This window comes from Ammodytes marinus, assembly GCF_949987685.1.
Source record: "Ammodytes marinus genome assembly, chromosome: 22".
NCBI lineage: Eukaryota > Metazoa > Chordata > Actinopteri > Uranoscopiformes > Ammodytidae > Ammodytes > Ammodytes marinus.
In genome coordinates this window covers 22,221,859-22,343,754 of record NC_137226.1, presented here as the reverse complement: position 1 = coordinate 22,343,754, position 121,896 = coordinate 22,221,859, and the positions used below count along the sequence as shown (strand labels likewise).

The 121,896-nt window shown below is 42.3% G+C and overlaps 3 protein-coding genes and 1 long non-coding RNA gene across 9 annotated transcripts; all 4 read left to right on the top strand.

Annotated features, from left to right (window-relative positions):
- The first annotated feature begins 593 nt into the window (after positions 1-593).
- On the top strand, positions 594-12,066 carry strap (serine/threonine kinase receptor associated protein). Of its 2 annotated transcripts, none has more exons than XM_080050983.1 (9): positions 594-987; positions 1,424-1,559; positions 2,134-2,215; positions 2,651-2,723; positions 5,195-5,294; positions 5,422-5,559; positions 5,911-6,047; positions 9,413-9,548; positions 11,353-12,066. In XM_080050983.1, the coding sequence occupies exons 1-9, from the start codon at positions 876-878 to the stop codon at positions 11,375-11,377; spliced, it is 939 nt and encodes a 312-aa protein (XP_079907109.1). In that variant the 5' UTR covers positions 594-875; the 3' UTR covers positions 11,378-12,066. The 2 variants fall into 2 exon arrangements, with proteins under 2 accessions (XP_079907109.1, XP_079907108.1); XM_080050982.1 differs by having other exon boundaries at positions 9,413-9,562.
- Positions 12,067-12,531: 465 nt separating this feature from the next.
- Positions 12,532-91,013, top strand: tmpoa (thymopoietin a). Of its 4 annotated transcripts, none has more exons than XM_080051050.1 (7): positions 12,532-13,048; positions 51,636-51,753; positions 53,095-53,223; positions 53,740-53,855; positions 75,422-75,499; positions 88,763-88,860; positions 90,127-91,013. In XM_080051050.1, exons 1-7 carry the CDS (start codon positions 12,806-12,808, stop codon positions 90,464-90,466), a joined length of 1,122 nt encoding a protein of 373 aa, XP_079907176.1. In that variant the 5' UTR covers positions 12,532-12,805; the 3' UTR covers positions 90,467-91,013. The 4 variants fall into 4 exon arrangements, with proteins under 4 accessions (XP_079907176.1, XP_079907178.1, XP_079907175.1 ...); XM_080051049.1 differs by having other exon boundaries at positions 12,535-13,048; positions 53,737-53,855; XM_080051052.1 differs by lacking the exon at positions 75,422-75,499.
- On the top strand, positions 83,444-84,736 carry LOC307268424. The gene is made up of 3 exons (XR_013845457.1): positions 83,444-83,658; positions 84,512-84,588; positions 84,678-84,736. It is a non-coding gene; the product is annotated as an uncharacterized lncRNA (long non-coding RNA).
- Positions 91,014-93,457: 2,444 nt separating the features above from the next.
- On the top strand, positions 93,458-100,066 carry slc25a3a (solute carrier family 25 member 3a). Of its 2 annotated transcripts, none has more exons than XM_080051355.1 (8): positions 93,458-93,534; positions 93,974-94,137; positions 96,233-96,354; positions 97,158-97,337; positions 97,688-97,869; positions 98,386-98,558; positions 98,928-99,038; positions 99,605-100,066. In XM_080051355.1, the coding sequence occupies exons 2-8, from the start codon at positions 93,996-93,998 to the stop codon at positions 99,763-99,765; spliced, it is 1,071 nt and encodes a 356-aa protein (XP_079907481.1). In that variant the 5' UTR covers positions 93,458-93,534; positions 93,974-93,995; the 3' UTR covers positions 99,766-100,066. The 2 variants fall into 2 exon arrangements, with proteins under 2 accessions (XP_079907481.1, XP_079907480.1); XM_080051354.1 differs by lacking the exon at positions 96,233-96,354 and adding an exon at positions 95,106-95,230.
- Positions 100,067-121,896: the final 21,830 nt, after the last annotated feature.

The following is a 121,896-nucleotide window of genomic DNA, read 5'->3' as shown; positions in this document are numbered from 1 at the left end:
TTTATTACGTATTTTATTCCGTTTTTAGGAACACATGTTGTATGTTTATTGTCCGGGTTTGTTTTGCAATGTAGGCCTACTGTAGGCCTATATATTGAGCCACGTAATAAATAAAGTTTTTTCTGAATCTGAATCCCCCCAGCAAACCCTGGTAATGTCATAAATGCTGGAATTTAAAAATAAAAATAAAATGGCATTTCAGTGTTGATTAAATCATATTTCCCTGGTTGTAATATTAATTCAGAGCCTTATTTATCTTATAAGGTCTTATTAAATGACTGTAGGCTAATTGTAAAACGTTTCAGTCGGTCAGAATCAAAGACATTCTTTTTTAAGTGAGTTTGAACCATATACTGTACAAAATAAGGTTTCAACCAGGTTCCATAGTAGGCTATACAAAAGGTGGTTTCAACCATAGATAGTAGCCTATATAAAGGTTTCAACCATAGATAGTAATAGGTTTCAACCTTTCTTTATACGTCCATGGTTTCAACACGCTTTTAATGTGTAAAATATTACACCGGAAGTATTTAATTTTTTGTAGCTACGGAAGCCTGCATGGCTATATCATTTCAGCGCTAGCTTCGCCGAGTTGCACGCTGCTAGTTAGTTGCAATGTTGTAGCTATTAGCACGATAGCCATTCCTTCGCTGGGAGGGAGTTCCACCGTATAGTTTGACAAACCTTCTTAGTTAATTTTCACTCATTCCCAGACAGGCAAATGCTGGTTCACAGAACTAATTCAACAAAATACTTGCTAGCTTGTTGTGTTGTCTTTCCTTTTTACCGCTAGCATACCCAGCTAGCTAGTTAGCCGCTAGCGTTGTACCGTCTCCTCCGTCAGTGCGAACCGTCTCCTGTCCAGCTGAAGGACCATGGCGATGAGACAGACTCCGCTTACCTGCTCCGGTCACACCCGACCTGTGGTGGACCTAGCCTTCAGTGGAATCACTCCTTATGGTTACTTCCTCATCAGCGCCTGCAAGGGTGAGATTCGTGAGACCAATTGATAGTATCTAAGGCATTCGTGTTTTAATGAAAGACGAAGAAGGTCTTAACGTTTAATGTTAGATACTTGTTCAATACGTAAATCCAGACTGATATACCTTAACAACTTAACTCTGCATATTGTCTGCTTTATACAGTTAAAGCCTTTAGCAATGTATTTGTGTCGGCTGGCTTTATTGTTATATTCAGCACTTCGGGCCTCTTTTGATTTCTGTTATCAATTTAATTGTCTTCAAACCTTGAACACCATGACAATCTGTCTTCCTGGAAAGCTTCAGTTACAATACAAAATCAAATGTTATCAAAGTGAGGCAGTCTGTGAGACACCAGCTGATTTCAGTACCGACATGTGTTGTTGCTGTCATCTGCTGTTACAACATGTAAGCTTGTTTCCATCATGATTTTCTTTTGACAGATGGCAAGCCCATGATGCGCCAGGGAGACACAGGGGACTGGATAGGAACGTTTCTGGGTCACAAAGGTGCTGTCTGGGGAGCCACCCTGAACACAGACGCCACCAAGGCAGCCACTGCTGCAGCTGACTTCACAGCGTAAGTCTAGAGTCAGCTCTTGTATGGGACTACAGACTCCTGCCTACAGTAACTGCAGCCTTGAAAATAAGATAGATGCAAAGATAGAATGTTGTGATTTGACAGGTTAGAGTTGATTGATGCCCCTTTAACACATGAACTCTGAAAATATATATAGAGAATCTGATCTGGTTCGTTTGACCATCGTCTTTTTAACAATTTCTCCGCTGTTTTTGTGCGGCTGCTTCTAGCGTTTCAAGAAATCTTTCAACTTTACATAAAAAAAGGATGATGTCATCAACGAGCCAATCATAGTAGATCATCGGGACTCGTTGCCACTTTTTTTCTGCCCGAAAACAGCTCTGTGGACACAGGCCCGCAGGCTGCAACACCAATATCAAACATATTTTTTTAATCAAATGTTTATCTGAATGGCTTATGCATTATCAGAACTACCCCGTTCCTCACTAAGCAGCATTGTACTGTGGTTTCAGATCCCTGGACAAAGAAAACACATTGTATGAAAAGATAATGATCCGTTCACTGCAGTCACATAAAGTATTGTCTATTAAATGATGACCTGTTTCCTTTTCAGAAAGGTGTGGGATGCAGTGAGTGGAGACGAGGTCCTCACACTGGCACACAAACACATTGTCAAGACTGTTACTTTTACTCAGGTCAGTGCACTGTCAGCATTTTGAAGACGTGTTCAATCAGCTATAAAAAAAAAACCTATGGGTCTACTATTCTTATTTTCTTATTCGTTTTTTTCTTCTCTTTAACCAATACTTAAACTTAAATATCGAAAAATAATCCTGCATCACATCTTGTCCAATTTTAATAGATTTTGTCTGTTATTGTCTGTATTGTGTACCATGACACACATGTTTTGTTTCCCTTGTCGTTATTTAATGTTGTAGTTATTTGTGTGCACATACTTGTTCTGTCTTGTACATTATCACCATTTAAAAAAATAAAATAAAAAAAAAATATATATAAAAAATGAAACTTTAGAAAACCTATACATTTCCTGCATGTATTATGATGATGATGAATTGTAATGTTTCTAAAACTGCTATTATCTCTGACTATACGTCTATCTCTCCCCTCAGGACAGCACCTGTCTACTCACTGGAGGGAACGACAAGTTACTGCGCATATATGACCTCAGCAATCCTGAAGCCGGTAATTGAATGTGTCCGAAGCCTCATTCACACATGCATCCTTTCCCAGTAAACTTCTGGCATTTCCACGGCAATCGCTCATGTGTGAATTAAAGCCAGAATTGATTTTCCGGTATATCTGCCCCGGCATTTTCCTACCTCCAGATAGATAAGCCCTAGTAACATGAAAGGGAATATGGCCTGAAGGCTGTGGTGTGAATGGAAGCCTGATTATTAGCGGAGAGGCTGTTAGGTCCTCACGTCTGTCTGACATATTTAATCCGCCATTTGTTTAATACAGCAGCAGCGCTGGCGATCGTTTCAGGAATTATCCAGAACAATGAGACACTGCTCATGGACCTATCGCTCCTGATACTACCATACCAGATAGCCGATTCAATGACAACTGGCCCATACAATTTGGTTACGACGAGGCCCTAATAACCGGCAGGAATAGGCTACTGTACGGTCTGCAAAAAGTATCTCCAGCTGTACACAATGGGGGAATCGGCACTATCAATTCATGCAAAAGATAAATCAGTTGAGGCAAAGTTTTCATTAAAACTTGTCGGACAATGTCACTTTGGATGACTGTTCATTCATGTTCTCCTTTGTAAGTAACACCAAATGCCGAGTTTGTGTGTGTGTGTGTTAATTGACTTGTTGATACGAAGAAATAGCATGCTAAATTGATGCTCAACACTGTTAGCAATTAGCTGACCAGCTAGTTCTCAATAATTTATTGCTCCAAATTCATGTTGTTAGCCAGATAATGTTAGCACGGGGGTTACTTCATTGTAACGTGATGTCAAACTCAGCTGGGTTACTTCGATGCAGCTCCGATAACAAGTTTTATAAACCTAATCCATTAGGCACTTAGCTTTATTGGACCAGAGCCCACTTTAGTCCCTTTGACGTTCTGAAATCATGGACGTGTGAAAGGCTGAAGAGGAATCTGTCATAAATTGATGTGGCTACATGTAGAATTAGATTTATTTTGTGGGAATTAACACATTCCTTTCCCTCTGGGTTTTTTAATCTTTTCCTTCAAATTCTGCTGTGTTCAGTTTAACGCTTGTGACAAGTCTTATAGAAAAACCAGGGCCATGTTCAAGTCATTGAAGCTTATGCCTCGTTTCCACCGAGTAGAGCGGGTCGGGTCGGAGCGGCTCAGAGCGGGACAGCTCACTTTTAAGAATCTCGGTGGTGTTTCCACCGCCGACCCTACCCTTACTGGTAGGGCCGGGTTTAAGCTGGACTGTGATAGCTGCCGCCACAATGTGGGTCAAATTATCGGGCTATGGAACAACTGTGGTCAAGCCAGCGGTCTCTCGTTTTTGCTTGGTCAAACCAGCAGCTTCTTTATTTATTCCCCCCGTGTTGTTGTGAGCACAGAGACGGCTCGGTGCAACCGATAGAGACAGTGAGCGAACAGCGCTGGCTGCGGCAGCTACGTGACATCGTAGCAGTGGGAAACATTGTAGCCAACTGATAAATTTAATGACGAGGAAAAACACCACACAATGAACAGTGCTGCGCTCACATTTTTGCCAAAACACAAGACTCTCTTCACTCTAGCCGAATTGACCACACACGGCGGAAATGATTATTTCGACCAACTGTGGTCAAGCCAGAATCAGAATCAGAATCAGAAAGGAGTTTATTGCCAAGAAGGGTTTTACACCAACAAGGAATTTGTTTTGGTGAGTAAGGTGCAGACAATAAACAATAAACGAGCAGTAACTATCATAAATATATAACACAATATATAAACATATATAAACAAGCAGCAACATAAGTGATAAGTTAAAAATATTATAAAATAGAATAAAAAAGAATAAAAAACTAAGGTAAGGTACTTAAAAATTGTAAGAATTTACAAAAAAAAGCCAGTGGTCTCTCATTTTAGATTGGTCAAACCAGCCGCTGCTTTATTTATTCCCCCCGTGTTGTTGTGAGCGTGTATTTACTACTATCCATGGCGTAAACACACAGAGACGGCTCGGTGCAACTCATAGAGACAGTGAGCGAACAGTGCTGGCTGCGGCAGCTACGTGACTAGCAGGCGGACACAGTGTAACCAACTGATTAATTTATTGACGAGGAAAAACACCACACAATAAACAGTGTTGTGCTCACATTTTCGCCAAAACACAAGACTCTTCACTCTTGCCGAGATGACTACACATGGCGGAAATTATTCTTTCGACCAATCAAATGACGGCAGTGTGTAGCCCCGCCTTTTAGGCACCCTTTCAGGCGGCTAGTACCCCTACGGAGGAGTACTGAGATTAGGAGCGTCTCAGAGCGGTTAGGTGCGCTTAAACCGTACCCTACCCAACTTTTGGCAAATGAAAAGCCAAACTACCCGGACCGAACCGCTCCGACCCGCTCTACTCGGTGGAAACGAGGCATTAGTGATGTTTAGAAGACATTTGTGTTGTATGGATTTTGTGTGCTCACATAATCAGCGGTTGTGTCTGTCTCCTTAAGCACCTCAGGAGATTGCAGGTCACACCTCGGCCATAAAAAAGGCTTTGTGGTGTAACAATGATAAGCAGATCCTCTCTGCAGCGGACGACAAAACCATAAGGTCAGTCAAGGGCCTTCTCATGGCTCTTGTTTGTGTGTCAGTGTCTATTGAACAGTGTGTCAAACTTTACACAGCATGATGACTGTCACTTGTAACTGTGTGTGTCTGTGTGTGTGTGTGTTTTCAGGCTTTGGGACAGAAGCTCCATGGAGGAGGTGAAGACCCTGGCGTTCAACCAGGCTGTGAGCAGCATGGAGTATGTGCCTGATGGAGAGGTTCTTGTGATCACTTATGGAAAAAATATTGGTTTCTACAATGCTCTGAGGTACACTACATTCTTATTTTATACACACTTGAAACTAACATGTCCATACTGATTTAAAAAAAACAATTCTTTCCACACTATGTGATTTAGAATCATATCACAAAATATATATCTTATATTTAGCTTTTTTTGCTTGGCAAACAACATTATTGTGTATTTCAGCCTAGAATGAAGACACGTTAGACAGTGGCATCTTGATGATGCTTGATGATCACTGCTCCCCACTAGAATGTGTGGTGGTGTGATGTGGGTCGATGCGAGTGCACAGACGGAACATGTATGAACTTTAGTTTTTCTGCAGTAACACATACTAAGTATACTATCATTAAACTAATTTTGTTAACGTTCCAGCCTGGACTTGATCAAAACGGTGGAGGCCCCGGCTACTATCAACTCAGCCTCCCTCCACCCAGACAAGGACTTCTTTGTCGCTGGTGGAGAAGACTTCAAGCTCTACAAGTTTGACTACGGCACCAAAGAAGAACTGGGTGAGGAGCACAGAGAAGCCAACGGCCCTGGCAACCCAAATCCACTAGATCCTTGTAACTATGTTATTTGGGGGGTAATCAGTCGACTAACTGTCATGTCAGTTGGTCGACCACTTGAAAAAATCCTGATTCGAATGTTGCATGACAAGCCGTATTCACACGTATCTCCGTTCTAAAATACATTGGGAGGACCGTTAGAAAATTTCAAATTCGAATTTTGTCTTGGAGTTTTGTTTTCACACGTCACGCGATTCTAAAAGACTATAAAACAATTCTATACCATCTCTCTTGTGCCGCGCAAGAGATACAGACTGTCTCTTTGTGCCTGAGCCTACACTCTAAGCCCCGTCTGAGCGAAGCATTGCGTCTCCCGGTTAAAGTGTGACGGTAATGCTCACAGTGAGACCTCGCAAGCCGCCGTGCAGAAAAACTATGTGGTTTAAGACTACAGTGCGTTCCAAATTATTATGCAAATTATATTTATCAGATTTTCATAAATAGTCGATGCAAATGACAATGTCAGTATAATTTTCATTATGTATGATTCAAATTTTATTGAACAAACCTCCCAATAATAAAAGTATTTTTTCCAAAATAAAAAAACTCAAAATGCACCGTTCCAAATTATTATGCACAACAGTTTCAAATTTTTTTGTAGGTTGTAAACAACTAAAAATGGTCATTTGTTGAATTTGCAGCATTATGAGGTCATATTTAGTGAAATTAAAAGCTATTTCAATCAAAAACATCTTAACAGGCCAAGTTACATGTCAACATAGGACCCCCTCTTTGATATCACCTTCACAATTCTTGCATCCATTGAACTTGTGAGTTTTTGGAGAGTTTCTGCTTGAAAATCTTTGCAGGATGCCAGAATATATATATTACAGTATAGATATTCCCTTTAGATCTGGTTATTTTTCTTTATTTTTCTAATACAGGTATTATAATTATTGACACTAAATTATGAAGAAAAAAAAAGTGTGTGCAGGGCCAGTGAAAATATACAAGGGGCCAGTAAAACTCGGATCCACTGGCCCGGCGGGCCAGTAGGAAAAAAAAGTTATGTTGAACCCTGAGCCTGTCTGCTGCTTTGTTATGGCATTTTTTAGCAGCTGCTTTCCTAATCCAATGAATTTGACTGGCAGAAATCTTCCTCATTATGCCTTTATCTGCACAAACCCGTCTGTGCTCTGAATCAGCCACAAAACTCTTCACAGTACGATGATCACGCTTCAGTTTCTTTGAAATATCTATTGTTTTCATACCTTGTCCAAGGTATTGCACTATTTGACGCTTTTCGGCAGCAGAGAGATCCTTTTTCTTTCCCATATTGCTTGAAACGTGGCCTTCTTAATAATGTGTAACGTCCTTCTTAAGTAGTTTTTCCTTTGATAGGGCTCACATGGCAAACTAATTATCACAGGTGTATGAGATTAATTTCAATGATCCAAGGCGCCCTGAGACACAATATCATACATGAGTTTAATTGAAAAACAAAAAATGTAAAGTTTATGACACTTCAATCCAATTTGCATAATAATTTGGAACACGGTGTAAATGATCACCGGGGATTCCGATTGCATGTCCCGAGCCTGGATACACAGAGACATGTCTCCAATGTGACTGCGCGACTAACTGTAAAGTGAAACAACCGCCTCGCTCCGTTAGTTTCAGTCTACAGCCGACACAGTTAATATAACCACCACCTGTGCATTGACAACGTTTAAATAAAGCCTCTCATTCTTATTATCATAAGGGCTTTGATGCAAATGATTAAATCTGAACATTACGGAGGCAGTGGTGGTGGCACTGGTGCGTAAAAGGACAGCGCAGTTGGCAAGCTCTCCTCACTACACCTGCCACAGCAAAAAAGCAAAGTCGATCGCTATGCTGATTCGTGCCTCTGACACGTTGACTCACAAAATAATGAGTCGAGGCTTTGAATTCAGTGCGGGGATGTGGAGCTCTTTGGCCATTTCCCGTGCCTCTTTTTCCTGTCGTCGCATCGTTCTCTCTCCCAGCGCACACACACTTGTCCCGACCGCTTCCGAAAGCACAGCCAGCTTTTCACCCGAAAGTTGGACACAAGCCCTGAAGCTGAATGATCGCTCTGGTAATGGTCAGTCCATTACTGGACACCGGATATTAGACCCCGAATATAAAACGACCCGACTTTTTACGACCTATTACCAGGGACCCGTCTTATAATCGGACCAATACGGTTTGTGTCACGGCTGCATGTAACAATATTGCATTGGTGGTGCATTTTTTTTAATCAATGTAGCGAGTTACGAGTCAAGTGCAGGCTGAGCTTCTTTTTTTTGTCAGCACTCCATAGCCTATGTTTCCGCGGCTATGCCTGTAGCACACTTAAACAGCGGGTCTCCACACTGTTGATCCACCCAGACAACTTTAGCCTGCATGTTTAGGATCCAACTGGCCGGCTGGTTTGAACTCATTTGATTGTCTTTTTTATATTTTACGAGTTTACTCCTTGCCCTCTTAATTGCATTTCGCAACATCAGCTCACGTGATGAGCAACATTATCAGACTCTGTTCTCTCTCTCTCTCTCTCTCTCTCTCTCTCTCTCTCTCTCTCTCTCTCTCTCTCTCTCTCTCTCTCTCTCTCTCTCTCTCTCTCTCTCTCTCTCTCTCTCTCTCTCTCTCTCTCTCTCTCTCTCTCTCTCTCTCTCTCTCTCTCTCTCTCTCTCTCTCTCTCTCTCTCTCTCTCTCTCTCTCTCTCTCTCTCTCTCTCTCTCTCTCTCTCTCTCTCTCTCTCTCTCTCTCTCCCCTATCCTCAGAATAATCTGATTTTAAAAATGCATCTGCATAAAATAGATAGGAGATTTTTTGCAAGTTAAAGGGGAAATAAACTAATAAGAGATAACAATAAATATGAGAGGGATCTTTTTATTGTGACACCTGATTCAATTAAATAGGTTGCGGTTGTGGTGGGAAAAAATAGCCCACAACAAATTGCAAACCTATAAGCAGGATGCAAGTGATTCTGAGCTGCGGCTCTCAGCTGTGCCAAAGCATTCACCGTTGCTAGGGAAACCAGCTACCGTCGCAGCCCGGTGCAGCAGTGTGAACTGCCAGTCAGGCGTTGTGAGCATGTGCAGCATTTTCAAGTTTGTGTCTAGTTGTGTGGTGAATCTTTGGTCTGAACTGGGCTTAACCTGCTCAGCGCCATGACTGAGAGAACGTTCCCTTACAGAACGTTATTGGCCACGCCCACACCGAGAAACACAACATTAATGTCATATATTTATGTCTGTGGGTTGCCAGGGCCTTTAAGACTTTGAATCATTTTGGTCCTTAAAGCTTTTCCATCTAATGCTTTTGCTCTTCCTCCGGTTCAGAGTCCTACAAGGGACACTTTGGTCCAGTGCACTGTGTGCGCTTCAGCCCGGATGGAGAGCTGTATGCCAGCGGCTCTGAGGACGGCACGCTGAGACTGTGGCAGACAGCTGTGGGGAAAACCTACGGCCTGTGGAAGTGTGTCCTTCCTGGTAACACTCTATGGACACTTATCTATGTAGAACAACAACTAAAGGACAGGGAACAATAACCAAAATGTATCTTTTCAGCAAAACGTTACCAACAATACTAATTGCGGCAGCCAGTGTTTTAAGTGTTTATAAATGCAGTCTCTATATTGGATTCAAAAACATCTCCTGTATTTATGAAAGTCATTGGTAAAACATGTGATATCCTTTTCTCTGGGAATCCAGGGTTTTCCATAGGAAGTAAATCTCAATATCTGGTTGCACTTCCTCTGTCTTTCACGGTAGAAATATTTTCTTTTGGTTCATGTACAAACTGTTAGCTGGGAGACTTTCTAGGGACTTATTCTTAAATAACTTGGACGTGGAATGATTATTGCAAATATTGCCAGATGAAGATATTCAAAAACAATCGGATACAAATAAGCTCCAAAACCCAAACCTGAGCATATTAAGACGAGATAGCGTATTGTCAAATAGAGGAGGGAGGGTGGAATCACTCTAAAGCACGGCACGGATCAACTGGGACAAGTGAGGGTGCCATTAGACTCCACTGCACTTTCTGTTAAGTGTTCAGGCCCAAGCTGAGATAGCCCTGATGACATCACTATGACATCATTTTTTTTCAGACTTGACAAAGCTCTTTTGTTGCCACACAAGACATTATGGAATTGTAAAACTCCTGAAAATGAGTAATCTGATATATTCAATGAAGTGTCACTCTTAAAGTGCACCTATTATGCTTTTTCAATTATGATTTTCTATGTATGGTAATGCTGCAACGTGCTCAGGCATGCTCCTGCCATGCCCCCACCTGCCTGCTCAAATCTGCCCGCACGCTGCTGAAAGTCTTCCGGAAGGTAACCAATCACAAAGGAGTGGGGTTTGCAGGAGGGGGGCGGAGAAGGACGAAGCCGAGTGTTGACAGAGAATGCTGGAACCCAGATGAGGAAGCATTTCCCGAAAATCTACATAGTTTTTTGTGCTGTGATTCGTGTCAGGTTGCTCTATAGGAGTCATTTATGAGAAATTAAGACCAGAAAAGTAGTATAATTGGAAATCTTTAAAGGCCAGGACACACCGGCCCGATAATCGCCGTCGGAGAGTCTGGAGGGGGCGGGGACACAAATCTGTTTGGTGTGCGACGTTGGTTGTCGTAGATGTCGTCGGGCTTCTTTTGAGCCGATTGAACATGGTCAATCGGCGGCGGGCAGTCTTTCAGTCAGAGCAATTTGATTGGTGGAGGGCCAGCGAATCAGTGAAGTGAGACGGGTAGCACGAACGGCTAATAACAGTATCGCATCGCTAACCGTTGTTTTAATGTGTTTGTTTGTTTCGTTCAGTGAGTACTCACATGCATCAACCCTTGTTGACTGCTCGAAACAGCAGAATCCATTTTCGGGTAGTCGTACCGGTGTGTCCTGGCCTTAAGTCTTTGTTCAACATGTTAAGATGTTGTCAGCTGTGCAGGTTCTTGCACTGGTGCCTGTGTGGAAGAGTATGATTGTATGCACACGACTGCTTGCCCCATATGCACTGACTACACATGTGTGAAACGCATACATACTATACTGAATGAACATCTGTAGTAATGCATTTAACCTTTCCTGTCGATGGAGTTTCTTTTTTTCCCACTCTTGTAAACAGGGATGGAATTCTTTGATCACCAGCTATTTCAGGCTGCTTACCTTGTATCTTAAATCAGTAGTTTTGTGTGTCAGCCATATTGTGACATTCACAAGTGTCATTATGACTGTTGTAATAGTTGCTCTATTGTGTGTGGCTTTACTCTTCAGAGGACCTGGGGGCAGAGAACTGTGAGCAGCTGTACAGCGCACCCCCTGAGATCAAAGCCTGAGACGGAGCAGTGCTGTTTGGAAACAGAGTGAGGGAAGAAAAGAAGGGATGTTCCCCAGCAAGGAGCAGAGTCAAGAACATCTCCATCCATCAGCAATGATGTGGATATGATGACAGCCCGGGCTGTCATGTACCAACCAATCACACAGAGACACACACAAACGCACTGATTTTCTGCAGTCATATGCACAGTATGGGCTGGAGAGTAGAGCAGTAGAGCCGTGAGTGTCTGCTTATCGCTGCCTGCTTTCTCTCTCATCAGTCCACTTCTGTCTGTCTGTTTAAAGTTATTTAAAAGCCTTAAATCCCCCCTCCCCCCAGAATTGGTTTAGGTTTTAAAATGAAGGTATTTAATGAGCTGGACCCAGGATTTTGCTTTCAGTTCATGGAATACTAGAGGTTTTCGCACAGTTTGTGTTGAAGTTAAGGCGCTTTCAGTTCTTCAAAAACATTGCTAGAGTATTTGCTGCTGTTGTTCTAGTTGAGAATACAAAGTTAGGTGTCAAAATAAAAGAAAATATTGTTTTGTGACTGTGGAAAGGGAAGTTGTCACTGATTTTTTTTTCATTTATTTTTTTCATTTTGATTTTCTGTCTTCATGTTCCAGTGATAAAATAAACATGAGCATTACTGTTTTCTTTTAATGCACAAAGAGCAAACTGGTGTTTTATATCTTTTTATTTATTCTTTTTTTTACCAGTGTCAAATGGGGATGAATCATTTGGTTTATTTAAATTGCGAATTTGTTATTATCACTTTAATTTACACACCATATAAAACGGTGTATCCGCGCACACTAAACAAAAACTCAAAGTGATAACGCCATCATAAACATACTGTTACAAAATTCTCGCTATGAATTCTCTTGGTGTTTTATTCATTTTCCTCCTACATGAGAACTGTCCATGGACATATATAGGAACTGTCGGAACCAGAAACTAGTCCCGAGTGTAGTTCCTTACAGCAGTTGCGCGTTTGTTCAGCCAATGAGGACTTTCCTTCTAACTGCAACTGACCAATACGGGGCGACCTCTTCAGGCGGCCTCTTCCGGTCCGGCTCATCCCCACGTTGAGTGCATAAGTGACAGTAGGCTGCCTGGCACAGATTTCACCAAACGTTCATTTCATTTCTCCATTCTTCTGCGCGGAAGAGGAAACGAGAGCAACGGCAGAAAGTATTTATCTTGTATTCTTTTTTGCGGTTTTTCTTAGAAACAAACTATTTATTACCTGAGCTAGCATTTGTTTTGCTAATTAAATCCAGTAAGAGGCGCTGGTTAGCTGTTCCGCTCAGGCCAAACGGCCCCTCCTCTTATTCCATTTTCTCCTCAGTGTAAGCTAGCTAAACTTTCCCAGGCGGCGGTAACTCTGTGCCTGTATATCCCCGCCGACATGCCGGAGTACCTGGACGACCCATCTGTGCTCACCAAAGACAAGCTGAAAAGCGAACTAGTGGCCCACAACGTGGAGCTTCCTCTCGGGAACCCAACTAAAGACGTGTATGTGCATCTGTATCTGAAGAACCTGACCGCTCAGAACAACCGACACATGACGGCCACCACTCTGGACGCCTTCTCCAGCGACGAGGACCTGCCGCCGCCCGTGGTCTCCAGCAGAAGTCGCTCCTCCGGCAGAGTGAGTTTGTTTGCTTGTCTCCAAAATACCGTTAATTCATAGCCCCCGATTCATGAAGTTAACTTAATAGAAGCAACTTAGTTTTCTGTGCTGTAGCCTACCATAGTCTTATAATGTACCATGTTTAGGTACCCAAACCCTATAATTATAATTAGGCTACATTTATCAAACCATTGATTCAATTGTGATGTGATTAATTTGTGACTCCTCTCTGAAGTAGTGTATGACCACAATAACACATGCCCATCATGAGTCAGTAGATGCTTCATAGTAGCCTGCTTTCTTCATAGAAAACAGACTACGTCTGCACTGAGTGAGGAAAGAGAGTCATCCACATAACTTTTTGCCCAGGGTCTCCACCCAATATCTACATATTGCTTTCACATGTGAAAAGAAAGCTCCCAATTTACAATTGTCCTTTCTGTTGCTAGTAATAACAACACAATTACAGCAACCTTTATCAAAGACAAGACTATTCAAACCACAATGTTATCAGTTGTTGATATTCAACTAAAAACAGTGCTGGGTGGGTGGGGTTTCTCTCCCTCAACCTTCATTTGCCCTTTGACATGATAATTGTATCAGTTTGTTTTAGTAGAGGAAACCATGTAAGTGCTTTACCTGTTAGGCTACATGGAATGATATCACACCCAGCTAGAGAGAACCACATCACCACACACACACACTCCCACTTTAGCAAATTGAATATGCTGTTAGCACACTGTGTGATTGATGACCTACTGTTTAGTGCATAGAGGAACTCTGAGAGTCGTTTTGGATGTGAACAGGTGTGTGGCAGCAGCAGGATGAGTTAGGACTTGTGTGAGGGGCGGTCTGTACCTGCTGATTGAATGCAGCCTGACAGCAAGACAAAGGGGATATGTTAATGGATGGCATCACGCAAGCCACACCACTTTGAATCTGTGACAGACAATGTCAAGGTGTAAAAAGGGCTTTGGCTGGCTGGTTTTAAAAGATGAATTGAACCAGCATTACGTTAATGTTATTTTCAAGTCATAAACCATATAGTCATTGTTTCTTCACTGATGTTGCTCAGTGTATGTAATACATGTGTACGTCAGTGTCCTGTGGCTGTAAATCAAATGTGGTGATGATGGGTAGACACTCCATAAAGAAAATGAGCATATTGAGCTGGTCTTAATATTAAAAAAAAAACTCTTTAAAAAAAGTCAGCCGAATGTCTTGATATTGCTTGTTTGCTTTTCTAGTTAAAATAAGTTATACATAAGCCATATCATTAACTGCTTAAATTATTTTACAATACATTCAAGAATTTCTTTACTTTTAGACAGTTTTTCAAACCGTTATTTAAGAGAACTAATCTGCAGGTAACACAAGGTGGCCTCAGCCCCAAAATGAGTTGGACCTGAACAATCCGCGTATCTTCAGTTCAATCCATATCCGTTTTGAAATCAAAACACGAAAAATGACCTGTTTTTTTAAATAAACACCCTTTTCTCTTTTGTAAGTGTGTGTGTGTGTGTTAGTGTGTGTTATTCGAGGAAAGAAAAATTTGCGCTGTTAATAATGAAAATAAAGCACTAGCTGGTAGGACAGACAGTGAGCATAGTCAGTAGCGGGGACTCACTTACTATCGGGGTAAAGCTATCTTTTCAGCCAGAATATATTTCCCCTCTCTATAAACATTTGGTGATGTGGAGCTAGTGACCAACAGCGGGGAGGTTTCTGTCGCTGTTTAGATCATTCCTCGTTTCCTCTGAGCAGCACAGTTCAGTTTGGCATGGTTCGGCAGGGTTACCCTACTACAGGGGTATTCAACTAAAATTCAAATAGGTCCAGTTCGAAAAAATGTCCTCAAGCAAAGGTCCGGAACATCATAATGTCTAACTTGCGTTATGATTCAATGTGATATATAGTGAAGTAGCCAGTAGTTGTATCAACGTCTGCATGTAATCAACAACTGACTGTCAGATCAATATAGGAAGAACAATTCAAAAACATTTCAACAATATTTATTCTCACTTTTAAATAATTATAGATATATAATACTGAAGATATATGTATTATTTAAGTGACTCAACTGAAACTAATCTCTTCATAGAGAAGGGCTGCATTTAAAAATAAAATGGTGAAAATAAATATAATAATCTTAAAATAAAGATAAAATATATAATTCATTTTTGAAAAATTAAATAAAGTAGAGCAGCAACTTCAGTGTTGCAGAACATAATGACTCTGGGTGCATCTGAGATTAGAAGGGGTGCAAAAAAATGAATTATGCAATTTGAGAAATATTTCAATGTATCATTTCTAAACTTCACTATACCTACTATGTGTGTTTAACATAGTAATCTCCCACTTTGTCTAATACTGGATTTTTATTTTGCAATTTTGAAAAGCTCTGAAAAAGTGACATGTCAGAAACTAAACCCCTGTAGGGGGGTCTGGGGGTTTCCCCCCTAGTAGTTTTTTTTGTGTTTTTAGAATGTAATCGGAGCATTCTGGTGCATTCTGGGGAAAATAATAAAAGAAAAGGTCAACATTTAATATAGTTAAGATGAATAGAAAAATTAACAAAACAACATAACTTGCTAGCAGCCAGATGCTTAACAACTGGACTGAGGGACAGATGACCACTAGCTTTCGCTAATGTTAGTGTAGCTACTAGCCAAATATCTTGCTAAAAAATTAACCTGTATTTATAAATTCTGCCATTACTAAGAATATGTAAAACTTAAAATGTAGATAATTGAAACAACATACAAAAAAAATAAAAATAATAATGTTTTTCCTGTTGCTGTTGTGGGCAGTATATATGCAGTGCTGCTGGCGATTGGTGATTATGTCAATCTTATGTCTGTGTCATTCACACATAGGTCTACATCAGAGTAATAGAGAATCCACATGATTGCACCTTGACCGGTTTTCACCAGTCTTACAAAAGGGGAAAAAACCATAGATAGTAAATAATAGGAAAAAACTCAGCTGTTGATCGCTCGTTAACTCGCTCGCGACACACGGAGCCGGTGAGCGAGCGGGCGAGCGAGAGAGAAAGCTGTCTCTCACTCTCCTCCCGCTGTCTTTCTCACTCTAATATGACTTATTTCGCTGAAATTCTCGTAATTCTTGCACTTCTCTCTGTCATCTCTCGCATGATAGCTCACTGTCTCTTTGTCTGTGGGCCAGCCTGAGCCGGGAATGCACAGATTCGATTGGCTGCCTGAGTTCCTGATTCGCTAAACCAGTACCGTAAAGTCTAGAAAAGCTGCGCTGGTCAAAATAGAAGCGCCCTGTCAAAATTTTAAATACTTAAATAATTGATTGACTACAGGTCCGGGTCCGTATAGGACGGCGTCTGGGTCCGGACCCGGACCGCGGTCCGCCTGTTAGTGACCCCTGCCCTACTAGATCTGCCATGCGTTTCCACTGCCGACAGTAGGCTACCCTAATACAAATTTGGAGGAAAAGGGTAATCGAAGCAGTGTTTTTATCAGTGCTGGATTATGGAGATATAGTTTATAGACATGCCTCTGCTACTGCCCTAAAACCCCTTGACTCAGTGTACCTTTCAGCCCTTAGATTCATTACAGGTGATTCCTTTAAAACTCATCACTGCTCCCTGTATGAAAAAGTTGGCTGGCCATCCCTGTCATTGAGACGTGAGTTACATTGGTTTTTATTTATTTTTAAATCCTTAATTGGTAAACAGCCACCCTATTTATCAGCTATGCTCGACTGGAACTCTCAGTCTTATAGTACTCGATCCAGTGAGCTGCTGCTCTTAAAGGTTCCTAGAGCTCATTCTAAGCTGGGAACAACTGCCTTTAGCTATAGTGCCCCCACCTCTTGGAATGCCCTTCAGAGCAACTTCAAAATGACCATTCTCCCCACTTGTTGTTCTTTTAAATCTATGATTTCTAATTTTCACCATCACCACTGCATTTGTTTAAACTGAATTCATTTTTTAAGCTCTTTTATTGTAATTCTTTATTTCTTTTGATCTTTTTATCTTGCTAGGATTTTGTGTTTCTCTGTTTTAACTATGTCACTCTGTTGTTATTGTTGTTGTTGTTGTTGTGCGCTCGTCGGCGTTGTAAATGAGGGGAACCTCAATGCCTTTCGAGTTTGTATAAATAAAGGTTTTCATTCATTCATTCATTCAATAGGCAGCGATAGCTGCGGTCAGAATACAGTAGGGTCAGATTTAGTCACAGTGCATGCCTCACATAACTACTGTGTCATAGTAGCAGCGGGACACAGTGCAGCCCGCGGATTAATTCAATGGTTGGAACTTCACAAATGAAAATGCACATTTTTAACAATCTCTCATATTTCCCATTTTTTGTGTCAGGGGAGATATGGAAAAGAAATGTCAGTCAATTTATGTTTAACAGGCATATTTCGAATAAAACAGTCAGTTTTTTATGTTTTTTAAATGAAACAAATAATTAAAAAATTAAATCAAACATTTTTTTTTTTCGTTTTTTGTTTTGATTTCCAAACGGATATGGATTGAACGAAAGTTACACGGATCGTTTTCCTTCTTTTTTTTTTTTTTTTATAAAAAATAAATAAAATATGAAATCAAACTTTTTGTTTTTGTTTTTCATGTTATGATTTCAAAACAGATATGGATTGATGGGAGGATACAAATCCGTGTACCTTCAGTTCAATCCATATCCGTTTGGAAATCAAATTAATAAAAGTGACCTGTTTTTTCAATAATCATCCTCTCATCTACATTATATATTATACTAAAACACATTTTTATCCATTTTTAATCACAATTCATGACCAGGATATCAAAATGGTAAATGGACTTGACTTATATAGCGCTTTTCTAGCCGATTTTCTCAGCCCCAAAGCGCTTTACATATCTTACCACATTCACCCATTCATACACACACTCATACACCGATGGCAGTAGCTGCCATGCAAGGCGCTCTCTGAACCATCGGGAGCAATTTGGGGTTCAGTGTCTTGCCCAGGGACACTTCGACATGTGGCGGGTAGGCGGGGAATCGAACCTCCGACCCTGCACTCCAGAGGCAATCTTCCTACCCACTTCGCCAAATATGAGAATAATGGCCTAAATGTTGATTTTGAAAAATACATGTTTCAATTTAGTGAAAGAAGTGCACGTGTGCGCGCGCCCAGAGGCGAACATAACCATTGCGCAAAGGTAGGCAATTGCCTTGGGTCTCATAATCATCTAATAAATGTTTGTTTTACTCTTCATTCATTAATCACCGATTACGTGCGGACGTTAGCATCGCACTGGGAACTGAGGGACACATCCTACATTATTGATAATGTTATTGATACTTGTGATCAGCTGAGGCATGAGCCCCAGTGCAGACAGCTGCATATGAAAGCATTTTATTGGTTAGTTCCACGAGTGAAAATAGCGTCTGAGGCGATCGCCTTCTCTGTCTCTCTTTTTTCCCTGTCTTCACTTGCCGAGTCAAAGTGGGCAATCGCCCAGTTTAAGGGTTCAAGGTTCAAGGTTTTTATTAAATGTCCCACGAGGGCAAATTTGTGTACAGCAGGAGAAGTATAAAACACACAACAAATAAGACATCAGGACACAATAACACAACAATATATACACAAGTATACCAGTGTTAATTTTGGCAGTACATTCTGATTTAGTCTTAGTCTTTTGAATATCACACCATTTAGTCTTAGTCCTACTCTAGTCATCTGAAATCTTTTAGTCTTAGTCTAGTCTTAGTCCACTAAATATAAGCAGATTTTAGTTGACTAAATCTACAGCGGACTTCGTCGACTAAGTGTTTTTCTTCATTGAATGGTATTAAGTTTTGAATATGCAATACACACACAGATGTAATGGTTGTAATACAAAACATGTATTCTATTTCATTCGTAATAATCTCACATACAATCAGTGTACCTGACTGGATAGGGGGGAGGGGAGGCTTTAAGAGCCTGTGCCCAGGGGCCCATTATCTCATGATCCGTATATGAACCAACTGGATTTCAATCTTTTTTCTTTTTGCGGGGAGCATGCACAAGCATAATTTATAAAAAATAGAAAATAAAGAAAATAAAAAAAACTAGAACTGCAAGCAGTTATTAGGGGGCCAAGCCTTCCGGCGCGACTCGGGACCCAGGCGTCGCAGACCGCGCCGCTCACTTCACGGAATCCGGGGATGTAAAGTTTTTGAATGTGGGATGTTCGGTTTGGGAGTTATAGACCAAAAAGCAAAGAAATAGCATAGAAATAGGCTATAGTGGATGAGGAGATATATACTTCTTGTGTTTTTGGCGCCCCCTTATGGCGACATTTTCCAAATTTATGAACGCTAATAAGGATAGCACCAACGTACGTCTAAAATTTGTACCTGATATGATGTACAGTTTTGGATTTATGAATACTTACGTACAAGGAAGTAACAGTTAGCTAATTTTCAAATATTCAAAGTGCTCCCGTTTCATCATCGAAGGCCGTATCAAAATTCTTTCGAACAAGTTTTTTCCGTGTGGGTCGGAAGATGTTCTGTGCGAAGTTTGTCAATTGTGCAAAAATTGTGGGAGGAGTAGCGAAAAGTCAGTTTTTCAGTTTTTGCGAAAAATCTATATATACGCAAATGGGCGTGGCCTATGCCAGAAGATGCCACTGACTCCAGTGAATCTGTGGATATAAGTTTTAGACTGTGGGATGTTCGGTGTGGGAGTTATGAGCAAAAAGAGATCGTCAACCTCTCCACTGTAAGAAATTGGAGAAGCTGTCATTCTCTCCACTGTAAGAAGGGACAAAAAAAAAAAATCTAATTTTCTGAATAAGTCCCGCCCACATTAATATTTCTTGCCCATATTTTTTATATAGACTCGGGTATGCCCCTTGATGGTTTTCCTTGAGTTTTAAGAAAATTCCTTTGGCCAATTAGGAGATATAAAATTTCCTCGTTTATGGCGCCCCCTTATGGAGAAATTTTCCGAATTTTTTATTGAACGCAATTAAGGGTAGCACCAACATATGTTTAAAATTTTGACTTGATCCGACTTATACTTTTGGATTTATGAATATTTACGTACAAGGAAGTAACAGTTAGCTAATTTTCAAATATTCAAAGCGCTCCCGTTTCATCATCGAAGGTCGTATCAAAATTCTTTCCAACAAGTTTTTTCCGTGTGGGTCGGAAGATGTTCTGTGCGAAGTTTGGTGTCAATTGTGCAAAAATTGTAGGAGTAGCGAAAAATAAGTTTTTCAGTTTTTGCGATTTTGCGAAAAATCTACATATTCGCAAATGGGTGTGGCCTATGCCAAAAGATGCAGCTGACTCCAGTGGATCTGTGGATATAAAGTTTTTGACTGTGGGAGGTTCGGTGTGGGAGTTATGGCCCCAAACGCGTTTTCCTTGGTGTAGCGCCACCTAGTGGCCGGCATGTCTGAATTTTTTTGTCTGCGTAGTCCGGACAGACCTGGATCTAGTCATGCAATTGGCATGTCTGCACCCTTTACGGTTTGGGCTGTGGACACACTTTTAGGGAGGTACAAATAACTAGAACTGCAAGCAGTTATGACCGGGGGCCAAGCCTCTGACGCAACTCGTCGTCAACCGCTGCGCCGGCTTCTCACTTCACAGAATCTGTGGATGTAAAGTTATTGACTCTGGGATGTTCGGTTGGGGAGTAATGAGCAAAAAGTCCCGCCCACATTAATATTTCTTGGCCATATTTTTTATATAGACTCGAGTATGCCCCTTGATGGTTTCCCTTGAGTTTGAAGAAAATTCCTTTGGGAGTTGTATAGGTATTGCTGTTTACAAGCTGATATACATTTAGTGTGCTTTTGGCGCCCCCTTATGGATGAATTTTGCAAAAGTGCCACGGTAGAACGATGCAGCTCAATTTACAGAACAAGTGGATGTCAAGTTTTTTAATGTGCGATGTTTGGTTGGCGAGTTATGAGCAAAAGCAGATTGTCAGCCTTGACAAAATGGTGGCCGGAGCTAATTACACAATGTAATGTCAATTAGGGGTGTGCACGTGTACACGTGTACATGTGTAACCGTTTAGTAAATCATAACCGTTTAGGAAAAATCAATAAACGAAAACCGTTTTTTTTTTTTTTTTTTTTTTCTTCAAATTTCAAAGTTTTTAAATATGTTCTGGAGACACGCGTTTATTGATTTTACATCACTAATAAACTAAGGCGATAGGCCATATTAATCAGGAAATGAATGAAGCGCGATTATGACGGCGAACGTGTGTGTGTGTGTGTGTGTGTACCATGGACCTATTATAAGAGGTGTGTAAACGAGCGTAGTTCATGTCAATTGTGTGTTTACAGGCGAACAAACGCGTGTGTGTGTGTGTGTGTGTGTGTGTGTGTGCGCGCGCCTACAAGATGGCGGGGGCACGAGGACAATGACGTCACGGTTAACCGTGTACACGAAAAAAATTTTGTCGTGTACACGGTTAGGCATTTTTGTAAACGTTCACACCCCTAATGTCAATAGACATGCTAGCTGAGATTAGCAATTGCGCCTAAACTCTTTGATGGAAAGAAAAAAATCTAATTTTATTAAAAAGTCCCTTAAACATTACTATTTCTTGGCCATATTTTTTATATAGACTCGGGTATGCCCCTTGATGGTTTCCTGTGAGTTTTAAGAAAATTCCTTTGGTCAATTAGGAGATATAAAATGTCCTCGTTTATGGCGCCCCCTTATGGCGAAATGGGTAGCCCCAACATATGTCTAAAATTTGGACTTTATGCCAGTTATGATTTTGGATTTATGAATTTCTACGTAAAATGTAGCTAATCAACAAATATTTAAAGCGCTACCGTTTCGTCATCGAAGGTCGTATCAAAATTCTTTCGAACAAGTTTTTACCGTGTGGGTCGGTAGATGTTCTGCAAACTTTGGTGTCAATTGTCCAAAAATTGTGGGAGGAGTAGCGAAAAGTCAGTTTTGCAGTTTTCGTGATTTTGCAAAAAATCTATATCTACGCAAATGGGCGTGGCCTATCCCAAAAGATGCAGCTGACTCCAGTGAATCTGGATATAAAGTTTTAGACTGTGGGACGTTCGGTGTGGGAGTTATGACCCCAAACACGTTTTCCTCCGTTGTAGCGCCACCTAGTGGCCGGCATGTCTGAATTTTTTTTTGTATGCTGAGAATTCACGGACCTGGATCTAGTCATGCAATTGGCATGTCTGCACCCTTTACGGTTTGGGCTGTGGACACACTTTTAGGGGGCGAAGTATAATAAAAACTAGAAATCCCGCGGAGATTTTGAAAGTACGGGCCGCCCGTGTAAATCGGGGAAGAAAAAAAATCACGGCCGACCCCCGTGGTCCGAGAGACTTTACCGTAGAGCAACATGAGCTGTGCATGTCTGACAAATGATAAGTCAATCGGAGTCAGGGGGAAAGGGGCGTGGCCTGTCAAACATTGCATTGGCGAATTACGTTTTTCGCATTTGTGGCGCCCCCTATGGGTTAACCTCGACAAGCTTAGAGGGCCACGCTAGCACATGTCTTCTGCACGTATCCTGCAAGTTTCACGATGATAGGACCTATGGTCAACGAGTTATGGCCAACGTGTTATTAAGCCCCGCCCCTGCGTAAACGTTTTAGTCAATGGCGGCCATGTTTTCCAAGCTATCCTACTAATATTTTTCGGAGACGTGCGTCATAGTCCCCCGGGGCTTCGTGAGACATTTGGTGTTGATAGAATAAAACTTGACAAAGTTGTGGTTAAAACCCTGTTTTTCAGTTTATGCTAATTAGCCGAAAATATTTCCAGGCTGACTTTTATGGTCCCAGAGGCTTTTTTGTGGAGCACCCTAACATACACCTGTGTGAGAAATTTCAAGTCAATCGGACTTACGGTGTGCGGGGCGTGGCCTCTCAAACTTTCTTCAGTCGTTGCTTAATAACAGCGCCCCCTAGCGGAAATTCTGAAAACTGTCCGTGAGGCTATATTGTAGAGTACCATGAGCTGTACAAGTGTAATCAATTTCAAGTCAATCAGAGTCGGGTGACATTTGTGGCGCCCCCTATGGGTTAATCTCGATAAGTTTCGAGGGACATGCTACCACATGACTTCTGCACATACCCAGCAAGTTTCATGATGATAGGACCTATGGTTAAGGAGTTATGGCCAATTTGTTATTAAGCCCCGCCCCTGCGTAAACGTTTTGGTCAATGGCGGCGGGAAAAAAAATCATGGCTGACCCCTATTATCCGAGAGGCTATATTGTAGAGCACCATGAGCTGTACATGTGTAAGAAATTTCAAGTCAATCAGAGTCAGGGGGCATTTGTGGCGCCCCCTATGGGTTAATCTCGATAAGCTTCGAGGGACATGCTACCACATGACTTCTGCACATACCCAGCAAGTTTGATGATGATAGGACCTATGGTTAAGGACAGGGCTGTAAACTAGCGGTCGCCACTCGCCAAATGCGACCAAAATATTCCCCTGGCGACTTAATTTGGGAGGGATACATGCCACTGGGGCGGGTAAAAGTTTGTCCCGATGGTCGTGCTCTTGCGATAAATTATGCATGATAGAACAAAACATTGCAGTAGCTGTAAACTGATAAATTATGACGGTAGCAAACGTCAAGCTAAACTGGTGATTTGTTGTGTGTCACACTGAAGTAGCTCCCCCGACGTCACCGCTGTAGAAAATAAGTTCCCCCGAAGAAACGTAGCGTGCGCGTCACCGCCATAGAATGTGAAGAACGCCGCTCTTTAAAAGTTTTGGCGCAGCAAAAGCAGTTCGAGCGCAGCAATGGAGCTCTAAATAGATACTGGATCGGATTGGTCCCATTTTTAGTTCTGATGAGTAATAAGTAATGAGTGTAGGGCTGCAACAACGAATCAATAAAATCGATTAGTAAAAGCGTTGGCAACGAATTTGGTCATCGATTCGTTGAGTCGCGCGATTAACAAATCACTTGCAGGCGCGGCACTGTTTACATCCAGCCGCCGACAGGTTCATGCACACCCACAGCGAGCCTTCCGCACGTGAAGCGGTTGGTCATATCTAACACTGGACTGTAGGCCTATATAAAAGTGTTGTACCTTTGCTGTATTTGGGTTAAAAAAAACTCCTTCAACTCAGTATCCGTCTAGTCCAAAAAAACTCTGTCAGCTGCTGCTGCTGCAGACTGTGTGCAGACGGGCTCGGAGAGTCGGCATCGGCGCATCAACAGTCATTCAAAGCAGCGGCAGTAATCACACAACCGAACGGTGTAGAAAGTCCCGTCAGTTAAAAATAGTAATCCAGTTTTTAAATCCATGTTAAAATCGGAAGGATATAGCTAGTTAGCTTTAAAAAAGTAGCAAACATGTCAACTGTGATGTGTTCAGGCCGGCTCAGTAATATGATTGATGTGTTCAAATGCAACACAAAAAAAAAGAAATTTTAGATTTTGGCGATTTTCCCACCAATATAAAATAGATAGTAAAGATGGAATTATGACCTGTTTAATGTCCTATCTTGAGCTATGATCATATCAGCAATTAAAGCAATAATACAAGTTCTATTTCAACAAAATAATAGAAAAGTATCAATAGTGATATCAATAAAGACTTGAATCGTTAAGGAGTCTCAAATGGTATCACTATCCATAAAAATTAATGATCTCCTGTCATCTGAGAGAAATTAAGATGATTTAATTGTTTTAACCGTTAGTATTTACTGGTTAAAAATCTTATCGGTCGACTGGTTTACCATGGACATCCCTTATACTGTATAAATGTATATCATACATTGTATGTTTTTTTTGTGTTATCCCAGTTAGGTTTATTATTAATTTTTTATCATTTAATATTACTTTTAATTGTTCCGGGACATTGGAGCAATAACCTGGTGTTTTGACACTGCAGTCTGCACTGTTTTTTTTAATCCGATTCATCGATTAATCGAAAAAATAATCGACCGATTAATCGATTATTAAAATAATCGTTAGTTGCAGCCCTAAATGAGTGTTTCCTTTGTCACAGTTTTGCACTGTTAAAGTTTTAAATGTGCAATGTTTGAAATGAAATGAATGAAACTAAATTAATATAATATTAAAATGTATTTCTAAATATTACTTTGGCCTCTTTTCTAAGCATGTACTGCTATATAATACTGTTATCTCAATGAAAAGTACTGAAACAGATGTATATATGCAACAAAAAGAGGCAATTTATTATTTGGCCGGTAAAAAATGTACTTGGCCGGTAGATTCTTTCATCTACCGGTCCCCTTGGCAGGTGAGCCAAAAAGTTAGTTTACAGCCCTGGTTAAGGAGTTATGGCCAACGTGTTATTAAGCCCCGCCCCTGCGTAAACCTTTTGGTCAATGGCGGCCATGTTTTTCAAGTTGTCCTACTAATCTTTTACGGGTATGTTTAATGTAGTCCCCAGGGGCTTCACGAGGAATTTGGTGTTGATACAGTCAAATTTCAGAAAGTTGTGGATAACACGCTGTTTTTCAGTTTATGCTAATTAGCGGGAAATATTCCCTGAAGAATTTTTATGGTCCCAGAGGCTTTTTTGTAGAACACCCTAACATACACCTGTGTGAGAAATTTCAAGTCAATTGGAGTTACGGTGTGCGGGGCGTGGCCTCTCAAAGTTCTTTCAGTCGGGACTTCATAACAGCGCCCCCTAGCGGAAATTCAAAAAACTGTATAACAGCACACCCCGTGGGGTGGGGACCCACGTTGTGTGAAATTTTGGCATGTCTGCGTGTAACGGTGTGGGAGGAGAAGCAGCTAGAAATTTGAGGAAGAACTAGAAATCCCGCGGAGATTTGGAAAGTACGGGCCGCCCCCGCGCGAATCGGGGAAGGAAAAAAATCACGGCCGACCCCCGCGGTCCCAGAGGCTTTACCGTAGAGCGACGCGAGCCGCGCGCGTCCGACAAACGACGAGTCGATCGGAGTCGGGGGGAAAGGGGCGTGGCCTGGCAAACATTGCATCGTTGAATGACGGTTTTCGCATTTGCGGCGCCCCCTGTGGGTTAACCTCGACAAGCTTAGAGGGACACTTTGCCGCGTGTCTTCCGCACGTATACTGCGAGTTTCACGACGATAGGACCTACGGGCAACGAGTTATGGCCAATTTGTAATTAAGCCCCGCCCCTGCGTAAACGTTTTAGTCAATGGCGGCCATGTTTTCCAAGCTATCCTACCGATATTTTTCGGAGACGTGCGTCACAGTCCCCCGGGGCTTCGTTAGACATTTGGCGTTGATAGAGTAACACTTAAAAAAGTTGTGGATAAAACCCTGTTTTTCAGTTTATGCCAATTAGCCGAAAGTATTTCCAGGTTGACTGTTATGGTCCGAGAAGCTTTTTTGTAGAGCACCCTAAAATACACCAGTGTGAGAAATTTCAAGTCAATCGGACTTACGGTGTGCGGGGCGCGGCCTCTCAAACTTTCTTCAGTCGGGGATTAAGAACAGCGCCCCCTAGCGGAAATTTAAAAAAAAATCCTCGGAGCGAAATTGTAGAGCACCATGAGCTGTAAATGTGTAATCAATTTCAAGTCAATCGGAGTCGGGTGACTTTTGTGGCGCCCCCTATGGGTTAATCGCGATAAGCTTCGAGGGTCATGCTACCACATGACTTCTGCACATACCCAGTAAGTTTGATGATGATAGGACCTACGGTTAAGGAGTTATGGCCAATTTGTGGATAGGCCCCGCCCCTGTGGCGCCCCCTATGGGTAAATCGCGATAAGCTTTGAAGGACATGCTACCACATGACTTCTGCACATACCCAGCAAGTTTCATGATGATAGGACCTATGGTTAAGGAGTTATGGCCAACGTGTTATTAAGCCCCGCCCATTTGTGGCGCCCCCTATGGGTTGATCTCGATAAACTTCATTGGACATGCAACCACATGACTTCTGCACATACCCAGCAAGTTTGATGATGATAGGACCTACGGTTAAGGAGTTATGGCCAACGTGTTATTAAGCCCCGCCCATTTGTGGCGCCCCCTTTGGGTTAATCTCGATATGCTTTGATGGACATGCTACCACATGACGTCTGCACACACCCAGCAAGTTTCATGATGATAGGACCTACGGTTAAGGAGTTATGGCCAACGTGTTATTATGCCCCGCCCCTGCGTAAACGTTTTGGTCAATGGCGGCCATGTTTTTCAAGTTGTACTACTAATCTTTTACGGGTATGTTTATTGTAGTCGCCCGGGGCTTCACGAGAAATTTGGTGTTGATACAGTCAAATTGCAGACAGTTGTGGATAACACGCTGTTTTTCAGTTTATGCTAATTAGCGGGAAATATTCCCTGAAGACTTTTTATGGTCCCAGAGGCTTTTTTGTAGAGCACCCTAGCATACACCTGTGTGAGAAATTTCAAGTCAATCGGAGTTACGGCGTGCGGGGCGTGGCCTCTCAAAGTTCTTTCAGTCGGGACTTCATTACAGCGCCCCCTAGCGGAATTCGGAAAAACTGTATAATAGCACACCCCGGGGGGTTGGGGTGCACGTTGTGCGAAATTTTTGCATGTCTGCGTGTAACGGTGTGGGAGGAGAAGCAGCTAGAAAATGTGAGGCAGAATAAGAAGAAGTCAGAAGTCAGAAGTCAGAAGAAGTCAGAAGAATAAGTATGGTGGAGAGTAATAATTACGGGCTCCTAGTAAACTAGGAGCCCGTACTTAATAAGAAGTCAGGAGAAGTCAGAATAAGTATGGTGGAGAAGTCAGAATAAGTATGGTGGAGAGTAATAATTACGGGTCCTCTGTAGGACCCGTACTTAATAATCCTTACTAAAACAATAGGGTTCCCTGCCCAGCAGGGCTTGGGAGTCCCAGCTCCTGCTTGGGCTTGGCCCCCTAATAATCCTTACTAAAACAATAGGGTTCCCTGCCCCGCAGGGCTTGGGAACCGCGTTGCTCTGCAAAACGCGGTCCCAGCTCCTGCTCGGGCTTGGCCCCCTAATAAGTGGGGGGCCCCACACTAGGTCTTGAAACGGGCCCCGAGATCGTTAAGGCCGCCCCTGGGCAGCAGCAGCAGCACGCCGTTTACGTGCTGATAAAAGTGAGCAACAGCGCTTTCCTTTAAGCAACACTGCTGCCGCTGTGTGTGTGCCTTTTTGATAATAAAATTAGAGGTTTTAATTGAACGCTGTCCATGCGTCGGAGTTGATTGTAACTTACTCGGGTGAAAACAGAAACTAACGGAGGGAGGCGGCAGTTTCACAGTTCATTTCCTATATAGTTGCGCAGTCAGTTTGGGGACATGGCTCTGTATGTTCAAGCTCGAGACACAGCCTAACAGATCGCGGAACTTAGCCGTTCCCCTAGACCAGGGGTCGGCAACCCGTGGCTCATTCATCCTTCTGTTGTGGCTCCCTGTGACTTTGTTCATTTTAAAATATAATTCTGAATTTGAAGATTATGGTAAACTTGTAACATTTAAATAAAAAGTTTTTAATATTTTTATCGCGGCCCCGAGAGCAGTCGCTGGAGACAGGGGAACCACGGCGCACTCGGCCACGTCTGTGAGCGAACGCATCCACCCCGAGCGGGGGATTGTCCTTCGCGCTGAGAGAGAACCACAGCGCGCACTGTGTGTTCTCCCGTGTGTTCTCCCGTGTGGAGAATAGGTCGACTTCCGCCTTCCCAAACTCGCTCCATATCTGATTGATCAGATCGTGGTGCAGAGTCCAGTCTCCTGGCCCCCCACTCGACATTATGTCTGCCCCTCTGTTTAGGACACCGGGGATGTACACTGCTCTGATGGAGATTAAGTGTGTGTGCGTCCAGCATAACAGCCGTCTCGCTATGCTCAGCTGCTGCGCTGAGCGCACGCCCCCTTGGCGATTGATGTTTGCTGCTGTCGCCTTGTTGTCCGTGCGAATCATTACATGTTGATTTGTTAACATTGGGGCAAAGTGTTGGATTACTTTCCACACAGTGAGAAACTCCAATGCGTTTATATGCATGATCACGGGGGCAGGCCAAGCGCCGCCCACTACGTGTGACTCGCAGGTTCCTCCCCAGCCCGACAGAGATGCATCCGTGAACACTGAGATGTGTGACATTGCTCTGCCCAGCGGCACCCCTCTCGTGAGGGATAGGGGATCGCCCTATGGGGGAATGGACACTTTGCGCCACCGTTGGCGCACTGGGTCGATGCGCAGGCGAGAAAACCATAGGTTAAATGCAACATAGTATAGTTTTTTGTACATAGCATACAGGTTATATGAAGAAAATAAGTATTTGAACACCCTGCTATTTTGCAAGTTCTCCCACTTAGAAATCATGGAGGGGTCTGACATTTTCATGGTAGGTGCATGTCCACTGTGTGAGAGATAACCTAAAAAGAACAATCCAGAAATCACAATCTATGATTTTTTAACAATTTATTCGTGTGATACAGCTGAAAATAAGTATTTGAACACCAACGTTAATATTTGGTAGAGTAGCCTTTGTTTGCAATTACAGAGGTCAAACGTTTCCTGTAGTTCTTCACCAGGTTTGCACAGACTGCAGGAGGGATTTTGGCCCACTCCTCCACACAGATCTTCTCTAGATCAGTCAGGTTTCTGGGCTGTCGCTGAGTAACACGGACTTTCAGCTCCCTCCAAAGATTTTCAATTGGATTTAGGTCTGGAGACTGGCTAGGCCACTCCAGAACCTTGATATGCTTCTTACGAAGCCACTCCTTGGTTTTCCTGGCTGTGTGCTTTGGGTCATTGTCATGTTGGAAGATCCAGCCACGACTCATCTTCAATGATCTGACTGAGGGAAGGAGGTTTTTGGCCAAAATCTCACAATACATGGCTGCAGTCATCCTCTCCTTAATACAGTACAGTCGTCCTGTCCCATGAGCAGAAAAACACCCCCAAAGCATGATGCTATCACCCCCATGCTTCACAGTAGGGATGGTGTTCTTGGGATGGTACGCATCATTCTTCTTCCTCCAAACACGCATAGTGGAATTATGACCAAAAAGGTCAATTTTGGTCTCATCTGACCACAAAACTTTCTCCCATGACTCCTCTGGATCATCCAAATGGTCATTGGAAAACTTAAGACGGGCCTTAACATGTGCTGGTTTAAGCAGGGGAACCTTCCGTGCCATGCATGATTTCAAACCATGACGTCTTAGTGTATTGCCAACAGTGACCATGGAAACAGTGGTCCCAGCTCTTTTCAGGTCATTGACCAAGTCCTGCCGTGTAGTCCTGGGCTGATTCCTCATCTTTATTAGCATCATTGAGACCCCACGAGGTGATATCTTGCATGGGGCTCCACTCCGATTGAGATTGACCGTCATGTTTAGCTTCTTCCATTTTCTAATGATTGCTCCAACAGTGGACCTTTTTTCACCAAGCTGCTTGGCAATTTCTCCGTAGCCCTTTCCAGCCTTGTGGAGTTGTACAATTTTGTCTCTGGTGTCTTTGGACAGCTCTTTGCTCTTAGCCATGCTGAATGTTTGGGTCTTACTGATTGTATGGGGTGGACAGGTGTCTTTATGCAGCTAACGACCTCACACAGGTACATCTGATTCAGGATAATACAGTGGAGTGGAGGAGGACTTTTAAAGGCGGACTAACAGGTCTTTGAGGGTCAGAATTCTAGCTGATAGACAGGTGTTTAAATACTTATTTTTAGTTGTATCACACAAATAAATTATTAAAAAATCATAGATTGTGATTTCTGGATTTTTCTTTTTAGGTTATCTCTCACACAGTGGACATGCACCTACCATGGAAATTTCAGACCCCTCCATGATTTCTAAATGGGAGAACTTGCAAAATAGCAGGGTGTTCAAATACTTATTTTCTTCACTATATATATGATGTCAAAATGGATTGTGGCTCCGAGTGCTTTCTTTTTATTGGGAGGCGGTCCCAAATAGCTCTTTGAGTAGAAAAGGTTGCCGACCCCTGCCCTAGACAACGTTAACGGGCAGGATATCCCTGACTATCATTTTGTCCATCAAACCACAGAGTTTTTCTGCACAGCGGCTCACTCCACCCGCTCACACTGGCGCGTTCTCCCGTCAATTTTCACCGACACAGGGTTGCATTCGCTGCTTTGCACTGCTTCTTCCCAACTTCTCCCACAGTTCTGATTGGATCTGTTCTCCATTCGTCCCGCCCTAACAGTTTCGTCTCGTTCCTATTCGTAGACTATAGTGTCAGTTATATTCGTCTCAGTCTTCGTCATCATATCTGCCTTTTTATTTAGTTTTCGTGCGTGAAAAAGGTTTGTTGACGAATGTTTTTCGTCATAGTCTTAGTCTACGAAATTAACACTGGTATATACACAAGCCTGAGGAGACACAAAGTGCATTAAAATAAAGTGCCAGGAAAGAAAAATAAGTAAAAATAAAAGTCATCAACAACCCAAGATATAAAAAAAATTAAAAAAAGTCATCAGCGACACTAAAATCAGCATAAAATCAGCATCAGCAGCATTTACCTGCTGCAGGCCGCATTGATTGCCCGGATGGAAGATGGAATAAAAGAGAATTTGTATCTGTTATTGGTGATCTTGGGTACACAGACGAAGGCCAGATGGCAACGACATGAATTCTGAGTTGAGTGGATGGGTATTATCATGACTGATGTAAAAAGCTTTCCTGAGCAGCTGTCTATTGTAAAACGGATCAAGGCTCTCTAACTGGATACTGGTGATTTTAGAGGCAGTTTTAACTATTTTCCCAAGAGAATTTTTATCCTTGATAGTGAGATTACCGTACCAGCAGATGACAGAGAAGGAGATGACAGAATGTATGTATGCACAGTAAAACAATTTCAGCAGGCTTTTTGCAACATTGAATCTCGCCAATTTCCTAAGGCAGTAAAGGCGTTGCTGGCCCCTCTTGCACAGCATGTCCATGTTAGCATCAAATTTCAGCTTATTATCGATAATCGTGCCCAGATATTTGTAGCTGGGCATAAAAAGCAGATTGTAGATGTTTAAAAAGCAGATTAAGGAGAGTAGCAGTAGCGTCCTGGACGCCTCTTCCCTCCCTGTAGGCAAATTGAAAAGGGTCTAGAAGGCTCTTGGTTTTAGCTACGAGCTCAGATTTGACTAGCTTCTCAAACTGCTTCATGACCAGGGAAGTAAGGGCTATGGGTCTGAAATCATTGAGTGATTTTGGATTATTGCACTTGGCAACGGGTACTATAGTGGACTGTTTCCAGAGGGAGGGTACTATCTGCTGACAGAGAGATCTGTTAAAAATCAAATAAAAAATGGGACTCAATTGATCAGCGCAGGTGTTTAGTAAACGGCCGCCGATGTGATCGGGGCCTGGGCCTTTACGGGGGTTGCATTTTTTAAAACAATTTGTTACATCCTGTTCCTTAAAAAAAGGTTTAGAGGGGGGGGGGGGGGGGGGGGGGGGGCAGACAGAAGTCTGTTTTTGATCGCAGAGTGTTCCTCACTAAAATCAAGCTTTTCGAATCTGACATAAAAATTATTGAGGCTCTGAGCAAGGTGCAGGTCACGGGTATAGTTGGCTAAAGAAACCTTTTTTCTCTTATCTTTCAGCCCAGTGATGGTTTTCATGCCATCCCAGGCAGAGCCCAGATTGTTAGCTTTAAGTTGTTTCTCAATTTTTTCCTTGAAGGCCATTTTGCCAGCCCAAACCTCTCTTTTAATTGCTTTTTGCAGACGTCTCAGTTCGACTATATTACCCTCTTTAAAAGCTTTGTTTTTCAAGTGACGAAGAGGTCTAAGGGACTTAGATACCCACGGTTTAGAGTTAGGATACACTTTGACTGTTTTCTCAGGGATAATGATATTCTCACAGTACACAGACCAGCTAGTAACAACATCCATCAGTTCATTGATGTCAGCAGAGGACTCGGTGAACATGTCCCAGTCAGTGGCTTCAAAAAGGCCCCGGAGAGTCTCACATGCGTTATTATCGTTCCAGTTCTTAATGCGGATGCTCTGCACTTTGCCCCTTTTAAGTGCAGTGCGGTAAACAGGAAAAAGATGTACACAGTTATGGTCGGAGGACCCCAGGGGCGGGAGGGGTACAGATTTGTATGCGTCTTTGAAGGGTGTGTGTGTGTGTGTGTGTGTGTGTGTGTGTGTCGAGGAAAGAAGAAACTTGTCTAGGCTATATTTTGTCCACGTTTAGGCTATCTGAATTGAGCTTTTTGTAAAATAAGGCTCTTGATGGTAGCTTATGACAGACAATAGCAGCCTTTGGCAGCCAGCCAAAATATGTTTCCCCTGTCAATAAAGATTAAACATTTGGTGGTTTGTCCCGTTTTGATCTGGATCAACAGCTGTATGTCTGTCGCTGTTTAGATCATGCCTCGTTTCCTATGAGCAGCACAGTTCGGTTCGGCACGGTTCGGCACGGTTACCCTACTAGATCTGCCATGGGTTTCCACTACCGACGAGAGGCTTTAGCCTACTTAAAAGACGGAGATAGCCACGGTCAGAAAACAGTCTATGGGTCCGAGCCATCACGGCGCTGACCGCGCATAGCTCGTGGCTTTGTGGCAGCGGGACACAGTTTAACCCGCTGATTAATTATTATTTGGAACTTCAAAAACCTTTTTCCTCTGAAACTTAAATAATAAATGGATCATAATGTGTGTCTTAAAGAGGAAGCCTTGTGGTTGCTTGGCAGCTAGTTGGCTCTGGGCAGCTTGTTTGTGTCTGACGGACAGCATAGCGCGATGGACACGGTGTAAGGGTCGGATGTGGAGTGGCAGGTAGCCTATACGTCCATTGTACAGAGATGAGCGGACTTTAGAAAACCCCGACACCCCGTTTCAATGCGGACTGTTTGGGTAAAAGATGCCCATCCAGACATTTTAACTGCTGGGATTCAGTTGTCTACAGCAGTTACAATTTATATTTCAACAGTGACCCAGTTTTCTGACTATACAAAATATAAATCTTTTTCTCCCTTTCTTCTGTCAGCTCATTGTTAAGCGGGGCTGCTGGTAGACCAGATCCTGATGCATCTCCTCATGATCCATTTTAGTAGAACACTCATGGAGTATGTGGTGTGGGAAATAAAACATTCAAACCTTTCCCCAGATGAATGACTTATTTTCCTTACGAGTATAACAATTATACATGCTATTTTTTCCACATAAAAAGATTAAATACACACACAGTAACTTTGTACTTATGAACCCAAGGCCAGCGTGAACTCTGGTGAAAACTTTGTCAGTGAGTCTGTTAAAATGATGATTGTCTGAAGTAAAGGTATCATTTCTGCTGCTAGAGGAGAGACGAATGGTGGAGCAGGAAGGCTGTCTGGCTGGGTCTCTACATTGAGGAAATACTTCAGTCAGCAGGAGGAATGTGTTCTTAGACTGCCATCACCACGTGTGTGGACAACACAGCTTGTGTGTAAATAGTTTGTCCTTTTGTTTTCCAAGGTACTGCAGTATTGTACTGTTTATATTGTAAAAACTCTAAGACCGCACTATAGTAATTATAGGCTTCAGGTTAGAAGTGCAGGTTGGGGAATGGAGTTCAAAAATGAATTCCTAAGATGTTTGACTGAAGTCTGTGGGCCTTTTCTAAGTGAGTTCTGCAGGCTCACATTCTCTGTCTGTATCTAATGCTTGAAGTTGCTTCCCTCTTAATGCTGTTTAGGTGATATTGAGAACTGGCTGTAGACTATGAAGAACATTAAACAAGTAATGCAAGCATGTGTGGTTAATTTAAACAGAGTAAATAAAAGCTAAGTATCCACATATTACATTGTAAAGGATGGCTAAGACCCTGTTTCCACTAGGGGTGTGCACGTGTGCACAGATAGCATAATACATTATTGTGTTTGGTTATGATATTTATTCATTGAACTATAGAACTGCTCCACCTTCAGTTTCACTTTCCTTTTCATCTCCGTCTCAAACAGCTGGTCAGATCAGCTGGTCAACGGCCCGACAGCAGGAGTCAGTCTAATGACAGATTATCACTAGGCAGTTATGATCACTTCCAAGTCAAAAAGCAAAATTATGAAATAAAGGCCTCTCTGCCTCTGTCTATCTGTCTGCCTGACTTTCTCACTGCACACTGTCACTCCACCAGCATCGTCAAAAAAAAATGACGTCGACCCAAACATGTTAACATACAGGGCTGTACAGTGCCACAGTTTTAATCGCATTTGCTATTAAAATGTCGGCCTACGTGCGAAGATTACAGTTTTTCACAATTGCTTAAACACATTTCCTGATAGACTACCTCACTTTTTCAAAACCCTAAACACAAAACTCAAACACAAAATGCAAAATCCTTCACTTCTCTTGCAAAAGCACACTTTACCCTCAAAACAGTGTTAAGTCTTCACTAAATGGTATTTTCTTTTCAAATGACAAACGCATAAATCATATGACTAGACATTTCTAGCACTCATTGAACACTGGTGTGCAGAATGGAAAACACTGTAGTATAAATGCAAACCACTATATGAATGCTTTATCAGTAGAATTATGCCTTTGCATGTTCATACACTTTCACCTACAGTAACAACAAATACTTTACAGTTTTTGCCAAATGCTAACACACATGTTGCAGAATAGTTTATTTTGCCATTTCAAACAAACAACGAATAGGTAGGATCGCAGTTCAAGCAATTCAGCGTGTCAGTATAAACTAAGAAAAAATTACAGTAAAATTAGGGAACAATGGTAAAAAAAACTGCGTTATAAGGAATTGGGTGCTTGGATTATGAATCTTTTTATAGATACTGCCTCCTGTTTGCGTCTGGCCACATCGCCTCATCAACATCACACTCAATGTCATCTTTTGGTATGGTAAATGGACTTGTATAGCGCTATATCTCCGTTTATCACAGACTCAAAGTGCTTTACATTGTTTTTGTACACATTCACCCAGTCACACTCACATTCATACACCGATAGCAGCAGCTACCACGCAGGGTAGGCTTAGCACTAGGGTGCTAAGCTAACTATCGGGAGCAATTCGGGGTTCAGTGTCTTGCCCAGGGACACTTCGACATGTGGCGGGGAGACGGGGGATCGAACCTCCGACCCTGCACACCAGAGGCGAACTCCCTACCCACTTCGCCACTGCCGCCCCAAGATCTTTTGAGAAGCAACAGGGAAATGATCACCTGATATCCAGTCTAAATCTCCTAATTATGGAGCGACTCAGGTTGGGCTGCACTCTCTGTCCAGGCTCCCTCATTGATAGGCCATGATCTATAACATAGTCCACTATAGTGTCCCTGTTGTATGCGTCTCCGTCTTTTGCCTTCTTTTTCCTCGTCCTCCTTTAGCTCTCTCTCCTCCTCTCTCCCTGACTCTTACTGTCTCAGAAAGGAGCTGAGCTCACCTTGGGTCTATCTGTAGTGCTAAGGTTTAGACTGATTGGTATTCAATTAGTTTAATTTTTTTTCAAGAAGTGTGTTGGAGAATTTCAAACACAGTGCAAAGCAAATATCGTGTTTGTCGGGTTGGTGCTTTGGTTTAGGGCATGGTTACAAAAGTGAGAGGTTGTGATGCTGTGGTCATAGCAGTCACTTGTCAGTGTTGGGAAAGTTATTTTTCTACGTGAGCTAGTTCAAAGGTCAGTTCACACACTTTAAAATGAACTAGTTCAGTTCATAGTTCATAATTCAAAATTCTGAACTAAGTTCACAGTTCAAAAATGAACTAGTTCATAGTTCCTTTTTTTCAATATGTTGCTGCAGGCTGCTATTTTTCTAAATAATTGCCACATACCATATAGAACCACAGACAGAAATTATTTCAATAACATTCAGTCCACACTAGAAGCCAGCTGCAACTTTTACCCCTACAGTATATTCTCAAAAACATGAGGAAAAAGTTGCTGTTTGAATGGTCTTTTTAATGAAGAATTATTCAAACAAAAACGGTTAAGGTGCAAAAGTTTTTCCATTTTTATAATTTTCCAAACCTGGAAACAATTCACATGAAATTTCATTCAAAGAAAGCAATACTGAAAAATATACTAGGCAGGTTCTACTGTACAAACAAATTAGCCTACAACTTAAAATAGTAAAACCCTCAAGGAGACCATTCTAAACTGCAGTATAGGGCCTACTGTTAACAACAAAGTCCAGAAGATGTGTTGACATACTTATTAACACAAACACAATGGCCCTCATTTATCAATTTTGCGTGGAAACTGGTGCAGATTCTGGCGCAAATACCTCCCTACGCCAGGTGTCGCGTGGTATTTATCAAACAGTCGTATCTCGTCAATCTCAGCGTACGCCAGGCCATTATTGATAAATGCGGCGGCTGAAAACGATCGTACCACGCCCCTATATTTTCTCAGTTTAGAGGCCTCGCCCAGAGGTTTTACGACATGGAATTACGGCACAGAAGAGGAATTTATCTGAAGTAGAAATTGACAGAATAACAGCGAAAGTAGAAAAAAAAGAGTTTCATTTCGGAGCATTACAAGCGGCATCAAAGAACAACAGAAGGCAGCCGTTAGGAAGGAAATAACTGCTGCGGTCAACAGCGTTGGTGTTGACAAAACGATCTCCAGCTGAGGATTTTGCATTTTAGGTTTACATCAGTAGGCTACTATCGCTCAAATGCTATAAAACAGCATATACAATTATATGTCGCCATTTCTTTACATAGATGAAGAAAAAGTGGTCTGACTCAAACATAAAAAAAGCGTGTTGCTGTTCTGAAATGCAACCAACTGAGGGTGCGGGCATAATATAGCCTAAGTGGTATAGGAGAAACAGACGCACCAACTGTCCGGTAATGGTCCCCATGAAATAAATACAGGTCTGCAGAGATTTGAATGATTAGAATGTATTGGCCCTTTTAGATAGCACTACTCAAAAGGGTTGTAAAAACTAAAAATAACACATTTTGCGTTTTACTGTATGACAGCAGGAGTGGTCAGCCCGGCGGTCAGCTGCACAAGCCGACCCGGCAACGATCAGCTGTGAGAGCGCCCACAGTCCTGCTCCACCAGCAGGTCGGAAAAACGTGCCGGTTAACGGTGGAAATAAATCGCTCGCTTAAGCGATCAATAACACATTAAAAGAGGAACTAACATCTAAAAAGTGCGTCAAATAAATAAAATGTTAAGCTGAATGTTGTGCCGTGTATTTTTTATCATAAAGAGCAGTGTAGGCCTACTACATATTTAATACTGTGGCTAACATTTTGAATGAATGCAGCCCCCGTGCCTCAGTGTCCCCCCAGCAGCTCCAGACGGAGATAACTGCCCTTACGCAGTCCCATGCAGCGCTCCTAAGTGGCCGGTGTGTGCACTATTGAATCAGTGCTCCTACTCAGTTGCGCACCATAAGCTGCACAATTTTAAGTGATTAATATCTTTATTTCGGTCTGAGCAAACACTGCATTTGTATTATCTTCTTATAATTGTCCAACAAAGTCATCGGCTACCCGGCACAGCCTGCACTGCGAGTCCATGCTGTTTACAAAATTGCGTACACGAGCTGAGAGCTGGCGTGGGATTTGAGTGTATCCTACGCTCACGTCCATATTGATAAATGCCGAGATTTGCGTGGAAATGTACGTACACCCATTTTTCTGGTCTACGCAAGATTGATAAATGAGGGCCAATCTGAGGTAGGTAACAATCATACGAAGAAGAGGTAGAACCTGAGGCTAGGTCCATGGTCTGAGTCATGGGTCTGAGTAAGCGCTGCTGCATTCATTTGTTTTTGTTTTTTCCCCGCGGTGTTTTGCATTTTGATGACGCAGCGGCGGTGCGACGCTGTGGTGGCATGTGTTGCCAGATTGGGTGTTTTTCAGCTACATATTAAGGGCTGTTTACGATGTCTTATAGCGGGGGTTTTCTATGGAAATCTGGCACTCGATGAACGATTGAACGACTGTAAGAGCGCCGTTCACAAACGCCAGAATGAGCGCGTTCGCAAAAACTTTCATGAGGCAGAAATGCATACCTTCAGTTCACGTTCGCCCCCAATATGAACCAGTTCATGAACAAACGTTCATTGAACACGTTCAGGCACAACACTGCTTTTAGTGTTTACAGTATTCGGCAAAAACTGTATTTGTACCAAAATGTGCAGTCTACTGTAAATCACAGCAAACAGGAGCTCATCTCTGACCTACTTCTTTTGAGTTTAGAAATGTGATTGGCAGTGTGTTCTGTGTGAATACCAAGAGAGAGAATTCAGGAAGAGTGTGCAAGATATAGAAAATTGTGTGTAGTGTTGTGAAAAATGTGTGTTTTGGAATGAGAATATGAGTCTAAGGCAGGAAATGTGTTTGGAGTTCAGCAGAATTGGTTTAGCAGTTTGTAAATTAGTTTCAGATTGTGCACATTGTGTCTGATGTTCCAAAAAATTTGACACAATTGTGAAAAACTGTAATACAAGGCTACTCGCACTTGTGCGACAGGTTGACGAGATACTGTCTCATTTAGACACAGAGGAGCGATGCACAACACTGCTTAGAGCAGTGGTGTCAAACTTTTGACCCGCTCTAGCCCATTCCTGTGAGGAGTTATGCATTTTTAAAGAAATATACTGGTTCGAGATGACCCAAGATGGCAGCACGCCTGTACCTGTGTGACTGACTACCTGTGTAACCTGTGTGTGTTTAACTGTGTGAGTGGCTAGTGTCAGTGTTAAGGATTGTACTTTACCTGACGTTGAATGTGGTGTATGAGAATTGTGGTTGATTGTTCTTATTGTATCATGGTGCTGCCTTCTTGGCCAGGTCATTCTTGAAAAAGATATTTTAATCTCAATGAATTTTACCTGGTTAAATAAAGGATATTGATTGATTGAAATAACCAAAATGCTCACTCCAGCCACTAGGGGGCAGCCAAAATAAAAAAAAGCACATTTTAGGGGCCACTCACACTAGGGCCGCGGCCCCGTGCCAAAGCTCATTAGCATACTAAAGTCTAGAACGTTTGGCTAGTGTGACCACGCCATCCGTATTCCAGCACGGAACAGCCCCTTGGCCACGGCACACCTGGGAGAGGTGTGCCGTGGCCAAAGTACAGATGCTAATGAGATGACACGCGCACAAGAAACGCACAGGCGGCGTTCCTGACGTGAATTTATTAAGGATGCATTGTCCGTTAACGTCCGCTGCCTTACTAGTCGGCACCAGAATTGCCCACCACTTGGACTTGTAGCTATAATGTGTGAGAATTAACGTGTGTGTAAGCCTAGGTGTGGGCTAATAAAAGAGGGAGAGAGCTAATTAGGTCGGCTCAGAAAGCACAGCAAAAAGGTTTTCGTGTTTACTCACGTTCGTCAGATGATTTTTTTTCTTTTTCCTCCCGTCAGCTGTCATAACTGCATTTACGCATGGCGGTGGAGACGCACCCAAAACAACACACCGCGGCCCGGTGATAAGGAAACAGTAGCCTACACTAAGGTTTAACAAGAAACTTTATAAAGACACTTAAAAAAACGATCTCTGCCCATACAAAAAGTTCTGACTTGGATTTGATGGAGCGATCGATGTGTACAAAACCATCCGGATACATATGGTCTGATGACGGGCCGTTATATTAATAATAAACAGCGTGCTGCACAAATATGAGACTGTCCACTATTACGTCAAGGCTACATTTAAAAAAAAAACAATAGCTTAAGGATTCTCGTTGCTCTAATGTGGAAGTGGAATATTTGATGCAAATTTGGCCGGATGAAAATATTCACAAACAGTCATAGCCTACAAGTAGACAAAGCTCCAAATCCTAAACGCGCACGGTGACGTAGGCAAGGTGCAAGTGTGCCCAGGCCACGAGCAGTGTGAGCACGGGCCTGCGGGGGGGAGTAGGGAGGGGGGGAATCGTGCTGAATCGTGCTGAGCACGGAACAGGCAAACGGCACTAGTGTGAGTGCGCCCTTAGCAACGTGGGAAATGGTAAATGGCAATCTTGCTTCACCGCTATTAATGTTTCCTCCAGTGCTTTATGGCAAAGTAAAAACCAAAAAAAAAAAAAAGTGCTGAACAATTAATGTACTAGCAAGCGCGGTGTGTCTGAGGCTCTGCGCGCGAAACAAGCAGGAGCATGCTAGTGTAGGCCTACAAGATTTATTTCCTAATTTTCAATGCTGCTTTATTTTTATGTTTTAAATTGGGAAAAAAGTATTCCAAAACAACCATTAACCTCTGTATTTAAAAATAAATCAAAACAGTAGAAGTTGCACTTTTATTTGCGTGCCGCACCTCCTATTCCCGTGGCCAGCAGCAACCTTTACTAAGACATTTCCTGGGGGGTACAGATATCCCTTGTGATCCTTGATAATGTAGGTTACAAATGTAGAGTGATAAAGCATATTACTCAAAAACAAAGCTAAAGATTTGGAGTTAACATATGTATGTTATTTTGCCATTATTTTACTTGTCTGGCCCACTTGAGTTCAGAGAGGCTGTATGTGGCCCTCGAACCAAAATGAGTTTGACACCCCTGGCTTAGAGGGCTCTACATTAACACTCGCCAAATGCGGGTAAATAGTCTTGGGCGAGTAAGTTATTATGCCACTTTGGCTGGTGAAAGATGTGTGCTCGCCGGGCGGCTTTTCTAACGTCTGCCTCTGATAAACACTTGTCACCACCACCAGCAGGCGGCTTTTATAAATTAAACAGTTAAGTTACTGCTTTCACCAGCCAAAGTGGCGTAATAACTTACTTTCCCAAGACTATTTACCCGCATTTGGCGGATGTAGAGCCCTCTAAGCAGTGTTGTGCATCGCTCCTCTGTGTGTCTTGTGCGTCACACAAGTGTGAGTGGCCTTGTAATTATCTACGCACGTAATAGGCCTACATTTTAATGGCAAATGCGATTAAAAGTATGGCACTGTACAGCCCTGAATGTGTACTTGTTTGAACCCCACCGGTTAAAAACAGCAATGCAAACGGAAATGATGTACGTGTTGATTTAGATACAGAGCGGCTAAATGGAATCTGATCACAACTGGACACAGAAGTCACATGTGGACAGACAGGTGTGAACACACGGACTGAGAGCTGGCCACTTGTGATCAGATTACCAAAATCACATCATAATCCCAGGTGGAAACAGGGCCTAAAACCTTCGGTTGCAGCCGCCAGTGATGCATTTTTTGTGATCCAATCTCAATGCTTCTTCAATGCGTCCTGAGAGTGTTTCCAGAATCAGAATCTTAAGAAACTTAAGCGAGATGTTAGTGCCATGTGGAAACGGGGTCTAATGCCTCGTTTCTATTGAGCAGGTTTGGTCGGTTATTTTGGCTTTTCATTTGCCAAAAGTTGGGCAGGGTCCGCACATAAGCGCGCCTAACCGGTCTAATGCTGGGTTTACACTAGAGGACTTTTAAAAGACTTTGAAAAGACTGAAGACTGAAACCCTCTTACATCTAAAGACAATCGACTCACACCTGAAGACAACTAGTCATTAGTTTTCAGTCACAGAGTGAGATTTTGAAAAGACAGGGGGTCTCATATTGCAAGACTGGATTCCTTTTGAGATTAATATCATTTCCGCAAACGCGATTGTGATTATTTAATTAAAAACAAGTTAATTCAATATTCTGAGCGGGGGACTTCCTTTAGTTATTTGACCAGCTTTATTTGCTGATCTCATACCCCAATAACTTTAACTCCTAACCCTGTATTTGACGGTAGAGTGTTCAGGTTGCGCGGCTGTCAGCCTGGTTCTCCACCGAGGCTTCTATGAAAAAGTATCGGAAATAAGTGCCTCACCAGGCTGACACAGGTCGCGACTAATGCCGCTCCTCCTGTGTCGTGCTTGGTGCATGCGAGAGTGTGACAATGTTTACGTCAGGGGTGCCCACTGTTTTTCAGCTGGTGAGCTACTTTGAAAATGACCAAGTCAAAGTGAGCTACCACCTACTATTAGGGGTCAAAAGTCACGGTTCGGTACGTACCTCGGTTTTTAAGTCACGGTTCTGTTCTGTACGGTACGGTTCTCAGTTAAGAGGAAAAATGTGTGCAGAATTGCAGCCTAAAGGTATTTTCCAGTATAGAAAAGAAAAAACTGCTGCATACAACCAAAGTCTCCAATAAATAAAATACTTCTTAAATAAAAGTGAAAGTTCTGCACCGCAAACCAAACAAGCCTGTACATATTTATTTAAACATATTGAAAATGAATGTACAATATACACTCAACAAAAATATAAACGCAACACTTTTGTTTTTGCTCCCATTTTTCATGAGATGGACTTAAAGATCTAAAATTCATTCCAGATACACAATATTACCATTTCTCTCAAACATTGTTCACAAATCTGTCTAAATGTGTGATAGTGAGCACTTCTGCTTTGCTGAGATAATCCATCCCACCTCACAGGTGTGCCACAATAAAAGGCCACTCTGAAATGTGCATTTTTTTGCTTTATTGGGGGTCTGGGGACTCAGAACCAGTCAGTATCTGGTGTGACCACCATTTGCCTCATGCAGTGCAACACATCTTCTTCGCATAGAGTTTATCAGATTGTCAATTGTGGCCTGTGGAATGTTGGTCCACTCCTCTTCAATGGCTGTGCGAAGTTGCTGGATATTAGTGGGAAGTGGTGCACGCTGTCGTATACGCCGGTCAAGCACATCCCAAACATGCTCAATGGGTGACATGTCCGGTGAGTATGCTGGCCATGCAAGAACTGGGACATTTTCAGCTTCCAAGAATTGTGTACAGATCCTTGCAACATGGGGCCGTGCATTATCTTGCTGAAACGTGAGGTGATGTTCATGGTTGTATGGCACAACAATGGGCCTCAGGATCTCATCACGGTATCTCTGCATTCAAAATGCCATCAATAAAATGCACCTGTGTTCTTCGTCCATAACGGATGCCTGCCCATACCATAACCCCACCACCACCATGGTGTCACTCGATCCACAACATTGACATCAGCAAAGCGCTCACCCACACGACGCCACACACGCTGCCTGCCATCTGCCCTGAACAATGTAAACCGAGATTCATCCGTGAAGAGAACACCTCTCCAACGTGCCAGACGCCATCGAATGTGAGCATTTGCCCACTCAAGTCTGTTACGGCGACGAGCTGGAGTCGGGTCAAGACCCCGATGAGGACGACGAGCATGCAGTTGAGCTTCCCTGAGACGGTTTCTGACAGTTTGTGCAGAAATTGTTTGGTTATGCAAACCAATTGTTTCAGCAGCTGTCTCAGTGGCTGGTCTCAGACGATCTTGGAGGTGAACCTGCTGGATGTGGAGGTCCTGGGCTGGTGTGGTTACACGTGGTCTGCGGTTGTGAGGCCGGTTGGATGTACTGCCATATTCTCTGAAACGCCTTTGGAGATGGCTTATGGTGGAGAAATGAACATTCAATGCACGAGCAACAGATCTGGTTGACATTCCTGCTGTCAGCATGCCAATTGCACGCTCCGTCAATGCTTGTGGCATCTGTGGCATTTTGCTGTGAGACAAAACTGCACATTTCAGGGTGGCCTTTTATTGTGGACAGTCTAAGGCACACCTGTGCACTAATCATGATGTCAGATCAGCATCTTGATGTGGCACACCTATGAGGTGGGATGGATTATCTCAGCAAAGCAGAAGTGCTCACTATCACACATTTAGACAGATTTGTGAACAATGTTTGAGAGAAATGGTAATATTGTGTATCTGGAATGAATTTTAGATCTTTAAGTCCATCTCATGAAAAATGGGAGCAAAAACAAAAGTGTTGCGTTTATATTTTTGTTGAGTGTAAGTTGGTGTACCTTGCTTGCATAACTGCATGAACCTAGGGACGCACCGATCCACTATTTTTAGTTCCGATCCGATTCCGATATCTGGGTTTTGGATATCGGTCGATACCGATACTGTCCGATACAATATCATAATTGTTATACATTTTTTTGTTGGTGGTGATGTTATGTATTAGGCTAGGAAGGCTTAAGCAATTCTAATTTAAAAGAGCAAGAAATATACACAAATGCATATAGGTTTATCTTAAAGGCAGAATTATAGTCATACAAAAAAAATCCCTCTCAATGATCACTCCTGTCCCACTAGAATATGTGGTGGTCTGTTTGTCTGAACAGTCTTCCTCTCTCTGGCTGTATTTTACATAGTAGAATTTGTCACAGTGCAGAAGCCTCTCCACTTCCTTGACTTGGATTAGCTTTGGTTAGCTCACTGGCTAACAAACTGATATGTACTGTATGTCATAATAGAAAGTGGTGTCCTTTCTCCCTCCACCGAACGTCGGCGCATGCTCGCATGGCTCGTTCGCTCTTTCATTGCCTAGTAAAAAAAATAAAAAATGAAATAATTTTATTTTTTAATTTTTTTAAGAATGCCACGCGATCGACCCACACTACCCTCGACCATCGACCTAGTGGGCACCCCTGGTTTACGTCATTTCGCTTGAGCCAACCCCCTAAGACTAGCGATAATATCAAACCTGTTTGATAATGTCGGAACGTCAAGACGAGAAGAAGACTGGCTGAAATCGGGTCAAGGCTCATTTATGCTCTACGCTAGATACGCATACGGATACGGACGGAGCCTTCTGTCCGTACTCTGCGTACATTACGTGCGTATTTCTGCACGTATCCTGCAAGCTTGCGGATGCGTACCAAACGGACAGAACGGAGCATTACTACCGAATATCACGGGGGGCGCACATAGATAGTATATAGGTTAATATAAGGGGCGCACAGCCAACAGTTCACTTTCACTTACTGTACATTTGTTTACAAACACAAACGAAAGACATAGGGGGCGGGACCTGATAAGCCTTTGGCTTCTTCCGTCTCCCTTCGGACAACACAAAGTATGATGTATGAATATTTGCAAGAGAAAATTGTGTATTGTGTGGAATTGTCCGAAAGAATAATAAATAAATAAATAAATAATACTTTAGAAAAGGTCTTAACTTTTGAGGAGAGGTTTGTGTGAGTTGGTACGAAATTACATACACATTTATACATCTATGAAGTTACACGGCCGGGGCACAGGGACAGACAACTACAACAGAGCAGCATGAGCGGGGATCGCACGGGGAAGAATGTCAGCTAGACGGCAGGCTGTCAGCTAGACGGCAGGCTGACGGCAGCAATAGAGAAGTACCGGAGGTCCGTGCGAGACTAGTTTGTTTGACATGTCGTGATTGATGTCCTCAGACCTCCGCTGTCTATATTACAGCCTCCAGTTTAGCCTCTTCCATCGCTACGGTAGTATATCGCTAAAGTTGTTTCTTCCATGGACCCATTATAAAATATGTATTCCAGTCAATTCACTGTTTGACTCTTCTTCTTCCTATTTGAGTAACTTTTTACTCTGAGCGGCGATGCTGCCCACTAATGGTTGATTTGCTTAATGTCCATTCCAACATAAAGGACGCATGGAAGTATGAGGGCAGTGACGGATATAACGTTGTAAACGTACGTCTCTATTTACGCACGGAATTGGAGCATAGAGTAGCCTTCAGAAGACACCAAACGACTGAGATTACGTGCGCGCGCCACAACTCCAGCACGACTCCCGTGATTTCAGTCCGACGTTGGAAGATTGTCTGCGACTGTCAAATCGCGTGAAAAGTTGTGTAATGTAAACCCAGCATAAACCGCTCCTAATTTCGGTAGCTGTCCCACTCTGAGCCGCTCCGACCTGACCCGCTCTGCTCGGTGGAAACGAGGCATAAGTAACCACATATTGTAATGGAGCCAAGCAGCGAGTTACATCATGCAGCCACAGGTCTTGGCATGCCGCGCCCCCAAACTACTCCATCCAGACTTTAGTGAGGAGTTGTAAAGGATGACAGACTTTACGCCACTGAGGTGTGTGTGTGTGTGTGTGAGCCCTGCTGAGGCCCTCTCTGTCTCTCCCATTTCTTCCACACAGTCAATAGTGGCAGCACCTCACTGCTAAAGCTCACACTATAATCTTTGCATTCCTCACATTTTTCTGTTGCAGTGACTGACTTAAAACCAGATGTTCCTTTATACAGGGTTCAACCTGTATGCACTGTATTCTTTCACTGGCCCTGCAGCCATAGATATTAACTTTTATTCCATAATTTTGTCCATTTGATATGTTCAAGATGGAAGTTGCCATAAGATTTTTTTTTTTTACGTTAATGATATGAAATGTTGATATATTATACATAATATTAAAGTAGGAAAACACATATTGGATTTGAAGTCTGCAGCTGAAAGTATTTGGAAGGAGAAGATATTTAAAGTGGAGTAGTTAGAAGGACTTTTTTTTTTTTTTTTTTTTTTTCAAAAGTAGCTCAAACTGCAACATATATTGTCAGCAATTAATATTTAGATACACAAGTTATAGAACAATTGTAAGATACAAATTAGACGTTCATTTAAAATATATTATCGTTTTTTTTTTTACTTTGACCATGTTGGCCGCTGACCTTTCAAAAGGCAACCGGTGATATCAGCTGTAGGCTACGTGATGTTACCAGAGCGAGGCAAACTAAAACCGGCACCAAGCGCATTAGGGAGAGAGAGATGGAGAAAGAATAGATTATGTGTTCCTCTTAACTCTATACCACAACATTAGTGCGATTTTGGAAGGAAAAGTAGGCTAATGCTTGGCGTAATGCTAACGTTAGCTTAGCTGTTTGTGTAGGCTATGTTCGCTATGCAGCGCTGCTATTGCCCATCATCAACAGTGACTTGCTTGCATCATGGGAATACGCGGTCAATAATGGATATAATATGGACACAAAAGACTATCGATATTGGATCTTTGTATGGATTTATAAATCCCCGAAAAGATGCATGTGACGGGATGAATTGAAAAGCTCATGTAAGCGTTACGATGGCACAGAGGACAGCTGATTGAACAGGTGTTGCACCGAAAGTTGTGACCTGCCAGAATGTGTGACCCTAGAGGGCGCTGTTCTTTTTTCCTAACTGATTTCAATAGACTGTAGGCATGTAAAAACCCAGTCTCACAGTGAAATGTTTTTATAATTATATCCGCAGCTCAAAACATAGTAGTTTTACAAAAACAGCCCTGCAATTGAGAGATTTTAAAGTTGTTTGCTTCCAATTTAAATGATTGAACAGTGGGAAAAGTATAGCATACACATTTCACTGTGATGGGTAACTGGGTTGGTTATTCACCTTTTAAAATAAAATCTGACCATTTCAGTGTAAATTGAGAAACCTCTACAATTTGCGCAATGGACCAACGTTTTTACATCGCCTATACTTCACTATGAGACTGAGTTAATCAATAAGAACAGTGTCCTCTAGGGGTCACACATTCTGGTGGGTCACAGCTTTAGGCGTAACAACAGGGTTTTTCCTGACTCAGAATGGGCCTTTGGGGGGTCAGTACGCGACCGACTTTTTTTTGGAGTCGCGACTGTGCACCAGTAAAGGAAAACGGTTTATGTATTTTAAGAGGGTGTGGGCTTAAGGAGAGGGCAGTTTCTGTCCTGCTCAAGAGCATTTCAGTCAGCCTGTCAATCACTACGTAACCATGGAGCTCACTGACTCTTATGAAATCATAATAAACAACCTGTAGATATGAAGTCAAAATACTAATAATGACTAGGCTTACCTATTTAATACTTTAATTGTTTCTAATTGATCTAAACCATGGCAATTGCAAGAAGAAAGAAACGATCATAATCATGTTTATTTTGAGTAATCACATTGTGTTATCACGATTATTAAAGACAGTTAATCATTATGCATTTATTTGACTTTTAACAAGGTTTTTTCTAATAACACCATGACTTTGGACTTTAAACAAATGCTGTTCCTAATTGAACTGAAAACAGGTAGAATAGAAATAGGCTAAATAAGTGAAACATATTTTTAATAATTGAATAAAATAAATATGTCAAAATAAAAATAACCCGTTGTAAATGGTGTTGATAGGGCACGTCTTTTGATAGCATTACGGTAAATGTATGATTTATTTATGTCAAGGAGCAGGGTGGATAGGCAGTTGCATTGTAGTGTTGACAGTTGTGGTGGCAGGAGTCAAGGAGCTTTAAACTTCCTGTGTTTTTTATTCAGTGATTGCTTGGTCATAGACCACTATGATTCGACTTAAAATGAATAAACAAATTGGTCGGGATGTTTAAAGGTGCAGATCAGGTCGTATAACTTTTTTTCTCTCTCTCTCTATCTCTCGCGGTCGCGTATGTCACGTTACTCGCGTGTCCGCGCGTGACAAATCTTGCACATTATTTTAGTTTGTTGTGAGTCTGAAGTGTTTTCAGACTACACAATTAGTTTTACCTTTTATTTTCGTCATCTAGAAGTTTGTCAAAACACCCGGCAAAGCGCAACATTTCCCTCCTACTCTCTGGACCAGCCGATAGCTAAACTATCAGGTGAGGGAGGGGCCGAGCGAACGCACCGCATTTAACAGCCTGCATGCGGAACAATGATAGTTTAATAACGATTATTTTGTTTTCATGATTGAGGGAAGCCGTAATAGTAATCGAAAATGAAATTCAAATTATTGTCCAACCCCTCTAGAAGGATGACTTAAATTGGGCTGAATTTGGAGAGATTTTAAATAGCTATATTTATTCTCAATCTTTATCATTTTGGCGCTCCTGATTTTCCTTTGGCGCTGGGTAAATCCGCTTTGGCGGGCGCCAACATTTTCTCTATGCAGGAAAAACCCTGAACAACGTGACAACAGCTGTTCGCTTCCACGGGGAAAAAGTAAGGAACTCCGCCTTTATTACCGTTCGAAAGTTATTAAAGCATCAACAAACTACGCAGCTTGCTGTCTCGGCTCACACACTCGGTTTCAGTGAGTACATTGGGATTTTCAATGTTGGTTTTGATGATGTTTTTTTTAGAACGAGTATTTGAATACTCGCTCGGAAAATCCAACGAGTGTTCGAAGCCTGTAAAATGGTATTCGGGCCAGCCCTAGAAGCGTTGACCTGCAGAAGTGGTGGCCAAAAGAGAGATAGTAAGAGGTGAAGGGCTACTCAGTCTTTGTGATGTGGTAAGGCCTTTTCAGATGGAGGCGACATTCTGCCAGCGTACTACTATGGACCAGTGGCATCTCATTGCATTCCTCTATGGAAGGCCAAACAATTCAATAGCCTGTCAAAGATAGAAGCCCCCTAGCCAACAGAACAAATGTGTGTCAAGCACTTTAAGAAATGAGACAATAATAGCATTATAAATCCCCTACCATATCTAGGTTCATATCACAATACTGTAATCAATCTATACATCATATGCCCAAACATATAGATATATAGGCAGATAGCTAAATGGGGTTATAAGGTTTTGAGGAGGGGGGTGAATGGCTTATACGTGCAGTGTTTCTCTTTCTGGTCAAATCATTAGTGAAGTTGTCTCTTTGTCTAATGCCATTCAAATTGATATTCCCTAAAAATAATTTACTATTTTTTGCTGGCTGTTGTAGAAACACAGATGCAATAAGTGAGGGTGAGCAGCATCAGCATGGGTTTGGAGGTATAGGGCCGGTTTCACAGACATGGATTAAGCCTAGTTCCGGACTAAATTGTACTTTCAATGGACAATCTCCATTCAAAATTCCATTTAGTCCAGGACTAGGCTTAATCCATGTCTGTGAAACCGGCCCATAGTTTCCAAAAGCTGGCATGTGTCAGTTCATCTCCGGTAAGGCAATGTTAAATTATTTTAAAACCTTTTCTGAACCAGAACTATTCTGTGTTCAAAACAATGCAGTGAGTAACTGGTATGTTGGCATAATTTTTGTGCAAAAAGCCAGCGTACCCTTTCCCCCCAGAGAAAAGTCTGGTTGTGCTGTGTTGGGAGCAGACACACAGGGCTTCATTTAACAGACAGCTGGCTTCATTTCCTGTTGCCCAGCACGTTCCCAAAGCCCTGCAGCAACTGCCTCCAAAGTGCCTCATTCTTCCCTCTTTGTTTTTGGCTTCACTTCATCTTAGGGGATGTAAGGAAGCTCCTTAAAGGTGGTGTAATGTACTGGAGAATGTTTGTTGACAAATCACTTTTCTTTGAGGAGATATTCACTGATTTTGACATCATAAAACATTCTTGAGAATCGCTAACACCACCTTTTAATGATTTAAGTTAAAGCTTCTCTCTCCAATCCTGTTTTAAGTGCATGAATACACATGTCGTGTTACTGTTTGCAGATAATGCATGGGATGAAGCAGTTGTTGATAAAAGAAAGAGATGAATCCACTCACACACTTTTGTTACATTTCTTAAACCAGGCAGCTTGTGTTTATGTAGCAACCTGATAAACAGGTTCCATTCCGTGTCTTAAAGCTCACAAACCCAGCTTTCCTTTGAGAGAGAAAGGACTTAGTAAGGCCAGGTGTTCACAGGAGGTTGCCTAGAGGTGAACTTGTGGGCAGGGTGGGATTGTGTCTGTTTAGTTTGACCGGAGAAGCCGTTCATTCCTTCTCTCCATCAATGCTTGACACTACAATGATTCCATCATCCCATGAAAGACCAAATGCCATTAAACACACAGGGATGTTCAATCAGACTTAATAAAAAGAGAAAGGGTTCTTGAGTATGAGCGTTTCACCAAGACTGTGTCACGTGAACAATCTTGGCAGGAAGTCCACAAATAACCTACAGCTAGAAAGCAAACTATCCTCTGACCCTCCTTACCTCCTTACATTTGGTTGTACAGTCCCGTTGCCATTGCATTACTAAGCACCTCCTCTGTCCTCCTTGTCCCACAGAAAGCCACCAGGAAGACAGACAAGGTCCGGCCTGACGAGCTGGATGTGACTGTGCTGAGCGACCAGGGCCTCAAGGCTGAGCTGCTCAAGCATGGAGTGGAGGCTGGGCCCATAGTGGGTCAGTCATTCAATCAGCCAACTATATATGCACGCACACACGCACACACACACACACACACACACACACACACACACACACACTCCATCATAAGTTTCACTTTCCTTTTCATCTCCGTCTCAGTCTCAAACAGCTGGTCTAATCAGCTGGTCGGCTCGTGAGCCCAACGGCCCCGACAGCAGGAGTCAGTCGAAAAACAGATGATCACTAGGCTAGTTATGATCACTTTTAAATCAAAAAGCAAAATTATGAAATAAAGGCATCTCTGCCTCTCTCTGTCTATCTGTCTGCCGGTCTTTCTCACTGCACACTGTCACTCTCCAACAGCAGTCCGGCCACTGAAGTCGTCGGGGCCATTTCTTCTCATCATTTATCCACTCAACTGTCCGCAACGCGTATGGGTCATTAAGACGTTTCCCGTTCAATAGTGTTAATGTTTACGCATAATCAATGTTATCACTCGCTGATAAAGTGTTTTAGTAAGCTGACAACATCGCTATTTAGCACCATGGACCTATAAAGAAACACCGCAACTGCAATATAACCAAATGGGTAACCATGGCATATGTTTTAGTTGGTTATAATTTATTTGCAGTATTTACACCATCATTTGGATTTTCAATTAATAAAAAAACTTATTTAAATTTAAATGTATATATTCACCTTCTGTCCTTTATCTTTCCATTCATACAACAATATACAGAGAAAATGGTCATTTTTCAGGCCTATTTCGAATGGTAGAATTAATCGTGATTAATCCGCAGAATCCTGTGATTAGTCTGATTAAAATGTTATTCGTTTGACAGCCCTAGTTCCAATACTTTTGCTCACCTAAAAATGTGGTGTTCTTTTACAAATAATGCTATCTTCTCAGTTGTGTATCAGATCCAGATGCAAATACCTGAAAATGAAACCTGAAATGTTGATCTATTGTCTCATATTCATATTTTGGTGTCAAACCCAAATGTTTCCAGTCTACAGCAAAAATAAAGGAATTGGTCTCACTGTTCCAATACTTTTGGAAGGGACTGTATATTCCAATCACAATCAAACTCCTTTATAGGAACTGGCATATTTGCACTCACATATGTGAGTATTGGCAATAGATGTCAGTAAGTTTATTAATAAGCTGGTTCTCTATCCGGTGAAGCTGGGCTCACTTTCATGACATCTTTTGGCTTATCGCTGCTCTTCATACTTATGAATCATCACCTCAGGCAGGTTAACACAATAGACCCATGTACAATTGACCAATATCATGTCATGTTCCCTGTTAGTCTAGCCCCTCACAAACTGCCCTGTCCGGGTTTCTACAATGTTCTCCTGTTCTCCTCCTTCCAGCCACCACCCGTTCACTGTATGAGAAGAAGCTGCAGAAGCTGCTAGATGAGGGGCCGGCTCAGACGCAGCTGCTCGTCCCAGAGATACAAATCAACCACAATGGAAACCACTACAGTGACCAGGAGGATGGTATGAACACACAGACACAGTGCATTCATACAGGTGCATCTCATATCACTTTCAGACTAAGGACCACTTAACCAAGAAAAAGAAAAATCACAGACCACCTAATCTCCCAAAATATCCCCAAACAGTAATCCTTCTTCATAAGTAGCATTTTTTGCATTTTTTTTTAATTTAACATCTTTCAGCTGGGTGTAGGTTAGACAGCAAACCACTCTCCTGGTACATAACATAGCCTCACTTGGTGTGGCTGCTAGGCCTACTGGTTTAAGCTTAAGAATCATGTAGCTTGCCTGTTCTGTACAAAGTTACATTTGATTTCTGTGCGTTCAGGGCAATCATTTTTGACATAAAAGGGGATTTTCTGCTTTAAAAGAATTGCAGTGACAAGGCAATGTTTTAGTCCCTGCCTGCATTAAAGCCAGAAAATGAATCTTTGATAAGAAATGTGTTTATCTGCGGTACTGTAAAGATATGAAGGTAAAGTAATGGTGGACATATTTTTGTGTGATCTGTTAGAAGTGCCAGCAGCCCCAGAACCAGAGGCTGTGTCCGAACCTGAAGCAGTCCCAATAGTAGAGAGACCGCTGAGGAGCCGGGGGAAGACGCCTGTCCCCCCCCACACCCCCAACCACACGGTAACAAACTGCTTTACTCATTATAAGTGTTAGTCCTCACCAGGTTAATGCCATCACCATAGGACAGGTTTGTTTTCCCTCTTGTGATAGTGATCATTAGCTGGGAAAAAGATGGCTGTGGATACGTTTTTTATTTTTTTTAAATTAAAGGTTCAGTAAGCGGAATGGTCAGTTTAGCTAACTTCCTGTCAGTGACTGCAGTTAGCAGTCCCCTCCCTCGTCCCTACGTCACCACATTAATGCACTGCGGTCTTCAAGCAGCGAGTTATCTAGCATCATCTAAGATCCATAAATGTGATAAAACATGATTAAAAACCATCAAAACAGACATTGGGAAGGATTTCTACCTGCTCCGCCATTGTAGGCGCATACACATTCACCCATCTGTCGCTCTGCACATGCAAAGGCAGTGAGACGGGTGCTGGTTTGTAGTGTTCTCTCTTCTGATTGGTTATTAGTAGTGGGATCCCTGAAAAGTTTATTTGCCTATTACATGCAGAGCGAGTGACTGAGAGATCGGCTTAATGAAACGCGCACACTATATAAGTGATCACTGTATGAATAAAGAGCGATTTAACACTTAGATTAACATAAATAAATCGCTTATGTAATGGGAATTATTGCATATAGTCTATCTCCTATTAGATGGGGGAGAAAAAAAAGAATAAATAATATAAAATATTTAAAAATAATGTGCTAAACGAGGTTATAATCCTGCTTCCTTTTAGCATGGATAGTAGTGACTGAGTGTGCAGTGGAGGGATAAAGATAGACAGATATAGGAAGGAGACGATAGCTTTATTTTATTATTTAGTTCAGTTATCACTGGCACCATAAATCCGACTTCCCAGTACAACTGGAACGCAGACTGACTCCTGCTGTCGGGAGCCGATCAGCTGGTCCAAACGCCTGTATACCACGGAGATGAAAACGAAGCTGAAACTTAACTATCGCCTGGCTGGTCTGAATTTGAGTTGGAGCAGCAAAATATAGCCTAAATTCATAAATATTGTTAATAAATAGATGCAATGTGTTGTGTGATTTTCGTCAGTAGTCTATAGTAGACCTAGATTCTGCGCTCCGAACGCCACTAACTGTTCTGTAATACATTATCGCCGACACAGCTGGCGTATTTTTTTTATTATTATTTATTTATTAATTTTTTGATTGCCATAATTTTCAGCAAACCACACATTTTTTGGGTGTACACTAGGGGTGGGAAAAAAAATCGATTTTCCGATTAATATCGATTCTCTCTCGGACGATTCTGAATCGATTCAGAAAAGTTAATAATCGATTTTTTTTTTTTTTTTTTTTTAATAATTTTTTATTTTATTTTTTGTAAATACTAATACTTCCTGCGCCATTGCGCATGCACACCACACATGTGCGAGTTGTTTCCAAAGTGGCTTCAAAAGGGCTGAGAGCAGCAAACCCATGACCTGCACCGGCTTTATCTCTGTTTACGTTTTTGTATGAGAGCTGAATTCCAAGCGATCCATTCCAGAGATTAGAAATAAAATAAAACTGAATCGGTTTAGTTTTTACATACTTCCATATTGTGTTGAAATGCAAGCTGCATTGATTATTGATTATTCATAGAAAGTCATATTTGTGACAAGAAAAGCTTTTTCTCTAATACAATATTAGAGAAGGCAATTCATCTGTTGATTGTCTTTAATGATCATCACAAAAGTAGGAAGTGATTAGCAAACTCTGAGTAGCAAACTCAGATGTGCATATAAATATATTTTTGAAATTCACACATGGGTATGTACATAAAAAATGTTTTGCATTGAGATGCATTGAAAATCGATTTTGAATCGAATCGTTGACCTCTGAATCGGAATCAAATCGTGAGGTGCCAAGAGATTCCCACCCCTAGTGTACACGTGGTCTTAAAAAATCAACAAAACCCACCTCATGTGTATTTGAACCAATGACGGTGCATTCTATGTTGCGCACGCCATGAAAATTAGAAAAAGTAACAATGCTGCGCTACGCAGCATCAGGCAGGAGAGACAATGTGGCATCGCGCAGCAGTCTAAGCTATTTTTGAGATGTTTTGGTTCGCCTGGATTTATTCTCTTATTAAAGGGACTCACACCCATGCTGCAATTGATAATTACAGCACTATCATACCATCCCGCCTCCCTCCAATGCCCCCACACCCTCGTTCCATGCTTGTATCACTGGTTTCACTTCAGAGGTGTCGGCCAGAATACCACTTATGGCCAAAGGCGTCAGACTATAAGCATGAGACTAGGAGAGGAGGAGTAGGGTTCTATTTCGTTCCTACTGACCGCCAGAGGCGGTGCTTACAGCACTGGATGTTCCATCGCGCGCATGCGCAGGTCGAGATCTTTATACCAACAAAGTCACCTGTGACACCTGGGTGACTCCGGGAATGTCTATATATTCCGGAAGTCACCAGAGGTTCTGTTCCTTCTATCTTCTCGCGGACTAGCAGGTCGCACACATAGTTGTGCGATAATATACCATTAGCTTGTCGCAAGTAGCTCGTACCTAAGGGTTGGTGCTTCGATTTGACTTCGACCACCAAGGGCTGCGACTTGCAATTCGTTCGACTTCGGCCGGTAAGGGGTGAGTAAAGTGTGAAGGCTACGCGTAGCCCGGCTACCGCGGAAGCTAATATCACCTTTCCACCTTGCTTTGATTAGATCAGGCGGCGGCTGGGTTCACAGTCGCCGTGTTATTCTTTCATTCGCACCGTTGCTTGTTTTTCGCTAAGCCCGGTTGCTAATTGTATGCTCGAATGTATTGTCTTTCTTGCATTGTTGCACTGTTGATCGGGTGCTAAGTTCGCCTAGACCGGTTGCTTACTTTGATTTAATCTACAGCAAGTTGCTTGGGGTCCAAGCCGCCGCCACAGTATTCTGTAGCATTGTCGCACTGTGGCTCGGGTGCTGAGTTCGCCTAGAGCGGTTGCATAGGCTACTAATTAATTTGCTCGTCAAGTGGGCGGCTTCGGGGTCAGAAGTCGCTTTCACTGTTGTATTGAGCTGTGTCCCACCAGTCGTGGGCTCTCACCTAAGCATTGCTTGCCAGTGGATGAGCCGTGCCACACACTATGTGTATAGCCTACACTGTATGCTGCGCCGGTGGGCGAATTAGTTTCCTAAATCGCCTTCACCGTGTTATTTTAGCCGTGTCACACTGTTGCGCGTGTGTAGGCTGCTGTAGTGTGTCGCCAGTTGGCAGCTTAGTTCACACCGCTGTATTTTTATAACCGTGTCGCACCGTTGCACGGTAGCTCATGCCTTAGCCTGACTGCATAGGCTACTTAATTTGCTCGCCAGTGAACGTCGTTGCCGTCACTGTGTTATTAAGGCGCATTATTGCTTGGGTGTGCTCTCGCCTAAGGCTCAATTGCCTATAGCCTTCGTTGATTTGCTCTCCAGTGGGCGGCTGGGGTTACCAAGAGCCGCTGACACTGCCAGGGGACTACAGATAGAGAATAGCATTTTGGCTAATTCTAGCATTTTTTAACCCATGTATGATCATGTGGTTTATTGATTTGCACTTTCCCCTTCTTAAGTAAACTGAATTCAATTGAACTGTGTCATTTAGGGGGTCGTGGGTGCGCTCTCGTAAAGCTCGATTGCCTAGCCTACTGTAACTTGCTCGCCAGTGGGCGGCATAGTTTTACACCGCCACTGTATTATTCTAGCGGTGTCGCACCGTGGTTCGGTTGCTCTCGCTTGAAGCCCGGTTGCATACCTTATTCGGATTACATATTTTAATTGGCTCGACAGGTCGCGTTGTTGCTTGGGTGTGCTCTCGCCTAGAGCTCGATTGCCTAGCCTACTGTAACTTGCTCGCCAGTGGGCGGCATGGTTACACTGCCAATGTACTATTCTAGCGGTGTCGCACCGTGGCTCGGTTGCTCTCGCCTGAGGCCCGGTTGCATGCCTTAGTCGGATGCATATTTTAGCTGGCTCGACTTTTGGCTAAATTCTAGCATGTTTTACTGTAACTTGCTCACCAGTGGGCGTAGTTTTACGCCGCCACTGTATTATTCTAGCGGTGTCGCCCTTCTTATATGTCCATGGGTGTCGCACCGAGGCTCGGTTGCTCTCGCCTAAAGCCCGGTTGCATACATTGGTTGCTCGCCAGGGAGCGTCTTGGGTTTCCAAGAGTCGCCTTCACTGTGTTATTTTAGCTGTCACACGGTTATCTTGTCTGTGCAGGCTACTGTAATTTGCTCGCCAGTGGGCGCTATAGTTTTGCACTGCCGCTGTATTATTCTGGCGGTGTCGCGCCGTGGCTCGGTTGCTCTCGCCTGAAGCCCGGTTGCATACCTTAGTCAGATGCATATTTAGTTGGCTCGACAGTGGGCAGCTTACGCCTTCCTGACCTCCATACAGTGGGGAATGGCCATGACAAGTGCCATGCAGGTCTCAGGGTTGAGCACCTGAGGGAAGTGCTGTCAGATAACCCATGCATGAACTGTAGTTTCATGTCTCAGGCACTTAGGTTGCTAGGTAGAGGCTCTTCTACTAGCCTCCAACCAGCTCATGGTACCAGTGGCAGTGAGTAACCTTGCGGCTGGGCATCCTTCCTACTACAGGGGATGACATGCTGTCCACAGCTGCATCCTGTAACCTCTTAGAGGTGGGCAGCTCGGCTAGAGGGTCAGTGTCCGTCCATGACTCGCCAAGTATGGGGTTAGATGAAGCTCTGGTTTCATCTGCACCCACAAATGCCTTCTTTTCGGCAGGCCCTCAATCCTCCGTTTCTGTGTGCCTCCCTCTGAGCCTTATTCCGCAGAGCTCCGTAGATGCTGGCCAGATTTAAGGGCTCTCTCCCATCACACTAGTGACAGCAGAGCTCTGGCAGCCATGCACAATGCTGATAGTTAGGGCTTGGAGTGGTTAGCTCCGATTGAGCCTGCTATAGCATCCCTGGTTGTCTCCCCAGACGAGGCTCTGAGAGCCAATGTGCGCTGCCCTCGGCCCCAGTGCCGGATTTCAGGCGACCTCCTTACTAGGAGTTACGACATTGCTGCCGGTGTGGGCCATCTGGGAATTTGCTTTCTCACACAGTCCTGGCTCGGTCGCAAACCATACAGGGGTCAGGTGCTGGTCACTCAGCATGGACCCTCAGTGATGCTTCACTGCAGACTTTGCATTATGACTTAGGGAGCAAGGCAGGTTGATGTCAACTGTGACGTGGCGCGCCGCCAGGGTTGGCTGGCGCAGTCGTCCCAGTCGGAGGTGTGTCGACAGACCCTCCGTTCTCTTCCAGTGATCCCAGGCCAGACGTTCGGCCAGCTGCTCTTCAGGCCCGGTGCGAAGTGTTCAGGTTGACCAGGCTAGACAGTAGTTGCACGCTGCGACGTGCACCTCTGTGGTACCCCGTGCCAATAGCTTCAACCACGTTCAGGTGGACGATCAAGGGGCCAGTGCTTCTCAGCACATTCTGTATAGCGCCGTAACACTGCGCTACAGCTGCATTTCAGGCGCCAGGAGGTCGGCGTCCAGCCTCCGCCCTCCCCCAGAGTCCTTGGGGGTGCTACTCGATGCTCGGTAGGTTCTACTCAACCGAAGTTCAGGTACCAGGAGGTGGGGCGGGGTCGCCCCGTTCTGGACTAAGACGGCGGAATCAGTGCCTCACAATTCTTCCTTTCCCCATGCTGTGTGTTGCAGGGGTCCTCCAGTCTATCGCTCAGGCGGACTGGGTTGTGTCATAGCCCTGAAAGATGCTACTTTCAAGTCCCTACTGCCCAATGTCACAGGTGGTCCTCCCCTTTGCATTTCTGGGCAAGGTGTACCAGTTCAGGGTTCTTCCGTTTGGGCCGTCCCTGGCTCTGCGTATATTAAACAGTGTGTGGCAGCATTTCTGCCACCATTACAGCTCAGCTGGTGCTCGACTCGGCGGCCATGCGAGCCTGCCTTTCTCCGTAGCGCGTAGCTACCGTTCAGCAGCTACTACAGCACTTCATGCAATGGAGGCTGCTGGAGTACAGCCTCTTCCTTCGACTGATAAGTATGCTGACCTCAGCATTATCTAATTATCATTATCTAAGCTGTCCAAGTTCCAGGTGTCCGGAACACAGCGATAGAAAAGGGCCACCCCCGGGGAGTGGAGACTCCATCCGGAGGTGGTGGGCATGATTGGGACAAGTATGGCAGGGCAGTGGCATATCTCTTTGCTTCCGAAGAGATGACCCACTGTCCCCCTGGGTTCTCCTAGATGGAGAGGACCAGTCCCCTAAGGCAGGATGCTCTGGCTAATGCTTGGCCAGTCAGCCTGCTTTATGCATTTCCTACAATTCTTTTTTTACTGACAACACTGGATGGGGTCCAGCATTGCAGTTACAGCCTACGTTTGGTGGCTCCACATTGGCCAGGAAGGCCATGGATCCCAGCGTTACTAAACTCCTCAAGGAGAGCCTTGGTGCCTTCCAGGGAGACAGGACCTTCTGTCTCAGGTAGGCGGACACATGTGGCACCCGAACTCGGGGCGCCTGCAGCTGTGCGTGGGGCTCCTGGTAGCCAGGACCCACTGTTGACGTATTGCGACCAGTCAAAGGTCCATACCTTTTTAACTTCAGGGGCACTCTCCACTACATAGCGCTATGCAAACAGGTGGAAGTTGTTTTCACAGTGGTGCATGGCACATGGCGAAGTCCCATGGACTTGCTCAGTGATAGTGATACTACACTTTCTGCAGTCTGTGTTGGGCAGCAGGAGAGCTGCTTCCACCCTGTGCGTCTATGTGGCTGCGATATCGGCCGCACATGCAGGGGTGGATAACCAGACGGTAGGGTCCCACTACCTAGTCAGGCAGTTTCTGAAGGGAGGCCAGAGGCTTCATTCAGCCACCATGACCCCTGAGGGCGCCATCATGGGACTTGCAAGTAGTCCTGAGGGCCTTAGGTCTACCCCCATTTGGGCCGCTGAGTCAGGCAGACCTGACGCGGCTGTCTATGAAGACGGCATTCCTCCTTGCCATTGCTACTGCAATCGGTCGGTGAACTCCATGCCTCGTCAGTGAGCCAGGCGTGCTTGCTCTGGCATGCAGAAGGGTCAGGAGTGGTGCTCTCGCCAAATCCATCCTTCCTATCCAAACGATTGTCTCCCCACCATGTAAACCAATCGATCGAGTTGGCTGCTTTCAATCCCCTGGGCTCACCAGGGGGTGCAGAAAGAATGTCAGACCCACTGTGCCCGGTGCGGGCGCTTAGGGCATAGGTTGTGGCAACAACCAGCTTGCGTAAGACAAATACCTCTTTGTCTGCTATGGGAGCTGCAGGAAGGGGGCTGCCCTGTCCAAACAGAGACACTCCCACTGACTTGTGGATGTGGTCTTGAATGCATATAGAGCACAGGGGCTCCCCATGCCTTGGCCGTTGAGTGCCACTCTACCAGGAGTATGGCTACATCATGGGCTGCCTTGAAGCGGATTTCACGGCAGGACATTTGCGCCACGGCTACATGGTCTTCATCATGTACGTTGCGCGGCTCTACAGAGTAAATGTTGCTGCACCTCATCCGGTGGGATGACAGCTGTCTTGTTGATGGCTGCAAGCCCTTAATTGATGAGTACTCTTCGTGACCTTTTTGGTATAAGTCATCCAGTGCTGTAAGCACCGCCTATTCCGGAATATATAGACATTCCCGGAGTCACCCAGGTGTCACAGGTGACTTTGTTGGTATAAAGATCTCGACCTGCGCATGCGCGCGATGGAACATCCAGTGCTGTAAGCACCGCCTCTGGCGGTCATCCGGAACTCATAGAACCATAGTTACATACGTTATCCGCTCTTTATTTTCCTTCTTTCACAGGCACAGTCGCATATAGATCGCGGGAAAAGAACAAAGGTTTAAACTCCGCTCGTGAGGAGACGTTACAACAGCTGTTGCGACCCGCGATAACATGCAAACTATATTATAACAGCGATCGGGACTGCATGTACATACTCACACACGGGTGATTCACATTTAAACTCAGATAAACACGTTTCCATGTGGAATGATCGCTTACTGCGGCAACGCTCACACATCTGACCGAGGGAAAAGAGAACGGAAACTAAACAGGCTCTCTGTCCGACTGACGTCACGGCCCTAACTGACTGCTATCCACACTGAACAAAACACATTTTAACACACTGTAAGAACTAACAACACTGTATCTTATGAACGTTGGGGCCTTTCTACAATGGTCGCTACTCGCTACTGTCTGCCGTGGAATCAAAACAAACCCTCTAGTTGAGAATGCGCAATACAGAAGCAGACCGCAAACAGACAGGTCTGTCGGCCAATCAAATCGTTCGGTCCGAACGATTTGATTGGTTGAATTTGATATATATTTTTCATAATATTATGAGATTGAAATCATTGTTTGTTTTTACTCCTGGTGGGTCTGTCTTATATTTTAGAGTGTAATTACCTTATTAATACCATTTTAACCTAATCCAAAAAAAGTGTAAAAATGCACCAAAGGTAAGATTGCATTCATCACCCCTTTAACGCAGAGCAGTCAAGCTATGAACATCATTTATTTGTGCCACAACCTGGACTTTAAGAATATGTGTGCTGCAGTGATGTCGTTTGAATGTAGGAAATATCAATTAGACCAAGGGTGTCAAACTCATTTTCACAAAGAGCCACTCTACGATATGATATGATCACAATAAGGGCCAGACATGTAGTTTACCGACATGCCAATCATGTTCAATCGGCGGCCGACTGTCTTTCATTTGGAGCAATTTGATTGGTGGAGGGCTAGCGAATCAGTGAAGCCCGGATGTGAGGCGGGTAGCACAAACAGCTAACAACAGCTAGCCATCGTTTTAATGTGTTTGTTCGTTTCGTTTTGAGAGTACTCACATGCATCAACCCTTGTTGACTGCTCGACACCATGCTCGACACTCTCTGCTAAAAATTGTGCTCTTATGGTCCATAAATATAAATACGTATTTCTATCTATGTTTATGCTCTAGAGAGCTGTCCCATCATTTCCGGCTTTCGTATTTTTTCGGGCCACAATACAGATTAGCGCCGCCTGCTGTTGTGGAGACATTACGTCCCGCGCAAGCGCAGAGCGTACGGAAAATAAGCAGTCGTCTCGGTGTGTTTTTTGGCCGCGACGGGAAGACTGGAGCTTCCTGAAACGGCGACTCCATTTTTGGGTAGTCGGAACGAGTCGGACTGGTGTGTCCTGCCCTTTAATCCAAAAAGTAAAAACAATGTAGCGGGTACAGGTGGTTCAGATTAATTCAGCTATTGGAAATTAATCTGATGATTAATAATACTTTAATAGTTTATTAAAGTTCAAAAGGGGCACCACCATTCATTTAAGAATGGAAAAGTAATAGCAAATTGTCTCGTTTAATCAATGATTTATTCTCAAATGTTGATTAGTTTAATGTTCAGTTAAATGAATCAATATTAATAAATCCTAGTCTCAATGATCATTTCCATAAAATAATGTAATCAAGTAATTACTATTATAAATTTGGTAATATGATCTTAACACTGAAGGCTACAGAATCTTTCACTTGTTGATTGTTGACACTCCAATAATATCCACACAAATAAATCACAAACACTTCTGGTTACAATATAAGAACATTTATTCTAACCACAATGAAACTTAAGGTAACATCCGTTTTATATACGCATAAAGCAAATACACTTAGCAAACTTAATCAAAGAAAACGTCTAGAACATTGTACAGCCATGTACCAGTATGTATGTGTTTGAGTGAGTGAGTGAGTGAGTGTGTGTGTGTGTGTGTATATGTGTGGGTGAAGCGAAGTAGGAAAAGGGACGGGGGAGTTAGGGAGCCGGTCAGTGAGACACGGGGGCGTGTAGACTAACCCTTACCAAAGGTACAGTGAGGGGCGAAAGACCCAAAATGGCGGTTGGCCAGGCTAGCCTAAGGAGGCCCTAAAATGGCGGCGGTGTGACTATTCTACCTCCACCCGGTGGGGGAAGTAGCTACCACGGGTACTCAAAAGGGCGTCTACTTCAGAACAAAGGACATGAAGAAGGGGTTTGCGAATTTCGAAAAGCCACTAGCTCTTTAAAAGGGATTCTACCGCCGATCTGAACACCAATATCACTATCTGATCAAGACCACAATTAGGGTTATCTAACATGTGTAGGCGTGCAGGAGAGGAAGAGGAGGAAAGACCACGCTTGAGCGCGGGGAGGGGGGGGAAAAGAAAAGTAAAGTGTGAGGTTTTTAAAACATACAGCAGAATTAAAACCACACTGCAGCGTTGAATGAAATGATCAAACTTTCCCCGTTCTGGAGGACAAACGGAGATAAATCACACAGCTTGTTCAAAGTAGCAAACACAAATTCGAAAATAAACAGTATTGTTCAACACTTTAAAAAGTAATAATAACTTAACATCTGCCCAGGTAATTATAAAGCCAAAATCTCACTTGGGGGAAACTAGTTTCCACTGCTTCGTCGTCGTTGAGGCGGGTAGGCCAATCCTTTCCAGGACTGGCGAAAGGGGCCCGCGAAACAGCGATCCAAAATCCAGGCTCCGAGCCTTTGGCGGTCGGGGAGCTGGTGAGGTGATCTCTGCGGTCGTCAGATCGCAGGAAAGAGGCAAAGGGCGCAGCTGATTCTGTGCGGAGGATGGCGATCGGGGACAACTTGATCGGCTTACGGTCCGCTGTCCAAAAGGCTAGGTTTCTAGGTAAACCGCCTGTTTCCTAGTTCTTCTGGTCGTTCCAACGAAACAGTTCCAACTCACTTTGTCGTTCTGGAGATCGCCGTGGCCGCAGGCGATAGCTTTAGTAAAACACGTGGTGGTTGGTTCAGGGATCGAAGGAGGCCCTGTAGATCTGTACAGACTTGTTGTTTCTATATGTGGGTCAGCTAACAGCCGAGCACGAGAAAGAAAGAACTGCGCAGCGCTCGTCCTTTTAAAGGTCCCGGTTTTCACCCGGGGTGGAGTTTCAGGCTAGCGTTTGGATACGCCCACCTGAAGAGGTAAAGGTGTACTGCAGTGTTTTGGCCGCATGGTGGCGGCACAGAGCTGTCCATAGGTTTGACCCCCTACAACAACATATATGAATATATTGTAAATAGGGCTGTCAAATTAACGCGTTAATTTCGATTAATTAATCACAGAAAAATTAACGCGACTAAAAAAATGAACGCAGATTAATCGCACTTCTATAATGCCCTTTGACCCAGTGCAAAAGTGGTGCGTAGCTGCACCGAGCTGCACCTGAAGCAGACACAGCCCGCGCGGGTGAAAGGGAGAAAAGTAAAGAGAGAAGCAGGGGGCCGAGGGCTCTATAGACGGTTTAATAAGCATGAAGGTAGGAAGACATCTTACTTTATTCTCCACAGCCAGTGTCTGTGCATTATTGATTTAGTGGGTGCAACAATGTAGGCTAGGTTCAAAACAGTATCTCTCAATCTTTCTCCCCGTGTCTCAATTTTGTTTGCTAGCTGTCTCGTGTTAGGGATGGGCATTTTAAGAAATTTCATTGATCGATCATCGGGAAAATTAACGATCAATTATCGAGCAATCGTTATCTTTTTACATATTAAAAAATGCCAACAGAACATCCAAAATACAGCGTTTTTACCATAGACTGTATACAAGAGGTTTTTACTCAATTACATCTTTATTCCAAGATCTTCTAGGCAAACAACAGTCTATTAAGGCAAGGCAACTTTTAAAAATAAAATAATAATAAAATGCGGCGCTGGTTAAAGCCCGGGCCAACAAGGAGCCAATGCTACGATACCTTTTAAAGTTTAAACACATATGCGCCTCCTAAGATGCTGCCAAAGACTGCATAAGGGCACGGCACGTTTCTCTGAGTGGTAAAGGACCTAACGTTACTTCATCTAATAAACAAAATGTGCAAATTAGTTCCCTGATGAAGGCGAAGTAGGAAAGCATAGACGCTAAAGTTAGCCGCTAATGCTAACGGCGCTAACGTAACACGTTAAACAGGGTCGGATGTAGGCTTCAATGTACAAGTGGTACATAATTCAGTTTGTTTAAGTGTTGTACTTATAAAAGGTTTCACAATGAACTTAGTTATTTTCGGTTCTAAAGCTGTCCCATGGACCTGTCCGATGCCAAACTTCGCTTCTTCCTGTTTACGTTTTGGCAGCTCGCAGGCCATAGACATTTATAATGTCTATGTCGCAGGCTGCTGCCTGAGCCTGTTCTGTTGTCTCCTACTACTAGTTAAGTATCTCCCCCTGCTGGTAGGATGTTTAATTGCTGCCCATACAGTCTTTGGTGCTGCCACAGTGAAATTCATTGCTGTGCTGCCGGACTCACACTGCGCAACACAACGGCTATATGATCGATAACAATTTCACGTGATCGAAAATATTCTTAACGAGCAATGATCGATTAATTATGCCCATCCCTAGTGTGTGCGTGTGTGTGTCTCTCAATATTTTTGCCTATGAGTACGACAATGGTGAATGAATCGGCATAAGCATCTGTGGCAGTGCAGCGCTGTCTGTTGTGGAGACAGAAGTTACGAGAGACGGAGAGAGAGAGAGAGCGAGAGAGAGAGAGAGAGAGAAACAAACTGTAGTAGGCTATACAGCTGTTTATAAACAGGTATAAAATCGTCATAAAAGTATGCGATTAATTTAGATTAATTAATCACAGAGCCTGTAATTAATTAGATTAATTTTTTGAATCGCTTGACAGCCCTAATTGTAAACCAACCTGCGCACAGGGCATATAGGCTAGGTTTTGTTTCAACATTTGGGGGTAAAAATTATAGGTGGGGGGTATGGGGGCACCCCCCAGAAAATGTTGAATTTAACACTTAATTTCCTGCATTCTGGTGGATAAAAATCAACCAATCTGTGCCTTTTCTAGAATCAATTTAGTGGAAATGTATTTTTTTTCTGTGAAGGAGAAGACAACATTCAGGTTCATTGAGATAGAGCTATTATGGAATATCATTTTTTTTAGGAATCATGACCCAGCACTGGTGTAAACTATTTATGACAGTTTACATTGGTAATGAAATGCAAAGCCACTACTGGAAACAAAAGGGATGGGCTATCAGCAGCTAGCTAACGTTAGCTACATAACACATAACCAGATAATGTTTGCATTCATCCTTTGACACTTGACACAATCAAACATCAATATTATCATGCTAAAATTTAGCCACATAGATTGGCCTATTTAAAGCCCTTCAGAAAACTGACATCTTTTTCATTGATGCAAGTTCATCAATGAACTTGCATCAATGAAAATCCTTAAAATCCTGAGCTGTAGAACTTTCAGCAGACATTCCTAGCGGTAAGCTGCGCGAGTGTACATCCGTTGGGAACGTGGGCGACGTGCGGATATGAGACGGCAAAAAAGAAATGTTTTTAATTTTTTTAACCTAAATTGATATGCAAATGATTTTTATAGCAGCGGCGGGAAAAATATAGCAGCGGTGGCGCGCCGCTGCTGTGTGAACCTGGGGGAAACACTGTAGGGGAGAACGGGGTAATTTGTCACACGGGTTGGTTGTCACAATCGTTATATCTCGGAACCAGAAGAAGCTGTCTATGAAATTTTGGTATGTAAATATCCAGAATTTGGATCAGGGGTCACCTACATAGTCTTCCTTGGAGTTAGACTGCTGAATTTGAGGTGAGACGACTGTTTGTGTTTTTCATGTCAAATTGAAAATATTTAGATCCTCAGTATTTTTCTTCTAGGCTTTTACACAATGGGTTTATAACAAAACACTTGTTACCCATACAAAGTGTGACGGGTAAACTATATTTTAGATTGTGGTTAGCAAGCTAATTAGTTGTCAGATGGTTGTTGGCCTTGATGCTAGCAAGAAATTCAAGTTGGGGTTGGTTGTCACATGTTATCTCAAGGCTGCAGCCAGAAAAGGAACCCAATAACGAAAGAAATTGTCAAGCTGTATCCTCACTGACACCCCAGAGAAGGAAAGAATAGAGCAGGAAAAGGCAGCTAGCATGCAAAAGAAAAAAGGGCAACAAAATCAAAACAACCCAGTGCATCCCAAACTAGACCAGCTGCCAAGGCTACAGTAAGTTATGTAGGCCTATTTGTCAACTTGACAATGCAATTAAACTTTCAAATTTAGTTCTACTTTCTTGACTTATTTTTAAGATTATTCCCATTAAGATAACATTGTGACAAACAACCCCATAGTGTATGACAACCGACCCCTTGATGGGGTTGGTTGTCACAATGTGTAAGGGTGTCTTTGATGATTCATTTCTTCTTTATTACAATAAGATAGAAAAAGTGAGGGGTACATATTTCTTTTTTTTTTTTTTTTTACTTTTTATTTAAAGCGGCAACGAGTAACATTTAAATATCTTTTAAACAGCCTCATGTTTCCTCTCATAATCATAAATTACCTTTAACAGCAAACGAGACCATCAGTGCAAAGAAAGACGTTTTTATATAGTTTTTATTACTGCATTTGATCTGGTCGTACACCCAGTCCGATTTTCGGTTCACGCGTGCATGCTCTATGGTCACATATCCGCATTGGTCGCAGATTTCAGTGAGGCGCAGCAGCGCGATGTGAGAAGCCTATCCCTCCAGGTGAGGGAAGGGGAGCGGGAGCCGTTTGAGACAGTTGTTTGTCGTCATAATGACTGATAACGGGGCTGAACCATCAAAGAAAAAAAATAAAATGCAATGAAGAAAAGCTAAAATGGAGAGTGATAGGCGGACGGGAGGGCGTTGCCAAGCAACGTATACACAATTTCACGGAGCGAAACTAGACTGCAGTGTTTACTCCTAAATTAATGAGCGGTAGCCTACTAAAACAAAGTTTACTTTGCCTCACCAGCATCATCAGATGACCATTATTCATCTGAAATAGTCATTATTTACATCATAAACACATTACCTCATCGTGAATCGTGATCCATACCATTACTAACTAACTGCCATCTCTCGTTCATTCGCTTTGTGTGAGGACACGGGGACTCGTTCAGCTCCGTGAGAGGTGACAATGCATCAACTCATTGCAATCAGGTGTGTTTAGCACTTACTGGCATTAGTTGATGCACTCCACTCTCTCACGGAGCCGAAAAGAGTCCGGTGCCCTCACACTTTCAACACACGGACACGCACCACGCACCATATTGCTTCCTGATTAATTGAATCTTTCACTCCCTGCACGAGCTAGGAAACAGCTTCACGACAGCTGGCGTCGTAAAAATACTACCGCTTTTGTTCAAAGGTGTCGCCAACGTGCCGACTTACTCGTTGTAACTTTAAGTCTTTTCACATTTTTAAAGGACATACACACAATACAAGTACAATAACATAAACAATAGCGAGGGGGCGCACCAGTATAACTGTTTTATACACATTTTCTTTGATTGTCCAAAGCTTATCCTGATAATGAAGCGTCATCTTATTCTTCAATAAATGTAGTCCATTTCTTCCATTTACTTGGGAAAATCGCTCCTCTGGATCTTAAACAGAAAGTCATTTTTTCCATCGCCTTAATCTGTTTTACTATGTCCATCCATTGTTTGAGGTTTGTGGTGTCCGCTTGATACCAGTTCTTAGTGATTGTTTTCTTACAGGCCATGAGCAATATTTTACACAGATACAAATCTTTTCCTAAGATGACATCCTTTAAAATACAGAAGTAAAGCACCTTTACATTGTTTGTGACTTCATATCCCAGAATCTTACTTAAAGACAGACATATTTTCCCCCAAAATATCTGAATTTTTGGGCATAGCCAAAAAATATGAGAGTGATGGGCGTTCGTGTTTCCGCACAGCCTCCAGCACTGCTCCTTTAACTGAATTTGCTTACTTTTAATATGTGGTGTTATAAAATAACGAATTAAGTTCCTCCAACCAAATTCTCTCCACTTCTTTGAGCTTGTGGATGAATGCTGTGCTTTCCACATAGAACACCAATCCTCCTGTGATATTTCTATGTTTAATTCCTTCTCCCATTTTGCTTTAACATATCCTGTGTTTTCTCCATTTTGTTTCTGTAGGCCCTGATATATTTTGGAAATAGTTTTATTACTCTTTTTTTTATAGGCTTCAACTAGGATTTCAACCACTGCATTACCCTCTACAGATAGTTCTGGTTTAATTTTTTTATCAAAGTAATCCCTAATTTGCAAATATCTGAAAAAATCTTTATTATCTAGATCAAATTCCTTTTGAAATTGTTCAAAACTCTTGAAGTGCCCACCCTGTGTGAGTGTACATATAGCCGTTATACCCTTGTCCCACCACTGTCTGAAAACAATATCATTTGTTCCTGGTTTAAATTTGTGGTCCAGGGCAGGCCAAGTCAAAATCTTTGCGTCTCCCTCCATTTTGTAGTCTTTTACCATCTTGTTCCAAATACCCAGGGTCTGTTTGATAATATCATTGTTGCTTTCTTGGCGCATTTTATTCGCTGTGTCCCCTAACACTGCTTGGATTGGAGAGGTGTCTATGTTGACTTCTATGTCCTTCCATCTGGCTTCATATTGCGGGCAGCTTCCGCATACTACAAATCTAATTTGGGCTGCATAGAAATATTGCCTCAAGTTAGGCAGTGACACACCACCCTCCTCTTTATTTATTTGAAGTGTTTTATACCTGACCCTTGGTCTCTTGCCAGCCCAGATGAACCTAGAAATCAATTTGTCCCACAGCCTGAATTGTGCTTCTGGGATCATCTGTGGAATAGATTGAAACAGATATAGTAGTCTTGGTAGTATGTTCATTTTCACTATATCTATACGTGTCCCCATATCTAGGTTAAAGGCTGACCACCTCCTGACATCTGTTTCAATATTTTCGTTGACCTGTTTATAGTTGATTTCAGACGTGTTGCCAAGAGTTTTTGTTAATGTCACTCCAAGATATTTTAATACTTTAGCCTTCCATTTAATTTTGTATTTTTCTCTGGTTTCTTTATTAGGAGTGTAATTGAAAGTGAGGATTTGTGTTTTTGCCATGTTTAATTTATAGCCAGAGTATTTACCAAAGTCATCTAATATTGCCATCAGGTTAGGAAAGGTTTTATCTGGGTGCAGCAGGGTCACAATAACATCATCGGCGAAAAGTCCTATGATGTGTTCCTGTTTTCCTATTTGGATTCCCTTCAGACTGCTATCCTGTCTGATCAGCTGTGCTAAAGGTTCTATAAATATGGCAAATAGAGTGGGGCTAAGGCAGCATCCCTGGCGAGTGCCTCTTTGTAGATTGAAACTATTGGTTAAGTGGCCGTTGATTTTTATCCTTGCTGTGGGTTCTTTGTAAAGGCTTTGAATACATTGTATTGACTGTTTCTGAAAACCTAATTTCTCCAGTACCTGATATAAAAATTCCCAATTGACACAATCGAAGGCCTTCTCGGCATCAAGGCTCACTAATACTGCTTCCAGTCCCTGTTTCTGGATGTGATCTATGATATGTAGAGTACGTCTAATATTGTCCTGAGTCTGTCGCCCCTTAATAAATCCTGATTGATCCTCATCGATCAAATCAGACATAACATTTTCAAACCTTTTAGAGATGATTGACGTGAAAATCTTATAATCTACATTTAAAATCGAGATAGGTCTATAAGATTCACATAATTCCTTTTCTTTACCTCCCTTTAGTATCACTGAGATCACCGCCTCTTTCCAAGAGGGGGGCACTTTACCCTCTGTCAGAGTTACATTAAAAGAGTTCAAAAGAAGTGGTGACAATTCCTCTTTAAATGTTTTATACCACTCGCCCGGATAGCCATCACTGCCTGGTGATTTGTTCAATTTTAATCTGCTAATAGCACTGTCTAATTCCTTTTTAGTAATTGCAGAATTTAATTTTCTATTTTGATCTTCTCCAATAGCCGGTAAATCCAATGAATTGAGAAGTTCTTTCATCTCGTGTTTTCCTTCTGCTGGGGGCTGAGAGTACAGGTTTTCATAGTATTCTTTGAAGACCTTTTCTATTTCCTCTGGTTTAAATAACATTTCTTTTGTTAAGGGGTCTCTGATCGTGTGTATCGTATTAGCAGCTTGCTGCACCTTAAGGCGTCTAGCTAAGTATTTAGCCGCTTTGGGGCCCGATTCGTAATATGTTTGTTGAGTAAATCTCAGTTTTTTCTCAATCTCATTATTTAAATTGTCGTCTATCTGTCGTCTTATAATGTTTATTTGATGTAGAAGGGCTCCATCCTCATGGTTTTTTGTTTCTGTTCCAGTATTCTTAATTGATTAATCAAATTTTTATATTCTTCCTCTCATTTTCTTTTGGTATGCTGCCCTTGATATCAATCTCCCTCTCATAACCGCTTTAACCGTATCCCAAAGAATGGTATCATCAACAGGGCTGTCTATATTTTCTTCTATGCAACTTTTAATTTCTTTTTTAATTTCCTCTTTTGTGTCCCGATTATTTAACATACCTGCATTTAATTTCCAGAGTGAATTTTTCTTCCTTGCCTCCAATTTAATGTTAAGATAGACTATACTATGGTCAGACAGATCAGCTATCCCAATACTACAATCTTGTATTCTATGTCTGTCTGCTGTATTCATAAAAAAGTAATCTATTCGAGAGTAAACAGAATGAGGAGCAGAATAATGCGTGTAGTCCTTCTCTAAAGGATGGAGTTCCCTCCACACATCAAACATCCCCAGTTCAATTAGTGAGATATTGACAAGTTTTGATAATTGGGTCTTATTTCTTTTAGCATTGGTTGTATCAAGTTTAGGATTCAAGATCATATTAAAATCCCCTGCACAAATCAGGGTCCCTTCATTTTCCAAGACTATAATTTCAAACACTGATTTCAGAAAAGTTTTATCACTACCGGGTGGCACATAGACATTAACCAGAGTAACTATATTATTGTCAATTTTTCCCTTTACGATGACATATCTCCCCTCTTTGTCCCTTATTTCTTTGATGAATTCAAAGTTCACATAATTAGAGATTAATATGGCAACTCCTCTTTTGGGGCCATTCTTAAACATACTATAAAAGGCATTTTTATATCCAAAAGACCCAAGCTTAGAATGCTCCTGCTGAGAGAGGTGAGTCTCTTGTAAATATATCACGTGGATGTTTTCCCTCTTCATTTTGGTTATTACTTTTTTTCTTTTAATTGGATTATTTAAACCATTCACATTTAAGGACGCTATCCTCACATCACTAACATGCATCACTTAAGGACAAATAAGAACATCAGTGGCCCCACTAACCGTGCCTGAACAGTGGCACAATACGAACTAAACAAATAAAACACTTGAGCTTCCAAAAGAAGGAGGGTCTTCTCATCCTCCAGAATTCCGGTCCCGTTGGGGGGCCGAAGGGAAAGCCTCTCATTCGGAGAGGGCCCTAACTTAGTAATGACATAATGGCCAAAGGTACAGGTTTTCGTCATTCTAAATGAGTCCAACGGATAAAAAACTATGAGAGAAAAAGAATAAAAAATAGGGTAACACTCAGGTCCCGATAGTCTTTTATACTTACATAGGGTAAACGTGCTGATCAATATTCAGCTTTTTGTAGACGTAGTTTAAAACGGAACATTCCTACCGGACAGGTTATCATGTGTGTTGTCTTTATCCTACTTTAATCTCCAGATCTTCTGAATTCTTGTAGCTTTTCCTTTGCGCGTGACGTTGCCATGGTCGTTGCTGAAGCGGTGCTCCTCCGAGGTCCCTCTCTGCGCTGCCACTCCATCGCCGTGGAAAGCCGTGTCTCCAACCCGGTCTCCTCCGTGTCGCGAGCCGGTGTCGGTTCAATGAGTCCGCGTTTCACCAATTCCTCCTTCACTTCCCTCGCGTCGTTGTAGGTTCGGGCTCCCGTGCTCCAGTGGACTCTCATCCTGGTGAATGGTGTCTGAAACCGGATGCCTTTTTCCTTCAGGACTCTTTTAGAAGCATTGTATTCTTTTCTCTTTTGAACAACCTCTGTTGCGTAATCGTGATCGAATGACAGCAGTTTGTTTCTCAGCTGTATTTTGGTTTTCCACGCGTCCCGTAAGACTCTCTCTTTGGTGGTGAATTCCAGGAAATTAACGATGATGGGTCTCGGCTGAGCGCCGGCTGCTGGCTTGGGTGCCAGCGATCGGTGCGCTCTTTGTATTTGGAGATTTATGTCATCCGGCAGTTGAAGTTCACGCCTGAGCATGTCTTGCAAAAACTTAGCTGTCGATTCGCCCTCTTCTCCCTCAGGGACCCCATAGATGCGGAGATTATTTCTCCTCGACCTCGACTCCAAATCAGTTAACTTATCTTGCAGGGTTTTCTGTTCTTTCAAAGAGGTAATGAGAGCGTTGTTTGCCTCCAGTGCCCAAGATTCTAGCTTCTCCAGCCGCGTCTCTGTCTCGTTTAGCCTTCCGCTCTGCAGCTGCTGTTCAGTGCCAAGTTTAGTGAACTCTTGGTTAATTCCTTTTTTGAAATCATCCAAGTCTCGTTTCACGTCCCTCCTCAAATCTTCACCAAATGCGCGGAATGAGGCTTTCATTTCTGTTTTTAAGTCCTTTATGTCCTTGCTAATGTTAGCCAGACCCGAGCGCATTCCAGCCTCGCTGTCGGCTGGTTCAAAGCAGGTAGTTTCATGGCCGCCATCTTCTTCCATCTCGAGGTCAGCTAGCGCGTTTTCAGCTTCGTCTTGCGCCGTATTTTTAGGCTGATTAACCACAGTTTTCCTACCCTTCGAACCTCTCCCCTTTGTCATTACAGCAGAGATGATTTCTAGCTCTGAATATTCAAGTTTTCAGGGATATTAGCACCTGGCTATCGGGAGCTCTGATACCGTGCGACCTATCCCTCCATGACGTAACCGGAAGTCCCCCGAGGGGTACATATTTCAAGCCAACACCTTAAGCTTCAATTTAATGTAGGAATGACTATTGAAAGATGTTTAGGTGATAAGCAATTCTCACTAGAGTAAAAAGTGTGCCTACTTACCCCGTTCTCCCCTACTGTATATATTTTTTTATATATTTAAAAAAAAATCGCATTATTTTAAATTGGTCATGGGTCCGGACCCGAGTGACGGTCCATTTGGAGATGCCGGATGTCTTTGAATGACCTCCAATAAAGCACTATATAAATTCTATCAATTACTGTTAACAGTCAAGAGATTATCAATGACTCTGCTATTGGTGTCAGGGGGAACTGTTGCCTGCTGCTGCTGTTAATAGGCTATAACTTTAATGCTGTGCATGTAGGCTACCCCCGGGGCAGCAATGCATCTCACTCAACATGATTGCTTGAATTAAATAAATAAAAAAATCGGCCGATTGCAGAGTTTTGGGAGATGTGCTATAATCGGCCGATTAAATCGGCCGGCTGATACTGTATATCGGTCGGGCCCTAGCTGGGACCGGTCCAGTTCTTGCTCTTGGTGATTGCATGGTTTACAGCGGGACTCTTGTCTTTTATGTGACTTTGCTGTTAAAAAAGAAAATATGTAATGTAGGTATGGTTCCTCAGCAGCTTTGCCTTGTGTGTACAAACAAACAAGCAGTTACCTATGTGGTTAGAGTCAGAGATCCAGACAGTTTGAGTCTCCAAAAAGGAATTGTCTGCTAACTCACTTGCCTTCTGTTTTGAAACCTGTAGCTCACAGAGGGAGAACTGGAGCTCAGTAAGGACTCATCTCACAAGCCAGTGGCTCCACTCAACCCTGCTCTGCTAGAGGTTAGCCTATTGTCTGTTGCCTACATATATTTGACACTTAATCACACTCCACATGTCCACAATGATTGAATTGTTTTCAGGTTATGCTGAACATGGTCTGTGTTTTGACTTATCATCTCTGTCTCACATGCTGCTGAATGGGTAAATGGTGTATTTAAGGACACTGTATAATGTACAGCAACACACACAACACACATTCAAGTACATTGTCTGCTTTGCTTTTTAATCAGGGTCAGTTTGGCCTTCCTTAACCCACTTTAGATTGAGTCACTCACAGGTGTCTGTGTGATGTGTAAACCGGGCTCACACCCATGCAAAGGACGATTACCGCCACAAGGTTTCAATACCGCCATTATCTGTCATAGCGTTCTAAGAACACACAGTATGTTAATGTGCAAGTGTATTAATGTTCAGAATATTCTATATGTTTAAAAAATAAAAAGGTTATGTTCAGGCAGGCAAACATTTCAAAATAACACATTTGAGAGCTGTAAACTGGTGCTGTCGCAGTGCAGTTAAACACGTTATTAACGGCTAACGCAAACCCATTTTAACGGCGTACATTTCTTTTAGCGCAAGATTAACGTCTACATTGTGGGCTATTTGCACTGAATTGGAAATTATGATATTTTAGAAAAAATACACCGAATTACAAGGGTGTAGAGAATGTTTGTGATAAGAGCATTAAAATGTGAAAAAATAATGGGACAAAAAGAAATCGAGGGACAATTAGAATAGATAAAAATGTGCGATTAATCGCGATTTAATATTTTAATCGTTTGACAGCACTACTGTATACGCATAACCGTGAAACCTTGTTTTTTTTTTGCTTAAGGTTATCATACCGTCAGAATATCATACCGGCCCATGCCTTCTCACACCCTCAAGTGGGCTCTGGAGACATGCTCACCACCAAGAACATTTTGAATTTTAAAATGAAATTCATCTATTTAGTACACTTTGAAGCAAAATGAAGGATGACAAGCAGTTTGGTAAAAAAACAATAGTGTGCTTTAGTAGGCCCACTTGAATCAGCAGTTGAACAGCACACTGTTATTAAGCAAGTATACGATTACCAGACACTATCGGATAATAAACGTCTAAATTGAAGGTAGATTAACGTTAATGATCAAATATAACCTTTCCATTGACGTTTTTGTTTGCGTTCTCACATTGATAACAATTAGCAATTAGCAAATTAACAATTGGTTAGCCTACTAAATGTTATTGATTTAGAACTTGATTTTATTCCAATACATTTGAAAATGTTAAGCTTGACGTATTTCGTTGTCCCACCTCTAATGTGGGGAATGACAGAAAAGGTTTGAGAACAACTGCTTTAGCATGATACTGCTGGAGGAGCTTTGTAGTGTTAGATTTAGCTGTGCCCTCAGAACATTGTCTTTGCAGATATTGTAAGTAGCTGTCTGACTTGTTGGCTTATCAAGCTTGAAGTCCCTCCAAACAGCTACCCTTTGGCTGGCTCCATGCCTCACCTTGATTTGGGGCAAAATCTATGGCACATTGTGTGTGCTGATCTAGCTTGGTGAAATAATAAGCGGTGGTGTCAAACGCATTGAATTTAATTAAATTGAAAGGACAAATTTTCAGCGATACTTGATCTATCTATTAAGTCAATACCGATACCTGATATCAATATCAGATCCAGGCATACCTGATATCAATATCAGATCCAGGCATACCTGATATCAATATCAGATCCAGGCATTCCTATCAACAATGTAGTAAACTGTCACCTCTGTCAATGTCATTCTTCATGTGTTCAGCTTTGTCAGAGCATACACCTTGTTAAGAATAAAAAAAAAGTTGAATTATGTTATTGTTGTAATATTAGAACCAGTAGTTTTCCTACAGTTTGTAGGTCAGAGGTAGCCTGGAAAACCAGACCCATATCTAGAACGATAGAGGGTCTGGCCACAATCAATAGGCCTTTCCAACTGCACCTACGCATGCATTTAAAATGCCACTGCACGCAATTGGATAGCACTACAACCAATCAGAGCAATGAACAAGGTGACATATTAAGCCCTGTTTGTTTAGCGAACATCGGGGGCCTATTGCATAAAAGTGGAATTAAGATATCCAGGATGATTGATAAAGCCAGCCTTGACAAAGTCTAGCCTGGGCACTTTGGATTAGTCAGTTGCATAAACGCCAATCCAGGAGGAAAAGGAGCCGCTTTGTCAAGCCAGGTGTAAGTAATTCTGTTAAGTGCCAGCCCACAGCTTTCAGAAGTAGACCCAGAGATCGAACACAGATTTACTGATGTAAAAATGGAAAAGACGGCCCATTTTCCCACAATGCCTTGCTAGTTTAAACCTGAAGTCAGGGGGCAGTTCATTTCATACAGCAGATGTATTCTCTGCCAACTGATCTTGATGTCCCTGCATTGTTCCATGATAGAATAGTTGACAGTCTGAAGGTGCATCTAAAAAATAGAATATCATGGAAAGTCCATTCAAAAAGTGAAACTTTCATAGATTCATTACACAAAGTGAAATATGTCAGGCCTTTTCTTTGGATGATTGATTGATCATCTAGATTAATTTCACTTCATGTGTAATGAATCTAGGATATATTTAAGTTTCACTTTTTGAATTAAATTACAGAAAAAAGGAAATTTTCATTGATATTTGAATTTTGTTTTAGATGCACCTCGATATAGTGATAAGTACAAAGTGAATGTATTTGACCCACATTTGCAACGTCATCTGCCATCAATAATCAATTGTATAAATATAGCCTGCAATATGAATAGACTATCACATAAATTATTATAATTTATATAATTTCATTTTAATCTAATTATAATTAAGTAATTAAGTAATAAATATATTACGTAATAATAAGTAATAATTTAGCCTGGTCCCGACCAGGCTAAACGTAAAAGATAAATCTCCATGGTAACTTACAGTCATATGAAAAAGTTTGGGAACCCCTCTCAGCCGGCAACATTGCACTGATTTGTTGAACCATGTACAGATACACAATCTGCAGCCAGATGTTCTTGCAGGTCTTTGGAGGTGATCTTTGGGTTGTGTGCAACCATTCTCACAATCCGCCGCATATGCCGCTCTTGTACTTTTCTTGGTCTGCTAGACCTGGGTTTAACTGCAACTGTGCCTGTGTCCTTCCATTCCCTGACAACGTTCCTTACAGTAGAAATTGACAATTGAAACCTTTGGGAAAGCTTCTTGTAGCCTTCCCCTAAACCATGATAATGAATAATCTTTGTTTTTAAGATCTTTTGGGAGCAGTTTTGATGGTCCCATTCTGTCTCACTTCAGCAGAGAGTCAAAGAGAAGTGCAACTTGCATTTAGGCACCTAAAATACATTTTCTCATGATTAAACAGACATTTCTATGAGGTTCAAGGCTTAACAACATAATCCAACCAACTTTGTGTTTAAATTCATCAGTTTTACATGCTGTTACAGGCATTAAAATCAACAAAACCACAAGGGTACCCATATTTTTGCACAGCCAGTTTTTCACATTTTATTTTATTTCACACAACCAAATACTGCTTTTCAAAAAATCTTTGTTTGGAAAACATCCCAGTAGTTAGCTGTTCCTGGTAAATTAAAGACATACCACTTTTATCTTTTTTGTGTGAAAGCAGAGTCAATTATAATGCCGGCTGAGAGGGGTTCCCAAACTTTTTCATATGACTGTATGTCCCTCCGCTTTTATGCAACCGGATCATGGCTAATGCAAGTCAGGATAACCGAAATATCCTAGGTTAATCCCTTATCTTAGTTTTATGCAACAGGTCGGGTTAACTGTTAAATTAAACTTTTGGCGTGGGCAAAACAGAACATTCTTCTTACTTGCTAATGAAAGGTTTGAGTGCCGTCTTCCAAATCACTAAGTGTCGAGGCGAAAGCCGCCTCAAACTCAAACAACATATCCACAGCCATCTCTGTTGTTTACTATCACGGCTTCGGTGGCTCATGATGCACCACCGTCATCCGGTTACGTCCGCCCCAAAGCACCATACATAGGGCTCTGGCCCGCCCATATCAGAAAGAACCATTTTATTGGTAGCTCAGGATTTCTTGACATATTTAATGAGCTTCAATGGAGAGTGTCCAGACCAACAGGCGCAGCAAATTTAATTTGCCAGCGCCTAGCGGCAGGTCTGGATTTCCAGGCAAGGTCAAAGGCTGACCTTATAGCAAATTGGGCAATGGCCCGACATGGCAAATAGCCTACACATACAGGTCCTTCTCATATAATTAGCATATTGTGATAAAGTTGATTATTTTCCATAATGTAATGATAATAATTGAACTTTCATATACTTTAGATTCAATGCACACCAACTGAAATATTTCAGGTCTTTTGTTGTTTTAATACTGATGATTTTGGCATACAGCTCATGAAAACCCCAAATTCCTATCTCAAAAAATTAGCATATTTCATCCGACCAATAAAAGAAAAGTGTTTTTAATACAAAAAAGTCAACCTTCAAATAATTATGTTCAGTTATGCACTCAATACTTGGTCGGGAATCCTTTCGCAGAAATGACTGCTTCAATGTGGCGTGGCATGGAGGCAATCAGCCTGTGGCACTGCTGAGGTGTTATGGAGGCCCAGGATGCTTCGATAGCGGCCTTAAGCTCATCCACAGTGTTGGGTCTGGTGTCTCTCAACTTCCTCTTCACAATATCCCACAGATTCTCTATGGGGTTCAGGTCAGGAGAGTTGTCAGGCCAATTGAGCACAGTAATACCATGGTCAGTAAACCATTTACCAGTGGTTTTGGCACTGTGAGCAGGTGCCAGGTCTTGTTGAAAAATTAAATCTTCATCTCCATAAAGCTTTTCAGCAGATGGAAGCATGAAGTGCTCCAAAATCTCCTGATAGCTAGCTGCATTGACCCTGCCTTTGATAAAACACAGTGGACCAACACCAGCAGCTGACATGGCACCCCAGACCATCACTGACTGTGGGTACTTGACACTGGACTTCAGGCATTTTGGCATTTCCTTCTCCCCAGTCTTCCTCCAGACTCCGAATGACATGCAAAATTTGCTTTCATCCGAAAAAAGTACTTTGGACCACTGAGCAACAGTCCAGTGCTGCTTCTCTGTAGCCCAGGTCAGGCGCTTCTGCCGCTGTTTCTGGTTCAAAAGTGGCTTGACCTGGGGAATGCGGCACCTGTAGCCCATTTCCTGCACACGCCTGTGCACAGTGGCTCTGGATGTTTCTACTCCAGACTCAGTCCACTGCTTCCGCAGGTCCCCCAAGGTCTGGAATCGGCCCTTCTCCACAATCCTCCTCAGGGTCCGGTCACCTCTTCTGGTTGTGCAGCGTTTTCTGCCACACTTTTTCCTTCCCACAGACTTCCCACTGAGGTGCCTTGATACAGCACTCTGGGAACAGCCTATTCGCTCAGAAATTTCTTTCTGTGTCTTACCCTCTTGCTTGAGGGTGTCAATGATGGCCTTTTGGACAGCAGTCAGGTCGGCAGTCTTACACATGATTGCGGTTTTGAGTAATGAACCAGGCTGGGAGTTTTTAAAAGCCTCAGGAATCTTTTGCAGGTGTTTAGAGTTAATTAGTTGATTCAGATGATTAGGTTAAGAGCTCATTTAGAGTACCTTTTCATGATATGCTAATTTTTTGAGATAGGAATTTGGGGTTTTCATGAGCTGTATGCCAAAATCATCAGTATTAAAACAACAAAAGACCTGAAATATTTCAGTTGGTGTGCAATGAATCTAAAATATATGAAAGTTCAATTATTATCATTACATTATGGAAAATAATCAACTTTATCACAATATGCTAATTATATGAGAAGGACCTGTATAGGCTACGCAAATCTTCAGGCTTTCTATAGGCCTATTTCTTTTATTTCCTATAGCCTAGACTTCCTCCTCTCCTATCTGTGAGTCTGCCTTCTGCTGCTAGACAGAGAGAGGGATTCGTAGCAAACTGAGCTAAACAGTTAGACAACATACAGACGGCTGGTTTAACAGGTGTAGCTGTTGATAAAGTGTTGGCTTTTAATTAGTGAAGGTATTATTGCACTCACGGTAACAATGAGCACAGTTTGTGTCAACTGGTAATGTTAACGCGAGTAAGCGCATATACAGGGCCTCAGCAGTGCTTTTTTTTAATTGATCTAGAGATCTTTCTTCTAAAATAAAACAGACTTGATTGAAACAGTAAAACACAACGCAGCTCTCACCTTGTGGTAATATACTGTTCACTTTGAAATAGGTAGTCTGTCATGAATATAGCTAGATGGAAGAGAAGGATGGGAAATGCCCTTCATTTTGTCTGCAATAATTAATGTTGCCTGCAGTGTGCAATCACCAATAATGTTATTCATAATTGTTTCTATATCTTCATAATTATAGTTATCGCAAATTTCATTGAAATATCATATAATTTTGAGGCCATATCGTCCAGCCCTAGTGGCAGTAGTGTTCCTCTCCAGGGGCCTGATTTATAAACGTGGCGTACGCCCAGAAGAGGGCGTACGCCACTTTCTACGCAAACTTTGGGATATATAAAAACCAAACTTGACGGGAAGATGTGCGGTCCTCCACGCAAGCTCTGACCCATGCGTACGCACAGAAAGTGGAGAAAGGAGAAACGGCGACTCCGTCGGCACATGTATGAAGTGCAAGAACGAATGTGTTTGTGTAAAATGAATCCAGATAGACTTATTATAAGCCATGTAGGTCTATCATATAGGGAGTTCCTTTGCAAAACGGATGAAGCCATTCTTACAAATAATAACAAAATGCTTCCACGGAAACAAATTATGATCTTAAATAGCCTACAAACAGAGATATATGAGTGCAAATAAAAACAAAATAGCAACGTTCAAATAAGCTCTGCAGTTATTAAAGAATAACCTATCTGCATGTTATTGAATTAATTCTGATAATATTGAGGTGGAATACTATGAAGGTATTATTGTAGCATAAGTCTTTAGCACGTGTAACTGCAGATTTTGAATGCGTAAACTGAAGTCACAAATGTGTAACAGTAGATTTGAAGTCGTAAATATTTGTTTTGCATGTGTACTCCAAAGTCACAAATGTGTAACAGTAAATTTGAAGTTGTAAATATTTTTCTACCATTGTGGACACAAAATAGGGGCTACGAGTTCACAAATCGTTGTTACGGGTGCACAAATCCTATCCTGTGCATCGCAACTTCAAAGAGTCATGCGCTTGACACTTTTGCTACAAACATTGCAGCACAGTTGGTGCAAAACACATTTGCACACCCGTGTTTCATAATGTGAGAACATGCCCCCAATTTGTGCATTCGTAAACCCAAATGTGAACTAACGCATCAGAAGTTGCACATCTGTGAAAAATGTCCTCTCAAATAAAATGATATCGGGCACAGCATTTTAATGAGCGAGCACAAATCGATGATACAACTGCTCAAATCTGTTCCTACAAGTCTCAGCTGAGGGTTTTCTCTGCTCGAATCTGCTCCTGCAAGTCTCGGCTGTGGGTTTTTTTGCAGGTAGATTTGCACCACGCCCAGGTGGTAAATGTGGTGCAAAAGTGTTTCGTATGCGTAGAACAGATTTGTATCCGTAGAAGGTGGGCGGGACAACATTGTCGCATCATCCAATGAAAGCGCCGGTTGGGACACGTGACGTCAGCATGTGAACAAACGGAGGAAAAGCCTTTTTCCTTCGTCCCTTTTCACCAGAAATTGTAGGAAATGACTAAATGAGCAACAACAACTATCAAACTAATGCGAAGTAGTAGGTAGTAGTGAATTGAACTCTTTTTCTGTAGTTTTACATAGCATTTTTTAAGTAATGGAGAATTATTTTATATGTACTCCAGCCTTTGAGGAAAAGTAGTCCAAGGTGCCTGTAACAGTAAATAAGCCGCGTTAGCTAGCTTTGAGGTGGTTTCCCGATCATTTTAGACAGGACAGGAGGCTTATTATGTGACACGGTGAAGTTGAGGAGGGGATACCCATTAAACACCAGGACCTGCGGTGGTTTAATAAACAGTTGAGCTGCTTCACAATCTCTGTCCGGAGCCACAGCAGTGTCTGGACTGACGGTCACGAACACAGACCTAGGGTTTAGCTAGAGCCTACAGGACACGGAGCCATCAGAGATTCATACCACGGAAACTATGAACTGTAAGTCTGGTTTTCTTATGTTTTTAAACTTCAAAGTTGGTCGGTATAATACGTTCAATGATGAGAAGCAACGTGTGGTTATAATGTATTGCAGGCAGCATAGCTAACCACTAGCTAACAAGTCATAATGGGTATAACAGCTAATGTTCGTTAGCATATTCTTTTAAAGGATGTACCGTTTTTTAAGGCATTTGGTCACTTCTAAGGATGTTAATAATTAACTGTTAACGTAAAATAAGAAGGCTGACCAATGAATCCTTCCGTTAATCAATTAAAATAATCCCGGCGCTAGCCAGGGAAATATGAGTCAGCTGAATACTGGAGTCTCGTTGCTATAATAATAATCAGCGTGTCTGCTTTTCTGGGACATCGGCACCTTCATACATAGCCTACTAGTTTTACATCAGGATGTAATGTTAGCATGTGTCGACCTCATATAGAGCGTTTTCTGTCTTAATAGTGGCTATGAAGATCCAAATAAACACATGTGAGCAGTATACTATTCTGCTCAGCCCGTCTCAACATCATGTTGCTGTTTCTGAATAAAAACAGGTAGACAAGCGTCCCATTATGCAAAGGATTTTTTTTTTAAGTGTGCAGCTCCATCGTGTTTAAATCATATCTTATATCTGTTTTTCCAGCCTGAAAAAAAACATTTACAACTAATTTTAAAAGTCACTAATGACAAGATACCCCCCACGAAGAGAATGAATTGCAGGGCTGTTATAATAAACTATATTGATTAGTTTTTAGCTTTGTGTTCTTCATCAACTCGAACCTACATGTATTTTATTTATTTTATAAATCTTAACATTATCTTAACATCTGAATGGCACAATCTGCTTTTCCACAGACTCATCTTGGCTGTCCTGCACAAGGCCTGCACAAGTGTCTGGGATTTCCACCCTGTCAGGGAGAAGCCATTGTACAGTGAGCAGCTACAGTCAGTCCTAACTATTATCCGTCATGTGTTTACTATAACATCACTAATGGGATCTAACAATTGTTTCCGTCCCCAGTGTATGCATTGCTGAGGGAAGGACACTCCAGATAACTGAAGACTTCACTGCTCCTGCTGCCTTGAGAAGATCTCCGAAGATGGAGCAGCGTGGAACTCACCTGGCAGTCACAGCACATCAGTCTGACTCTACACTCTACACACAATTTGTTTTCAATTTTTAGATTGTGATTATAATAAATCTAGACAAAGTCAGATCATACTCAATTCATAATCATATTGATTGCAGTAAATGAGGTGACATACTCAGTCATGTTTATTTGTTTGACATATTAAAAAGGTAGGGGAGATTTTGATTAAATATGGTAAACAGTTGGGCTACAGACCAAGGACTAAGTTACTAGTTTTATGTTTTGTTTTATAAAGTCTTGTTCCGGCACATGCCAGAGCATTTTGGGTATTTTGTTCATTTTCTCTTAATAAAATAACGCCATACAAAACTTTACTTGGAGTTATGCAATTGTGAGTGCATTATAGTTTTAAACTGGTTGATTTGTATTTTTCATTTTGACCGTATGTATATGTTTAGTAAATCCACAAATATTTTAAAAAGTCCAAATCTTGTGATTTGTTTGTGGGGTAAGCTTTTACTATACATTTGTACTGATTGTGATTTGATGTGATAACTGCAAATCATAAATATAATTGATATAGGGCATTTATTAGTCTTGCTTTAGCAGCATGCAGACCTACTTATTAATGCAGCACGTGATCTGAATTAACATGTTCTAAACTGCATAAAATGTTATGGTGTGACACTTTGTGATTGTGATTAATTAAAGTAATCACTGAAATGAGGTTATATGAAGCTTTGTACCCTGTTCTTCTGGACACGTCACATGAGGTAAGGTGTATAGCAGAACTGTCTGGGGATAAGCACACAGTTAAACCTGATCATCTAATTATCAGTTTGTGATACAAGTAGTGATAATTTCACATGGAAAATGTGAGATAGAGGAACAATTATTCCAATTCAGTTTTAATGTGTCCTCTATACTTTTCTATTGCCTTGTAGAGTAGGTTACTTATTCACTTCACTATTCACAAGTTTAAATTAATTAAGCTTACTACATTTAGAAGACTAAGTGTATGATTTATAAGCATATTTCTGGATTTAGATACTGAATACTCTGCAGCAAGATATGTAGGCCTACTTTATTTACTTAGGTCCTCAATGCCTGCAACGTCCTCCTCACCCCCTGCGTGTGGTGTGTTTTAACCATAGATAGTTTTAACAGCCAGGAGCCTTGACAGCGGCTGCGGGACAATAAACTATTGTCGATAGTTAGCCTGCTATCGGTGTATGAATGTGTGTGAATGGTAACGTGTAAATGGTAACAGGTCTCCCTTGCAAAAGAGTCTTCGGACTCAATGGGATATACCTGTATAAATAAAGGTTAAAAAATATATATATGGAAATTCATTCTCTATTTAATAAGACTACTTTTATTAAAATGTAAAGGTTTTAAAGAGAAAAACAGCAGGTTTAAACAGTTACACCAGTGCCAATCACACAGCAGACGTTAACTGACGTCGACGCTGGCCCTTATATCTGCTAAAGTAAACTTGTTTATGACTTTCACTACTGGCATAAGGCTCCGCTGTAGTTCCCTCTTATTCAATTCCCTTATTATTACATTTCCTACATTTTCTGGTGAAAAGAGACGACCATGGACCAGCCATGGACATATGAGGGAGACGACGGAAACAGGCTTTACCTCAGTCTGTTCACATGCTGACGTCACGTGTCCCAACCGGCGCTTTCATTGGATGATACGACAATGTTGTCCCGCCCACCTTCTACGGATACAAATCTGTTCTACGCATACGAAACACTTTTGCACCACATTTACCACCTGGGCGTGGTGCAAATCTACCTGCAAAAAAACCCACAGCCGAGACTTGCAGGAGCAGATTCGAGCAGAGAAAACCCTCAGCTGAGACTTGTAGGAACAGATTTGAGCAGTTGTATCATCGATTTGTGCTCGCTCATTAAAATGCTGTGCTCGATATCATTTTATTTGAGAGGACATTTTTCACAGATGTGCAACTTCTGATGCGTTAGTTCACATTTGGGTTTACGAATGCACAAATTGGGGGCATGTTCTCACATTATGAAACACGGGTGTGCAAATGTGTTTTGCACCAACTGTGCTGCAATGTTTGTAGCAAAAGTGTCAAGCGCATGACTCTTTGAAGTTGCGATGCACAGGATAGGATTTGTGCACCCGTAACAACGATTTGTGAACTCGTAGCCCCTATTTTGTGTCCACAATGGTAGAAAAAATATTTACGACTTCAAATTTACTGTTACACATTTGTGACTTTGGAGTACACATGCAAAACAAATATTTACGACTTCAAATCTACTGTTACACATTTGTGACTTCAGTTTACGCATTCAAAATCTGCAGTTACACGTGCTAAAGACTTATGCTACAATAATACCTTCATAGAATACAGCCTATTACTTTTACACTGACGCTGTTCTCGATGCCTCAGTCAGGCAGACAGGAGTGCACAGTTTCATACATTAATCATAAGCCTACTGTACATCACATACTGTGATAATTTTTCACGGCTTTTAGTCCGTATTATCTATGTGTTTTGAAAGGGACTGTGAAGTTTATTATTAACCCTCCGCCGCCCACCACTGCCCCGGGAGGAATTCTTCGAATCAGTTTCTCATTGGGGGTCTCAATGTCCCCCGCTCGTGGCACACACACTGCTGTGTGAGGATATGCACTTTTTTGCGTCCACTTTTATGTCGGATCGCTTCTTTTTATTCGCCTACAGCGGTCACAGAGATCGCCACACGCTGACACTCTGACGCCTTTACGCTCACACTGTGCCACCAAACTATATTTTCCCTGGTCGCCACTTCTCCAACGGGTACTTCGGCGTGACCGCAGTGATCCACACCGTGTGGAGTCTATTTTTCCATTTCCCTCTCAGTCGGCGATTGCCACTACCGCCTTCATGCACTCAGTAAATGATATTAATTTGGGCGTGTCAATGACTATGTATGGGTAAATATGGGCGTTACGTGAAGCCCGCAAAGGCTATGCCACATTTAGAGTTGATTGTGATTTATAAAGGGAAACAGGCATAGGACGTTAATGCGCACTGTTTTATAAATCCGAATATTTTTGTTCGCACGTACATCCTGAGTTTCTTCCGTACGCCAGCTTCCACGTGAATCCCACGCAAAGCTTTATGAATGAGGCCCCTGATGTCCCACTACATACAATGAGCAGCTTACTATGCAGCACACTGGAGACACTCGGCTGGAAAGGCACACTGTCCAAAGATGTGTTGGTGAGAGGTAATGCTCACACTCACAAGGTGCTGCACTAGTTAACATGGTAAGAGGCCCAGGCCCTCTGCTGCTCTAAACAGGCACCAACATGGGTTGGTGTGAAATAAGTATCTATTGAAGATCTCCTATTATACTACTTTTCTGGTCTTAATTTCTCATTAATGACTCCTAAAGAGCAACCTGACACGAATCACAGCACAAAAAACTATATAGATTTTCGGGAAACTCTTCCTCTCATCTGGGTGCATTCAGCATTCTCTGTAAACACTCGGCTTCGCCCTTCTCCGCCCCCTCGCCCCCCTCCTGCCAACCCCACTCCGTTGTGATTGGTTACCTTCCGGAAGACTTTCAGCGGCGTGCGGGCAGATTTGAGCAGGCAGGTGGGGGCATGGCAGGAGCGTGCCTGAGCACGTTGCAGCATTACCATACATACAAAAATCCGGATTGATCTACGTAGATAAATCCCGGAAATTTGAACAAGTGAATCGCGACTGGCATTCCTAGTGTTTTGCGCTCTGCACAGCCCCCCCAGACGGTCAGCAGGGAATACGTCTAAATGCATGTAAGTCATTATTTGACACTGGAGTATCGTTAAACATGACTATAAATCATTATAACAACATCTATAGGTCATAAAAGTTGAAAAAGCATAATAGGTGCTCTTTAAAAATCATGCGGGGAAAAACACAGGCTAAAGTGCAAGTGAGATGTATTCATGAATGATTTGATGTGCTCTTTAAATGACCTTTGTGTGGTTTTGTCTTTAGGTGGAGAAGATTGCAGCCAGCGACCAAACGCCAAAAGTAAAGAATGATGTATTGAAAGAGATATTCACCAAGGAAATGAACAGTCCAACAGGAATCAGGTCAGTAACCCATGTTTACTTTTGTAATCCGTTAAAATGTTCCAAAATAAATATTAAATCAAATTAAAATCCAGAACCAGTAATCACAACCAAATGTGAAGCTTTTCACCAGCATTGTAATAGTATGCAGACATCCACACCACGTCGTAGTCAAAGCTTTGTTTTGTTAAGATGGTTAAAGCATGTTAGTGAAGTTCATTGAATTTGTTTCAATACAAACCTTTATCACAAAATATGTGGCCAAGCCAGGCATAGTTTTACAGCCTTCACACACATCCTGCGTCGCCGTCCGTTACTGCTGCCTCTCTCCCGCTTTTTTCGGACACATGGAACGTCTCAACTGCTGCTGTTGCTGCAGCGCTGCTCCTAAAAGCCTTGTCTTTCTACATATAGTTTTCATAGATAATTCCCATATTAAGTTGTTTCATGTCATTTTATGATGCATATGATTAATATTGAGTTTCAACAGTAATCCTAGTGCCTGGTTGCCATTTTTTTTTTTTTTTTTTTTATTTTTTTTTACATTGTGGGATTTTTTTTATTTATTTTTTTAAGGGACACACCGGGCAACCGTAAAACTACAGTGAATGCTGCTGGTATGACAGTCAACAGAGTATTTCTCTCAGTTAAATCAGAGAGACGCGTGTCTCCCCGAAAAAAAGTAAAGTGAAGCGTCGCTGCAGAAGCACCTCCGCCGGCCATCGGCAGCGTGTCCGAGGTTGGGTGTGTGGCCGCTGCAGTGTGTTTACACGGTTGGTGAACAAAAGTCAGGCAGTAGAGGTAGGATGTGTGTTTCAGGGGTAACCCTCCCCCCAGAGGTAGGATAACCCTGATGACACCTTTGTCCTCTGTGTTATGTCTACCTCTACTCATCCCCAGACAGCTGCAGAGATTCAAATTACAGCGTTTCTGTGATGTGGCACCACCTTAAATTCACCAGAAGTAGGCTACATGTAATCTTTTCGCTTCAATGTTAACAAGCTTTGGTTATCGGTCAGAAAACAACAAATTCTAAGTGGATATTCCTAAAACATGGATACAGTAGATGGATAGATGTGTGTGTGTGTGTGTGTGTGTGTGTGTGTGTGTGTGTGTGTGTGTGTGTGTGTGTGTGTGTGTGTGTGTGTGTGTGTGTGTGTGTGTGTGTGTGTGTGTGTGTGTGTGTGTGTGTGTGTGTGTGTGTGTGTGTGTGTGTGTGTGTGTGTGTGTGTGTGTGTGTGTGTGTGTGTGTGTGTGTGTGCAACTAAAACCCTTTGTCTCTTTTAGTGCCACCTGTAGACGACCCATCAGAGGTGCAGCCGGTCGCCCGCTGAAGGCCAGTGATCTGTGGAAAGATGAAAAGTTCCTGTTCTCTCCCAGAAGCAGCATCAACAGCAGCAGCTCCTCTGTGTACACAGAGAGCCACAGAGTGTCCAGCCTGCCCCCTGTGAGCCCCCGCCCCAGCCTGCCCCCTGTGGCCCCCCACCGCAGCATGCCTCTGTGGGTCAAGCTGCTCCTGCTGCTTGTCCTAGCTGCTTTCCTCTTCCTGGTGTACCAAGCCATGGAGACCAACAGTATCAGCCCCTTTGTAGAGCAGGGCTCAGCAGTGGCTAGTAGCACGGCATAGACACAACACAAGTGTAGCCACGTTCTCACATTACCTCTCAAATCTCTGCCCTTTTCTTCCTCTATTTTTTTATCTTTTTTTTTAATTAGTTTTCAGTGAGTCCATAAGAGAAATGCGGTAGCCATTTCAGTGAGCCCTGGATCTCCATGCCATGCTGTGAAAGCACAGTCCCCCCTCTGCTGTTTTGTTATGTGAGTTTACAACAAAACAAGCCACTTATCAGCTCTCACAAACGAACTCTAGCTTTTATAGAGATATATGGATTTGCTTTTTATTGCCATGTTATTTTTTTTGTCCTGTGCGTTTGCTTGCGTGCAAGATTTGTTTACACACTTTGCCTTAGTGTCTGTGTGAACCAGTATTATGTTTTTACTTTACTTGATCATCTTTGATAATGACAAAGGGATGCTTGTTTTTATAATTCAAATGCATCTAAATCTTCATGAACCAATATTTTCTTAATGTTCTCTTCTAATAAATGTGGATGTCTCTGTGTATTCTAATTATGTATTCACTGAATATCTAGTCAATAAACTATTATGTTATTACTCTGCCTAAAGCATTTGATTCCTTTCAAGTTTGGTGAGGTTTTCTTTCATTTGTGGGTTTATGAATTACCATAACAATTACTTTGTCTTTGTTTTATTATATTATTTTGACTCAGACTAAATTGAACCTTTCTATGGAAAACCTAGGCTCAGGGGCGTAGCACCAAATTCTGGGCCCCTATACAAAAAGTCCTGATGGGCCCCCTGAAAGGCGGTCTTACAATACACATGGCTCTCTGAGCCAGATAACACCACAATGTTTCATTTGATGAATGACCAAATTGTTACTTGTACATAAACACAACCCCTGGTCTAATGACGTTTAATAACCATACACACATACAGTGTTTGGCAGAGGAATTTGGGAGACTGTGTTGGGGACCCTGGACCTCCTAGGGGGGGGGGGGGGGGGGTAATGCTCCCCCTTTGAAAGTAAAATTCATCAATCTGGTGTACTTTTAGAAGAAAACTAAGGCTAAATCAACCGTGTCCTATGTGAACTATTTAGTACTATTTTATGGAATAATTTGGAGACAGAATTACCAAAAAGCAGAAAGAAAAAATTTACAGGTTTAAAAAATCCAGTCCTCTTTGTGATTTTTTTTAATAATCCCAAAGCTCCTTCCCTCTTGGAAGTATTTTTTTTCTTTTTTCTTAGTGGCTCAATATAGGCCCATGGTCTTCGTGGCACTGAATAATGTTATTTAAAAAATAACCAAAAAATGTACTGGCTCATGATAGGCCCTGAATGTCCTTTATGATGGCGGTGGCTCTGCGAGTGCAGCGTTGCTGGTAGGCCACCATCAGCAGAGGGAGAGGGACACCAATGATCCTGCTGGCCGTCTTCACTATCCTGTTGAGCTGTAGCTGTTCATAGGCCTTGCTGCTCCCGAACCAGGAAGTGAAGCTGTAGGTGAGGATGCTCTCTATGGTGCCCCTGTAGAAGGTGGTGAGATGAGGAGGGGGGAGACCAGCTTTCCTGAGTCTCCGGAGAGAGTGGAGCCGCTGCTGGGCTTTTTTGATGACTGCTGTGGTGTTGGTGTTGGAAGTCAGGTCGTCGGCCAGGTGGACTCCAAGAAACTTGACGCTGCTGACCCTCTCCACAGCTGCCCCAGCCACGCTCAGCGGTGTGTGGTGTTGTTTGCCAGCCCTCCTGAAGTCGATCACCATCTCCTTTGTTTTCTCCACGTTGAGAACGAGGTTGTGGGACCTGCACCACGTTGTGAGCTGCTCCACCTCCATCCGGTATGCAGACTCGTCGTTTTCACTGACGAGACCTACCACTGTTGTGTCGTCTGCGAACTTGATGACGTGGTTGGTGCTGTATCTGGCAGTGCAGTCATGGGTGAGCAGGCTGAATAGCAGGGGGCTTAAAACACAGCCTTGGGGTGAGCCTGTGCTTACTGCTATTTTCCGTGATGTTTTGCTGCCCACCCTGACAGTCTTCTGCCGCCGCGTCAGGAAGTCCAGGACCCAGTTGCAGGTGCCAATATCCACCTCCAGCAGTCTCAGCTTTTCCACCAGCTGTTGTGGAATGATGGTGTTAAACGCTGAGCTGAAATCGATGAAGAGGATTCTGACGTAGGTGTTTTTCTTTTCTAGGTGTGACAACGTGAGGTGGAGTGGTGGAGATAGCATCCTCTGTGGAGCGGTTGGTTCTGTAAGCAAACTGTAAGGGATCCAGGAGTTGTATCCTTCTACGGATACAACTCTGTTCTACGGGTACAAAATACTTTTGCACCAAATATACCACCTGGGCGTGGTGCAAATCTACCTGCAAAAAACCCACTGCTGAGACTTGCAGGAGCAGATTCAAGCAGAGAAAACCCTCAGTTTAGACTTGTAGGAACAGATTCGAGCAGTTGTATCGATGGATTTGTGCTCGCTCATTAAAATGCTGTGCTCGATATAATTTTATTTGTGAGGACATTTTTCACAGATGTGCAACTTCTGATGCGTTAGTTCACATTTGGGTTTACGAATGCACACATTTTGGGCATGTTCTCACATTATGAATCACGGGTGTGCAAATGTGTTTTGCACCAACTGTGCTGCACTGGATTGTAGCAAAAGTGTCAAGCGCATGACTCTTTGAAGTTGTGATGCACAGGATAGGATTTGTGCACCCGTAACAACGATTTGTGAACTCGTAGCCCCTATTTTGTGTCCACAATGGTAGAAAAAATATTTACGACTTCAAATTTACTGTTACACATTTGTGACTTTAGAGTACGCATTCTAAATCTGCAGTTACATGTGCTAAAGACTTATGCACCATATATAACTTCATAACTTCGGACCTACAGCGCCGCCTCGTCTCACAGACCAATGTTATGATAGGACCACAGGTGTTGATTGGCAGTTCCGCGGGTTTGCTCTTATTGGAGAGAGAAGGGTAGATCCGCCCAGGTTTCATGATGACGTCATGATAGGACAATATCTATTTACAGCGAGGTCATTCGGCCTCTCTGAGCAGCCGGGTACAGCAAAGTGGAGGCGCCATCTTAGAACACTGAAAGAGTGAGTGCAACTATTAATTTAAAATATTACATATGCATTGTCTCATATGCACTGCTTTCTGAAAGATGCATTCTTGAATAACTGTATCTGTTATGTTCTGCGACTTCTGCCTCTTCTGTCAAGATGAGACCTTCCACCTTGCAGCGGTCAAGTTAGCTTAGCATAGCATTTTAGCATCGGCTAAAAAAATGAAAAGCGAAATGCCACTTGACTGTAGACAGGCAGCTTTTGGTTTTTAAATTGTCGTTCAAAATTGCCCTTGTATGGAAGCTAGGTCATGTATGTAGCATAACATTAGCTAACAGGTATTCAGTAAGCTAAGTATTGATTGTTCACGGTCATTCGGTCGTCAGACGAGGCTAACCAGCACGTGAGAATCAGTTCAGTGTGAGCAGTCACCGCTGCCAGTTAGCTCAAGCTATCTTGTTGATCATTGCAGCTCCACCAGAAGGCAGGACACCATGTATCCCAGCACTCTGACTCAGCTGGCCCGGGCCAACCCGTTCAGCGCTCCGCTCTTCTCCTTCCAGAAGGTGGAAGAACTCCAACAGACCCCTAATGGACAGCGGACCCGCACACTGGCAGCAGCCGCCGCCACCGAAGGTAACCCCGGTGCAGGCTAATGTTAGCTGCATTAGCTAAGCCTACCAGATAAACCCGACTGAGGCTAACGTACCTGCGTAATGCCATATAGCTACAGATATTATTCAATGCAACCGCCCGACATTGAGTTGTATGTTAACGTTAAACGCGTTTTGATATCGTTCTGAATCTGAAGGATATGCTTGTTCGGGCTACTGACAGCTAGGCCTGTACTGCATACAGGCTACCTGTGGAGGACAAGGAAGGACAAAGCTATGTCTTGCCTTTGCTCTACAGCAAACTGCCTTTGGTGTGTCGCACTTTGTCTGAAATAGTGACTTTATGCTCTACCGAACTGTATAGAATCCGCTTGAAATGTCTTTTTTGTCACTGACTATCTACTGATAAACGGTTATCAAAAATATAGTGTCCTCGCCTTTTCTTTTGGAAGGTTTCTGTTAAGAGGTATTCAGGGCCCATCAGGTTTCAGCTGAAGGCTTTAACTTCTTGTTAAAAAGTATTTGGCTTGATGTTGGTATATCTGAGTTCTTCAATATGCTCTTAAAGTTAAAAAAAAAAAAAGATTAAGCCTTAAGTGCATTGTTTGAAAACACCGCTTGTTGAATAAAGACCAAGAACCCATTTAATAATGCTCTTCGGCTATTTAGTATTTGTCAACAGTAGACAAGCATTTACATTTAAATGTGGTAAATTTTGATTAGACAATGGATATTATCTGGCTTCCATGGCTTTGTGTTCAGACAGTTGCTGGGAGGCAGGATAAACCACCATCTGTTGCATTAAAGCATGGCTGGTTAAAGGAGTGGTCTCCTTGTAGCAAAGTGTTTAGCCTTTCAGTATTGAAGATACACACGTTTCTTTAACCGCTTGTTTTCTTCAGACTCTTGAAACAGGGCGGTTGAACCCATGTTTCCTCCTTTTGTGAGCCAGCGCTGCCTGTTGTTAAAGTCTAACCTGTGTTTCTTCAGAGGGAGACAGTTGTGAATTCGGCTCTCGGCGGTATTTGGTCCTATGTGGCCTTGGTGGGATTCTGAGCTGTGGCACCACACACACTGCTGTGGTTCCCCTCGATCTGGTCAAATGCAGAATGCAGGTCTGTGGCTCGGTGCCTTGTTTCTACAACCTAACGCCTCACCCGCCTGTTTTGTCGTTTTTTTTTAAATGCACCAATTTGCATGGTTGAAAAACTATCAGCCCAGTTGTGGTTAAGTTGCTTTTGTCAATATCCATGATTGTAACGTGTTGGTGTGATCATACCATGGCTGCATGATTCTGCAACACAAGTGCTCCTATTTTTATTTTTTATGTTTTTCTGCCCGCTGCCCCCTAGTCCACAGTAGAGGACTGATCTAGGTGAAGGTCAGAGGAGACATTCTTTAGGACAATATGTCCTGAATGTCAAATTGTCAGGACTGTCTGAATGTATTAATGACCTATTTGATCAACCTTGTCCTGCCAGTGCCCGGTAAGAATGTCTTGCATAAAGTTTGTTTGACGAGATGGTGGTGATAAAGAAAATTAATCAAGTTTGTTTATTGCTGTTTCAATCTTAAGGTTATTACTGTATAAATTATGTTAAGCAATTTTGTTGGAACCAAGTGTTATTTATTTTTAGTTTATCACCTAACCTAAAATGTCATCAGGTTGGCTATTAAATAGTTTCTACCTTTTGGCAGCCATTGGTGTCCATTATAAACCATGGAATCAAAATCTGTAGTAGCAATTATCACATCTAGAAGTCAACTTTTGCTGAGATTAATTAAATCATAAAAGGTTGAGCATTCCATATCTGAAAAGCCTAACTAGTGGAACACCTTTGTGGTCCTTGAAGTTGATACTAAAATCACATGTACAATGATTTGATCAGCCTGTTGGTGTGTTTTCCTAATAAATGGGGGCATGTTAATGACAAAGCCATCTAATGGAAGAGCTGTCACTGATTTCAAACTGTCAATGGATGGGGAACTCCTCAGTAAAGGTTTGTCAGTTACCTTTAGCAGTGCTAGCTCTTCCATTATGTGTCTTGGTTTGGTGTTGATTTGTGTGTTGCATGTGACCCTGCATGTTGCATGTATGTTGTCCCCTTCTACCACAGAGATCAGCTGTGATTTTGGTTCCTCAAAGTACTATGCCCTGTGTGGCTTTGGGGGTATCCTGAGCTGCGGCCTCACACACACAGCAGTGGTGCCCCTAGACCTTGTCAAGTGCCGTCTGCAGGTTTGTATGGAAGCTGTCAGCCCCACGGCCTCATGTATGATCTTCACTATTGGAGCAGTGTCACAATCCAAATGACTCATAAACAAGAGAAATCCCATTCACTATTTTAATGTTACTACTTTTACAAAACCTGGCCTTTTGAACTTCTTCTTGGTGTCTAAATTGTACAATTCAAGTCACTTCAGTATTTTAGTAAATATACATGCATGCCCCAATTCAGTGTTTTAAATTAAGATAAACACCACAATCACGTACAAATGGTATTTCAAATGACTTGCAGCTTATTCACACAGGATAGGTAGCATTGATACATGACAACACGCTCCTTAGATCCACCTCTGGAGGGCGCTGTGCTCTCAGCAGCTTTGTGGCTGTACAGTTGGAGGTGCTTGAGTCATTGGCGTGTGAGAACAGTCTACCTGTCCCCCAGCCCACTGCAACACTGGCTACCCTGTCCTCTACAGACAGGGGGCTCCCACTGCTGCTAGCCTGGGGGACGGACAACATTCACTTACTGCACTTTATTTAACTTCTTCATGGTGTCTATATTGTACAATTCAAGTCACTAAGTACTCTTGTAATTATAAATTCATGCCCCAATTCAGTTTTTTAAATTGGAAAGGTTTTGTTAATGGCAAAATATCATAACATATTAAACGGCCAAAGTGAACCATATACCACTCTTTGTAGGCAATTTTAGTTATGGAACTCCCACCCTGAGCCTCTAAATATGAGCTGCAGACCCCAGAGCTGCCGATGATGTGCTCCCATGCTTCCTCACACTGTTCCTCTCACGTCTTCAGGTCAGCCCAGAGAAATACCAGAGTATCGGCAAAGGTTTCGCAGTGACACTGAAGGAAGATGGAGTCAGAGGTCTGGCTAGGGGCTGGGCTCCCACCTTCATCGGATACTCCATGCAGGGACTGTGCAAGTTTGGCTTCTACGAAGTGTTCAAGATCTTCTACAGTGACCTAATAGGAGAGGTGAGCTCTTCTCCTACTAGATTTAGTCTCTCCATCAGCCTGGAACATTTGTATTGTTCCGGTGGGCGCCAGTCTGGTCATATACACAAGCTGATTGGTCGCAGAGAGCAGCAGTCATGAGGATTTACTCACTTAGCTGAATGGGGATTATGACATTTGGACCAAATCAAACAACGAGATTGTTTCCCAACTGCAGCTTTTATTAATACAACTTAAAGTCATCTCATCACATAATCTGGAGTGGTGTGACTTTACGGTTATTGACTGTTTTGTGCAGAACCTTATTATACCAAAAGAAGTCTTTCTTACTTGGGACATGTGAGCATTGCTGATGTGTTTTGGGCCAACAGGAGAACACCTACCTGTGGAGGACTTCCTTGTACCTGGCTGCCTCAGCCAGTGCAGAGTTCTTTGCTGATATCGCCCTGGCTCCCATGGAGGCTGTGAAGGTTCGTATCCAGACCAAGCCGGGCTACGCCCGCACCCTGCGGGAGTGTGTCCCCAAGATGTATGCAGAGGAGGGGGTCTGGGCGTAAGTTGTTCAGCGTTCAATCTGCTTAACACTCACTGTCACCAAGGTATTTCAAATGACTTCCAACTTATTTACACACAGGATATGTAGCATTAGTAATTGATACATGACAACACGCTCCTTAGATCCACCTCTGGAGGGCGCTGTGCTCTCAGCAGCTTTGTGGCTGTACAGTTGGAGGTGCTTGAGTCATTGGCGTGTGAGAACAGTCTACCTGTCCCCCAGCCCACTGCAACACTGGCTACCCTGTCCTCTACAGACAGGGGGCTCCCACTGCTGCTAGCCTGGGGGACGGACAACATTCACTTACTGCACTATCAAAGAATAAATGGCTAAATTAATCTGTATGCTACTAACATCTTGAATTGCATGTTATTTAGTGACAAAAAAATAGAAAACTTTAATAGAAAGTAGGGATCATTTATCTGTATAATTTGTAAATGATGGTGTTGAGGTGAAGTGTAGATATGCTGAAGCCTTTCTTTGTGTGACCATCTCTCCATGTTTGCCTGGCAGCTTCTATAAGGGTGTGGTGCCACTGTGGATGAGGCAGATCCCCTACACCATGATGAAGTTCTCCTGCTTTGAGCGCACAGTGGAGCTGCTCTACAAGAATGTTGTTCCTAAGCCCCGTGCAGAGTGCAGCAAGTCTGAGCAGCTGGTGGTCACCTTTGTGGCCGGTTACATCGGTGAGTAACGACATTCAAACAACCAGTTTGGAGCTCATTACTGGATCTAGTGTCCATTAGTGGGAGCAGGGGTTTCCACTCTACAAAGTGGAAATGGTTTTCTTTGGTTGTTAGCCATGTTTGTGGTGTTCCATAAAGAACAGATCACTACAAATACTGATGCTTATAGAGCTAGAAAAAATCAATAAGCCATTATTAAGTATTAACAATTAGTGATTTGAAATTGACTGTTAATAAAATGTCCAGCAATATTGGTAATAATGTAGCTACATATTTGATGACATTTCTACTGAAGATTACTTTGAACTAATATGTGTTAGTGGACACTATTGGTAGTTCTGTTGTCTGATGTGTGTGTTTTGTTTGCAGCTGGTGTGTTCTGTGCCATCGTGTCCCACCCTGCTGACTCTGTGGTGTCTGTGCTGAACAAGGAGTCAGGCAGCACTGCTACCCAGGTGCTCAAGAAGCTGGGTCCTAAAGGTCTGTACACACACACACACACACACACACACACACACACACACAGAACACGCTCCTTAGATCCACCTCTGGAGGGCGCTGTGCTCTCAGCAGCTTTGTGGCTGTACAGTTGGAGGTGCTTGAGTCATTGGCGTGTGAGAACAGTCTACCTGTCCCCCAGCCCACTGCAACACTGGCTACCCTGTCCTCTACAGACGGGGGGCTCCCACTGCTGCTAGCCTGGGGGACGGACATGCTATACAACATGATCATCCTGTAGATTATTAACACAAAATCAATAATGGGAAATGTTCCTATGTCATGTGTGGCTGTAAATGTTTTTATTCAAAAGTTAGGGCTGGGCAGCATGATGTATGGACTTGTTTGTGCTAGATGATTGTGGAGAGTTTACAGATTTAGACTCCTTTCTGCCATGCGGGTGAAATGCAAACCAATGAAGAGGACTGTTTTAACCTTGCCTTTACAGGATTGTGTGCAGGATGTCACAATGACATGCTAAAGAGCTGCCAGTCCTATGGAGCATGAGGTTTGAGCCAACTATGTAACTCTGTTTGTGTTGTGTTCAGGTGTGTGGAAGGGTCTGGTTGCCCGTATCATCATGATTGGTACTCTGACAGCCCTGCAGTGGTTCATCTATGACTCGGTGAAGGTGTACTTCCGCCTGCCCCGTCCCCCTCCCCCTGAGATGCCCGAGTCTCTGAAGAAGAAGCTGGGCCTCACAGAGTAACACCCCCCCTCCCCCCCTGTCCCTCTACAGCCGGCTCCTCTTAACCTAAACGTCTACATTGCACGCAGCAGTTTTCTATATTTATGTCCTCCGCTCCTGCTGCTCTGGTCGATAGCACAGGGTTGCCACTACTCGTGTATATTTCAAATGAGCGAGAAGAAAAAGCTGGAACTGTCATGCTTGGCTCACCAAGAGTTTGACTGAAAATATTCCTGTAGAAATACCTGTCTGGTTTTATCAATTCCTGTCTATAGAAAATTGTTGAAATTCTAATAAAAGAAAAATTAAATTCCATGTAGAACACTGACTGTTGTCTTTTCTTTTCAAGCTTTATGGATCATTTTAATAGATTACAAGCCTTGGAGTTGTCCAGGTAATCCATCCTTGTTCTGAACGAAAGAAACAAGTAGATTGTACTGTAAAATGAAGGAGTTAAAGGGGACTTGATCCATTTACTGTCAGTTAAAGTGTGTTTGTAATGTTTATCGTCAAATATTTCCAAATTCTGTCATGGGGTTTGTTTGCTTTACAAATGGGACACGTGTGATGAAACATCTGCTTGACTTAATTTCCTTATGTGGAGCAAATGGTGCTGCAACAAGTTGTGGCAGGAGTCACAGTGAACATTACGTCTGATATAAAGGGGCGGGGCCTGGGTAGTTCTCAGGTAAACATAGGTTGCGTTCCGAATCGCATACTTTCTACTATATAGTATGTAGAAAAAAGATTTAGGATGTCCCGATTGTTGTGGCCAGATTTAGGATGGTTAGAAGTACCCGGATGTCCTACTTCATGCGGCCAAGATTGTTAGTCAGGGTTCGACATAACGTATAGCCCGATGGCCCGGGGCCAGTAAAATCATATGCAGGGCAAGTTGATTGGCCAGTCACTGTCCCGCCCGGGCCAGTGACTGGCCAATCACAGTTCAGTATCTTTTTGTAGACTACCTTTTTTGTAGACTATCATGGTTCATTGAAATGCGCGTTCAGAGTCGTAATGAAAGCAGTGTTTATTTAAGACTCAATATAATAAACCTAATATTAAATATATTTTTTAATGGACAACCGATGCGTGGGCGTTTTGACAGGTGGAGCAAGAAGCGGGTGCACTCTCGCTCCGATGGCAGAGCTGCCTACCGTCCGCCTGCAAGTCGACAAATCAATCGACTTGCTTTGCCCCCTTTCTTTCTTCCCACAGCAGAGGTTGAGGTGCAGAAAGTGATAACTGCGCTTTTCCTTTATCTGCCACCGTAATGTTACAGTATTTGCATACAAGCCCCAATGGTAATACAAATGAGAGGCGTTATTTAAATGATGTGAATGCGTCTCCGGTGATTGTGTCGGTTGTAGACAGAAACGAACGGAGGGACTCCGCTCACTGTACAGTTCCTATAGTCGCGCAGTTTGGCACTGTGTTTTCAGGCTCGAGACATTCAATCAAATCGCGGAAGTCTTTCCCATTGAAATCGCTAACGGGGAGAATATCCCCGGTTATTATTTTAGCCACAAACCACAGTTCATCTGCGCGGCGGCTCACTCGCTGGCGAGATCACACGGTGAAACGCTGCTGTGATCGGACGAAGGCATTGTGTGTTTCTAAGGTGATTTAACGTCATAGTCTCAGACGAGCGTTTAACTTATGCTGCATATTTTGCACTGCATTGTTTTTTATCAATAGTTTGAAAAAATGGTCCCACACCGGACTCTTATGTGAAGCTGACACTTCATGGAGAAGTGACACTCCTGCAGCGCGCTCACGACCAGACGTGAACTCACATACACGGTGAAATATCCCATTAAAAAAACGGCATAACCCCCTGATTTTCGTATTTCTATTCTATTTTTAAAGTCAACTTGAGCGCAAGTGGAAAACCGGTCATTCGGTCGACACATTCACATCCCTAATGCATATAGAGAAAGTAAAAAACAGCCTACCACACCACAAAGAATGATCAGACCTTCATCTCTTATTTTTTTTTTATGTTTGAACATGACTTCTGCAGGTGAACTATTCATTAAACTGCCCAAATTCAAGAATAAAAACAACCATCAAACTACTGGACTTTAAAATACTGGCCGACTCTTTCAACATACTTTCAGTTGTAGGCTTCTAATTCAATATGTTTGCCTGGTTTTATATTATGTGTATGAGCAATATCAACATTTCATATAATTAACTAAAATAAAAATAACCAAATCTAAAGGGAATATCTATACTGTTACAGTATAGATATTCCCTTTAGATCTGGTTATCTTTCTTTATTTTTCTAATACAGGTATTATAATTATTGACACTAAATTATGAAGAAAAAAAAAGTGTGTGCAGGGCCAGTGAAAATATACAAGGGGCCAGTAAAACTCGGATCCACTGGCCCGGCGGGCCAGTAGGAAAAAAAAGTTATGTTGAACCCTGTTAGTGTTGAAAAGTGCATCCTATTTGGGCGATTCTGACCCACAATCCAGTGCGCACGTGAAGTGACGTCACGTCGACGAAGCCTCCATATGAAAACAAACGGGGATGCGACGGATATAAAAGCAAGAGGCAAGATCAAGGCGCAATGTTATGATGAAATAAGAGTAAAGTATGTCCCAATAGTATGCCTACTGCATCCTAACTAGATTCTTTTTATCGTCGGATGTAGTATGTAGAATAGAAAAAAGAAAGAGTATGCGATTCGGAACGCAACCATATTTACATTCAATGTTTGTCACCAAAACACCGTCTCCTTGAGGTGGGACTGCATGGCCTTCCTCAATAAAGTTTGAAAAGAGGATTTTCAAAATATTTCAAATCCTGGTTTGATTTCATGTTTCTTGTTCATTGTAAACCTATTGGCCAGACCAGGTATTTAGTTCCATATTTGTAATTAGGTGATGTAATAGTCTTTTAGATCAGTGTGCACCTTACTGCGTAACAAGTAATGCAGACAGTGTTTACCATAGTACTACGTAGGCTCAGGCTGTATTGGTTACTATGGCTCCAGGTTTTACACATTGTTCTTGTTTTCCACCACTTGGGGGCATGCTCACTCCACTCTTCACTGTTTGGTGGCCTTCAATTGAATCTAGTAGGAATTCAAGGTGTAGGCCTATGCAGTTTTTTTCCTTAACAGAAAAAGCAATAATGTAAAGACATTGTTATAAGTAAAGTCCTACATTCAATATCTTTAGACTTATTTAAAATGAATAAAATCCATCAGTACAGTAAGAATGTGTTTTTAATTTCTTGGAGGATGTATCTTTAAAGAAGAGACCAGGTATTCCACCATGTACAGTGTCGTGCGAAAGTTTGTGAACCCCTTGAGCCTTTTGGAATTTTATTTATTTTAACCATTATTAATAAAAAAATTTCAATACCAGTATTTTTTATATGAAATAACTACGGAGCCCCTAAAGGGACATGGAGGAAAAAAAAATTTTTGGTAAAAAAAAAAAAAAAAAAAAAAAATCAAACTCGAGATCTTGACTTCAAACTCGAGATCTCGAGTTTGAAGTCAAGATCTCGAGTTTAAAGTCAAGATCTCGAGTTCAAAGTCGAGATCTCGACTTTGCCTTCAAACCTCTCTCACCGTCACCAATGGTCCATGCATCAAAGGCATATCAATTAATTTATGGGAAACCACACAATAGTGTCATGGAGGAGTACTTGGAGCATTCTTTTCTCACACTAACACCAAACTACAACCTATTTGGCCTAAATCTAACGTTTATTATGCACATTGGAGAGAAAAGTGACAATGATTCACTTCATTTTGGCGCACCATGGACCGAGAGCGGAGGTCTAATTGTCAACACACACACACACACACACACACACACACACACACACACACACACACACACACACACACACACACAATATGTAGACGGTATACATTTGACTATATCAAAACGTGAACGTTTCCAAGACACAATGCCGCCTACACTTGAGGAGAACTCTGTTTGGCTGTATTGGCTGGTCTGATGAAGGCTATAATTTGCACCGGATTAGACTATGTCCGCGTTCTCCAGTGACTCCATATGATCGGATCTTGAAGCACTCACAATAGTGCAGGCAAAATATGAAATTCAACCGGATTATGCGAACTTTCTATTTTTCCTCACTTGGAGAGAGAAAAAGCGCTGTTCCTGTGCGCTCTGGCACTACACCAGCTGTGCCCGCCTTGAGCCTCAAACTGTGTCTTAATAGAAAAGATAACTGCAGGTCATATGACAAAACTAGCGATTGGACTAAGTTAGTAAAGCCTCATTCACACTTTCAGCCTTTCCCAGGAAGGGATCGTGTGTGAATAAAACACAGTCTGGACTACAATAATAATAATTAAATAAAAAAGCTAATTTTTTTCTCTTCCGTTCTGAGGGAAGCTTTCGTGCGTAAATGTGCCACACCGCTACATGCCTACATGTTTGTCTCTGTGTACAAATGAAACAATCGATCGCTGATTATAAAAACTAAATTAAACTAATAGTTTGAGGAGAGTCTGCACTGGTGATTTCTAATTATAGCAGAAATTCCTCTGCTGTGCGCTGGGGAGAAACAGCGCCTGATTTGTTTTGCCTCGCACACGGTCGAGAGAGATAAGAGGCTTCACCCGACGGCACATGTTATTCATCTATTGCACCCAAAAAATCACAAATTTTACAGGGTTCGTACAGATGCTTGAAAGTCGGGAAAATGCTTGATTTTAACCATAGTGTTTTCAAGGTTTGAAATGTGCTTGAAATTTGAACACTGTGCTGGAAAATGCTTGATTGTCTCTATATTGACCAGTGTTGTATTTTAACAAACAGGCTACAAAAAAATTGTATTCTGTAATTTTTTTTAAATTAGGCTAAGTCGAATGTTTTTTTCTCCGCCGTCTGCTCCCCGTGTTTTCTTTCCGTGCGCACGCGCCTCACCTGGTGATCACTTCAGCAATCAGCAATTATCCAAAACTAAACAAGTCGCTGTCGCTGCTCACATGGACCTATCGCTCCCGAAGCTGCCATGCCAGGTTGCCGATTCAATAAACACTGGCTTGAAAATGAAAAATTGGCTACGACGTGGACCAAATGACCGGAAAGGATACTGCTCGGTCTGCAAAAAGGATATCCAGATTTATACAATGGGGGAATCGGCACTTACAAGTCATGCGAAAGGTAAGTCAATTGAGACAAAGTTTTCGTTCAATCATATCGGACAATTTCACTTTAGATGACTGTTCACTCGTGTTCTCCTTTGTAAGTTACACTAAATTCCGAGTTTGTGTGTGTGTGTTACTGACTTGTCGATACAAAAATAGCTTGCTAAATTGACGCTCAAATCCGTTAGCAATTAGCTGGTCAGCTAGTTCTGATTCAGTCATTGCATCAACGTCATGTTGTTAGCTAGATAACGTTAGCTCGGGGTACTTTGAGCTAACGTTAGTTCGGGGTTTTTTCATCCTAACGTGACGTTACACCTAGCGGGGTGATAACCGAGGCAGCCCGATGCATTTTCATTTGATAACACTAGTAACATTAGTTACGGTATTTGCTGGCTGAGACGTTGCAAAGTGAATTCAGTCCACGGTCCCAGCATGTTAACGCTATGTCGGGTTATGTGTACCGATGCTTTATTGGACCGCAGCCCATTTAGTCCCGTGTACGTACTGAAATCATGGACGTATTATGGCTAAAATACCTTTTTTATTGACTGGAATCCCTTTTTGGAAGAGGATCACTTTTTGGCAACACACCGACATACACAAACTGTAACTTAGCACTATTAGGAGTTTATGGTACAAGAGCTACTATTAAAAATAGTTTTAAAAAAATCAATAATTTATTTGAATATATAGAGTATACATATAATTTTTTTTAAATACAATTATTCAGCCGGGAGAAGAGGGACTCTGTGCCAAGGCTGTATTTGCCCTTAGTTATTCTGTGTGTGTGTGTGTGTGTGTGTTTGGTTTTCTTTATTTAGAAAGGACTGCACACATTAATAAACATGAGCTCCAGAATTCAACTTGTGTGTGTGAGAGAAATAAGTTATTAATTAGCAAGTATTGCCTACAGCTATTGATTTATGAGTATGGCATAGATATAGTATTGCATACATCTAGAGCTATTGATTATGAGTAGTATACATATAGTCATGTTGTTATTAACCTGATAGATGGTCATTTTGCTCATATGAACTAAACTGATAAAGGCCTGTTGAGGGCCATACTCTTGAATTTTCTTCTCTCAATAACATTTGATTTGTTTTTCCTTTTTCTCAGGCAGGAAACATCAAGACCATTTAAAGCATAGGTCCGGTCCTTCCCTGGGGGCTTATTTCCAACAGCCACATACTGCATCTAGCAGGGGAGACGTGACCTGCTCAACTTCAACATCAAACGGTGCAACCCAAGCTACTACAGCAACAGCCAGTTGTGAAAAGGACACCTCAGCAAACACCAAGAGACCTTTCATTAGCACAAACCCAGCTCTGATGGCAGAGATTTGTTGGACAACAAAAATTATAACCAGCCATTATTCCTACAAGTCATGTGAGAACATTGGAGCGGTTTTCAAAACCATGTTTACTGACAGTGAGGTTGCAAAACAGTTTGCTTGTGGGGAGAAGAAAGCAGCATATCTTTCCACGTTTGGGATAGCTCCTCATTTCCTGTCCCTGATGAAAGAAAAAGTAAAGAAAGATCGATATGTGCTTCTCTTTGATGAAAGCTTGAACAGGGAAATGAGGAAAAGCCAGCTTGATGTGCACGTGCGATTCTGGCAAGATAACCATGTTAAAACAAGATATCTAAGTTCGGTTTTCATGGGTCATCACACTGCGGTACAAATGTACGAAAAACTGGATACTGTTTGTTCAGAAATTGGGTTCCACAACCTCATGCAGCTTTCAATGGATGGGCCCAATGTGAACTTAAAGCTTTTGAGACTGTTACAACAAAACATTAAAGATCAAACAGGAAAGAACATGGTGGATGTTGGAAGCTGTGGTTTACACATACTGCACAATTCCTTCAGAGCAGGCTGTTTTTTTATTTATTTATTTATTTACATGTTTGATTAATGTGCAAGTGAATGTACATGTGTTATAACTGTAAAGAAAGGTGCTATTGTGTCTTTACAGTATGTTCATTGTTAACAGACTGTTTAATTAGTGTTTGGACCGAAAATGATTTCCAATTGCACTTATTCCTTTGCCCATGGAATTTATTTTGTTGTGAACTATTTAGATATAGTGCAGAATGTGAATGTATTTGATCTATTTTTGGTAAATTGGCATTATTTGCACTTGAATTCAATTACATATTGTTTAAATGTTTGCCTAATGTGCAAGCTAATTTACATTTGTTATAACTTTGCATTGTTTGCACGTGAAGTACATCAAATGTACATGTTTAATTCATGTTTGCTAAATTTGAAAGTAAAGAATGAATTAACTAAAAGTTATTGTGTTTGTTTATCATTCATAGAGGATTGTTCCCTTGCCATGTAAATTGTCATTTCTGCAAAAGAGCAACAGACAAATAGAAATGAAGGTAAACAGGGAGGATTATTTGTCATGTATATGTATATATAGAGTCTATTTAAAGCTTCGGGTTCCTTGAAAAGGTTCACATTTTATCTTGAAAGTGCTGGAAAAGTGCTTGAATTTTACACTTAAAAAGCTGTACGAACCCTGATTTTAACTAAACAGCAGCAAAACTGTGAGGATCGCGTGGCGCTGTCCAATGTGCAGATCTGGAGCAGAATAGTTACCAGCGTGTCTGTTTCTCCCCAGCGCACAGCAAAGGAAGTTCTGCTATAGGCTATTAAAAATACGCCAGTCCAGACTGTGTTTTATTCACACACGATCCCTTCCTGGGAAAGGCTTAATTAGGCTTTACTAACCTAGTCCGATCGCTAGTTTTGTCATATGACCTGCAGTTATCTTTTCTATTAAGACGCAGTTTGAGGCTCACGCCGGGCACAGGTGTAGTGCTGCCAGAGCGCACGGGAACAGCGCTTTTTCTCTCTCCAAGTGAAGAAAAATAGAAAGTTCGCATAATCCAATTGAATTTCATATTTTGCCTGCACTATTGTGAGTGCTTCAAGATCCGATCATATGGAGTCACTGGAGAACGCGGACATAGTCTAATCCGGTGCAAATTACTCTTTGCGGCTCATAGCCTTCATCAGACCAGCCAATACAGCCAAACAGAGTTCTCCTCAAGTGTAGGCGGCATTGTGTCTTGGAAACGTTCACGTTTTGATATAGTCAAATGTATACCGTCTACATATTGTGTGTGTGTGTGTGTGTGTGTGTGTGTGTGTGTGTGTGTGTGTGTGTGTGTGTGTGTGTGTGTGTGTGTGTGTGTGTGTGTGTGTGTGTGTGTGTTGACAATTAGACCTCCGCTCTCGGTCCATGGTGCGCCAAAATGAAGTGAATCATTGTCACTTTTCTCTCCAATGTGCATAATAAACGTTAGATTTAGGCCAAATAGGTTGTAGTTTGGTGTTAGTGTGAGAAAAGAATGCTCCAAGTACTCCTCCATGACACTATTGTGTGGTTTCCCATAAATTAATTGATATGCCTTTGATGCATGGACCATTGGTGACGGTGAGAGAGGTTTGAAGGCAAAGTCGAGATCTCGACTTTGAACTCGAGATCTTGACTTTAAACTCGAGATCTCGACTTCAAACTCGAGATCTCGAGTTTGAACTCGAGATCTCGAGTTTGAAGTCAAGATCTCGAGTTTGATTTTTTTTTTTTTTTTTTTTTTTTACCAAAAAAATTTTTTTCCTCCATGTCCCTTTAGGGGCTCCGTAAATACCAGATGTTTGTTTATCAATTCAACATTTTTCTTTTCCAGAAATCAATTGTTAAAATAGATAAAACAAATTATTTGACAAATGTATGTGCAAAAGTTTGTGAACCCAAAGCTGCATTGCTTAAATCGAGCAAGGTAAACACAATCAGGTGGGCCAAACTGATTGATGAAATAGACCAATGTAGTGAGAGATCTTTAGGGAAGAAATTGGGCGCCACTAGATAAAACAAAGATAAAACCAGGTCAGTTTAGGCTCACCAAACTGAACCCATACAGGTCAGACATGCTTAAAGGGGAAACAATCTCAGAGGATCTCAAGAATAGAGTTTTGATGTTGCACATTTGTCTGGGGACAGCTATACATTCGTATAAAAAAGTTTGAGCTCCATCGGCCCACCGTGAGGCAAATCATCTACAAATGGAAAGCTTTAAGAGTGACTTAACATCTGCCTAGAAGTGGACTTCCTTCAAAAATATCTTCAAGCACCACAAGAAAAGGGATTTTTCAGGTAAAAGCCAACCCACACATTACATCTGGAGATTTGCAGACCATTTGCCATCACCATTCTTCACTTGGGAGAAGGTTCTGTTGGTGGTAGGCAGAGTTGCGTTTTTGCCCAAACATGGCGGTTTTGGTTATGACCAAACAGATCAATTTTGGACTAATCTGTCCAAAGAATAAGACTTCAGGTATCTCCAGGTGATCTCTGGCAAAGCTGTGACAAGCAGTTTCGTTCTTTTTTGAGAGCAGAGGCTTCTTCAGCAACCCTCCCTTGAAAGCCATGTTGACTGAGTTTTCTTCTTATTGTGGAACCATGCACATCTGTCCCAGATGTTGCAAGAGAGGTCTGCAAATCTCTATATGTAATGTGTGGGTTGGCTTTTAACTAAAAAAATACTTTTCTTGTGGCGCTTGAAGATATTTTTGAAGGAAGTCCACTTCTAGGCAGATGTTAAGTCACTCTTAAAGCTCTCCATTTGTAGATGATTTGCCTCACGGTGGACCGATGGAGCTCAAACTTTTTTTTAATTAATTTATAGCTGTCCCCAGACAAATGTGCAGCATCACAACTCTATTCCTGAGATCTTCTGAGATGTTATTCCCTTTTAGCATGTCTGACCTGTATGGGTTCAGTTTGGTGGGCCTAAACTGACCTGGTTTTATCCGTGTTTTATCTAGTGGCGCCCAATTTCTTCCCTAAAGATCTCTCATTACATTGGTCTATTTCATCAATCAATTTGGCCCACCTGATTGTGTTTACCTTGCTCGATTTAAGCAATGCAGCTTAGGGTTCACAAACTTTTGCACATACAACATTTGTCAAATAATTTGTTTTATCTATTTTAACAATTGATTTCTGGAAAAGAAAAATGTTGAATTGATAAACAAACATCTGTTATTTCATATAAAAAATACTGGTATTGAAAAAAATGAATTAATAATGGTTAACATAAATAAAATTCCAAAAGGCTCAAGGGGTTCACAAACTTTCGCACGACACTGTAAATGATACTGAAGTGAACAAGCCTTTATTGAAGATGAAATGGTCCATCCCAGGTCTCTGTAGCTACAGAGGAGGGAAGGGGCCCAAACAACACATCACACTGTGTAAGAACAGCTGATGTGTACGTGTGAAGTGTTGTTTATGACAGCTGGACGGAGGAAGGTGAGCAGATCTAACTGCATCATGTAATTGGGCTGGGTCACAGTCTGCAGATCTGATGCTGCTGCTGCTGCTGTCATTACAATCTATTTGTTTGATCATAAAATAGGCAACAATAGTGCTGTCTGATGCCTCTGTGTGTGTGTGAGTTAATGTGCTGAACAGGGCTAGTTGGCAGGGGAGGGTTGTAAGGGGCCATGTGAAATGGATTCCATTTATGTGTTAGTGAGTTCATAATGTCGCCCCTGTCTCAGTGAAAAAACATCAACACTATGAGAGATAGTGAGGGTTCACACATCTAGAATTCTTTGGGGTCTCATCACAGCAGTAATGCTCGTTTTTCGGTGTACATGTGTGTAGTACAGGGATTTGTTCCCCAGCCTTCACACAGCTGCAGTCTATGTTAAGGCTCCAACAGGCACACACAAACCTTAGCCTTTATGATCATGTCTAATACAAACTAGCTTTCCATCACACTCAGCCAAATGGAAACAGGCAGGTGATGCTACACACAAACAGCCCTGATGGCTGATTAGCTGCAATGCTTTTTCAACAGGATTTAGGCCCTTATCTTAAGCAGATCTTTTCCGCAAACAATCTCTGCTTGCATTTTGTTTTTATTAACCAAGGAAACCTTTACTGCTCTCAGATCATTTAAACTACAACCCACGTTGCTCTGTATATAAGGTTGCAGTAAGTGTTTGTACTTTGTCTGATGTTTTTATCATCTTGTGATGCACCTGGACACATCCTCAGTGATGTAACCTGGGGCTCATAGGGTGTTTCGGGTCTTTCAACAATCAGACCCCCTCACCCAGGTGACTCAGCTATCTCTGATGCTGGGAGACTGACCAGCAAACCCTCTGCATCACACCTCTGTGGGTTCACACCTTCCTCGCCTCCAGTTACTTCTGCACTCCTCCACTCCTTGCTCCCATCTTGTCCAGGGCCCCTGCTGCCGCGTTCTAACCATCCTGCTGGCTCGCTGCTCTTCCAATGCAGTCGCACCTCCTTTTAAATGAGCGACCTCTTGTCCTTCCCCTGCACCTTTTCGTAGCGGGGTGTTTTGCTGCTGCCCAAGCGAGCTCTTCCACAAGACACTAGGCCCACCAGCACCCTGTGCCTTAGCTGTCACTCTGCTGCCCTCCACTCCACCCTGTCCTGACCTCTATCCCAGCATGAGAGATTTTCGGGTGGCAAGACTCTCGAAATTGCAGCACCTCCCTAGTGCAGTCCACCCTGGTTTTCAGCATCTCATTTAAACAACTATTTAAACAAACCCAGAAAAGCGTAAATAACTAATGGTTAATTTATGTGAGCTGTCCAGCATTGCTTCTGTAAGGAGTCAGGCCAGACATCCCGGCAACATTCCTTAGATCAATTTATGGCTTCAGGACAGGTCAGTGGGAAGATGCTTTAAACATAGTATGACGAAGGCATTGGAAAAGTAGGCCGTGTCCAGATAGTCAGGATTCACCAATCAGGATGATTAAGGGCAGATCTTAGAGAGAGAGACTGACCAACCGAAGGACACACGCATGCAGAGAAGTGAGGTGTGATATGGAATTGGTAAAAACTAGGTTGGCCACCTGGTCTGATGCAGGCTTTAGTTATTTGTCTTAAATAAAGTCCGTTGTTATCCACTTCAACTCAACTCTTTTATCTTTCAAACTGCACCTTTTTTAATGGAAAACCAGCCGAGATACTTCACTAACATAAACATCAAGCTAGATTATGACACAAGGTCTCTGCAACACAGGGCCACAACAATGGCTAACAATGACAGGACTGCCTTTGTTAGTATTGTGCTTACAGTTTTTGCCTAATGCTTAAACACTAATAGTGGTTGCTAGGCCAAAAGCATCACAACCTCTAACTTTGGTGACCATGCCCTAAACACAAGCACCAACCCTACAAACACAATAAGTGCTTTGCACTGTTTGAAATTCTCCAACACACTTCTTGCAAAATACTACACGCTGTTTTTTACATAAGACACTTTGATCAAAAATTAAATCTCCTGCTATCATTGGGAAAACACATCTATTTAAAATACAAACCACAACCAAACTTGGAAAATCACCCAGACTCACACACATGTAATATACAAAATACAGTTTTGGCCAATTGCTTACACACATGTTGCAGACTTTGGCCCACTGTGTCAAAACTTAACACACAGGCCGAATAGGACAGAGCACATGGAGATAAACTTCTAACTTATACGGAAAAATGAAACTATTGAAACAAAACCTAACAATCCCATTTCAAAACAGTTTTTAGCATCAAAACAATACACACATGCACCTTTGAATGACTCTTTCCTAGCAGCAACAACACACAGATGTGCTTTATGCAAAACACAGCTGTATTCAGTACTTTGGATGGTTTTAGACTTTAAAAGTCTCACACTGATATAAATACATACTTTTTTTGTGAACGATTGATTCACTACAGTTCATTATACACATGGAAATAAAAATAAAAAAGCTTCTAAAAAAAGTGTATTTTGCAATGTCATGGTTTTGGCAAACAAAAAAACGAATAGGTAGGATGCCGTTCAACAAGCAATTTAGTGTGTCACTATGAACTCTGAAACAATTATGAGAAAAAAAACAGTGTTATAAGGAATGGGGCGAGTGGATTATGAACCCTTTGGATACCGCCTCCCGTTTGCGTCTGGCCACATCGCCTCATCGACATCACATGCAATGTCATCCTTTGAGAAGCAACAGCGAAAATATTCCTGATATCCAGTCTAAACGTCCTAATTATGGAGCTATTGTGTTGTTGGGCTGGAATCTCAGACCAGCCTCCTATATTGTTAGGCCATGATCTATAACATGGTCCATTATAGTGACCCTGTCTCCGTCTGTTGTCTCCTTTGTCCTCGTCCTCCTGCCGCTCTCTCTTGTCCTCTTCCCCTGACTCTTACTGTCTCACAAAGCAGCTGAGCTCACCTGAGGTCTATTTGTAATGCTAAGGCTCACACTGATTGGTATTCAATTAGTTTTATTTTGTATATTTCATGTGTGTGAGTCTGTGTGATTTTCCAAGTTTGGTTGTGTTTTGTGTTTTAAATAGATGTGTTTTCCCAATGATTTCAGGAGATTTCATTTTAGAACAATGTGTCTTGTGTGAAAAACAGTGTGTAGTGTTTTGCAAGAAGTGTGTTGTAGGGTTGGTGCTTGTGTTTAGGGCATGGTCACCAAAGTTAGAGGTTGTGATGCTTTGGGCCAAGTAACCACTTTTAATGTGTAAGCATTAGGCAAAAACTGTAAAAATAATATAATACCAATCAGTGTGAACCTTAGCATTACAAATAGACCTCAGGTGAGCTCTGCTGCTTTGTGAGACAGTAAGAGTCAGGGGAAGAGGACAAGAGAGAGAGCGGCAGGAGGACGATGACAAAGGAGACAACAGACGGAGACAGGGTCACTATAGTGGACCATGTTATAGATCATGGCCTAACAATATAGGAGGCTGGTCTGAGATACAGACCAGCTACATAGGGTTTTTTTGTGCTACCTAACACATAGGGGTTTTTTTTTTTGTGTTACCTAACATAGGGTTTTTTTTGTTGTGCTACCTATGTGTTAGGTAGCACAACAAAAAAACGTATGTGTTAGGTAACACAAAAAAAAACCTAGTAGGTAGCACAAAAAAACCCTATGTAGTAGGTAACACAAATCTATGTAGTAGGTATGTAGTAGCTACTACAATTGTGTGTTCCTTATTGTAAAGTGTTACCAAAACAGTTTTGAAATGGGATTGTTAGGTTTTGTTTCAAGAGTTTCATTTTGCCGTATAAGTTAGAAGTTTATCTCCATGTGCTTTGCCTCATTCGGCCTGTGTGTTAAGTTTTGACACAGTGAGCCAAAGTCTGCAACATGTGTGTAAGCATTCAGAAAAAAACTGTAACAGGCCAGAAAACATGGTCGTTAATCCAACCATGTCAAAGATGCAAAAAGCTAAGGTTTATATATTTATATATACACACTATGATATTTATAGTTCCTTAAACTACATATTGCTGTCTGTGTTTTTACCATTGAGGAGGGAAAGAGTCAACGGTGCTTTCACAGAGAACAAAACGAAGGAGAGAGAGTGCACATGTGCAAAGGCATTCACCAGGGTGTGATGCATTCAACCATTGTCCTTCCAGCCTTGTGCTGGGGTTTTGAGGTCAGTGAAACAGCAGCTGCTTATCCCAGTCACATGAAGCAGGGGGCCGGGCTTGGCTCACTGTCAAGTATTTAAGCTGGAGGATTCCACTGTACAACAAGCCTGTCAAGGCACACATGGGAGGGGAGGGGGGGCAACTGGAAAAGTCTGAACTACGCACTGAGCACAAGCCTGTACTACATTCATCTTTCACTGCTGAACCAGTTTGTAACTAAGATCTTTGAAGTTTGTGCAACTAGTGCTCTGTATCTTTATTAAAGGTGCCACTCAGGGTTCTAAGTTATGAAGCAACAGCTCAATGTGACAAGAGTACAATGGGGTGGGGTTCATGTGTTCTGGTGGAGCTATGCACAGTGTTAGAGATAAATGAAAGAAGAGAGACAGTGGATATAGATTGGTGAGAGACTGACTGAGCACCATGTCCGTGTGGATAGCGTTGGGTCCTGCCTTGTTTGCAGAGGTTGAGCTGTGTCCAGTCATCAGTGTCTGGGGACCCTGGGTCATGCAGAGCTCTACTCCTCAGTATTACAGTGCAAGCTGGAGTGAGCGGGTCAGGGTCAAACTCAAGGTCTTTACTGTGTAAATTCTTGATGATTTGTCATGGTTTGTTTCCTGCCTGAACCTTCTCCACACACGTCCCTGTCTCCGGCCCTCCCTCTGAAATATTCCATTCTTCCAAGAGATTCAACTAGGCAGCTGTGTGTATGTGTGTGTGTGTGTGTGTGTGTGTGTGTGTGTGTGTGTGTGTGTGTGTGTGTGTGTGTGTGTGTGTGTGTGTGTGTGTGTGTGTGTGCGCGCGCGCGCGCGCGTGTGTGTTTGTGTGCGCGCGTGTTTGTGCAGGTAACCACAGGTGCACCAGCACCAACCATAGAACAAAACAAAATGTAATATATATACCAAAGATATAAAACTACAAAACTGACAACACAAGGACTGATACCAATGGTTCAGATGAAATCAAATAGTAAAAGGAGTAGTCTTAACTATATTTGAGTTAACTGACACCACAGCCTGCAATCAGATAAGTATTTTACACCACAAGAAGACACAAATAAACTTTATGATTTGTTAATCATCACGGCACAGAGCATAGCCTAAAAAGGGGAGACAGTCAGTCTTAAAGCAAGTAACCGCCACAAGTCAGAAAGCAAAATAAAGCTATTGGTGAGCAATGGGAAGTCTTCTGTGCAGCAGCCTGAGTCAACCTGTTGCATCATGTGGCCTGTTACACAACAGCAACAGGCTAAACTAGTTCACCTCAATGAGTTGAGGAAGACGTTTCATTAAGAACCACACCCTTGTGTTCCCCTCAGGCTGTGGCTGTTATCTACTGCACCCTTAGCGAGAATGTGAAGGCTTTATAGCCCACAAAAACTACACATGTATTGCTCAGATAATATCGTCAGGTTCACAGGATTTCCAAAGGTGTAGTTTCCTTCAAGGGGAGCGCTTTAAGAGACAATTTTAAGCTCAAACTCTGAACAAAAACTGGTCGGAGCAGGTGCAGCCTCTGTAACCAAGGTGATCTAGCCAGGTAAAAAGAGAGCCACCTTTGACAACTCTGGCTTTAGATTCACCAGACCTCGCTCAGACGTTAACCTGGCTTGGTAGTACAGCCCTAATCAGTGTTATGTCTGTGCTTTGACTTTGGAACAGTAACTGATGAAAATTGTGGTTAGCAGTGAATTTAGAACTCCAGGTTAACTAAATACAGTATGTCCCTTTAGAAAGGTTTGGCTGATGATACAGATGCAATGTCCAGGTTTCTGTACAGGCATGGGAACTAAAAGAAGGAATGTGGGAGGCTGACAGCTAACAGAAATGCTTTACCTCATTCTTATTGGCCGGTTGATGAAATTGAAATAGTTAATTTTATGTTGAGTTAAAGTGAGGCCCACAGCCTGACTTCAGACCGGTTTGTTCACCTGTAGTGTTGTAATGTTACGTCTGACCATGTGGCCCTCTCAGCCTGCCACACTTCATCACTGACTGACAGAAAGACAATCTGGGTTTTTGTCCACATGCTGCTTTGTGATTGGTCACTGCGGACGCCTGCTGTGTCCTGATTGGTCAGAGGCTTAAACCTTCCAGTCTCTAGTTCGGCAGACTGACCTTGCACAGTGTCAGTGAAGTGTAAACACTGGCACACACAGATCATTTCACTTTTATATGTACACTAATAACTGAGTATGATGTCAGCTGTGAGTCTTTCTGTTGTTGTTCCCAGCAGTCATTCACACTGCAGGTAAAGGACACACAAAGGTCACAGGTGGAAGTCAAATATGATTTATTAGATACAATGTTGACCTGGCTGTTTGCATGAAGAAACAGAAGGGACAGCACAGTGTCAGGCAGCAAATAAGAGCTATTCCATATGTGTTTTAATTTGTTTTATTATTCAAACTGAATCACATTGATACAAAGCTGTTGTAGGCCAGGCTGTTTTTTATGTAGAAGTACTATTTCACATTATACTGCAAACTGATGCATTGTACAATATATAAGCCAGTACATACATTAAAGAGAAGTAGCTCACCATTTTTGGGAATTTGCTTATATTTCTATTTTTTGAGAGAGAGGAGAAAAAAATGTCTGTAACTGATTATAGAAGCTGGAATCAGGAAGTAACAAGCACTGCTGCTCACTGCACTTTGGTTGGTGTATTTTTGAGCCTTTGATAGAGCCAGGCTAGCTGTTTCCCCTTATTCCAGTCTGTATGCTAAGTTAGGCTAATGAAATCTTGATTCCAGCTCCTTACTAAACAGACAGCCATGAGATTGATAGCAATCTTAAAAACTCTCACTGTTGGAAGTGGACTTGCATTAATATTTTCCATAAACCACAGTTTTAATGGCCAGTAATGAATCTCTAATTCTCAATTTGATCTTTTTGTTATTGTTGTTGTTGTCCTGTCTTGTGAAGCTGACACACTGTCTTGGAATAAAGTTTGTTTGGAAGAATGACCTTTGCCAATCATATGAAATATGTCTTATATACTTGGATATAATCTACTTAGTACAACAACTAATAAGGACACTAGACTGTGAGCCTTTCATATGCACTGCTTTAGTATTGAACTCAGAGAAAGCAGAGGGGTATACTACGAAGCAAACTCAACAGAGCCTCGCTCTCTTTTTTTGATTTGGTTCAACATAACACATACCCTCGCTCAGAGCTAACCGGTATCACAAAGGTAGTTATCAACCTCTTATGTTGAACGAGGGTTTCAGCTTCAGGCTCTGTGCAAGTCCCCATGAAAGGGGGCGTTTGACCCGTCATTTGAATCTGCTTCCGCACATTCCCTGACATTATCCTCAGGTAAATACCGTTTAATTATGTCAGAGTCAATAACAGAATATGAGCTAAGTATTCATGCATAAACTCTCTAAACTTAACATACGTTTTACGTTTGTCGTTACAGGTCTGTGGAATGATCTACAGCCCAGTGGAGTGAAAAAGCTTTGGTTGTGAACCGATACTGAGTTGACATGTAAAAATGTACAGTAACCATAATGGAAAAGAATGTATCCTGAATCATGTCAAGATTCACTGGAAAGGCATTATCTTTTGTAAAATGTATGGTTGAAATAATTATGCTTTAGGTTTGTCAGAGCTGCAAATGATCTGACACCATTTCAAAATCTAGTAGATAATATATAATTTGTATTGTGATCACTCATTCATAATAAAGTTTTACTGTTAAATGTATTGTGTTGCTTACCGTCACTGTTTGCTACCTGTAGCAAAGGAATACTTGAAACTCACATTTTCATAGTCAGGATGTTGGACTAAATTTCTGACTGCATAGACATTTTTAATTGCACCCCTTTATCTCGCTGAAGATTTTCTCTGATAAAACATTATCATTACATTTTAAAAAGACCAAAAACATCCTTAAAAATAAAGCAGTTTATTCATAGCCAGTGGAATGAAAATATAAAGTGTGTACATATCAAACAGAAGCAAAGCCATAACGTTTATGTAACTGTCCAGTTGTTGTTGGGCCCTGAAGAAGACCACCTGTCCCACCCAGTGAACACATCCTCCTCTGATGGAACGGATAGTGTGACGGTCTTGGTGGCTCCGTCAGGTCACTCAGATAGCTGTAAAACATGGCACATTCAATGTTACATCATGTAGCCTAGCTGACATGTATAGGCCTACATCATACATCTGTTATGGCAAAGCTACAAACTGATGAAAATATATTTTTTCTTCCATTATTAAATAAGATAGGCTACTAATAAATTCAGTATAGCCCTTGCTCAAGAAGCAACAAGTTCTGAGTGATACTGTGTGCTGTTTGAAAGATATCGGACAGGAAACAAACACCAGCAGAGGCAACTTACAGTATTCCTGTCTATGTGTACATTACACTGGAGATGTAATTGGCCTACTGCTGCTTGTACCACACCTGCTTATAACTACACACTGTCCGCAGACTTTTGCGGTGTGTACTTTAGCTATACAATCAGACAGCTAGCAGGTAGCAGGATGAAGCTATTAAAAAAAAATACTCTTCAGTTTCCAACACACCATACAGTTTCACCGTCTGTTTTTCACTCAGGGGCCGTCACGGCAGGACTAACGTGAGCTCACAAAAGAGCCAAAGAACAGTCACTGCCAAAGACTCACAGCTCTAACCGTTAGCATAGAGCTACCGGTAAAGCTAGCGTACGCTATTCCAAAAAAATAAATAATTGACTGGCTCGTGATAGGCCCCTGACCCTTGCAAGGAGATCAGGGGCCTGTGCATGACTAAGGCATGTGTGCGGGAGAGTAAGCAGGAGCAAGCCAACATTGAATTGAACTGGTGGCGAAAATAAACCCAGCGATGTTTCTAAGGGGATATTTAGCTGTACAGAAATAAGTGCTGGCAAAGCTAGGACAGTTTAAGACTCCACATCACTGTGGCAACACAACCTATCTATCAGCTCAGACAGCGCAAAGAAAAGTCTGATGAATACATGAGAGTGATGGCCCCTGCAAGTTTCAGTAAGTTTACAGAAGTGCCACACTGTTACTGTCTTTGAAATGCATTTAGACATTTTAAGGGGAAAACACATTGTATTTATTATTTCAACTATTGAGTTATTTGTAGAACAGCATGCTAGTGTAGGCCAACAAGATTTATTTTATGAATTTTCAATGCTGCTTTATTTTTATGTTTTAAATTGGAAAGACATGTTCCAAAACGACCTGTATTTAAAAAGAAATCAAACAAGTAGGCTAATAATATCCATTAATTAATTATAGGCTATCGCATCACAGTAGGCCTATTGTCCACAATAATCACAGCCCCCCATCCATAAAGGAACTTTAAAAAGTTGAATTTGCACTTGATGTGCATACACAAGTGTATGGTCTATTATTTGTATTTAGTGTGTCTGCATAGTATTGCACCAAAACAGTAGAAGTTTTCTTTAATTGTGTTTTGTACTGTCTGTAAAATTATACCTGCACATAGCAAACAAAATTGCACAACTGTATTCAAATAAACAGTTGTTTATTTCTATAGTGCGCATTGGCATATTTGAGCAAAATACCCCCAAAATTTTCGCAGAGCGCCGCGCCTCCTGTGGCCCTGGCCAGTGACCACCTTGACTAAGACATATTATGGGGGAAACACCTGTAAAAGTAATGATTTGGTCATTCATCAAATACATATATTGTGGAGTTGTCTGGCTTAGAGAGCCATGTGTATTGTAAGACCGCTTTTCAGGGGGCCCATCAGGACTTTTTGTATAGGGGCCCAGAATTTGGTGCTACGCCCCTGCTCTGCTGTAAGCCTAATGTCACGGCTTTGTTCAGGGGCCGTATTCACAAAACATTTTATCTTAGCACTAAGAGTACTCCTATAGGCCTTTCACACCGCCGCAAAATCGGCGCTAGTTCTGGGCTAGTTCGGAGTTAGAGCCAGTGTTTTGGTTTCACACCGCCAGAAAGCCTGCTCCGGGCCGTAAAAACCGGTTCAACTCATACCCCAGGATTGAGCAGGGTTTGAAGTGAACTGCTTGCGCAAGCGGCCGGGGGAGGGATTATCCTGACCAACCAGACCAACTAAAACCTCATGCCCGCCATGTTTAAAAACACCGCTACTACGAGACGTAAACATAACATAATTACCAAACGTAGCGATCAAATTGACCGGCGAGAATACGCTGTATGGGTCCTGTTTGGTTAAGAAAGCAAAGCGAGAGCTAACACGTGTAAAAATAAGATGTATTCGCCGCTGTTGTTGTGCTTAAAGCTAGCGGTAGCTTTAGCGTTAGCCACAAGAGCAGCGGCGTCTGGCGACGTACACACACGTTTACAGTGACGTCATGACGTTGCTCTCTTGCCGGCTCCATGGCTGTCTCCGGTCGATGTGAAACCAACCGGTTCATAACTGGGATAAGGCTGTAACCAGTTTTGAACTGACCCCAACACCAGCCTGGAACTGACTCTTGGTTCATTTTGGTGTGAAAGGCCTACTAAGGAGCACTAAAAGTTCTTAGTAAGGAGTAATTTCTTAAAACCTATTCACAAAGCTGATAAGACCAACTTTTACTAAGGAATGGGAGGGACTCCTAAGCTAAGACTAGAGGGCGTGGTTGACCCTGTTGCTATGGATGACGTCATGTTCATACCTTCTATGCCCACAGTGATTGGCTGAAAGGGAATGAGTCCCTAAGAGTGAATTTATGATAGAAACGCTGTGGGAGATATCCATATCGTGTCGCTGTATTAAAGTAAAGAGTTTTTATATACAATTAATGACAAGTGACACTGATTTAACATGAAACCAAGATACTGCAGGGTTTCCCACACCTTCGTTCACGATTAGCCTACAATAGCGCCACATAGGCCTATTAATTTTAAATATTACAATGATTTGAATCGGAAAAAATATCCTCATTGAACAGCTGCACGCCATGCACTCTCACTGTATTTCTCTCAACGGCGACTATGCAGCAATAGTCAGACAGCGACAAACCAGGAAATTCACCATTTAGAAACAACAGCTGGCGAAATCGTAAAGTGCATGCGGAAGGAAAAAGGCGAGACGCGCAACTATACAGTAGCGGACCTGTGGAACGGAGGAGATGCTGCGAAGCGCCACATATAGGCCTACTCTAGTAGGAAATTAAACCCAAACGTGACACCAACAGTAACTTTCAGTGTATCATAAACCCAAAGCAACTGCAGGAAAAGGAACTTAATAAATATTGTTTTATATAAATATGATATATATAAATGTGTCTATACTTTCTAAATATAGATTTACTAAGATCAATAAACCCTTACAGCTATTAAAGGTACCTTTTACAAAGCTCACTATCATTACATATCTCCAAAACACCATCAAATGGTTGTCTGTGATTTACTCTTAGTGACTTAGGAGTCCTCTCGAGGACTCTTAGCTTTTCATAGATTTAGGAGCTAGTTTTAGCGCTAAAAGGCTTTGTGAATTACACTTATCTTAAAAAGTTAGGAGTCCTAAAATTAGGAGTG

What these genes read in the sequence shown, in the direction of transcription:
- strap (XM_080050982.1), top strand. Translation starts at nt 876, where the DNA reads ATGGCGATGAGACAGACTCCGCTTACCTGCTCCGGTCACACCCGACCT. An exon ending in CCTCATCAGCGCCTGCAAGG is followed by an intron (nt 988 to 1,423) that starts GTGAGATTCGTG and finishes TTCTTTTGACAG; the next exon opens with ATGGCAAGCCCATGATGCGC. An exon ending in AGACTGTTACTTTTACTCAG is followed by an intron (nt 2,216 to 2,650) that starts GTCAGTGCACTG and finishes CTCTCCCCTCAG; the next exon opens with GACAGCACCTGTCTACTCAC.
- tmpoa (XM_080051049.1), top strand. Translation starts at nt 12,806, where the DNA reads ATGCCGGAGTACCTGGACGACCCATCTGTGCTCACCAAAGACAAGCTG. An exon ending in TCAACCCTGCTCTGCTAGAG is followed by an intron (nt 75,500 to 88,762) that starts GTTAGCCTATTG and finishes TTTTGTCTTTAG; the next exon opens with GTGGAGAAGATTGCAGCCAG. An exon ending in AACAGTCCAACAGGAATCAG is followed by an intron (nt 88,861 to 90,126) that starts GTCAGTAACCCA and finishes TGTCTCTTTTAG; the next exon opens with TGCCACCTGTAGACGACCCA.
- slc25a3a (XM_080051354.1), top strand. Translation starts at nt 93,996, where the DNA reads ATGTATCCCAGCACTCTGACTCAGCTGGCCCGGGCCAACCCGTTCAGC. An exon ending in TGGTCAAATGCAGAATGCAG is followed by an intron (nt 95,231 to 97,157) that starts GTCTGTGGCTCG and finishes TCACGTCTTCAG; the next exon opens with GTCAGCCCAGAGAAATACCA. An exon ending in GCAGAGGAGGGGGTCTGGGC is followed by an intron (nt 97,870 to 98,385) that starts GTAAGTTGTTCA and finishes TTTGCCTGGCAG; the next exon opens with CTTCTATAAGGGTGTGGTGC.